At 42.4% G+C, this 144,179-nt stretch overlaps 2 protein-coding genes, 1 long non-coding RNA gene and 1 pseudogene across 6 annotated transcripts; 1 reads left to right on the forward strand and 3 right to left on the reverse strand.

The window, feature by feature from the left end:
- Positions 1–5,401: 5,401 nt before the first annotated feature.
- LOC116872263 lies at positions 5,402–11,958 on the reverse strand. The gene is made up of 3 exons (XR_004383618.1): positions 11,436–11,958; positions 7,933–8,086; positions 5,402–5,983 (listed from the first exon to the last, which is right to left on the reverse strand). It is a non-coding gene; the product is annotated as an uncharacterized LOC116872263 (long non-coding RNA).
- Positions 11,959–14,492: 2,534 nt separating this feature from the next.
- MRPS6 (mitochondrial ribosomal protein S6) lies at positions 14,493–81,398 on the reverse strand. 3 transcript variants are annotated; one of them, XM_032865386.1, is made up of 3 exons: positions 81,351–81,398; positions 30,378–30,517; positions 14,493–14,765 (listed from the first exon to the last, which is right to left on the reverse strand). In XM_032865386.1, exons 2-3 carry the CDS (start codon positions 30,473–30,475, stop codon positions 14,576–14,578), a joined length of 288 nt encoding a protein of 95 aa, XP_032721277.1. In that variant the 5' UTR covers positions 30,476–30,517; positions 81,351–81,398; the 3' UTR covers positions 14,493–14,575. The 3 variants fall into 3 exon arrangements, with proteins under 3 accessions (XP_032721277.1, XP_032721276.1, XP_032721275.1); XM_032865385.1 differs by lacking the exon at positions 81,351–81,398 and adding an exon at positions 80,905–81,004; XM_032865384.1 differs by lacking the exon at positions 81,351–81,398 and adding an exon at positions 41,195–41,308.
- On the reverse strand, positions 56,035–81,368 carry SLC5A3 (solute carrier family 5 member 3). Of its 2 annotated transcripts, none has more exons than XM_032865383.1 (2): positions 81,351–81,368; positions 56,035–58,599 (listed from the first exon to the last, which is right to left on the reverse strand). In XM_032865383.1, exon 2 carries the CDS (start codon positions 58,259–58,261, stop codon positions 56,105–56,107), a length of 2,157 nt encoding a protein of 718 aa, XP_032721274.1. In that variant the 5' UTR covers positions 58,262–58,599; positions 81,351–81,368; the 3' UTR covers positions 56,035–56,104. The 2 variants fall into 2 exon arrangements, with proteins under 2 accessions (XP_032721274.1, XP_032721273.1); XM_032865382.1 differs by lacking the exon at positions 81,351–81,368 and adding an exon at positions 80,905–81,003.
- A 14,372-nt stretch (positions 81,399–95,770) lies between the features above and the next one.
- LOC116872343 lies at positions 95,771–97,135 on the forward strand (annotated as a pseudogene).
- The last annotated feature ends 47,044 nt before the right edge of the window (positions 97,136–144,179 follow it).

The following is a 144,179-nucleotide window of genomic DNA, read 5'->3' on the forward strand; positions in this document are numbered from 1 at the left end:
ACAAGTATATTCTCCTCAAGAATTAAATAATCCATACAGTGTCTCAGTATGACATTGAGAGGACGTGCCCCTTTGCCTTATTTTTAAGTTTTGGATAATTTTTCTTAACAATCCCTAAAGAGAAAATTCTAAACTAGTTATCTCAAAATCTCCACACGTATTCCCTCCTGAACTTAAGAAAGAAAAAAAAAAGAAAACCATAAGGGCATCACTCACACTCCGTTGGGCCCTTGATGACCAAAGAATGATTGTTAACCTGGTAGGATCTCAGACACCATGACTCAGCGGTAGGAACGGTATTTTGGCAGGTGGCCCTCCCACCACACAGATGGCTACCAGCTCTCCCAAGACCAGTCCTGGCCAAGAATACAGACACTTCGAGTCCCAGGATAGCTCATTCAGGAACGGATTAGGTGAGTTTGTACCTTCATCGAGACATCACAGGATTGGAACTTCAAGGAACCTTCTGGAGTCTTCCTGGATCTTCTAGAACAGATGGTGTTTCTTCTATTCAGTCCTCCCAGCACTGAGCAAGCCCACCATTAGCCCATGCCAAGCTATCATCAGCCTCCCTGGCAAGGATCTCTTCTTCAAGCTCTCTTAATCAATTTAAGGCCATTTCCTCTATTCTCTATGAAAATGGTTTGCAACTGATCAGTGTTTTCATCTAGAACCTCCTGATTAAAGCCAATTTTTAAACCCTAATTTCTTTTAGGCTAAATAATCCAAATGGCTATCATCTTTTTAATTCTATTATTAGCTGTGCTTCGCTAAGCCCTCTTGCGTCTCCCCTAAGACCAGTAAGAGGACAACAAAGCCCCTGGGGATGATTTCACAAACCAGGTCTGCTGTCTTCCGCACCATTGGAGCTCTCTCTACTCAAAAACCTGGCCTCACTCACACGTTTGCTATGATGACCCATTAGGCTGTCTCCCCTGTTGTTTTGCAGGTTCCCTCCTCCCTCCCTCTTTCCTTTTCTCTTTCCTCCTTTCCCTCTTCCCTTCCTCCCTTACTCTCTCCCTCACTCTCTCATTCTTTCCTTCCCTGCACACCAGTGCAGCTAAAGCAGGGCTTGTGATGCCAAGGGAGTTTGCTTAGTGTCTATCCCAGTCCCTGGCAATGATCCTTAGGCTAGGTGGTTTTCTTCCCAACTGGTGCCTACCTAATGATATTTCTGTTTTAAGATTATGCTAACATCCAATCGCTGATTTTCTAGTGTATTTTATGAACTCCCACTGATACTACTAATCGGACCCATCTGATTTTTTTTTACTGTTTCACAAAGCTAGTTCTCTTTTTGATGCACGTTCTGTTTTATTTTCATATTAAGTTTATTATCTAAAATGCCATCATGCATTGTTTAAATTTCATTTTACTCCCATCGATAGGTCATAAATATTTTCTCACACTCTTCCACGTGGATTTTTACAGGAGGCATAGTAAATCCATTCACAATTTAAGTCAGTGATCTCCTATTATAGAACTTTTGGTGGTTTTCAACTTCTTGGTTTTAATAAAGAACAATCTGGTGAACATCCCGGTACCGTATGCAGAGCTCTGCACGTCACCATGACTCAAGGTGAAGGCCCGGAAGTAGAACTTGAGTCACAGGACACGCATGCGTTTTTTTATGACTTTTGCTACTTATAGCCAACTCGGCCTTGGTAATTCATGTTTTACATCTGCAGGTGTTTTGCTGTCCTTTTCCTTACTGGTCTTTATCCAGTTTTTGACCCATCCATTCTCCACCTAGGATGTCTTGAAAGGCTGTTGGAACTGGCTCTCTTGGAAGGAGAGGTTTCACCGCCCAGGGCAGCTCTAATTCGAGATATACCGCTTCAGCTTGACGGATTCCGCTTCATTCATCCCATCCAACCTGCTGCAATGTGTCAGGCACCATTCCAGGCAGAATAAGTGCAGTGGGGGAACAATCTGGCCAGGGAAGCAAGGGGCAAAGCAGGGGTGCGGGCCTGGTAGATAATAAATTGCTCTGTGTGTGTCTGGCCAACACGAAGATTAGAGGAAGTGTTCAGGAAGACGGCACTGCCAGAACCCAAGGGGTGAGAGCCTGAGGTGGGGAGGGGCTTGGGTGGGAGAGAAGATGGGGGGTGGTGAGAGGACCAGATAGAGTTAGGTTGTCCGGGCCATTAGGACCTTGGCCTTCACTCTGAGTGAAACAGAAGCCTTTACAGGGTTTACACAGACAACTGATGTGCTCAAGCTGCTGGGTTGAAGTCAGACCAGAGGGTGCCAGGACCAAATCAGGGAGCCCCGTGAGGAGAGACGGGTGGGTTGAACAGTGTCCCCCAAAATCACATCCCCTGCAGAACCTCAGAATGTGACCTTAACTGGAAATAGAGTCTTTGCAGATTGAAGCAGCTAGGGATGTGGAGGTGAAATCATCCTGGACGTATGGTGGGCTCAAGATCAAAATCTGTAAGGCCAAGAAGAGGAGAGAAGACAGAGAGACACAGGTAGAAGCCATGTGAAGACAGATGCAGTGACCGGAACAATGTGGCCACAAGCAAAGGAAATGTCAGAAGCCACTTGAAGCTGGAAGAACAAGGAAGGATCCCACTCAAGAGCCTTGGGAAGGAATGCAGGCCTGTGGACACCTTGATTTCATACTTCTGGCCTCCAAAACTGGGAGAGAGTAAATTCGTTGTTTGAAATGTCCTCATCCATCGTACTTTGTTAGGATAGCCCCAGGAAACTCACCCAGGAAGTTCTTGTTGTGCTCTAGGAGATATTGTGGTTTGGGCCCCAGTGGTAAACAGTACAGGAGATGAGAATCTGGTAGATTTCAGGTACGTTCAGAAGCTCAGAAAATGGGACCTGCTGAGGGGACAGGACTGGGATGTGAAGGGAAGCGAAGAGTCCAGGGTGATTCTAGGATCTGGGGCTTGAGGCAGTGGAAGGTGAGAGACTCAGAAGATTAGGCCTGGGGGTGGAGAGCGAAGCAGGAGCTCAGTGTTGATGCGTGAAGCCTGAGGTGCCTGTCAGCTTCCAAAGATGGGGTGTAGGCCACTGGAAATACCGGCGTGGTGCCCAGGACAGAAATCCATGTGGCAGACACAAGCTGGGGGTATACATATATATGCAAAACCAGAACAGGGGATGTGACAGGAGACACAGAGAAGGTGGGTCCTGGAGCACCCCTACACTAAGAGTCTGGGAAATGAGAAGGAACCATCCCAGAAGCCCACAGAGGACACTTGTGGGACGAGCAGAGCCATGATGCCCTAAAAACTGAATGAAATGCCATTTCTAGCAATTGCGGCTGGGCCAGTAGGAGAGTGAAGTGAGCGCCAAGTGGGCACTGCGCTTGGAGAACTTGACCTATGAGCAAGCCCAAGGAGGTGTGTGGGGAATGCACCTCAGTACAAAGGGTTCTTTCGTTTCTTTTACCATTATGTTCATGAAAGAGACTCAGAGGAGACGAAATGATGACCACAGATAACTCCTGAGAAGTTTTTCTCTGTAAGAAATCATAGCCTGTTTTTTGGCTGATGGGAATGCCCAGAAGACAGGGGAAGTTTGGTGAGGCAGGAGGAAGGGGGTAGATTTGCTGGAGTGATGCCCCCAGCAGGTGTGAGGGGACAGGTGCCCAGGCCCAGGGGAGACCTGACCCCTCCAGCATCATGGGTAGTGCATCCAGGAGGGAAGGTGGGATGCAGTTACATGAAGGAGAATAGGAGGTGCAGTCTGAGCATTTGTGGAACTTTTTTCTGTTTACCTTCATTTTTTTGGTAAAAAAGGGAGCAAGATCATGTATTAGCTCAGAGTGAAATGGGGGCAAAGATGTACTAGAAGACTGAGGAGAAAGGAAGGAAGGAAGGAAATATCTACCTGGGAAAGATGGGAGTCAAAAGACCGGAGAAGTCTTGCTTTGCCCACAAGCACCAAAGGCCCACGTGTGGTCTCTTGAAGAGACCAGTCAATAGAAACGTGTTCTTCTGGTGAAACACAGGCCAGAACAATGAAAATGGTTCCCTACTTCACACGGTTCACAAAAATTAACTTGAAATGCAACAAAGACTTAAACATAAGACCTGATATGATAAAACTCCTTGAAAAAAATATAGGGAATTAACATCGATCTTGGTCATGGCAATCAATTTTGGGGGCATGATACCAAAAGCACAAACAACAAAAGGAAAAAGGTCAACAAATGGAACATCACACTCAAAAACACGGGAAAAGAAACAATTAAAAAAGACAACCTATGGAAGGGGACAAAATTTTTGCAAACCCATATACCAGATAAGGGGTTCATATCCAGTATCTATAAAGAGCTCAGTCAACTCAACAAAACAAATGATTTGATTTAAAAATGGGCAAAAGAACTAAATAGATTTTTCTCCAACAAGGACATGAAAATGGCCAACAGGTACATGAAAAGATGCTCAACTTCGCTCATCAGCAGGGAACCGCCAATCAAAACCACAATGGGATATCATCTCACACCTGTTAGAGCGGTTATCATCAAGAAGACAAGAGACAACAGGAGGCAGCAAGGAAATGGCGAAAAAAAAATCTTTATACACTGTTCATGGGAATTGGTCCAACCACGAAGGAAATCAACATGGAGGTTGCTCAAAAAAATAAAAATAGATCTACCATACAATCCTGCAATTCCAAGGGTGATCCCAATTGCACAGTCAAAAAAATGGAACAGACTGAGCAAAATGAAGATTGGGTTGCCAAGGGTGAGGAATGACCCAGAAATCCCAGCCTTCTTGTGGTGACTCTCACAAATGAGAATGAAGGGCCTCACTGTATTAGTCCCGAAGTTCTCGAGGGAGATAGTAGAGCCTGACTCTGTGTGTGACAGGTGTGCATGTGTAGGGAACGTCAAGTGGGGGAAAGCAAAAATGAGAGGGGGTATCTCCAGAAGCACATAGAATCTGGGCCCCCCTCTTCACTCCTGCCAGTGGCAGGGTGAGACCAGAGTGGTGGTCTTAGACCTTCACGAACCACGCTTGTATAGAAAGCATTGCCTTCCTGTTTTCTCAGGTTAGAAAAAAATGACAATCCAGGAAGGAAATTAGCAAAGTATATATAGAGACAATTAATGGGAAAAAAGCCCAAATGACCATCTCCATAAAAATAAGCTCACGTCTGGGGGCCCTGGGTGGCTCAGTAGGTTGGGCATCTGCCTTCAGCTCAGGTTAGGATCCCAGGGTCCTGGGGTCGAGTCCTGTATCGGGTTTCCTGCTCAGCGGGGCATCTGCTTCTCTCTCCCCCTCTACCCCTCCTCCCAACTCATGTTCTGTCTCTCTCTCACACAAATAAAATCTTTCTAAAAAAGATAAGCTCACACCTATTAATAATAGAGAAAATACAAGTTTAAGAAAGAAGTAACTCTTGACACTCATTAGACTGGCAAAGTTTGTTATTTTAATTTTTTAACATAATACCACGTACCGGGAGGTGTTTGAAACAGGAAATCTCAAATCTTGCCGTTGGGTATGTAAGTAGGTATGACGACTTTGAGAGAAATCGGACAGTAACCAATAAAAGTGAAAATGAAAATACCCAATGAGCCAGCAACTCAATGTTTAGTGAAATACCCATATGCCCCAGGAGTAATCTGCCAGGAAGGGCCCTGTAGGGTTGCTTGCAACACTCCCCAGCAAACCTGGGTTTGCCTGTTAGGAGGCCAGTGGCCAGAGTGATGGAGTCACATGCGGCATCTTATGGGACAAGGGGATCCACGAACTAGATCCAGATCTCAAAACGATAGTGTTTAATGGAAATAAAAATGGTGCTGAAGAGCTGGAGCTTCCATACCATGAATCCATGTAGTTCGCTGAAGTCCACGAAGCAGTATTATAAATTATAACTCCATATATATGGAGGGGGACGTACACATAAATGAGACAAATGATGCACACTGACTTCAGAATGATGGTCACCTCTTGGAAGAAGAGATACTTGAAAGGATTTCAACCATATCTAACATTTTATTTCTTTAAGAGATCTGAAATAGAGCAAAAATACAGTATCAGTTCAAACTAAGTGGTAAGTTCCTCACATCTGTTCTAGTGTCTTCTGTACTTTTATGTATGTTGAAATATTTTTTTTTAAAGGAGAACGTTTCTATGCACGTTTTAAGAAAGCAAGCAAAGTATGAAGAGTGCTGTCAGATGAGCACAATCACTGTTAGGGCATCACATTTGCCCAGAATAGAGACTGAACCTAAAACCATTTCATTATGATTAGGAGGGATGAGGGATTAATTTCCTTAATATTTGGCTGAACCACATTAAATATCGTATGCCATATTATTATATTTAGATCTGGTAAGAGGTATATGGAAGAAAAATAAGCCTTCAAAGCACTAGTTATAACTATTAACTATAAAATCAGCACCTTTAAAATTCCTTGCGATTTTGCCTTGTGACCAAACTTTTGCTCTTGTTTTAAAGGTAATTAAAATGTATTGGATTTGGAGAATGCTGTGAAAATCACTAAGCTATGATGGAGCCGTGCCAGGGGTGGCAGTGGGGGACTGCTAGACTACTTACCAAATTACTCCTTTCCATGGCCTTACCTAAACCCCATAGGAGTCTGCTCGCTCCTAAAGCTGGGATGTAAATGGACCGTTGTGTCCGGGCTCTTGTCTTCTTACAGTCTTGGCTCTTTCTGGCCACATCACCAAACCCCTCTGCTGAGGTACTTTCTAAAAGAAGGGTTCATGTAGACAGAGAGCTCTCTAGTGGACGGGACTGTGGAGAATGAAAATATGGCGGACGAGAAGGGGAGGCAGGATGGCGGAAGACAGCCAGTCAAGCAAAGTCAAGAATGATGCTGGGAATAAAAGTCCTTTATTGCAGATAAAAGAGAATTACAGAAATATGCCAAAGGAGTCCTCAGCAGAAAAACAAAGGATGAACCCCAGGGTCTTGTTACTGGAGAGACTGTGTCCTATAAAGGTGGGGCTGCAAACACTCTGGAGAATACAGACCTAAAGCTCCTAGGAGAAATGCAGGGTTGGGTTCCTGCAAGCCTCTGATCACCTCTAGGACGCCCCATCAACACACAGTCTTGCTTCACGCGTGTTTCTTTTTAAAGACACCTTATTTAATTTATATTGATCCATTAACACTGAACAAGGCTGACAGCATGGTAACCCGTGCCTCAACAAAGCTAATCTAACACTCATATTTTCTCCTTAAGGCACATCACAGCCTTCTCGTGCTTAGGAACACCAGACAGCCCTTCAGTGCTATGCTTGGGCCATTTTAAACGCCGGGATCACCAACAGAGCACACAGAGGCAAACAACATGACACTAGACAATATGATGGCACACATGACAATAGATGGCAAAACAAACAAACAAACAAACACACACACACTTGTTCTTGGTAGGAGAGCGGAAACAACAAGGCAGAGCATCACCTTATACAACCCCACCTGGGAAAGGACTCCACGGAGGCTCAAATGTTTGCCTTCCCACCCAGGAATGACTGTGAAAATACCATATTGATTCGGGGGGCTTACAAATGAGTTTTTGCAAATAGGCAATTTAGAAATACAGAATCTTTGAATAATGGGATCTGACACGTAATAGAGTCAGACATCTAACAAAAGAAGAGCAGGGGTGTCTGGGGGGCTCAGTCGGTTAAGTGTCTGCCTTCAGCTCAGGTCATGATCTCGGGGTCCTGGGATGGAGCCCCAAGTTGGGCTCCCTGTTCTGGGGGGAGCCTGCTTCTCCCTCTCCCTCTGCCTCCTCCCCTTGCTCCTGTGCGCTCTCTCTCAAATAAATAAAATCTTTAAAACAAAACAAAACAAAACAAAAAAAACAGCAGTATCTAATCCTCCATAAAGAGGTACCTACATTTTGGGATTCCTTTGGACAAAGAACGTTACATTCAAGTCATTTAGCTCAATAGGAGCTTTATGGAAACAATGGTCTCCCACTTACTGGGAATGGAGAGGTCCAGTCCATTTTGCATATTCCTTACTTCTGGCATTGTCCGCTCAACAATGCATCCTTGTCTTTTCCAGTCACAATGGAATCATCTCAGGCAAATCTTCATCTGATTTCCTTCCCCAGAGGAGGCACAGCTCAGCTTGTTCTGAGGGGAAGGGGTACCAATAGAACACAAAGACGCCAATTTGGCAACACCAGACGCCACCATCAATAACCCAGAGGTCCCCAGCACTGTGGAGACACGGTCTGGTTTCAGGCATCTTTTGCTAATTGCCCCGCTGGGCTTGGGGGATCTGGGAAGGCGCAAGGTTATTTAGGAACTGCTGCTGTCACTATACTTAGGGGTTGACTTTTGGGGATCGTGGTACGCCCCTCCAAAAACAAGACTTAGCCACTATCCAGGGAATTCTTGGCCACCACACCGTGTCTTCCTCCTGTGGAATCACAGAGTGCCTTGGGCCTGTATTTGGTTTTAACTCCATGTGCCTTAACACTGTGTTTCCAGAGTAAAAAGTATGTTGGCAATTCGAGCCCAGCAAATGCTTGCACTGGCCTCCAGGGTCCCTTTGCTGTTTTCTCATGATCAGGTACGGCACCTGTTCTGTTTAGAGTAACAGCCCCATGGAACCCACTGGCAGGCCATGGAAACAACAGCTAGACTAAAAGAAGTGTGCAAAGAATAAGCCTCAGAGAAAGAATTTTAACCCTTCCCCGTCTCCCTGCCAGGTTCCCAAATCACTGATTGAACAACCCATCAGTAAACCAGGCAGTGGGACTTGATCTAGGGCCTTGTAGGCTTGGAAGGCTCTTTAATCCCACTGGTTCACTGGCCACATTTTCCATTTGAAGACTGATGCCCAAGCCTGAGGAAGAAACGAGCAAGATCCTGTGACTGGAGGGTAGCAACGCAGGGCCACTGAGCAGGTCTCTGACCCAGAGTTCTACGTTCGTCACACTACATTCTTTTCTAGGTGACCAAGGATCCCACAAATTGCTCTGTGAACTTCCCACCACCGACATCACCCTGGCCTGCTCCCAGGGACAGAAGACAGGGCACTCCAGGTCAACCTCAGGTGCATCACCTCTCTCCCCTGAGCCCTCCCAACGAGAAGTGGCCACAGCCCATACTACAAAAAGGAGCGTGAGTTCTACTTTCAAGATGCTCCCATACGCAGCATTTGCGAGCACACCCAGTTCACCAAGGGTCACTGGGCACGCACACTGTCTGGGCAGCCCACTGTCCGTCAGCTGGCGGGCATCTGGAAACCGCATCTCAACCACCCCCCGATCCCGTCCTCCACGGTGAATTTGTATCATCATTTCTTTCTGACAAATACGCAGGCAGGGTAGAGAATTGGTCAATCAGGATGCCAGGTGCTCCAAAAACCCACCGCGTGGTTTTGCCGCCTCTCATCGCCTGCCACCCATGCTCCCAATACACGTGCCCATGCCTGTTTAAACACTCTCTCTGCTGGAAAACTCCCCCCCACCCTGTTCCAAGTACTAATGAACCCAGTTCTGTTTCCACAACACTTAGTTTGGATCCTAATTATTATTTTTATCATAGCCTGTTTTCAGATAGCGGAGTATTTCCACCTCCCCTATCTATGAGGGCCCCAAGGTCAGGGTCACTACCCATTCATCTTTGCATCCTGCCCCAGGGCATCACTTGCCATGTGTGCACTTTATAAACATACCCCTGGAGTATGGAGGGAAAAAAAAAAACTCTGTGGGAAATTACAGGGCAGAGGAAAATACGTGCAGAAAGGAGGCCTGGTCTCCAGGGTACAAGAACATTTTTATTCTGTCATTCTCATGACATCTCTTTGAAGACCTGAGATTAAAAACACTCCCAAGAAGTCCCAGATCCGCGCTCTCCCCTCCTTCCATGATAAAGCCCGGGTCCTTGGTCCAGGTGCACGGCAGGAAGGGCCCAGGCAGGACCTTCCTCGGAAGCAGCTCCCGGGAGAACGGCCTACAAGGCACCCACCCGAGAAAGGATGCTGAGCCCAAAGTGGGCTTTCAAATCGCCAATCCAGCTCCTCCCTTTGCAGCCTTGGACGAGCCACTTATCTTCTCTAAGCCGCGGGTGCCCCATCTGCAGAATGGGTATAATACAGAGTGGTAAGGAAAGTAAAGGAATACTGTTCATATCGAGCTCTTGCTGAAGGATCCGCCAGGGGTGTTGGGGTAGACAATGACCTTCCTGGACTCGACCAGAAGGAGGGGAGCCCGGCTCATGCTTTCACTCCTTCCCCGATCAAGAGTTTCACCTCCATCGACACACATGTGGTCTTTCAGCAAAGAACCTTAGAGGCTCACCTGGGCCTCCTAGGCCTTTCCTTATTGACATTCCCTGGTACGGGATGTAGGCATCTCCCCTTCAGACGCCTGCTGAATGCTTCCATGACTTCGCGTCTCCAGGAAGCAGCCTCCGAGACACACCTGAGACTGGCTTCTTGGGTCCATGACTTCCATCGCACTCTCCACCTCCCTGCTGAGCCCACCCCATGCGAGCTACAAAGCACTTCCAGAAGCTCGCTCCTTCCACAGTGAGCCACAAGTAGTCAAGGTAACAAATCTGAGGAAGAAGTGTCTTTTCGAGGAAAGGAGCCCAAAGGGAATGCTCTGGAATCCTTGCTTCACCCGTGGCACCTGGCCTCCTGGGCTTCTACGGCTCAGTGCACTTGGGCAGACTCGGACTCCCCGGCTTTAGCCCTGGGGAGTCTTGTCTCCCAGTTCTGCCAGGATTCTTCGTCAGCGCCCCATCCCTCTCTCCAGCTCCGGCTCTCAGGGCCCCTGCGTGCGCAGGGCGGGCTCACCCTCCAGGCTTCAGCTCACCCGCACTTCCTCTGCAGGACTCCCCTCCCCGGGCACCACACACACTTTCCTGCCTTCTCCCCTACTAGCCCATGAGACAGGGGCTGCCCTCGTGGCCCACTCTGCTTCCAACACCTCGCCCCAAGACGCCCGCTGCAGGCGCAGACCAGCAGAACGGGGCCGCAGGCCACCGGCAGCCCGGCCGGGAGGAGCCGACACTCTGGCCTCTGACAGCAAACACGCAGCCTGGAAAAGACCTCCACACCTGCCCTGCTCCAAGACCAGGTGTTGTGCGAGGGGGAGTAGGTGGGGTGGGGGTGGGGGGGATGCGACTAAGTGGCTGAGGCTCCAGCTGTGAATCAGCAGCTCAGAGGGAGGGACTGTGGCTTCGCTTTGGAGCTTCCAAGGCAGGCAAGTGGCACACTGCAAGACTGCCCTACTTAGCCAGCCTCCTTCCTAGCTCTCTCTAAACTGTGCCACAGGATGCTGAACACTAGCATGACCTGGAATGCTCAAGAACGTCCGTCGACTTCCCAGGGACTAGCAAGTGCAGGAAGAGAACGTGCCAGCACCACACTCGGGCCATGAGGACAACTGCTACTAGCTGAGAGGTAAGAACTCGCCCCGGACACCCAGGGGCCTTGTGTAACCTGAGAGGACAAGGACAAGCTCACCGTTACTGTAGGGAAACGACCAGGTGGCGTCAGGGTCCCTACTTCAGGATCCCAGCTGTCATTTGGCAGTTGCGGGGTCAAGGCCAAATCACTCTGTTTCCTCATCTGAACACCAGGGATGACACAGTGCTTCCTCACAAGGTTCCTGAAAGGGCTAGAGAAGGTCCTGGAAAGATGTGTGTGGCACAGGATATGGCACGCAGACAGCACACACACAGCCTTAAGGAGATGGGCAACGTACCTCAGGTAGTGCCTGAGTCCAAGTGCACTCGACCCGGCCAGGACAAGTTCACACTCTCCCAGGCCCTGGCCGCAAGCCCGCGCTTTCAGGAAATTCCTAATGAAGCCGGAAATAGCCTATTTTCCCAGATAACCTCCACTTCATCCCTTTTATTTCCAGCCTACAGTTTTTAATGACCCTCTTTACCGAACGACTGCTCTTCAAAGAGAGTTTATTTTATAGTATTTTGCCTCTGGAGGAAGTGGAACCCCCGTGCTCTCTGGGCTCTTAAGAAAAAGAATGCAATCGGGCCATCTGCACCAACATGGATGGCCCCTGGGGTGTGGGGCAAAGTGAAGCAGCTCAGACAGAGAAAGACAATTACCCTGCGATCTCCCATCTCTGTGTAATCTAGAAAGCAAAACAAAACAGAAACAGACTCATAAACACAGAGACCAAACCAGCGGTTGTCAGATAGGAGGAGGAGGATGGGCGTGGCACGGGCAGTGAAGGGAGTGGAGCAGTACAACCCCGGGTCTGCAGTCAGTCAGTCACGGGGATGTCACGGTGCTGCAGAGGGAAGAGAGTCACTCACTAACTCTGCGAGAACTGTGGATGGTGACAGCGGGTAACTAGACCTATCAGAGTGATCATTCTGTACATTTGTAATGTACAAAAATATCAGAACGCTATGTTGTATACCGGAAACTAATGTAACATTACAGGTCGGTTTTATGTCAATTAAAAACAAACAAAAAAGGAAATAGGTGAAATCTTAAAACAAACAAACAAACAAACAAAAAAGAATCCAGGAGCGTGACAAGGCAGAGATGGGCAGCTCGACAAAGGGAGGAAGCCCAGGGTTAAGTCAGGAGCCGGGCTCCTCCCAGTGCTCGGGGCCCCTATCTTGCACATCTGTGTCTCAGTCTTGTCATGGTTTAAAAGAGGCAGAGACCAAACCAAATCTCTGGGCCCCTCGCTGCTCTAACACGATCTAACTGTATGAATTACCATAACTGGAGGTTCTGCTTAGCGGTCGGCAGCTGCCCCGACGACGTGTGTAGCAGCTCTGTCACTGGGCTGCCGACGGACGCCCCGGGCGCAGCACCTCTTCTGGAAGGCGGAAAGGCTGGTCAACTTCTTCCATTTCACCAGCTCGGAGGAGCCTGAAGAGGGGATGCCAGTGACCGTGCCAGGAGAAAGCCTCCTCCTTACACGCCTCAGAAGCCATCTGGCTGCCAGAGAGGCTGGGTCCTCAGCCTGGGGCAGAGCTCACAGGTGGACGTCTTTTAAAGGAGAATTTTTTTTAAGGCCGGTAGCACTTAGAGATTCTAAGACTGCTGTGTAAATCAAGGCTCACAGAACAGATTATCTGGAACGGACCAGGAATGAAATTTCAGTCAGTTTCTGGATCGGTTCTCTGGCAGGCCGAGGGAAAAGCTCACCAGCCACAGTGTCTTCTATTAACTCTCCAAGCTCTCCAAACCCGCCTCAGGGTGATGCAGTCCCCTGAAAAGTCAGGATGCAGGCGGATGCCGGCTTCCCTTCCCTCCCCTTCCCTGGGGAGCAGAGCACACCCTGTCTCTGGCTTAGGTATTACACCAAGGTTACCACAAAATATGGAACACCCAGGTCCATTTGAATTTCAAATAAACACATCGTTTTCTGCTCTATGTTCCACGCAATATTTGGAGCATACTTATGGGGAAAAAATGCCTCGTTGTTTATCTGAAATTCCAATTTAACTGGGCGCCCTGCATTTCTATTTGCTAAATATGGTAACCTTAATTACACTCATTTCAAGCAAAGACTAGTTGGTTCTTAGTCTCCAAAGTATAACAACGTCCCCAAACCAACCTTTCCCCCTTCCAAAACAACAACAAAAAAAACCCCCTCAAAACAAAACTTGTCTTTTTACTTCCAGGACATGTTTTTAAAAAGTAGGTCCGTAAGTATCTAATAAAAAACCAAAAAAAGGAGACGTACCTTCTTGTAAGTTTCCCTATTTAAGAGCTCAGACTGCCTCTGGCCACAGGCTCTGGCACCAGCGGACTCGAAAGGAACTGGCTTCCAACCCGTCAGGGCAGGGACGGGGCGGGGTGGGGGGTGCGGGAAGGAAGAGAAGAAATCAAAGGTGGCTACTTTCTCAAAGAGGCCCACTGGGGCAGAGGGACAGGGGAGGAGGCAGGTGCTGGGGTAGGAGAATGAGAGGAAGTGGCTCCAGCGCTCCGGCCACGGAACATCCGTGTCCCTCTACACGGACCACCACCCACCCGATGACAAGTTAACTGTGAGATGCAAGAGAAAGTTACTGCTCTTACAAAAGGCCCCACAGTTGGGAGATAGACATGTCCCTTTCCCCCACCCCCGTCACCCCCAACTTCTCCCCGGTCTCTGCACCTGGGCTGGGCGCCCATGGTTAGCTTGTGGGGTGGACACGAGCTGCAGGACCACGGGCAGTTTGCTGCTGGGGTAGGTGAAGACACAAAGCACCTCCCTGAGGTTTTTTTGAAATTATGTTTACTATTCTGGTCAAAAGTTACTCATATAATGCAGTGGTCTTAAATTTTTATTCTGTATGGTTATACGGTCTAAGTGGACTAGCTTGCAATCCGAGGCCGTTTTTATAAGCTTTGCTCTGCAAAATGGTGTCAGCATTGTTAGAGGGCAAAGCCCTCCTCGATAAAGAAATTACATTAATGAAAGTAAATCAAGAATGGTGTCCTGCACCTCAGATGGCAAAGTGGCTCTAAGCAAGCCATTCCCCCAACTTCACACAGCAAGGGCGTTCGAGAGCTAGAAATTCCTTAGAAAAATCAAGTGGCACCCATAACAGATAAGCATCAAGTTTGTAAATTTTTAATCCATGACACTTAAAAGTGAGAGAATTAAATACAAAGCTAAAATGTGGTAAATCTTCTCACTTCCTCTTCTTTGTGGAATACAGTTTTTCTTCGAGTGGGACAGGGACAATCCCCTCACACTCTTTCACTTCCTGGGTCAGAGGGTGTTTTACAACATTCGGTCTAATCACATCAATGTCTCGGGACAAATGTTCCATTATGCTCTGGACAGCTGTGGCTGGTGCATAAAAGTCCACCAAGAAATACCTGCAACAAAGCAGAGGTCTGTGAGTTCCTGCGCGCTGCAGTGCAACACTCCCACTGCTGGGTCAACGCTTGTACTCTACTGCTCGCCAGATAAAATCAGCTCCGTGAAAACACATGCATGCCCCTGTCAAAACAGAAACGACCAGCTGACCAGCTGACCAGAAGTGTTTGCCCAGCTTCCCTCTTCCCTATGGCCGGTCCCCTTCCAATCTTGGGAGAATCTGAATCCGAACGAACTCCGTGGTAGCTGGAAGCCTGTGACATTAGAGTGCAGAGAACCGAAGGTATAGTAAGGTTATGTGTCTAAGGAAGAAGAGTGTTCTAGCCAACGAGGCTGAATTTCTCAAACCATTTTTGAGAAAACATTAGGTTAGTCTTCTCATTTCCTAAAGGATTTTGCAAGTAACTTAATGCACCTGAGAGGCACAGGACCTACCAACAGCCACATTTCACAAACAAGGGAAAAGGTTCTGAAAGGCCTGGGATCTGTTTAAGACTGTCCTGCACATTCGAGAGCTGACAACAGAAGCACATCACGGGAATCCTGGGTAAGGCAAAGAACCGAGCATTCCTCCACTCGCAGCAGACTGATCTAGAAGGCCGTCTCATCCAGCCCACTGTTCTCACCACATGGACAACTTCATCAGCTCGGCTGGACGGTGTTACAAAGGAAGAAACAGCCCTCCTCCCTGCCCACGCCCGCCTCTCAATTCTAAAGTCGAAGCCTCCCTTGCACTGTTCGGTTTGAACCACAGGGCTGCGAAAGGGCAGTTTTCGGTGCTCTAGTTCAGAATTCTGCAATGTTCCAGCTGGCTGCGGTGACCTCTGACATCGCGTACTTTGTTCTAGCCGCACTCTCCTCCCCAAGCATGTTCCCTTCCTAGGTCTTTGCACTCACTGTTCCTTCTGCCGGAAATGTTCTTCGCCCGAGTTCCACAGAGCTCAGGCCTCACTTCCATCACATCTGTGTCCCAACGGCACTTTGTCAGAGAGGTCCTCTCTGATCACATCTCCTGAAGCAGCCCCCCTTGCCTGCCCAACGGCCACCTTACTCCCTCCGCCCTACTCGGTGCCTCACTGCGTCCCACGGCGCTCAGCACCACGCTGCAGGACACAGCTGTTTACGGTCTCTCATCCCACTAAAACGTATCTGCCCTAGGACGGACTCTGCTGCTCCGTCCCAGCACCCTGAACAGAGGCTAACACACACCAGGTCCCCAGTAAACCCCTAAAGGGGTAGTGTTAGCACGGAAGGTGGGATTCTCACAGAAAGCAGAAGAGACCAAAGTGAAAATGGACAGATTTGACAAGGGAGTTAGGAGAAAAGGGATGACATTTTGTATAATTCCGTAACAAAGAGAGTTCAAAACATATAAAACCACTTCCCAGGTGAACATTCACCCTTAGCTGAGCCTAGTGGGAAAGTTATTCAAGTAAACAATTATTACAACGGAAAGGACAGAAAACCATACACCGTGCAAAAACACTAATCTAAAGAAAGCTCGAGTGGCTACAGTAATACCAATGCAGATTGCAGATCAAAGAAAATTACCAGGGATAAAAACAGGTAATATATAATGATTAGCTCACCAAGAAGACACAACAGCCCTAAACGTGCAAGTACCGGACAACAGAGCTTCATCATACAGGAAGTAAAAACGAACAGAACTGAAAAGTGAAATAAACAAGTCCATAATTATGGTTGGAGACTTAATATTTCTCAGTAATCAATAAAAGCAGTACACCAAAAATCAGCCAGGATATCGGAAGAGCGGGCAGCACCATCAACCAGCCGGATCTGACATTTATAAAACCCCCCAAACAAGGAGAGCAGGAGGCGCACTGTTCACCGTGGCCAACAGAACAGTTACCAAAGTCAACCACATTCTGGGCCACAAAATGAGTCTCAATAAATCAAAAGGGATTCGGATCTCACAGAAGACACTTGGGAAAATCCCCAAATACTTGGAAACTACACATAAATCTAAATAGCCTACGGGTCAAAGAAAAAAATCAAGAGGGAATGTCAACTGAATGAAAACGAAAACAACAAATCAAAGTTTGGGGAATGCCACTAAAGCAGGAAATTTATAGCACTAAACACCTATGTAAGAAAGGAAAAGCCTCAAAACTTCCACCTTAAGAAACTACAAGAAAGAACAGAGCCCCTGGGGGCTCAGTCGTCAAGCCTCTGCCTTCAGCTGAGGTCATGATCCCAAGGTCCTGGGATCTGAGCCCAGAGCCCTGCATCAGGCTCCCTGCTCAGTGGGAAGCCTGATTCTCCCTCTCCCACTCCCCCCACCCATGTTCCCTTTCTTGCTGTCTCTGTCACATAAATAAATAAAATCTTAAAAAAAAAAAAAAAGAACAAATTACAAACACAAATAAGACCAAGGGGGGAAAAAAAGAGAGAAAAGAAAAGGAAAAAAAAAAGAAGAATAAAGATCAGAGCAGAAATCTCTGAAGCAGAAAACAAAAATAGAGACCATCAATGAAACCAAACACTAGTTCACTAAAACCAGTAAAATTGATCCACCTCTAGTCAGACCGATCAGTAGAAAAGGGTAAGAGACAAATTACTAATATTCAGGAAAGACAGAGGTGAAATGGATACAAATTTTACAGATAATAAAAGAATGGAAAAGACTATTATAAACAAATTTTGCAGTAAATTTGACAACTTAAATTCCTTGAAAAATATAAACTACCAAAACTTCTTCCAAAAAGTAGGTAACATGAATAGCCCTGTATCTATTAAAGAAATCAAATGTGTAGTTAAAAACCTTTCCACAGGGGCGCCTGGGTGGCTCAGTGGGTTAAGTCTCTGCCTTTGGCTCAGGTCATGATCCCAGGGTCCTGGGATGGAGCCCCTCATCATCAGGCTCTCTGCTCAGCAGGGAGCCTGCTTCCCCCTCTCTCTTTGCCTGCTGCTCTGACTACTTGTGCTCTCTCTTTGTCAAATAAATAAATAAAATCTTTAAAAGAAAAAACAACAAAACAACAACAACAACAACAAAACTTTCCACAAAGAAAACCAAAGCCCTAAATGGCTTCACCAGTGAATTCTGCCAAACGTTTGAGGAAAAACACACCGATTTTGATACAAACTGGTCCAGAAAATAGGACAACACTTCCCCATTTGTTCTATGAGGCCAGCATTACCCTGATGCCAAAATCAGACAAAGACATTACAAGAAAAGAAAAAATCTGATCAATATCTCTCACAAACATAAATGAAAAAAAATTTTTAGCAAACAGACTACTGAAATATATACAAAGAATAATACATCATGGTCAAGCAGAGTTTATCATAGAAAGCAAGACTGGTTTAACACCTGAAATTAATCAATGTAAATCACCACATTAACAAACTAAAAAAGAAAAACATTAATATGGGTATTAAGGAGGGCACATATTATGATGAGCACTGGGTGTTATACACAACTAATGAATCATTGAACATTACATCAGAAACTAATGACGTACTATATGCTGGCTAACAGAACATAATAAAAAGAAAAGAAAAACTGTATCATGTGATCATTTCAATAGAAGAAAAAAAAAAGCTTTAACAAATTCCATATCCAATTCCTGATAAACTCTCAGCAAAGTAGGGATACAGGGGAACTTCTTCAACCTTTCGTTACAAAGGATATCTTTGTAAAACATGTAACTAACATCATACCAACTGGTCAAAGTCCTAATGTTTTTCCAAGACTGAGAATAAACAAGGGTGTCTACTCTCACCATTTCTAGTCCACATTTTACTGGAGGTTTTTGCCAGTGCAATAAGGCAGTAAAAAGTAAAGGCATCCAGATTGATAAGGAAGTAGCTAAAATTATCTGTATTTACAGATGAAATGATTGTGTGTATAGAAGAATCTAAGAAATTTACAAAAAAGATCCTAGAAATAATATGTGAGTTTAGCAAGGTTGCAGTCTACACAAATCAACTGTATTTCCTATATACTAGCAACAAATAATCACACTTTGAAATTAAATATGAAATACTTAAGGATAAATCTGACAAAAGATGTGCAAGACCTGTACACTAAAAACCATAAAACATTACTAAAAGAAATTAAAGAAAAATGACATAAATGAAGATACATCTTGTTCATGGGTAGGAAGATTCAAATTTATTTAGATGCCAGTTCTCCAAAACTGATCTATAAATTCCCAGGGATCCCAATCAAAATCCTAAGACATTTTTGTTAGAAATTGATGAACTGATTCTAAGCTACACAGGGAAATTCAAAGGACCCACAACAACCAAAACAACTTTGATATCAAGAATAAAGTTGAGGGGCGCCTGGGTGGCTCAGTGGGTTGAGCCGCTGCCTTCGGCTCAGGTCATGATCTCAGGGTCCTGGGATCGAGTCCCGCATCAGGCTCTCTGCTCAGCAGGGAGCCTGCTTCCCTCTCTCTCTCTCTCTCTGCCTGCCTCTCTGTCTACTTGTGATCTCTCTCTGTCAAATCAATAAATAAAATCTTTAAAAAAAAAAAAAGAATAAAGTTGAAGGATTAACACTACCTGATTTTAAGACTTTATAAGGAAAGTTATGGTAATCAAGGCAGTATGGTATTTGTATAAAGACACACAAACAGCTCAACAGAACAGAGTCCAGAAATAGATCCATACATATATGCACAAAATACAGACATGCACAATTGATTTTTGACAAAGGCGTAAAGGCAACTCAAAGAGAAAGAGGACAGTCTTTTCAACAAATGGTGCTGAACAATTCCATATCTGTGTGCAAAAAAAATGAACTTTGATCCATACTTGTATCATATACAAAAATTGACTCAAACTTTAATACAGATCTAAATATAAAGTATAAAGCTGTAAAACTAGAAAAAAAACACAGGAGAAAACTTTTATGACCTTCAGCTAAGCAAAGAAACTTTAGACAGCACTAAGAGCAAAATCCATAAACAAAAATTCAATAAACTAGACTTCATCAAAACTAAACACTGTTCTCTGATACTATTAAGATAATAAAAAGACAAACCACAGACTGGGATTTGCAAATCACATGTCTGATAAAGGACTGGTTTCTAGAATATAAAAAACTCAAAATTTACTTTAAAAAACCCCAATTTTTTAAAAATGCGCATAAAATTTGAACAGGCATTTCACCAAAGATATATTATGGCAAAGAAGCACCTGCCAAGATGCTTAATACATTAGAGACATTCAAATTAAAACCACGAGGAGATACCTACTAGAACAGCTAAAATCAAAAAAAGCCTGACCGTACCAAGTGTTAGTGAGGATACAGAGCAACCAGCATTCTCATACACTGCTAGTGGGAACGCAAAATGATACAACTGTTTCGGTATTTTCTTAAAAGTTCATACACTTGCTGTTGTGATCAAGCCCTTCTACACCTAGGTATTCATCCAAGAAAATTTAAAGCATTAGTCCACACAACAACTTGTATGTGAATGTTCACTATGGCTCTACTTACAATCCCAAACTGGAAATGACACATATATTCATCAACATGTCAACTGGGGTCACCTGGGAGGCTCAGTGGGTTAAGACTCTCCCTTCAGCTCAGGCCATAATCTCAGGGTCCTGGGATCAAGTCCCGAATCAGGCTCTCTGCTCAGAGTTTGGTTCCCCACTCTCTCTGCCTGCCTCTCTGCCTACTTGTGATCTCTGTCAAATAAATAAATAAAGTCTTTAAAAGAAACCAAACATGTCAACTGATAAACTGTGGTATGTCCATACAACGGCATAAAAAGGAATAAGCTACCGATATAAATGAATCTCCTAATACTTTTGCTGGTGCAAAGAAACCAGTATGAAAAAGGGCACATGCTCTCTGATTTTATTTAAGTAAGACTCTATGAAATATAAACTAATCTACAAGGAAAGAAAGCAGACCTCTGGTTGTTAGAGATGGGAACGAGTGGAGGGAATGATCAGAGGACACGGGACGGAAATTACAGGGTGACCAATTTATTTATTATCTTGATTGTAGTGATTTCACAGAGATATATATGTGTGTGTCAAGCCTTATTAAAGTATACACTTCATGTGCAGTTTATTGTGTTGTTAATTATATCTATATAAATCAAAGCTGTTGATTTAATAATGGTGCATAAAAAGCTGAATGGGCAGGACTTGGTGAATGATTTGATTTGGGTAATGGTGATGAGGGAGCAACTACAGATAACAAAGACTCCCAGAGTTTCTCAAGAAATTAAATAAAAATAGCATAAACTGGGGTGCCTGGGTGGCTCAGTTGGTTAAGCATCCACCTCTTGGTTTGAGCTCAGGTCATGATCTCAGGTCCATGTCCGGCTCTGCACTGAGCAGGGGAGTCTGCATGAGGATTCTCTCTCTCCCTCAGCCTTCTGCCCCTTCCCTGCCCACCCTCTCTCTAAAATAAATAAATAAATCTTATTTTAAAAATAGTGTAGGGGTGCCTGGGTGTCTCAGTTGGCTAAGCAACTGCCTTCGGCTTAGGTCATGGTCCCAGAGACCCGGAATTGAGCCCCACGCTGGGCTCCTTCCTCAGTGGGGAGTCTGCTTCTCCCTCTGCCTCTGCCCTTCCCCCTGCTCCTTCTCGCTCTCTCTCTCAAATAAATAAAATCTTTTTTTAAAAAAATGGTATGAACTCTTCCACCATCAGGCAAACTTCTCGAGGAAGTAACTCGTAACGTTTGCTCACTGATGAGATTACCATTTGGGCTTACTCTGAAAATTATACACCAAATGGCCAAATTTTCCAAAACACAATTCCATTTGTTTATTTCTACTCCATATAAAAGGGACTAGGTTTGCAATCACCCAACTTAAGAACTGCTCATTTGTTCAACATTTAATTACTGATTACTTACCTTGAGTAAGGCTCTGCAACAGAGCCTAAAAAGTCAGTGTGATCAATCTTAAATTTCTCTTTGCCAGTCCCCAGCCCTCCATCTAACTGCGAGCCTGCAGTAACTCTGGCCGCCTGGTGGCCAGGGCAGGGAACTCTCGCACTCAGCAAACCCCCGGCATTTCTTTCTTCGATTTTATTCCTTTGTTCTTTCACTTCGTATTCATCAAAGTGTCCCTCCAAACTATCACCAACAAGTTATGACCTCCACCCCTGTTCACCAACATTCCCACCATAGCTGACTCTATAGCTCCTTCCTCTTCCCTTGCCCTTTGTCTAGGTTCCCTAAAATAGTCTTCCTCTTTTATTACACTAAAGCCCTGCACCAACGGCCTGAGGCAGTGCGCTGGTGAAATGCCACGTGTTACACATGGGGTAATATGCAGGCGAGTGCTTAGCAAGGGCCTGACATGCTCTGGGCACTCTATAACCCGGGCAATCACCACTGCCAGTCCTGGGAAGTACCCGCCTCCTTCCAGAAAGTCCGCAGGGGGCTCCTGCTCTCCAGTTAAGCCTGCCCCAGCAGTCAAGTATTCAAGTTATTCGATACCCTACCTGGGGTTCAGCAACCATTGTTTTCTCCCATTTTCCATTCAATTGTACCAGAGGCATTTTTGTGGGCTAGCGTCGGTGTCTAAACATGTTTTTAAGAGAAAGAGTGGGTATGCAGTTGCCAACAACCACTCGACTGCCCACAAATCAAGTCTCACACAGTCTTCCTGAACAACAATGTCCACACACGAGCACTCACCAAATCATCCTAAGAAAGACCCCCAAAGCGTTTGGATACCATTTCACGATAAGGGTAAAAAGACTATCCAAGGATGGAAGCTAGAGGCCAGCTACTATGAGAAACCTCTTATTTCTGGGGTGCCTGGGTGGGTCAGTGGGTTAAGCCTCTGCCTTCGGCTCAGGTCATGATCCCAGGGTCCTGGGATCGAGCCCCACTTCAGGCTCGCCGCTGCTTCTCTCTCTCTCTGCCTACTTGTGATCTCTGTCTGTCAAATAAATAAATAATTCAAAATCTTAAAGAAAAAAAAGAAGAAACCTCTTATTTCAGGAATTAAAAGGAAAGTGTCTTCCATAGAGAGAGCTTTCTAGTTTTCAAAGTGCTTTCACATCTTTTAAACAGCTTCTGAGGAAGAAGAGGAACAGGAAGTAGATGCTCCACTCCATGTGGCAATTCAGAAAATGGAAGGAGGAAATGGTGTTGCGTGTGGTTTCGGCCCAGGAGCCCTCTCCTAGCAACACTACTGCTCTAGTAGTTTTTAAAGTGGTCCTCCCACACATGGCCTCCTTTGAGTTTTATAACGATTAAGTCATTAGCTCAAGGTCACTCAGCTACTAAGTGGCAGCAGCCAGGATTCTAACAAAGCAGGTCTTTTCACTCCAGGAAAGTAGCCACACATAGCTTTGGGACCAGTGGTTACAGAAGCACAGAATGTAAGTGGTGGAGAGGACCAGAGACAATGCGGTCCAAGCCGACTGTGCTTGTAAGGGAACAGGGGAACAGATCTGCTCCAGGACACAGGGTAAAAAGCAGACCCGACAGTTCCGCACTCTGTCAACCACATCTCTTGGTACCTGCAGCCTCTAGAGGCTTCTCAACGATAAGAAATCCTACCCCGAAAAAGGCCTAAACATCCTAAGATTAGGCTATAACTGGGCTTCTAGAAGATCCCTGTTATTATAAAAACATTTCCGGCCTTCACCTTCTATGCAGTGTGCCTTCCCTCCCCCAGGCATGATACTCCCGCTAGCAACCAAACCTAAACAAGAGCAAGGCCAAAATGCAGATAGGTTTGTGCCCACAAATACAGCAGTGACAGTTATTTCATGCTTATCACCCCGCTGATCTGTGCCTAGGGCTCGTGTGGGCAAAGACTGCTTCTACTCCCATGCTCCTTTTTAAACTGTGGAAATTTCCACAAAAATGAACCACCAGCAAAATAGAGAAGAGGGCAAGTGGCTTCAGAGATGGGCAGATCTTACTGTAGTCACCACTCTTGGCTGAAAGCTGAAGTTCTCAGCCTCCAGCTCAGCCCCATCCAGGGCATGAAGTGGTCTCTCCCCACCACGGGGGAGGCAAGCAGAAATCGAGGACAAACTCAATCTCCGCATGGCTTAGTGGCCCAAGCACACAGGTCAACAGCCCATGACGGCTTTCCCAAACAGAAAAGGCCATGACCAATTCCTGGGCGTTGCCAGTATATATGCATTTATATATGTATATATTTTGTTTGTCTTCAGGTAAGCGGACAAACTTAACTGGTCCATGAACACCTATTACAGGCAGACCTCAAAAAGAGGCTAAAAAGGAGGTACGTATGGCCCTGACCTCCCAAAACATTTAGTCCCACTGGAGAGAGTGGTCACAGGGCTACTGTGCTGTCAGACCAGGGTCCCACTCTATACAAGTCCCCCAGTCCTGCAGGAGGCTCTGGAAATGACAGTAATGGACATCTGACTCCCGGCTGCTGGGCTTTTCTAACTACAGAAGGATGACCCAAGGAATGACGGTGACATGACAGCATACAGAGCGCAGCCCTGCCTTTTTCCATTTTGGCATCTGAAGAAAGTGAGCCTACAAACAGCCTGTTAGAGTAGTGGGTTCAGCAGCCTCTGATGCCAGCAAGGATCCCCACCCTGTGACCACACAGGTCCACAACTATTAAGCTGAAAAAAATGACCCTGAATTCCCCTGACCCTACTCTTTACATCTTGAAGGCTACCACGGAAAAGCCATTCTGAAACTCACATGAGAGGCTGTTCAGGGAAGGGCGCAAACGAGGAATGTCTCAGTCTCCAGGGGAATCCGAGAGCCCTCTGCCCACTGCCAGCCTGGCCCTAAGAGGCGAGGATCGAGAGGATTCAAGAACCACAATTCAATACCCACCTTTACTTCTACCCTAACCGAGCTAGGCAGAACCAAAACCAAGACTAAACTCGCAACACATGTGGACTCTTTCTTATCTCCAGCCTCACAATTTAGAGAATAGTTGAGAATTTTGACTACAATTGCATGTGCCTTGACATACCTCAAAGCTGGCTTTCTGAAAAAGGAAAAAAGCCCTCCAGTTTTCCATTCTCTAATCAACAATTAAATCAGTGCGTGGACAAATCATTCTGGAAAGCCCCGTTTAGCCATCTACAGTCTAATTAGATCGTTCGATCGGCTGCTCGGTGGCACCGTGAAGTGGTCCTGCACATGGGGCCGCCCGGGCTGATGTCAGTATCACCCCTGCCTTAAACAAAGCCCAGCAGTGTTTACATTGAAAGGTGTGGTTTCCCCATGTGTGGTTCTAATTATAGAATCACGCTTCATCTACGAGGTAGAAATCAGCTTTACCCAAGCCTCTCTTTCGCCTACAGAAAAGCACTTAACATTTACGCAGCACCAACTCTGCCGAACTGGAAGTAGAGAGATGGCAGCTAGAGGCAAAGAGACAAAGTACAAACAGAGGTTCCATACACTGATGCGACCCCCAGCGCAGAGTCCCGTTTTCTAAAGGTGGAGTGAACGGTTTCCCAGCTAGAACCTGCCCACGTGGTGTTCAAGTGCTAACTGACCCTCCTTTTTATTTCTTAAGACACTTAACATTCCCAATCTCTCCGCCACCGTGACTGAAACCCCAGGGATCGAAGAAGACCCAGAGAACGGCCCCCCCAGGACAGACGACCCAATCCCGGAAAATGATGCCCCCAAGAACGCTGCATGCACAGCACGGGCTTGCCGAGGGCGCCCGCAGCTCTCCCTGGCCTTTCACTCCTCCTCTCTGGGTCCCAGCCCCAGTCTCCCTCAGTCACCTTCTGCCTAAGCTGTCACCACCTACCCCCCACCCCCGCCTGCCCCCAGGTTGTTGAGGGAAGATATGTGTCTCCATGCAGTGTTCCTACACTTAAAGGTCATTATTTGTTTTTTATTTCACTTTTGTCTTAACCCTGTTATTTACAAGTTTGGCGTAAAAGCGCCTGCCTGAATTTGAGTGATAGTCTTTGTTTCTGTTTCTCTCAGACACAGTCGCACACTCACAGCCTCGCCTTCCCCCTAGCAGACAAGTGGAAATTTCCACTGAAGCGCTCAGTGGCTCACGGTGGGTGGGGGGTGGAGGAGGGGGATGGGAGGGATTTGACGCCATGAAGCATCTTCCAGCATCTTCCAGCCTTTCGGATGGGAGGAAACAGATCCTTCTGAATGCCAGTTTCCAGACCGTATCAGTTAAACCTTGCTGGCTTCAGACTTCACTGAGACAGTGAATTCTTCACCTTAAAACCAAGGAACCCTCTGCATGGAAAAGCCCTATTTCCTTTTATATCTGTTGGGTCTCATACATTTTTAAAACCACTAAACCTAGTGGAGAACTCTTACAAACCTCGAGACGCTGCCACTAAAAGGAACCCTTCCAAGGCCACAGCAGCTCTGCCTTGAAACCCAGCTGTGGAGCACCTTTGCGCACAGGAACGGGGTCAGGAGGCTGGCCTGGGCCTACTGCGGGCAGGAAAGCGAGGCTGGCCTGGGCCTACTGCGGGCAGGAAAGCACGAGAACATGGAAACGTCAGCTAACAGGAAAACTACAGAGAAGCCTCAATCCCGTCTAGAGCAGGTGCCAGCTCTCTTGGAGTAAAGCTGCAGACACGTTTGGGGAGCGAGTCAGTAAAATTCCATGATTCACCACAGAGCCAGTTATTTTTATCACTCCGCTTACCCGTAAATAGAAGGGCATCTTACATGTAGGCCAGCAGATCTTATAAGCACCTATTCACGTTTCGAAAGAGAAGAGAATGGAGAAAGGGACAAAACAGGCAAGAAAAACCTCCTTCAGCACGTAAGAGTTCCTTCACACACGCCTTCTGCACTAAGTTCCATCTCCACGCAGTAAAATCGGACCTGCTAGGAACGGCCAAAGCCCGTCGGGGGCATCCTTTTCCAAACAAGCACAAGCCCAGCACGGAACTATGGACCACAGTGTGTACTACGGCTGTCTCTCCTCTACCAGAAAGCCCGCTAAGTCTCAGCCCAGCCCCATCTAGTGGAGAGAGAGCCTTACGCTAGTCCGGGCAGCCCTGAAGTCTGACACCAGAGCGCTTCTGGCAGCCGGCGCCTGACACCACGACTCAGAAAATGCCTGTCCCTCTTTAGCCAGCCCACCACTGCTCCCCTCTGCACGTCACATCGTCACCTTTCAGACTCTGAGGTCTACAGTAAGCATCTTCCACGCCAACCCTCCCTTGCTCCGAGTTGATAAAGGTAAGCATCTGAAGGTACCAAGTAGGGAAAATCAACGGGTCCCCAGGAGACCAAAGCAAATCCAGAGCTGAGAAAGCGTGTAAGACCCACCCCCCACCTGCCTCCCCCCAACCTGCGTCAGGCTCCAATCATTTCCCGACACTGTCTAGAGACAACAGGTGTTTAGTAAGGCCAAATCCTCCGTCTAGAATCTGGTCCAGAAGACCCAAACCTCCCAACCACCCCAACGTGCCCAAAGAGCAAAGGGGACATCTGGTTAACTCCTTCCTAGTCTAATTCACATCACCTGGGGCACAACTTAACTAATATGTGGAATACCACACGCGTACTTGATTTTTTGGCATATACTGGTCAGAGACCTGATACAGCAATAAACACCAGGTACCACCTCCTCCCCTGGGGAGACCCCCCACATAACCCTGAGGCAGCAGTATCTCTCCTACCTATGTACTTTTCTACCCACCCGGGCAAGGATGGAGAAGGACAGAGGCAATCCCCCAACAACACGGGAAGTAACCGTGGCGGAGACGGGCTGTCAGCCAGGCCAGGTGGTCACTGCTGTGCCAGGCCCCTGCCCGGGTATCTCTCTGGCCAGTGCCTAGCTCAGCAATGTGCAGGCATGTCCCTGACTCAACGGAAAACTCCCTGTGACCAGGAACCACAACAGATCACAAGAACCATCCAGAGACCTAGGAATACCACCAGGATAGACATTTCCTCCCATAAAATGTAAGAACAACAAACACATAATACCAACAGTACCACAGCGTGATGTGCATTCTTGGAGGACATCTAGGCTCACTCGTTAGTCAGGTAAGAACAACTGGCTCTCACATACCAACCCCAGGACTCAAACCAGTGCCTCACCGAAATTATAGATATATACCATGCCTCCAGGGATGTTCCAAGAGTTAAAAACTTTCGAATGCTAAGTTTACAACAAACAAGTCCGCTGTTTCTTCTTAATCACTTCAAAAAATTGAGCCTTTCCAGCACCCAGCACATAATCCTGGCATATAATCCACTTAATACATGTTTGTGACCCCTGATGTGGCTGTGTGCAAGGCACACACAGGCCTTACCAAATGCACAAAAAGCCTGGTAGAAACATCATGGCTGGGAGTGACCCGAGGGGAGAGCTGGCTGAAGTCAGGAGAATATCAGACTACCCTTAAGCTCCACACTACAGACATCTGACACACCACTCAAGTTTAAATCTTTACCCCCCGGTAACTCCAAAATACATTAGCCTCTCATCTCTCATGTCCTCTTTAATCGAAAGTCACTGTGAAGAATAGTAATGAGTGTTATAAAAATAAAAGGTAACAGTCAAAGTTGATAAATGAAGGCAACTTACTGAAGGGCTTCTCACCATTATTACACTCACATACGTTGCGCATCTCCAGAAGGGATCAGACTCTCCAAAGGATCCCGTATCTAATTGCTTACGCTCGCTCTCTCTCGCTCTCTCTCTCTCACACACACACACACACACACACACACCATTTTTTGGTAGAGTATGTCTGTCTAACTAGTATTTCAGAGACCACACTTTGGAAAACGCTACCTTAAACAAATACATACCAGACATTGATTAATACCAGAAAACCAAGCTTAAACCATGAACCTCCCCAACTAGGAGGGAGGTCCTGTGTCTATATACAATACACATATATATTACCCTTTACGAATGTTACTCCTCCTTTGCTGAGGAGTCTGAGAGTAAAAGGACCAGAGATAAAATCGTTAAATGTGAATGAACAAAGTGACAGCAAGAGTCCTTGGTGGGGCACATGCCCCTTGTCGGGAATCCGGAACGTGGGGCTAAGTGTTTCAGCAGTTTGGGCTTAGTTCCGGGGGGGGTTCTTCCAGGATCTGAATTTATTCCATCCACAAAAGAAAAACAGCACCACCCAATCCAGCACCGCACACAGAGGCCTGACAACTAATGAGTCAACACAGCAGTTCTCAAAGTGTGGTCCTCAGACAGCAGCAGCAGCACTAACCAAGCACTTGCAAGAAGTGCAAATTCTGGAATGCTGGTCACACCAACCCTCAACAAATTCTCCTTGGAAAAGGGGCAGAAGAAAGCACTCCTAGTGCACATCCCTGAAAGCACATGAATGAGGGAAGGGGTTTCTCTTCCTGTTCAGGGCTTTCCAACCAAGAACCTGGCTAAAAATCCTTAGCTAAATTTTACATGCTCCTCTCTGAACAAAAAGGCAAAAGGATTCATGGCTTTGCTGTTAAAATGAAACCCTTTTGTGGTTAAGTTAAAAAAAAATGTTACACACGCAATCTCCATCCTCTCTCTTCCAATCGTGGAAGAGGAATGGCCACTGTGCATTTCAAGTTGCCTAGCGACGGCGCAGGCACTCTCTTCAGAGGTGTTCTCAAGAAGCTGAACGCCAGCACAGAACAAGGTGAAGCAATCAGAAGAGGAGATCTGCAGTATGTGCCGCACATTGGCAGAGGCTTAACCGCAGTGTGAGGTGGGACCGCACGCAGGCCTCTCCCGTGGCCGGCACTGGCACAGACCCCCGGCTCTGCGTGGACAGCAGCGGCACCATCCCTACAGCACATCGAGCAATGATCTCATTTGATCCCCACGACAACAAGGATGGAGAATGACCACCTGAGTTCAGTATCCAAGGAAACAGGAATCAGAGAAGTTGAAGACTTGGTGAAGGCCACACAGCTGGCAAGCACCAGTGGGAGAATGGAGTCTTCAGCTCCTGAACTTCCCCACTACTAAACACTGATTTCCATCTTCTCTATCAGTACTTCTAGGAAACTCAACAGTATCAGAAGGTTTCTCCTCCAAACCAGAAATTATGTGTGTAAAAATAACATCATGAGGAGTCAGAGAAGCTTCAGATCAACTCAACAAGCAAACTGGTATCAACGAATTTCTACCAGGACCGTTACTGCTACAGAATCAAATCTTCGACATGTTTGAGGAAGGTGCTATACACTTTTGGGAGAAAAAAATTTCGTAACAGGGAATTGTGATTATTGTTTGGCATACATAAAACCATTTCTCTACTGTGAGTCAGGTGCTGATTAAACGCATTACTCCCAGCACCTTGTGCTTGTTACCTACAACCCGCATTATTTACAAAGGATGCACCGAGTGTGTGGACAGCACATTGCTCACTGAGGCGCTATAAAGGCAAAGCTGAAGAAATGTCAGGAGGAAACAGTGCGTAGGTTGACAAGAAAAGTTTCCCGCCATCAAAAGCTTATACACCTGTTGCTCCTCGCATGACCTGTTTCTGTACTCTGGTTATGGTTTATTATGGACCAGCTATACTGGCACCCATTTAAATCACAACACCACGAGAGTATGAACCCACAGGCCACCTGGTGCAACAGAGATCTCCTGAGAAATTATCATCATTTCCAACGTGAACTAAACACATTCTTAACAGCCTACCAAAGCCATTTGTTGAGGTTCGTGAAGACACTTACCCTCCTCTTCTGTGCTGCTGGCTGTGGGCGGAAATCTTATAAGGCAGCGCTCGGTCACCCAGATTTTCCAAGTTCCTCACTATCGCCCCTCTGTCCATCAGGGCTTCTAGCGTACGTTTCAAAGCAGCAGCAGTCTCTGGCTGTTTTTTTGTTTTCATTTTTAAAGAGAAGAAAAAAACGTATCAGAATCAATATATGAACTACAATGATTAAGTCTGGTCAGTTCCAATCATAACAGCTCTATTGGTAGGGAAAAAAAGCAACAGAAACTGTCTAGCTATCTTAAAATTTAAAGAGAGAGACATTTAGTGTAAGGATACGAGATAGCTCACAGATACGAAGGAAAATCTGAAGAACCAGGCCTCGGAGAGTTCTGGAACCAGGGCAGCTGCAGGGATCTGGGAAGCAGGAACTAAGAAATGGCTTCTTCAGAGCACCTTGGCCAGGATGAATCCACGCCAATCATTGTCAGTCCTTGTATCCCATGACTCAAAATCCAAATTCCAGGGGAAGAACATCCCATCCTCTTGGCAGGACGCTTTGACTGACCATCCCACCAGAACCAGAGCCAGTGGGAAAAGGGGTTGTCCCCAAAGAAAAACAGGGAGATTATAACCAAACATGGAAAAGGATGAGTAAGACCCACTCTCTGCTCTCTTGGAGCTTACAATCTAATAAAGGAATTAACACAAAAAGCCACCGCAAAGAGAGCTTGTGAAAGGCGGCACATTGGGTTGGGAAAATGAATGCACTAAAGCAAAGCTTATTTGGGAGAAGCCCTGAAAAGTGACACTGGGAGATGCAAAGAACCAGCGGAACAGGCTCTGAGTCCAGGAGCAAAGGCAAGAAAGTGTGAGTGTAACTAGGACGAGTCCCGCCGGCTGATGATCAGGATGCAGGAGGGCTGAGAGGGCACTCGAGCACGGAAATCCTGATGCCCGTTAAAAACAACAAAATCGAAACAGTATAAATCCCCACCACCCAGAGATCAAAGACTTCAAACACTCAGGTGAACTTTTTTCCAGATCTCTCTCTTTACATATGTATATACAGAAGAACTGTGAAAGCAAAGATACTTTACAGGATAAACCTGAGAAGATGCAGCTATGGCAATGGGGGAGCAAGGCAGAGACGTGGCAGAGGAGGAGCCCTAAAATATGGAGGCTGGGGAGACGGTTTTGTTACTAACAGCTAGAGGGAAACCTGCGGATGCTCGCTGGGCACAATAAAAAGATGAATTTGATATGCTGAATTTGAGTTGCCCACAGCTCCTCCAAGCTGACCTTTCAAGATGTAAACCTTAAGCTCGAAACAAAAGGGCAGCTTAGAACTACCCATTTAAGATCATCTGCATAGGAGGGCTTCTGGAGCCCCAGGAGTAGGGGACATCGTGGAGGGAGGGTGCAGGGGGAGAAGGGAGCAACAGACCCTGGGGAACACAACCATGTGGCCTGCCAAGGGAACCTGAAGTCAGAGAAGCAAACGGAAAAGGCAGTCAAACAGTCAAGGAAAATCAGGCCCACCTTGTGACAGAAACTTGGCGAACACACAGACTCCAGAATGACAGGGTAGAGGATGACAAGGAAGCAAAGGCCACGGTATGGTGGCTGCGCCGTCACACGGAATGGGGCCAGGAGCTAGATGGCAAGTTTCTGTGGTGCAGGTGTGACAGCAATGAAGGGAAAGAGAAAGCACAGGAGGCTGAGTGTGAGCAGGATGTCCTACCAGGCAGAGAACGGGAGCAAGTTAGTAGTTAAAGGGGAATGAAGCAGTCAAGAGGATAAAATGGAAGATGGTTTAAGTAAGAACGACGGCAAGGCTGATTTATTGCGCAACTGCTGTGAGCCCCGCGCTGGTCTAGTGTTTTACTGTTACATATTTAATCTTCACCAAAATAAAGAAAAGAAAAAAAGAGCAAAGACAGTTTACCAATTTGGAAGTTGGGGTCTCAGAGAGATGCCATGACTCTGAGAGGACACGGCAGCTGGTAAGTGGAAGAGCCTGGTGCAAGGGAAGGAACACCGGCGAAAGAAATTGGGGGACGGGCAGAGGATGCCAGAGGGGCACCTCGTCAAGGAAAAGGGATGCTTCTCCTCAAAGACATAATTGAAGGGATCCAGATAGAGAGAACACGAAGTGCAGGAGTGAACTTAAGACTACCTTCCAGGGGCTCATTTCAGATCAAGCGAAAAGAATAACAGAGAATCATTTTAAAGTGTGCACTCCGGTAACCAAAGAAAATCCACCATTCCTGTAAATTTGCATTCTACAAATTCTGTTAAAATGCTATGAATGCACAAAGTACTAGTTTAAGGTTGAGAAATTAAATTTTTACTTTCATCTCACACTGCAGCCCACCAGGAATTTTTTTAGATTCCTACTAAAAATTATATTTATGTATTTAACCAGCTTTATGATAAAACAAATTTCCCACCAACAATAAAAACAGGGGCCCAAATCATTTCACACTAACACTAAACAGGTAGAAAATCTATGGCAATTTCTCTTCACAATTGTACACAAACGTGTTTTTACACAGTTCTAATCAACAGGGAGACTAAATTCTCACATTTCATTAGTTAGGCATTTCCACATTTCTGCAGAAGCCCCGTTAGTAACAGCAGGGTAATATTTCATTTCATTAACAATGCCACTTCTTGACCTGGTGCTGCACCTATTAACTTATGATTAGGCAGAAAAATAGTCTTCCCAAATAAAGATGTGGGTTAAGTTTTTTTACAAAAAAACCCCCAAACTTTGATGGATTACAGTCTTCTGATTATCTACCCAAATCGTAAATTTTAATTTCAGTTTTGCTTGACTAAAAAAAGAATGTATCTCAATAACTCGTCTTGTTTAAAATCCAACTGAAGAGCTTACAGTATGAAACATGGAGCAACCCCTCTGAAGAACTTCTGAAATAAATTTTCTTCTGTCCTAAAACAGGGTAAAGCTACCTAACAAGAATATAACTCTAGGGAAATATCAAAATACATTTTGTTTGACTTTAGTATGTCAAGGTCAAGTTGCAGACTGCTGTAACGGCCACATTCGTTTCATGGTAATTTCACAGAACCCAAAAGTTTTAAAAGAAAGATGGAGAAACAAAAATATTTCTTGTTGAGGCATCTGAGTGGCTCAGTCGTCTATGTGTCTGCCTTCGACTGGGGTCATGATCTCAGGGTCCTGGGAGGCCCTTCTTGGGCCCTCTGCTCAGCGGGGGATCTGCTTCTCCCTCTCTCCCTCTGCCCCCACCTTGCTTGTGCACCTGCACACGTATACTCTCTCCCTCTCTTTCTCTCTGATAAATAAAATTTTTAACAACACCAACATCATATTTCTTATTTATTAGAGGAGTTCAACTCGTCCCATCTACCTTACCTCATCATTCTATAGCAGGGGTCTAGCATACAAGGGCTCCAGAGCCATCTGTCTCATTACCTGTTTGTGCAAATAAAGTTTTATTGGAACACAGCCAGCTCATTCATGGGCATAGTGCCCATGGCTGCTTTCGTGCCACAGGTAGATCTGAAATTATATCAGAAACTGTATGTCCTGCAAAGACTATGTTATTTACTAACTGTCCAACCTCTGCTCTCCACTGCAATGGACTGAGGGGATACAGGCAAGGCCTCAATCCACTAACCCTAAAATGCATCACAAATAAAAACCATGAGCCTGGGCCACTGAGGTATGCAGACAGAGAATGCCCCCTGGGATGGGTCATCAGGTAGACACACATGGCACCAATCTAAGTGAACAACACCAGCCTGGATGTTCCAGTCATCACAGGCCTTATGGAAGTGACTACAGATTCACCACTCCAACCACCAAGCTCTTCTCCTCACCAACCCAAGGTGCCAACTGCACCTTTCCTCATCCAGTGAAACCTAAAGCTCTATTAAAATAAAATTTTTAGGCTTCAAAACAAAACCAAACCAAACAAAAAGTTCTCCTCAATCCAATCCAGCACAATGTTCGATTTGTAAGAACATATGGTCTACAGGAGAGGAAATGATCTTGCTGCCATAATTCTCATTCACAAGGTCTCTGAACCATTTAATTCCAACTATTCTAAGAAAGGTTGTGTGTGCTTCTCATAGGCTTCTCCCATCCCATCTGAAAGCAGCTCCTTAAGACTTTCCTCCAATCCACCATATGGCAATGAAACACAATTTTGGCAAGGCACAGACTGAGGGGCTAAAAACGTTCACTTGAAAAAAACTATGGAAAAGAAACAATGAATGAATGTGAATGGGAACTAGGAAAACTGGATCCCAGTCCCGGCTCATTCACAAATGAGTTACAACCTTGCATGAATTGTTAAAATTTATCCATTTTTAAACCTGTGCCTCAGTTTTCTCATGTGAAAATCAGCGGTTCCCAACAAATTTTCTGCCTCTACAAGCTTCACACAAACAACATTTATACTGTAATTCTCAAAATATTCCAGGAGCATACAAAGTTTGAAAGTCATCTCCCTCTCTTCTCTTCTGTGCCCCTCATGCTGATATCCTCATCACCCAAACTGCCCTGCCTCCCCCAGGTAGTCGGTCATTCCTGTTTCTTTCTAAACAGCACTTGTGGCAATCTGTAAATATCCTTTCATTGCTAGAAAGAAGTTGCAAGACAGCAAGGACTTTTGTCCATCATGGACTCCTCTGTACGCCCAAAGTCTAAAGCACTTCACGTTAGCAGGGGGCAGGCACTAGAAAATGGTGGTTAAATAAGCAAATGAATGTATCAATTCCAACCTTTGCTTGCTAACTCATTTTTCCTTGAGGAACCGTAAGTTTCCTCCAATCTCTACTATAATTTGAAGCTGCTTTTCATATATACAAGGTAGCTCATTGTCATTTAGTAACTGCAATATTCAAGCAAGCAAAATGGCAATACCAGTTTTTTCTATTTATTTCATATAGTGCCAAAATGCTGTTAATACTAATAGTGTAGTTTAAAAGAATCCAGAATTCATCTAATAGAAGTGAAACTAAATATTCATGTATTTTAGATAACAAGTCCTAGTATATATACAAATATAAATATTAAACTTAGTTCTAATTATTTGCTGTTAAGATAAAGTACTGTCCAAAAAATTTACACTAAACAATACTTTAAAAAATTCACACTGGAGGGGTGCCTGGGTGGCTTAGTGGGTTAAAGCCTCTGCCTTCGGCTCAAATCATGATCCCAGGGTCCTGGGATAGAGCCCCGCATTGGGGTCTCAGCTCAGCGGGGAACATGCTTTCCCCGCTCTCTGCCTGCGTCTCTGCCTGCTTGTGATCTCTCTCTCTCTGTCAAATAAATAAATAAAATCTATCTAAAAAAAAATTCACATTGGACAAAATGACCAGTTTGGGTGTTATTATTATGAATTACTAAAACTACTGATATTCAGGCTGCAAATGACAACTCAGGGAAAATCCAAAACCTCATATATTTGCATGGCTACTCTGAAAAAAAATAGGTATGTCATATTTTGATCAGACCCTAAGGTTTAGACAGGAACCAAAGGGTAAACATTATAGAGAAACAGTGTGTAAACCACACATTTCTGAAAATTCCAGCCACGTGAACGAGATGGGCTGCCATGTGAAGCAGCGAGCCTCCCCCCATCACTGGATACAGGAGGACCACCGAGTCAGTCTTTGCATTGGGTGGGAAGCTGGACTGGCTCACTTCTAAAGCCCCTGCCAAGATTAAATTCCAGCACTATTCTGGCACCAGCCCTGATTCTGAAGGACATTCCGAAGTGAAAATGGGTTTTTAAAAAGCTACAAGTGCAGAAGTGAGGAACACGCTGACGACTAGTAAGGCTTGGTGCTGTGCCTGGACTCGCATCAAGGTACGAGCTCTTTACCCGCTACTGCTTTTGTAACGGTTTCCTGCGGGCGTCCCTGGAAGTCCAGGCAGCTCAGGCTACATTTTGAAAACCTCTAGAGAGTCTAATGGACAAAGTTTCTACGATAAAGACGAGAGCAAACAGGAAAAATAAAAAGAAGGACATCTCTACTTGCGGCAAAATAAAATCCCCCTTTCAGTAAGGTTACTTAAGCTAAGAAGTCAAGGGAGTACTAGGAATACCACCGGTCCACAACCAGTGTTTTATCTCATTAAATGAAGATTAAAGAAGAGAGGCTTGTCAACAAAATCCGCTTGTAAATTAGACTCCCTGGCCCTCGGATGCACTCGGCTTTCACCACAACACCCTCAGAGGCCAGCACACCATCCCAGTGTGCAGAACGCACACCGACCCGCAGGCAGTGCCCACCGACACCTCGCCGTCCTCCCGTACAACACGGTGTGCAGCTGCCCGGAGCAGGAGGATTTATGGAACGCGGAGCCAGGTCAGAAAACCGTCAAAACCTGGGAAAATGTGTATGTGAAAGCCTCTCTCGTTCTCTGCTGCATCTTAATTCTGGGATTTATCTCCTCAAAAGAAATTTCCTTGAAATTCTGTATTGAGATTCTGACAGCGATTGAAAAAGAAAATCTGTGAGCACCTTTCAACAGCAGAACAGGCTTTAAGGGAAGTTCTGTCACTAACAGACCTGGATGAACCATCTATCTTAAAACGTGTAAAGTGTCAGCCCTGCCTCACGACATCTGCAAAGGCCAACCCCGAAAATGGTTCCAGGGGAACTGTTTTTCAGAATATTTTTATGTTCAGAGAACCCCTTTTTTGCCCCACAATTTGAATCAACAGTTGCAACACTCCAGGTAATTAAGGATTAAAAATTACTAAGCACAGAAGCTATTCTAAAATCAGTATAAGATTCATTAAGGACAAATCTAGAACACTAAAAAAGTAAAGCATAAATGCACGTTCAAACATGACTACACACTACGTACTGTTATACACTGCATAACTTAGGGGTTAAGTGACCAGAATAGTACATTTTATAGGCTTTTTCCAAGGTCAAAGATAGACAATGCTCCTAGAAGTAGAACTGCACCGCTCTACTACTCTGCCCTTGAATCATATTTACAAGACAATTTATAACAAACACGGACTAACTACTGAACAAAGACTTAACAGGCTTTCAAAAATGGGGAAGGATGGGTAAAGAGACGAGGACCAACATCCATATAGTGAAAGTGACAAAAGTAAAATGCACTGAATAACTTTTTATAAGCAACTGTCATGTCTTCTGCATAAAGTACCTCCAATTCTAAAAATAATTTTAAATTAGAAACTACATTCACAGTTCAGACATATCACGTGACCATTTAACAACGTTACAGAGCCCTAAAAGTGGCTAAAATGTAGAGCAAGTCAAAAGCACCTATGAATATGGTATTTAATTTACATGATCATCTTTGTGAGACCACCTAGCAATCTTTACTGAGGAACAATTTTTAAAATAATCTTAACAACACAAATCAGTTGTAAAGAGGAAGCATACTCCTTATGTCTGGAAAAGGAAGGAGAAAAAACAATGTGCATACCACATTCCGTGGGTGTCAGAAACACAGGTTGAACCGGAGGAAACTGCCAGTTGGGGGGATCAAGTATAGTTATGGACACTGCCCATTTCTTAAGGCTCTACCTAATTTTTTTTAAATCTGGAAACCATCCTCTCAAAGGCCTCTTCCAGCAAGTACTTCTGGGTTGCTCACAGTGAAATCCACCTCCAAAAGGGCAGACACAGGGATGTGAAAGGCAAAATCCCAGCCCTTTAAAAGTCTGCGATGCAGACACGAAGACAGACACATGTAGGCAAACTAATTAAAAAGGAAGTTAAACACAGACAACACGGAAGCAAAACCCATCAATGTTCCAAGAACTCCAAGGAAGCAGCTACTTGTGACTGGTGGGCTAGAGAGGACAGCAGCCTGACCCCAACAGTAGAACGCCTCTTCTAGAAGCAGAAAGAGGGTCGGTCAGAGCTCTCTCAGAGCAGGTCTGGACTAACGGCGGGACAGAAGAATGGGAAGATGCAGGTGGCATTTATATTTGGGGCAGAATCAACATGGGCACTGTGTTGGTACTCACACAAGCCATCGCTTTTTTTTTCAAGGCAAGTTTTTTCCTTAGTACATTCAGTTGTTTCTCAAATCTTCACCTACACTACTGGTAAAAATGTAAACTTTCTGGAGGGCAAATGGCAGGATATAGGAGTTTCAAATGTGTATCCCTTCAATCCCACAGCCACTTCTAAGAATTTACTCTGAGAAAACTACCATATCCCTGCACAAGAACTTAGCTATGAAAATCTCACCATAAAGTTATTAGGACAATGAACAGAAAGGTAGTTGTCCATTAATAAAAGACTGGTTCACTAAATTATTTTCCCTGAATCATTCAGTATGATACAAACATTTAGTAAAAGGATGTTGATTCCTATATAAAACATAAACATATTTTAACAAAACTAAAAATCAGCATGTAAGGTCAATCCATGTGTACTTACATGGAGAAAAGGTCTGGATTAATATACAGCTAAATGTTAAACTCTTTTTCCCTAGCAGTGAAGATGAGAGGACTATTCTGTTCTTTTTTTATACTTTGCTTTATTATCTGTTTTTTTGTTTTTTTTTACAATGAGCAATAAAAGGTGTTTTAGAAACAAACTTCTGTTGAGAAAAATTCATTTTGTTTTGTTTTGATTTTAAAAGTATTTCTTCTGAGGGAAAAAATAAAACAAGACCAAAATACAGAGGGGAAACAAACCATAAGAGACTCTTGATGACAGGATACAAACTGAGGTTGCTAGAGGGGAGATGGTGGGGGATGGGGTAACTGGGTGCTACACATTAAGGAGGGCATGCGATGATATGAACATTGGGTATCATATAAGATTGATGAATCACTGACCTCTACCTCTGAAATTAATAATGCATTATATGCTAATTAATTGTATTTAAAAAACAAACAAACAAATGGATTTCCTCCCCTAAGTCTATGCCAACTGTTTGCTATCTTACTATGGATGCCATAATTTGCTAATACTGTGTTGAAAAAATAAACCTATGCCTCATCTGGAACTCATTTGCTGACTCCACATCCACAGATTCTTAATAATGTAATAAACCAGAGAGGTACCATTGGGTCGCTCAGTGGTTACTGGAAGAGCCTTGCAAGCTATACTTTCAGCACCACGAGCTGTTACACTGGCTGCTTCATTTCTTGGTAATCAAAGAAATACCAGAAATCTGTAAGTCAGGGGCCTCAAGATCACTGGTTCTAGAATCAGAGTCAACCAAGGAGATGTGACAGGACAAGGCTGAGTCTGGCCCTAAGAACACAGCTGCCGATGAAATCAAGGGGATGAGGAACATCAGGGGAACTTGACGGTATTCTACAGCCATGTAGCTCAGACTGAGATTCTTGAGACCTGGGAAATCAGACATAAAAATGTATTCTTTGGGGCGCCTGGGTGGCTCAGTGGGTTAGGGCCTCTGCCTTCGGCTCAGGTCATGATTCCAGGGTCCTGGGATCGAGCTCCGCATCGGGCTCTCTGCTCCGCAGGGAGCCTGCTTCCTCCTGCCTCTCTGCCTAGTTGTGATTTCTGTCAAAAAAAAAAAAGAAAAAAAAATGTATTCTTTGGGGTATGTGATGAAAATAAAAAGAACCCCGGGAAGAACGGAAGAAAAAAAAAAATCAGAGGAGCAAAACTCTTGAGTTCAGCACAGATTCATGTGTGCCAGTAACAAAGCACAAATAAGAAAGCAGAGAGTCACACGTCATGGCATGGCTGAATCCGCCAATGTGAAGGTACCAGGATGACCAGGGAAGTAACTTCAGCTGCAAAATGCACCAGGCATCCACGGGACACCTGCAGCTAGCCCACAGGGAGACACTGATACAAGCCTTGGTATCAAAGAGTTAGAGATGAATAAATTTAAATATATTTAAATATATATAATAAATTTAAGTAATTTAAGTAGTATATATATTATAATTATATGTAAATATCTTTAACTCACAAGGCAAGAAGAAAGTCATGACTACCTGAGATCTAATTTCCTATGAATTTACGAGCTGTCAGTTTCTTATGGGCCTAGGTTAACCGCAATTCTGTGTAGTTCAACTACAATGCAGTTTTGTTCCTTAAATATAATCCACTTAATTCCTAGGTCTGAAGTCAAAAAGTATCAATCACATGTTATTTCGGGCCAAATTTGGAGGCTTAACTGCATACAATCAACTACCCCTTTCACGATTTGGGTAAACAGAAGGAAAAGGGCAGCATCACCAAGGCATTCCTCTAGCGCACGCTGGAATCACCTGAGGAACTTCAAAAATGTCTCACCTATGTCTCACCGCAGACACTTTGATTCAAGTGGCCTGGGAATTTAAGAATCCTGGGCACTAGCCCTCCAGGCACAGACAAAGGTAAGAACCACATTCTAGTATGAAGCTGGCTGGCTTCTCATTATCTCAAAAATGAGTGATTTGGCTGAACTGTGGTTTAGAAAGGTTTTCCAGCGATGATCTCCTACAACTCTAATCAACATAAAAGCTCCACTTCTTCCACAGTAATAATGGAGCTCTCCGTGAATGTGAAATGGAGAAATGACAAGCCCAACGGGCGACTACTTGTGGTTAATACTACTTCAACAGCTGGCACCTGCCAAAATGAAGATATCCATACTCGAGGTTCTTCAGAGCTTCCGAAATCCACACCCTCTTACTGGGAGATTTCCACTTCTATCTTCCCCATCCCCCCTCCAGATGCACCTACAGATGAATAAAAGATGGGAAACAGGAAGACTGGCAGGAGTCCTGGTTACTATGGCAGCCAGTAAATGAAATGCCAAAGCTCCTGAAACTGATAGTGAGAGCAGGAATCAGGTATACGGCATCGAGCTACCTGTCTTGATTGCCCTCCTTCATGCGCAGTTCTATTCCCCGCCTTCGCCTTACGGCAGCCTCTTGAGAGAGGGGGAGGAGGGCAGCACCACAATGGCATGAACACTTGGGGAGGGAAGAACCGGCAGACGATTTAGTGAGCGGAGATAAAAGGGTTGTAAAAAAATCATATTTATATCCCGCGAATCTACTAAACATCAGTGCACAGTTTTAGCAAAAATGTGTTCGCTGACTGGGTTAAAAGAAACGTTTTTTAAAATATGTACTGGTCGACTCAGAAATTGGGCTTCGGCAGGAGTCAGATTTGCACACCCTATGGAACAACAGACCAACAGTGTGTCCACCAACCAGGCCTCTGCGGCGATGCTTAATTCAAGTGGTGAGAGGCAGGCACTTGAGGGATCATGCAGGGAGGAGCAGGGTATAAAAGCACAGTGGAATTAAAGGAATAAAAACATCCTTCAAGATTCAGCTGCCTCCTAGAAGTGTGCATTTCCTCTGCGAGCCCATGTGTCATCCCTCTCACTCCACACACATCTTGCAAGTGTAATTATGTAGGAGGGTGTCCCCTTCCTTAACTAAACTTCTTCAAGGCTGCATCCTACTCAGCTTTAGTAGGTGCTGGAGATGCAAAGAACCTGGCACACAGAACGTGTTCAATAAAGGTGTGATGAACGCGTAAGTCAAAGAATAAATGGAAAGATGATGGGTGAAAGTTGCTAACTGCACTTAATTCACTGAAAAGGAAGAAAAGGTTAAGTAAGCCTTTAAGTCGTAAAATTCAGGGGGAAGTAAGATCTTCAGCTGCAAAGAGGAAAACAGCACCATTTTGTTTTCAAAAGACAGAAATGCATTAATAAAGCTAAAGCACATCCTGTGGGTTAAAAACAGGTGCACAGTCAAGGAACGAGGAATAAAGAAGTGAAAGATGGAAACGAACAAAGACACAGCCAGGCTCATAAAGGTGCCTCCAAACTTCTCAAGATTCTTGGATATAATCAAGAATCAGTGGACATTCTACTGCTAGAGTGTACAGTGAATATTATACATCCAGACTCAGACTTCAAAAAGCTTTGAAAATTTCTGGAAACTGAGTCAGCAAGTCATGCTGTCTCTATTCACTATGTAGAGACAACAGGGATTATACAGAGTCTGCCAGAGGATGAAATTTCATATTACAACTGGAAGGAGAGTGAAGGCAAGGAAATGGTAGTCCTCATTTTGTTGTGTTTGCTTCCCACCCCTACAGTCTAATAACCTCGGTGTGTACCCTGGAGTACTGGATTAAACTTGGAGGCCACATATAGAAAGGGTATCAACGGCCTCGAAGTTGTCCAGAAAAAAATAAAGACCGACAGGTAAAGAGTCTGAAGCCCAGGTCCTGTGCTGTACACCCAAGAGAATGGAGAAGATGAAGCCTGATTTTGAGACTTAAGGATATATGTATCTTGAATATTTATTTTCAATTCCAAGCGAAGAAAAAAATAACACTTCAGAGGCAGAACTTGAATTATCAAATTAAAGAGGCAAACTGGAGACAGGAAACCTCTTTAAATTCAGAACTTTCTGAAAGCAAAATGCACATTCTGGGAGAAGGGACGGATCAAGTTCTAGTGTCTGTGGGTGGTGGTTACACAGGTGTTTGCTTCACACGTACAGCTGATCCCCATCATTTGTGGAACACAGATATGCCAGTTCACCTACTAGCTCAAGTTTGTTTGTCACCCCCAGATCAACACTCCCACCACTTTCACAGTCATTTGAGGACGTGCGTGTGTGGAGACTGGTGGAAAATCTGCCACCCAACACGCACATTCCCAGCTGAGGTCCAACAATCGAGGCTTTGCCTTGTTTCAGATCTCCCATGGTAAAGCAGGTGCCTTTTTTGCAGCCTACATAGTGCCATGTTTTTCACAATTTTGTGCTTTTTATTGGTGCTATTTAAAATGCCCCTGAGTTGGGGCGCCTGGGTGGCTCAGTTGGTTAGGTAGCTGCCTTCGGCTCAGGTCATGATCCCAGGGTCCTGAGATCAAGCCCTGCATCGGGCTCCATGATCAGCGAGGAGTCTGCTTCTCCCTCTGTCTCTGCCTACTGCACTCTGTCTACTTGTGCTCTCTGTCAAATAAATAAATAAAATCTTTAAAAAAAAAAAAAAAAAGCCCCTGAGTGAGGTGAAGTGCTGACTTAGTGTCCCTAAGTGCAAGAAGGATGTGTTGTGCCTTATGGGAAAAAATGTATTAGATAAGCTTTATTCAGGGCGTAAGGATGTTATTATAGGCTTTGAGCTCAATGATTACAAATCAAAAACACATATTAAACATGATGCCTTTATGAGAAACACTTAAAATGACATTATGTATCGATCAGTTAATTAAAATGTGGTGACCAGCCATTGGCTCACAGGAACCTAACCATGTACTTCCTCAAGGGGCAGGGACTCAGCATTGACTAATTCAGTGTCAGAGGCAACTTTACAAAATGTAACCACCGCAAGTAACAGTAACTAGCCATGTTCACTAAGCTGTACACCTGTTCATGTTTCCTGGAATGAGTATGTAAGCTCAATTTCTCACACACACACACACACACACACACACACACACATACAAAATGTTTGGATAGGTGGGCTTCATGCATTATACACAAGAATCAAATATGCAATCTCTCAGGCCCTTGCAAAATGTAATCATTAGCTTTGCATTTACAGGGATAAGCAGAATTTTAAGACTCCAACTGTGCTTATCTGGTTGTCAACATGTTCTTTTTGGGAAGGGCAGAAATGGGCTATGAGGCTCTGAAATTTCAACTTTCAAAAGCTAAGTGAGGAGGACCAGGACTTCCCAGGATGTTGGAAGATTCAACACAAGCATTTAACGATGCTCCCTCCTGAAAACCTACTAGAACTATAGTAAAGGGATTTTTTTTAAAGGTATAATTCTGCAAGAACGAGGAAAATAGGAAAACAGCAATTCAATTTTAAGAGAAAGCAAGCGGACAGAAGAGAGCAGCGATGTGGAAAACAAAACCAACCACACTTACACTGGAGAACTCCTGGAAAGATCCAAGAATGGGCAACGATGGACACAGCTCTGAAAGTGGGGGTGAAGAGAGACTAAAATAAGGTTTGTCAAAAGCATAAGAAAATTGGATCCTTAGGTGCATGTTTGGAAGTCTACTTCTGTCTGGAGTGGACAAAACAGAGGGAAACCTGTGGACCGGAAGACACACACGCAGATGGAAGTGGGGGTTCCACGCCAAGAAGAGGCTGAGAAAAAAATGCATGCTGAATGAGACGAGACCCCGGTGTGCTTTCCCCACTTAGAATGGCCCAAGGTCTTTTATCCTTCAGGCAAAACCTCAAATATTCTTTGGGGAATCTAATCCATTCAAAAGCTACCTCAGGAGCATCCAACAGGTGGCAGGCCACGAAGGCCAAACAACAAAGCTGACGAGCTCCGTCCACACAGTGGGTAGTGGTAGTCCGTCCTGCTTGGTATAAGCCCACGACCAAAGATCAGCACACATTTGAGAAAAGCCTTTTACGTGAGAACCCAACACGGGAAAAGCTGGAGTAAACAAACAGCACAGGAGGAGAAAACAGCAGCTTCAGAGAGAAGACGTAGCCTTCCACGAAACAAGAGACGATAAAAGAGGAAGATTCAGGGAACAAAGGAGCACTGAAAAATTAAACATCTGAGAAATTCTTTTTCAACAGCAGGGTCAGAAGATAAAGTTTAGGAACACCCTTAGAGCAAAGAGACAAAGACAATTAAGAAAATTAAATAACAAAAGACTGTAAGAAATTAAGTGGACCAATACACGTGGTCCAAGAGTTGAACAAAACGGGTTCCAGAAAGGAGAGAACAGGGAGAATCATCATCCTGGAAATGAAAGACACAGGACTGTCGAAATGAGAGAGCCTACTGCAGGCCAGGACAATGAATGGAAAACTTTCAAGGCATACAATAATGAAACTTCAGAGCACTGAGACTAGAAGCTAGGGGGGGAAAAATGGTCTTATGCTTACAAATCTCTAAAGAAAAATATTTTCCAATCTACAGCTCCATATTCAGCAAAACTTTTTTAAAAGATATTTATTGACATGCAAAAACTTTAATTCTAAGGATTTGTAGAATTGAAAAAAAAATGAGTTAATGTGTCAATATTACTTGATTTCTTGCAGTTGGAAAAGCGAGAAAAATAGAATAGGGGAAAGCTAAAAAGAATCCTCTTGGGGTGCCTGGGTGGCTCAGTGGGTTAAAGACTCTGCCTTCAGCTCAGGTCATGATCCCAGGGTCCTGGAATCGAGCCCCACATGGGGCTCTCTGCTAGGCAGGGAGCCTGCTTCCCCCTTCCTTTCTCTGCCTCTCTCTGCCTACTTGTCACCTCTCTGTGTCAAATAAATAAATAAAATCTTTAAAAAAAAAAATCCTCTAGTACTCATTTAGAACTGGGAGGTATCAGTAGGTATGTATGAATTTCCCACTTCGGTATACTGAAAAGAGCCAGGAAGAATGGCCATGTTTACGCCTGTAAGAATGAGCACACCCAGACCTTGGTTTCAAAATCCCATTCCCTAATCCCAAATGCCTGATCCTGATGGGGGCAAGGAAAGCACAAGGTAACCATGAAAACACCTGTTTGGGGCAATAAGGAAGTGTGTGTGATGGAAATGTGTCATGAAGGACACGGAAACTGGCCTGCAGAGTGTCACAGGCTAAATCTGGAGACATTTGAACAAAATAATGACAGTTATGTATTATAACCCAGTAAACAGGTTCATACTGATAAATAAATGGGGAAAGAGGGAAACTCTTCCTTTTAGTATAGCAAAACAAAACAAAAACAAAAAAAAAATCACTGTTCTGCATCATCATAGTGATAAATTTGCTCAGGTAAGAACTACATATGGATGCTGAAATCAGGGGTTCAAGCTCGATGAGGAATAAGTTATTTACATAATCTCCAATTATCTCCCCACAAATTACTTATTGGCAAAAGGAGAATCAGTAACTTGATAGTAGAGAAACCTGGCAGACACCACCTTAATCAAGTGTCAGAGTTAGTGTCAATAATAATGGGACAATACAACATCACACACCTCCCAATGTGAAGTTCTGAAGGCATATTACTGCTTATGCCGTATACCTGCCAAAAATGCACAGCGTGAATCTCATCTTAAGGAAACATCAGATCGGGTGGGGGCGTTCTCAAAATGGGCTCTAAACTTCAGTAATGTCAATACCATGAAAGACAAAAAAAAACTGAGGAACTGTTGCTAATTGAAGGGGAGAGACAGAAAAGCTTCTGAACTTTAAAAAAAAAATGCTATTAAAGGACATTATTGGAATAGCAACACTTGAATCAAAACTTCCGATTAAAATATTGTATCACTGTTACTTTCCAGATTTTGATAATTATATTGTGATTTTATGAGTGACTGTCTCTACCTTAAAAATACTCTAAGTACTTAAGGGGTAGAGGGGAACGGTGTCTGCAACTTGACACTCAAATGGTTCAGAAAAGTGTGTATGATTAAGAGAGAACGACAAAGCGAATGTGGCAAAATGTGAACTACCGGCGAATCTGGATGAAAATGATTCTGGAATTCTTCATACTCTTCTCAGAGTTTTCATGTAATCTGAAATTACTTCAAAACAGAAGCAGTAAGAGAAACGAGAAAAGGCAGTGAAGGACTACCTCTTCAACGCTAGCACAGAACCCTGTACATTTTTGAGGGCAGACGTGTTCACACTGAAAATACTCAAGTCACAGAAATGTAAATTTTTCATTTTATTCAAAGTTGGTACAGAAGTGCTAATAACATTTCCATAAAATAATTACTATACTTCAGTTACAGGACAAGATACCACAGAAAGGAATATACTTTGCAAGAAATGTAGGTTCATCTGAAGTTTCCAAATACTTTTGAAGGCTAATGCAGCAGCTGGCAAAATAACACACAGTACACAGAGAACAGTGTATTTTACAGAGTCAGTAATGAAAACTGACAGCTCCTTAGCAGATTTGCTTCATTGTTTTTCCATTTTTTTTCAACAATAACACTTTTAAAAAAACACATTAAACCAAGATCATACATGTCTACAATTTTAAAAATCAGATTGTATACAGTAGGTTAGAATAATAGTCAAGTTAGAATTGTCATGTATGGTTAACAATCCTAAATCTACAATTTCAATTGTATTCCTTTTGATACGGAAATAACCTGGTTAATACCAAATTCTACTTTCTGCTTGCAACTAAAACATTGTACAATGTGAAGATGGACCCTATCAATAAAACCTTAAAAACAAAACAAACCTGTGGACAATAAAGGGTACACTGGAAATCAGTTTACAATTCCAAAAACTCACCAATAACTCAACAGCTTCATTTATAATCACATTTGGTCTACAATGCATAATTGACAAAATGATACATGTACACGATATACACCCCCAGTGCACAGACTGGTCTCTAACAGAAAATAGAAACAAAGCATAATAGGGAGGACACTGGGAAAAAAAATTTTCAACGAAGACATCTTTTCAAAATGCAATACTTACATATCAAAAGTACTAGATAAAAGCAGCAGTACTCTGCTGACGTTTGGCTTAAAAATAAAGGAATGAAGCGGTTTCACAGGATATTAGAAAAGGAATTGGTTTTCTTCTTGAAGAAGACTACTAACTTTTGCACAGCAACTATTTTTGATATCCACCTTATCAAAAAAAAAAAAAAAAAAAAAGCACTGAGAAGCATAACGTAGTTCTTATGTGATTGCCAACATAGGTCTGGGCAACAGAAAATGGGATGTCCAAGCAAAGAATGGGTAGATCCCCGCTGTATCTCTGAACTCTGTTGGCAATCTATAAACCGAAGCAGTATTGGTGGGGAAAAGCAGGGAACAGATTCCATATCATCATCTGACACTAATGTAATATGTCATTATTAACAAAAATAAAGCTTTTGCATTTTAACAACGCCACAGAAAAGTCCATGAGCAAAAGACCTGTTGATCTGTTTTTTGCCACTCAAAAGTTAGAGATCTCAAAGTGAAATTAGAAAATTCTAATTATACATATTTACACTGCTAGGACGACTTTCACCTAGACTAATTAAAGCAATTTTCCATGGAATTATAAATGAAAGATATTCTGCCAAAGGGATCTTCAAAAGCATTAAGTTCTTACAAAGGATTTTAAATTTAAAAACAACACTTAAAGGTACAGACACATACTATACAGGACTAACAGGTTGTAACTGCTTTGCCTTATCACACATTGCTAAGCCAAAGACGTTCCTCAAACCTTTCTCTTTTTTTCCTGCATTTCTGGCACTCCTCTGCCCTCATTCCCCCCAAACCTGAGGTTTTACATTCTAAAATACTGAGGGAACACACCTGTCTTTTGCTAGAGGAGCAATCTCTCCCTCAAGGTGTTCCGGTTAACCCTTCTAAAACATGTGACATTAGTCTACACCAGCTTTAATCTTCAGCCATGTATTACCAAAGGTGACCAACTCTTTCCTTACGAAGACAAATACACAAAATAGAGGAGAGTGGGAACAAACATAGTCACTTCTCTCCCATTCTGAGAGTCACAGCTTTTGACCTATGGGCAAAATCCAAGACAAAGACTATTTATTCATTCTTGATAAACTGGGACTATTCGGGTAAAGAAAGCAAGGGGTAAGACCAGGGCAATATGGAGTGCGAGAAAACACATTTTCTTCTGCACATACATTCTGATTTCACCTAATCTAACCATGAAGCAGGGAATGGGACAGGTAAAAGAATCCTTTGGACTCTCATAAACGCTGTGACAAGCAAAGTAGCTCATTTGGCAGATATGTCTCAGATTTAGTTTGATGCTCAGAACACTTGGATCGAATTCTGCTCTACTGAAATGAAGTGCAGTAAAGCACATGAAAAAATAAAGATACATTCACCTCTTACAAACCTACACAAAGATTAAAGACAAGTAGTATTTGCCCTGTTAAAATGTGAAATTTCTCCATGTTTTCAGGGAACTACTGATAGCAGGTAAAATCTAAAGATTTAAGATAAAATAATAATAATAATAATAACAACAACAACAACACCAATGGCTCTACAGCTTAAAGCAAAAGTTTGTCAAACTCTTCCACCCACCAAAAGCCTAGAAGTCTGTCTCTGTTTTAGTTCCAGATTGTAGGAAAGAACCCATAGACCCCATTTTTGCTAGTAACCCCGAAATACAATTGCAACATTCTTGATATTTGTCTTTTCTCCCTCTACCAAAGTAGTACAAACTTACTCAGATTATTATATTTTAAATCACTTATCATTTAGGACCACAACTCAGGATACCTCATTGTCTAGGGCTTTCAATACTGTGGTCCTCCACAACTCCTGAGACGAACATCTGGTGGGCTGTACAACTGGCACTTGCGGGATACTGAGAAATACTGTTAGTCTTGTGCTTTCTACATGTGGAGATACACACCTGCATGAACATGATTTGTGCTTTCTATGGACTTTTACTTTAAGCTTTTCACCTATCATGGAATGTGAAACTGCTGTCACATGTATGTTCTCAGATATGCCTATCAAACCTACACTGGAAAAACAATAGTTAAAATATATTCAGAGAATTAATAAGTAACCTTATAGTTTCAATTAAGGATATAAAACAAATATAGATGAATAAATAACATTTAAACTGCAACAGGAATTAGAGCTACCTGGTTTCCTTGAACCTAAACAAAGGCTGCATATAAAGTATGTAAATATAAATGTATTTTTCTGTATTTCCTCAACTAGTTGTAACAAAATTTAAAAAGAGGAATTGTAACAAATAAGTATATTCTATCAAGAAAGGGAAATGTGTAAACTAGCAGAGTCAATATTGGCAACCAGAAGGCACTAATCAAAACACATAAATTTCAGAAGCTGATTATATTACGAAATACCCTATATATTGGCCTTCGCCGGCTTGGGATTTCAATAAGAGCAATGAGTTTAATCTCAGTTTCCAACTATTATAACCAAAAAATGAGTTATTAAGGAACATACATTCCACTTACAGAAGTCTAAGCTACAATGATATATTGAAAAATTATCCAGACTAGTTTATCCAAAGGCAATTAAAAAAAAAGTAAACGCTCCTTCCTCCAGCAGTACAAGGTGAATTTACCAAGATAAATATAAGTCTCCAATAAGGTTGTGATTATCTACTGTCGACTTGTGCTGTTGCAGAAATCACTGAAATAATGGATTTCCCTTATTGACAGAGTTCACAGACTGTAAACTATCTTAAACTTGGGGCAGGGGTAGGAGAGGATGGAGTGGCTTCATTATCATGGTCAACAACTGTGATACAGTGCTTTTCTGAGAGCAAAGCCACTGCTCCTACACTAGGAAAAATCTGAGACCACTGTGCTTTTGTCCTGATTTACTCTTCATTTGCTTATGTGTTCTAGCATCCCTCTCTTCCAACATAGCACGAATCCAGGTAACCAAACCACACTGGAAAGTCATTACATACAGTAAGGTTATTGGTTTAAAATCAAAAGCTTCAGATTATGGTCCTCCCCTAAAAAGTAAAGTATGTGAAATAAAGTAACAATATCAAATATCAAACCTTTTTTATTTCTGAGTAAGACAATATATCCATGGTTAAGGCTGTTAGTTACCAGATAAATGGGGTGCTTAACTCAAAACAAAAAAAACTAAATCCGATCTGTTATCAAGGATCCGAGATGGAAAACAGAAACATAAATTATATCAATTTTCACAACATTCCTTTAAAGGTGAATCAGTAGTTTAAAGCCTTATTCCCAGCACTGGAAAGAAGTTTAAATAAACACATTTATAGGACTCCGTGAGTAACGGTGTGGGTCCCAGCGCTGCCAAAGCCTGGAAGTAGTTTGTGTCTCAGCTAAATTCAATTCTAAGAGTGAAAGAAGTTGAATACCTAGTCTTCCAACAGAGGGGAAAGTTTGATAAAAAGCATTCCAATTAAGAGAAATGACTTAATGGAGGAAAAGGGATCTGCAGCCCTGAGTTAAGCCAACCAAGTCTAACCAAGTGTAGTAATCAAAGCTTCTTATATAATCCAGCTTCCTACCTATCGAGCACAAAAGGGCTTCTCTATATGCCGGCTGACTAGTTCCAACTTTTTGCCCTTAAGCACTGCGAGAACAAGGCTTTCTGGCCATGGAGACAAACTCCACCCCTTCAAAGGGACTGGTATGAATCTTAACTATTGCTGCCTCCCTCATTTTTGAAGAAAAGAGTTTTCAGAATACAATAATGATGTATTACCAGGGCTTTCAGGACTAGTGAACACTAGTGAACATTCGTCTGAGAAAATCGTTCTTGAGAATTTAACGGTTTAAGCTAACGGAAATTCAGTATATTTAAATACAACTATAGTTAATGAATCGTCGTTTGGATCCAAGCCTTCGAAGCTGGGGCAAAGCGGCACTTTTGCACATCGTCGCAATAAGCCTGAGCGTGAATTAAGCTGAGAAGAGATCGAAACAGGAATCTGAGAAGAGTGAAAAGAAAGAACAGATGAAGAATCAGAGCAAGGTGAGGGAAGACAAGCAGGGGAAAGACCGGTCTCGGAATGGTGGGTGGGTACACCACGAAGAGGAACGTACCCTATCCGTAAAGTCTGCTCAAGCGAAGTCGACATCAAGATGTCTTAATGCAACTCAACACTTGGTTAATGAGAAATCTTACGAATACGAGCCCAAAAGCATTTTTTCTACTAAAGCATCATTATCAAGTATCGGTCCTTTGAATTTCAAATAGGTTTTAAAAACTCCTGTATCACAATAGTTAACATCAAACCAGGGTTTAAAGGCTGGATCTTGTTACTGGTATCCTAATCTACATGGGGAAAGGTTTAAACTAGCCGATAGCCAAGATGCTTCAAGTTCTAGAATTCACTGAATAGAATTCTATGCCTGCACGTTTTAAGCTCATGTTTGTCCTTTGCCTAACCTGTTAAGTTTGTATCACCCAGGTATTTTTCAGCACCTCATTTAATAGTTTTGGGGTTTTGTTTGTTTTTTTTACTTCTTCGGAAAACTCTGTCCTAAAAAGTCTCTGTGGTCACATAACATAACAGGAATGGTCTACACGTATCTCTCAACCCAAAACAGGGGAATGGCAGTGAGGCGGTCACTACTCCATACCCATGTGGTCCCTTCTAGCCATCACACTGCAGATGAAAACGACACAGCAGAGTAAAAACCGTAAGGAGAGTAAGGAAGCCAAATACTGCCAAGTGGGAACACTGACGGGCCTAACCTTTTAACAGCTAATGATATAGCCAGTCTGGAGGATGGTAAAGAATGAGAACAACCCATAGGCTGCACTAAATGATATTTGAGGAGGAAGGGGAAGATCCATGCACCCTGTAAGTACAGGGAAGAAAAAGCAATGGACTGAAAAATGGAGACACTGAGATGAGACTTTTCAGTACCTCCACTCCCAAGCAGCCTCGGGTTAAAGAACTGAATGACAACCTCCCAATCAATTCTTAAAATGTGAAGTTTCCCATGTGATAGGTCTCTGCTAATTACCTGACATGCTAAGAACTACAGCCCTGGCCAGCCTCTTTGTGCAAAAAGACAATGGGTCCTCTGAGCCAAGTGAAGAGGAAGCCTTGCGAGAGGAGATCTGCAGAATATAGGTCACAGGACACAGGACTGCCACTACTGCTTGCTGCTTCCCTAACCTAAAGAGAAGAGTGATAACCTCACCAGGAAAAGAATGGCCCTGGAAAAAGATTGGCCCAGCTATTTCAAAACCCACTTACTACCTTGGGGCAAAAGAACATAATATTTTTGGACCCAATAATTGTTCTGCATGCCAGAGTACTAAGCTCTGCTCATCGAATCTCAAGACTGAGATTGCTTGAAAGGACAAAACTCTAAGGACTGGGGATACTAATCAGAGAGTATTTTTCTCTACCTTTGAAGACCAATGTCCTCACTTCATTTTGGCTCTTAGGTAACTATTTTAGTCAATTTCATGCTTATTCAATTCTGAACCTTAGCTTGAGCCAGTATAAAAATATATACATATTAATGTCTACAGATGAAATGACATCATTTAGGACCCATTTAGTGTAAAGTATGAACATTTTGCTAGCTTTACACAGACCAGGTATCACTCCATGAACAATCATTCTAATGAAACAAACTGAACAGTGGTCCCTGAATGAAGCTGCAACCAGCAATTCACAAACTTATTCAAGCACATTATCTACTACTGGAGAGCAATAATAAGGGCAAGCTTCAGGGACTTCAGTCTCAACAGAGTGATGTTTATACTGCCAAGAATAAACATCCTAATGGATATGCTAATAGTCATTCCTTATTTACAGACATTAGTACTCTAAACTTGACCTACTGCTATATATACACAAACAGACACAAGATGATGTATTTCATGTATCGTACTAAGACAGCAGCAAAGAGAAGGTTGGGGGGGGGAACCTAATACTTCAAACTCTTAGGGCTCAACATTAAATAAAGGGGGGGGGGACTCACATAAACACCACCTATTAATTTATGCTATAAGAAGCGGTAAGAAGGCTGCCCAGCCAGTGTGTCAATCCTCTTTGCTGAGTTACACAGCAATATGTTCAAAGTCAAAGAAAATTTTAATTCCTACGACTTAATACCAATTTGAAAAATCTAAGGTCCTATTATTTTCCCAAATACCAAACTGTTGTCTCAAAGGAAAAAATAGTTCCTCTGAGAAGAGGACAAACCATGAGTCCAGCTCTGGATACATGGTTTTTCTGTTCTTCCCAATAGACTTTTTGTAACCTTGGACATGTCAGAGCCACAGCCTCCTCCATACAAGAAAAGGATGGTCCCTATTTATTTGGCCCCCAGCTTATAAACTGTAAGAATGAAATTGAGGAAAGAAAACTCTACAAGGCACTCTAAGCTCTCAGAAATCATGCTATTCATACATGAATTATTTTTTCGTCTACAGACTCAGTCCATCAGAAAGCCTCCTGGAGACGGGAAGACATTATGCTACCTGATAAATTTCTAAAATCAATTTTGGACTAATCAAGTCCATCATAATGAAACTCGTTTATAGAATACAAAAAATTTAAAGTCATTAGGACTGAGTTTTGATTCAAAATCTACAAAAGTATCTAAAAAAGTAATACTTTTCTCTAAAGAATACAAGCTTAATAAAATCATGCGATTTAAAAAGTATCAGATTACAGGAAAGTCAAAGAAAGTAGATACACAATTGGTTTCCTTCATAGGTCATGGAGGAAAAAGGACCATGTTGAGGGCACAGACACAGAATTTCGTAATCTGTAGAGCTTTTCTCTAACATCTTTTGTATCCTGTCCTCAAAGAAGGGGAATCAGCCTGTGAAAAAGATTCCCGTCCATGAAGGCTGCAAGGGAGTGCCATGCCATGTGAAGACAGAGGGTCCTATAAGTACACAGGTCCTCCACAAGACATACTACTAAATCCAGAAGTTCTTATTCATGACACCTCTTTAACATGCTATCCACGCTACAGAAAGACTACACTGACAATCTACCAATGGCAAAGCATGCACTCAGTTTTCTGTTACTGATGCCGAGTTTGCACTGGAACCTCCTCATGCTCTAAGTCAAGGTAACTTTTTAAAAATGTTGAGGCTGTGTACAGATGGCAAGTCTTTAAAAAAAAAAAAAAAGAAAAGAAAAAAAAAGTAAATAAGGAAAAAAAAACTTATCAAGGATACAATATGATCTCAGAATTATATTTTCCCTCCAAAAGCTCAGCTTCACTATATCATGATCCAATCAAGCAGGGCAACCCAGCACAAACACAGTGACAGTTTTCTTCAAATTTCTGGACATATCTTCCAACTGAATCCACTTGGAAAAGTGTGTGGCTAAGAAAAAATGTTACCAAATGACAAGAACAAAGAACAAAGCTAGAGAATTAGTGGAGTATGAATAGTCAGTCGCCTGTCGAGCGTAAGTTGCTCAAACACTGCTTGAGGACTGCTAATTCCCAAACTATATAAACATCTTTAACTTGGTCCATAAATTTGGGGATCATCAGCAATGTTTACTTCATTTTCTCCCCTAATCATCTGACAATACAATCATGACATATCTTTTTATCGAGACAGAGTTGGTGGTCATTTGAGTATGGTTCACTTAAACTTCAGTGGAAGTAGAAAAATAAAAAATAAATTAAAAAAAAAAAAAACAAAAACAGGAACTAGAACAAACTTTTTACCAACATTCCACACGCTGGTGGTACAAGAACGGCTACAGGCAAACATTCTTCCTCCTTTCTTCTGGCAATCAAAATCCACAGGCTCCTGCTAGCAAAATGAACCTGGCAAACAAACTAACCTGTCCTGATACAAGGACCCCCCACAAGCACATCAGTTAGGTTTTCAGTACACAACTGATTACACAATGTCCACGAATTAGTTTTAAATGGTAGTAGGGATTACAGAGACAGAGAAAAAACTCTGAAATGAGCAAGTCTTCTACTTCAGGATAAGAAGGCCTACCAAGATTTGGCAGTGCAGAAAGTATACCTTATTCATAATAACCTTAGCATCTATTCTGCTCTACGTGTTCTAGGAGAATAATTGGTCTCTCCTTACTTTGGTATGGAAAATTTTAAACCACATTTGCACAATTCAGTCTGTCAAACAAGTTTCACTTCATTTAGGTTGAAAATTTACTTTCATCCATCTCTGGGAAAATAAAGTCTTGCAAATAGATGATTTTCTGCTAAGTAAAATTTGGCTAAAACCTATAGCGTAAACAATGCCTGAGAGATGCAACAGTTACATAAGTTTTGTTTTTGTTTTTTTCCAAAGACCAGTATTTTCTTAAGTTAGTGTCTCATCATATCCTTAAAAAGTTCATAAGGAGAAATAAACAAACATGAAAATTCCAAGTGAACACACAGCAAAAAGTCCGATATTTAGTATTAGTTTAACTTGTGGAGGCTCTTCCAACATTTGTAAACAAACAGCCTCCTCCTCCATCAGGTCTCTGAGACTCCTCTTGCTGAGGCTCTTACTTTTAAAGCCACAGAACCAATCTATGAACTTCCAGTACCGGCCTCCATCCTCTGTTTCCTTCTTTCTCTCTTTGTCACCCATAAGAGCTGCTTGCCCATTGGAATAAGCATCTACTGGTGTTTCTGCCTCTGAATGTCCTAACGAAGCCACTGGATTGCCCTCTTCTCTGCAGGTCACCAAGAGATTAACATCTTCCGGCTGAAGGCCCTTGATGCTATCTTCGGATTTCCCATTGGGAATGATGTGGTTGACGGCCTCACTGTTCTCCCTGCACCTCAGAATGCTCTTCTCTTGCATTTTGTATGGCTCATCTTTTGGGGAGCAGCTTTCCTTCACCACCAAGCTCTTCTTAGACCAAAAGGTGGTGGTACGAATCTGTTCCTTTGTGGGAGGTGGTGTGAGGAGGCTAACAATGACAGTAATGAGTCCCGTGACCCAAAACAGTGCTGTGGCCACGTACATGTAATGGATGTCTTTGATGAAGCCTGGCCTGTTATCAGGTTGGTCACATTCTGGCGCACGGTACGCAAAGGCCAGTGTCAAACGGACTGCTCCAAGAACAAAGCCAGCCATTCCACCATAGAAAGCCCCTTGCTCATTGCAGCGCTTCCAGAAAATTGCCAGAAGGAACAGGGCCGCAACTGGGGGTGTCAGGTAGTCTGCTACCTCCTGAATGTAAAGGTACATCTGGCCTCCTTGCATCTCCACGATGATTGGCACCCACGCGATGCTGATCACCACCATAAAAGCCACAAATATCCTCCCCACAATCATGAGTTCCCGGGAGCTTGCACTCCTGCGGATGAGTTTGTACACATCGAGGGTGAATATGGTACTGGCACTGTTAAAGATAGAGTCCAAGTCGCTCATCAGAGCTGCAATCATCACTGCCATCATTAAGCCACGGAGTCCCACGGGAACCAGCTTCATCACCAGGCGTGGGTAAGCAATGTTAGAGCACCCAGCTCTACTTCCACACACTTGCATGCAGTGCTCTGGGTTGATGCAAGCTATATCATCAGCAAACAGTATTCTGGATATCATTCCTGGGACAACTATGATAAACATTGGCAGAAGCTTCAAGAAGCCAGCCATCAGAGTAGAGCCTTTGGCATGAGCAATGTTTTTAGCTGCTAAGACTCTCTGCACGATGACTTGGTCAGCACACCAGTACCATACTGAAGCTGGGGTCTGCCCAAGAACGAATCCAGGCCAAGGAACATCTTCATCTGTCGGATTCCGTAACATTTTCAGTGCATCTTTCTTAGGATGGACATTACAAGAATTTGTGTTGGAAAGGTTGTATGTCAACAAGATGGAAGTAACATTGGGTGAGGCCAACATGTACCTTCTCTTAACTTCCTCAAACCCGCCAATCTCCATCATGCTAATAATCATAAGCGTGAGTGCCCCAACGATCATAAGCAGAGCCTGTAGCGTGTCTGTGTAGATCACTGCAACAAGGCCTCCAGTGACAGTCAGCAAAGCAGTCATGCCAATGAGCAGGATGACAGACACATAGAGGTTCCAACCCAAAGACTCCTGGATAAAGAGGGCACCCGAATACAGATCCACTGAGAGCTTGGTGAAGATATAGAGAATCAGAGACAAGGCTGCAAAATAGACCTGAATCCTATGGCCACCAAATCGCTTGGACAAGTATTCAGGCATGGTGTATACCCCTGACCGGATGTAAATCGGGATGAAAACCCATCCCAGAAGTTGCAAAAGCAGTAAGGCATTGAACTCCCATGCGCCCACTGCAAATCCACTTGCAGCTCCAGATCCTGCCAGCCCAATGAAGTGCTCACTCCCAATATTGCTCACAAACAGAGAGGCACCAATCGCTACCCAGGTCATAGAGCGCCCCGCCAGGAAGTATCCACTCACGGTGCTTCTATTAGATTTCCACATGGCAAAAAAACCAATGCACATGACCAGGATAAAATACAGGGCCACTATGGCAATGTCTGCTGTCTCCAGTACAGCCCTCATTTTGGTAACTTTGTGAATAAAAGTGTCCAATAACAGAAGTGTCCAACTTTTTATTTACTCATTAGTAACCCCAGCCAAGTCTGTAAACCATACGTGAACTGGACTACACAGAGCAACACAGCAGGTCAAAGTCTTTGTCCTTTGGTTTGCTGTCTTGATGGTGGTGGTTGTGATAAACTTTGAAGGAGACAGTTTAAATTTTCCTCCGCTTCTTAATTGGGATTGAGAACTTAGCTCGTACTCTTAATCCACTCTCCACAAGACCATCAGCATTTACTCAGGTGCTGGAGGAGAAATTCTGAGTTGCAGCTAAGTTAGTGAAGCCTACTGTACCAACCCTGCAAGGCAGCAAAGACAAAAGACAAAGATTGAATTAGAGGAGGATCTCACCAAGTGTTGAGGAAACTTTCAGTCTAGCAAAAAACGGCGCAATAAGACATTCTTTATAAAAAGAAAAAAAATTTTAATATACTTCAGTTCCACAGGAAAGAGCAATCTAAACTAGCACATTGAGTACTTAAAGTCATGAGAATACTTATCATTTTGAACTAAGAACAAAAATGCATTGACCTCGTAACTAAGTGACCTATCTTCTCTAGCAACTAAGAACTGTCTACCATGACACTGCCCTTTCTTTCTTGCTGTGGTCGGCGGCTCAGATTGGAACAGACACCAAGATCTTAAAGCATCTTAAGGGAAAAGGGTGGGGGAAAAAAACACTAATTATTCAAAAGGGTACCATAATGAATATTCAAATGCTATGAATCTGAATAATGCACTTTATAGCCGGTTGTGGTCCTGGATGGAATCGGCTCAGTTCAGTGTTATCGCCTACCCCCAAACACAAAATCAAGTATCACTTAGTCTATGCAAATTTATTAATATAAAATTTTTCTAAATTCCGATTACAAATGAGTATGTGGTAGTTATCATACAGTAACACAGAAATTGTGAGAGGACTCCTGCCCTAAAGGAAAACAAAACATGCCACAGATAAAAAAACAAAAACAAAAAACTAGGAACATACAATTTATAAAACCCTAAAATTTTTTATTTCTTCTAGCTAGAGGAAGACCTCAGAAGATTTCTGAAAAATGTTCAAAGAGGTAATTTCCTTCCCTTCCTTTTCATCAGGCAATAATTCCAAGAGGATCTCTGAGAGGATAAAGGCACAATGACACTAAGTTTGATTTTGTTGCATAGTTTTTCCTTTTAGTCATGCTTTCTTATTAAAGGGTATAGAAAGCAATGAGGAGGAGGAGGACAAAATTTCTGAAAGACCGAAAAATAATGTATTATATCTTCCAAACCTCAATGAAACAAACATTTATCAACCATTAGATAACAAGTTATCTTTAATTAAGTCAGTCAGACATTTTTCAGTCCTGGATTAAGGGGGAAAAAAAAATCACCCTGCAAAACAGACATTTAAATCCATTTAAAATCAAGTTTGTGAATCTGATGGTTTTTCTCCTGAAAAAGAGACAAGTTCTAAATCTACAAAGTTAATTATAATTGTTGCTGACAGATCAATATGAAGAACATTTTGTTATTCATCCTAATGCCTGCCACACATCGACTTTGAATGTGAGTTTTACTTCTGTGATAAAGCTACCTCAAAGTGAAATGTTTTTCTATACCTGACAAAGTAGATGCTTTTCAATGAATCTACATATTTTCCTTTAAAAATCGGTACCAAGCTTAAGACCTATAAATGATACTAAAGCAGCCACTGCTTTCCACAACTGTTCAAAATAGACCACAGTATTAAAAAAAACTTAAACACACACCTCTCACTGACCAGGAAAGGAGGTGGAAACAATGGCTAAAGATAAACGTTCTACTGAATTAGGTTATTAGGTCTAATTCGTAATGCTGCCTAGACAGAAATGCCTTAAACCCATCTTTATGCCTTTTTTAAGCATACAGCACTATAATAATTATACTAAGAAAAAGGATTACTATCCTTCCTCCTGAGAGCCTGTGTCAATAATGACCGACATGAATAAAACTCCCACACATAAAAGCATCAAATATACTAACAGCTGGGATTTGTATCACTTCAGACTTGCCAAATCTTGAAAGCTGGTCATACTTCTGTGACCACTTTCCTCATGCCAAAAACTTTCTAAAGAAACACATGGACATTATCTAGAGGGATCATCTCAATTTTTAATAAAATGTTATCAGATGACTAATAAACATTAACTATTTAAACGTGCCTTTAATGGTTCAGTGTAAGTGGTAGGTCCTTGATTAGAAAGAAAACAGCGGATGGCAGTCGTGAAATCCTGCCTGGGACAAAGCTCCCTGAAATTCATCGTCGAAGCGACCTGTTCCAACTCACACAGAAAAGCCCAACTCCCCAACAGGAGAGCCCTTTCAGGTGCTGCTTTTCTCCGAGGCAGCAGCTCACCGACCCTGTCTGTGCTTCCCTCAAGAAGGGACAGCAAAACCCTCTGTGTTTCTCCTGGAAGGGGAGGAGAGGAAGGGGCCCACTGCAGCAGCCCCCACCGGTGGCTTGTGTGTTCAGAGAACCAAGTGCTTAGAAACAGAATAAGCACCTTCTTCCTCAACCACTGGTAAGCACTGCTAACATCAGGAACATCGTTCTTGTCAAATACGATCTATGCAAGTCAAATCTCTTAGCCATATTCTGTCCCGTCACAAATCAAATCCAGACTGGTCTAACCCCTAACTTCTCTAGAACAGCCGGTAAGATAGAAAAAGACATTGTGCCCTCACTCCCTGGGCTAGCAGGGGGTGGCCAAACGCAAGCTCAAGGCTGACTTTTCTCAATTCTGTCTGCCTATGCTTCCTCTGACCATTCGGAAGCCACTGCTGGCAGTCCCCATCTTACTGGATACCATACCAGTTTGTGGGCAGGTTTAAGATTTTCCAATTTAAACAAAAAACATCCAGAGACCAGCACCTGGTAAAGACTGGAAAAAGAAAAACAAAACCAAAAATAGGTCAATTTAGTTTAGAGAAAGAGATATATTACAATGCAGCTAAATTTCACATTCTAGTCATAAACAGATTGTCACAGCCTTGAACTTTACTTTGTTAGGAAATAACGTATGCATTCCTTAAAAATGGTTCCAAATAAAATATACAATGTGAGTTCTGCATATTTTTTTCTTTCCTTTAAATAAGTACTTCTAGAACAAAAATACAATGAACACTAACCAGAATTCCTTTATTTTCAGGAAAAACATAACATGGAAAAATTTTTTCATCAGCTAAAACGAAACTTTTTAATTTATGTTTTTACATTACTAGGATTAAGCTGCTACACAAGCCAGGTAAATCCTGTTAAGGGAGAAATATGAGACAAGTAATAAAATAGGTACAGGAATGATAAAATATATGGGTTGGTTCCTTGGTAGTACATTTTTAAGAAAACAAGTATTTCCATAATAGTATTATTTGTGGAATATACAAAGTGGTCCCCTAGTGGTGATGGGCAGTATAATAAATTTTTGCAAATCAAAAAACACAAGGGCATTCACTGTGAAACAGAGAAGAAGCCCCCTCCCCCCAAAAGGAGAGCGCTTTCTTCTCAGAGAGTGTTCTCTTGACAGTTTTGCACAAAATTAGAATACAATTTTGGTACTATTTCATGTACCTGGATGAATTAAATTACAACTGAAGAATTAATCTGAATAGAAAAGTATTCCTAAGAATTTGCTGTGTTTGAACTAGAAAGAGGGAAATAGGTAACACCAAATTAAATCAGCTATTAACCCCCCTTTAGGTAATATAATCAAAATATAATTAGTTATAATAACCAAATCCAACATCTCTTTTCTATTATCTAGGGTGACCATATAATTTATCTTCCAAACTAGGAAATTATTCTGGGACAATCTGTAAAATCCAGGACATATATGGTCACTCCAGAAAGTCACCATCATAAAAACCCAACCGAGAACAAGAAAAACAATTCCTAAAGCCATCAGTCCTCCAAGTCACAACAAATTCAGTGAGGCAAGAAGACTAACAAAAAGCAGAAAAGTGACATGAAAAGTAACCAAACGACAAGCTTTTTGGCTTTGGAGTCACTTTAAAAACCTCATACTCTGTGGACAATCTGAACGGTAGGCTTGCCAGGTCTTGCTTCTATTCTGATCCAGTGAAAAATGCTCATGTACCAGCTAGTAATAATTTAAGAATCATGAAACATGCAGACACCTGCGAAAACGTGTATGTATGGGTGGCATGATCAAGAAAGCAGACAAGCTTTGAAGGGCTAGAACCCAAGCTGTTACTTCCTAAATGCAGGATCTAAGCAAGTAATAATCTATGAGCCTCAACTGTCTCATCTGTGAAATGAAATCATCATCTGGCTACTACTGGCTTAGTAAGGAACAGATGACATACAGAAAACACCTAAGACTGTCCAGTGCAGTGAGCAGTGCAACTCAGCGAATGCTGCTTTACCTTCTACAACTTGTACGGACTGAAAGTTATAACACCATCTCCTTTACAATTAATTTGTCAACTATATGCCAGACATATTAGGTTCCTTACCAAAGTCATTTATAGATAAAATATTAAATATTCAGTTCCCTCACAAATACTTTAAAGAGGCTCTCAACCACCTCAGGAACAATTAGCTCTTACTGATGTCACTTCGAGTAAAATTAAAAAAAAAAAAAAAACCTAAATTTATACAAAATTCTACTTATGGACTTTTCATACACATTTTCACTTTTGTCATCTTGATTCAAGGTTCTGTAAAGCAAATTCCACTAGCAGAGTAGATTGATGGTGCATGGTACAGAGTACACATGTATATATACATATAAGACCTTCCTCAACCCACTGTTACTCTAAAAATGTAAAAATGGATATTGGTAGCAGTTTATCAGTGACACTTAAAAGTGAAATGAGGGTTTCTAATACAACTCATATGAATTTCAGCCACTTTTAAATTATAAGTGGAGCTAAAGTAACACTGTATACAACAGTCCCTGAAACATGTAAGGAGTTTGCCCTTAATCCTTTTTGGCTAAACATTTCTATTAAACCTACGACCTCAGCTATTCAAATTTCTGGAAGTATGTAAGCGATGCATGAAACCCTGGTTGAACTCAGATGGCATTTAAACCATATTCCGGGGGTTTCTAGCCCCCGTGTATTTTCACAAGGGTGGGAAGCAAGGCAGAGTGGGCTTGGATTTGAGCCTCCCTCCAGCAACCCTCTACCAACCAGATCAGCTCTACTTTTAGCAAAGTATTGAGGAGAGAAGGAGTTTAGGAGGATGGTTTTCCATGTAAGTAAACCATGTCTTCAAATAAAATTTTATTCACCTAGGAAAAATCATAAACTACCAGATTTATTGTTTCATCCACATACACACATCCCCTGAGATAATTCATTTTAACCCGCTTCTGTAGTTACAAAGTTCTGTGGTTGGTTTGTTTTTTTAAGTCTCAGAGAATGAAAACCTTTTGGGTATCGGGACAACTTTCAAACTACCATTGGTTTCAACTTCCATGTGGATTACACCAGATCACGCACATGGAACAAACTCCAGTAACGTTTTTGAGAAATGAAGATATGAGCAGAGAGCGCGGCAGTGCCTAAGTCTGCTTACAGGGGCTTAGTTGTCAAAGATAAGTGAATTATAAATAATGGAGATAAATGCCTGACACTTACTGACCTAAGTCCTAACACCTTACAGACACTGTACCCTAGAGTGCTGTGTGCATTACTGTACTCCTCACAGCAATCATGGGATAAGTCCAATTACTACGGTCATTTTATAGACGAGAAAACAGAAACCAAGGGAGCAGTGTAACTTGCCCCACGACAGTTACTTGTATTTACATCAGGATCTACTCTCACATCTATGGGTCTAAATGGTTTCTGCCCTTGTAATCGCTAGGCAACACTACCTTCAATGACAGGAACACACCTTTACTAATAGAAAAAAATAAAATAAAATAAAATAAAACAATCCGTCAATTAATAAAAGATCATTTGGTATCATCCATGTTTAAAAATCTGTGCTTGTAGAGAAAATACCTGATGTATACGTAACAAACGCTTACAAAAGAGACTACAACAGCACATAGGACAAAATTCAACGGAAGGACTTATGTATGATCACACATAAATAGATGTATGTTAGGAGAAACTGAAGAGAATCAAAACAAAAAGAAGTCCCAGGCACAGGCCTCTTAGGAAGTAAACAAATAGAGCAGAAAAACCTTGAAGAATCAGCTCTAAGACCAGGGCTTATCCTGGTTCTCACCATCCAAACCCAAGGCCTGTGCCTTCATTCTCTGATGAGTTAATTAGTTCTTTCACTAGAGAATGAACAATTAAATCTAGTGCCTTCTAACACCTGACTTTGTTACCACGGGCTATATGAATCCACCCAAGCCAGTCTTCCTTCACTTGCTAACTCCTCCATCCTTAAGATACTAAGTTACAAGAATCAGCAATGTATGATCTTCAGATCAAAGAGTTCTTACTGCAAAATCTATGGACCATGGTTCTTATTGTTTGTAACCACCTACCATTGCTTGGGAGTGTGAATAACTTGGCTCATATCCCTTCAACCTGTCTCACTCTCAGTCTTCCCCATCTCAAGGAAAGGCAACTCTGTCCTCACTATTGCTCAATGCCTAGTATATCAGTAATATCAGTCATCCTTGACTGCTTGCTCATGGTTTCTCTTAAGCCACACACAATCCATTAGTCTGCTGGATCTACCTCAAAAAATATACCTAGAATCGGACCACTTGTCATTTCAACCACTAGAACTCTGGTCCCAATCACCATCCCATCTCATCTAGTTAACCAACTGCCCTCACCTCTAACCTGTCTGCAAGCTTTGGCTCTTGGCCCACTGCAGGACACTTACCAACCCAGGAAGCAGTCACCCTTTTATTCACAATGCACCAAACACACCTCTGGGCCTTGACATCTGCTGTTCCTAATGCAAGGTACACTCAGCACTCCCAGATTTTCACAAAACTTGCTCTCCTCTCATGTACAGTTTTGCTCAAAAGTAACTCCCCTAACCATCTCAGTCCTTCATCCTGCTTTATTTTTTTTAATTTATTTTAAAAAGTAATCTCTACACCCTACATGGGGCTTGAACTCACAACCCCAAGAACAAGAGTTGGATGCTCTATCAGCTGAGTCAGCCGGAAGCCCCATTCTGCTTTATTTCTTCCCCATAGCACTCAATACCTTCTAACCTACTACAGGACTTATTTATGTTTATTCTTCCCTCACTACCAGAATATAACCTCCATAAAGGCAGAGATTCTTGTCTGCGCTGTTCAATGATATGAACTGTGTCTCAAACAGTGTGGCACACTGTGTAGGCAAATGTTTGGTAAGTAAAATGTTAATGATAAAGTACCCAACTGAGAGTGTTAAGCTTTCAATATCCTACACAATCCTCAAGAGCGGGTTTTTCTTTTTCTTTTTTTTTTTTAAGCAATAAATGATCCAGAGGAAAAGGCCAAAGGGGAGTACAGCATTTCCGCCCCTACCAAAGTGACCAGCTGTCGCTAACAGTTTGGAGGGGGTGTGTGTGGAATGACAAGGCAAAGCAAACTACGCAAGAAGCCCTTTGTTCAGATAAAAATCTCAATGGGCCATGACAGAGTGAAAATTTGTTACTTGGAGCCACTATCTCATCTGACCCGCCCATCGTCAGAGTGGTCTACTGACTTCACTACACTAACTCCCTATCAGAGCATGCTCTAGATATTACCCCTGCAATTATCCACACCCCTCCCAGTGTGCCAGGACAGCCAAGCACTTCTTGTACTATAGTTGTTTCTATATAAATGGCAGGTCAGGGTGGGCAAGCAGCCCATTCTATACAAGCCCAGCCCTCTTGCTGATCTCAGCTTATGAAGACTCTCTTCTTCCTCCTCCTCTCCATTACACCTGAAGTATTAAATGTTTCCACAAAACTGAGCAAGTTACTTTAAGAACTACCATTTACCAACACTAGCGCAGGGCACCATTTCCACACTACATGAACTAGCTCACCCAACTTCCGCAAAAACTCCAAGAGGTAGGCCTGATAATTATTCCCAATTTATCGATCAGAAACTGAGGACATATCAGATAATCATCAAGAAGTCCAGAAACATCCTCTGTGAAGATGAAGAATGTATTCTTTTAAAAATACTCCCCAGGGAGATACACATAAAAAAGGAGGAATGAACACAAGTCAAAAAAAAAAAAAAAAAAAACCACCTCATTGATAAAGCAGTAATAACGCGATTAGAAAAATCACTCTTTGCAGTCCCTAATGGATTAACAAAGTTTAACCTTATCTCTAATTATGAGAAAGCAACTACACAAATCCTAGGCAATGATTACAATGGATGCGAGAATCCTTCGGTGAAAGGCTGATGGGGAACTTTAAAATGGATGGATGAGGCTGCAGGTATCTGCACCCACCAAGAATGAATCTTCTCTAAAAGACAGACATGCAACCTGATAGGACGCTACACTCAGAATACCTATGTGCTCTTGCAAAACAAGATCTGAGAACTACTCAAATTTCTACCTGCTAGTTGACAGAAAATACCTGGGTTAGACGAACACACAAAACACCAGGGAATGATCAACCAAATTTGGAAAGGAAGAAAGGGTGGGGAATCAGTTACAGTAGAGACTCAAGGGGCCATCAAGTAAATGGAACCTGTGGACCTTGTCTAGATTCAGATTCAAGCAAACCAACTGGGGAGAAACTTCTAAGACAATTCAGGGATTTGAACATGGAGATGTTAAGGAATTCATGTGGTGTCATAGAGGCACCATGGTTGGGTTTTGTTTTTCTTTAAAGCCCTTATCTTTTGGTTACATACTAAATATTCACAGGTAAAATTTTTTATCTGCACACTTTGCTTTAAAGACCTCCAGGAATAACTGATTCAGAATCATCAACAGATGCCAAAGACAGCTGAAGACTGAAGAAAAGAATACTCAGCCTCAACTTTGTCACTCTATAAATCACTGATTACAAAAGGAAAAAAGGCACTTTACAATGGAGCAATCTGGGAGATCTCACCTGAACCAAACGACTGCTTACCATCAATACTGAGACAAACTGATGTGCCTCCTGATACAATACACGGACATCCCTATTTAATAATTACGGCAGCAGTGTTTAACCTATCTCTAACCACGAGAAAATCAAGCAGACAAATCCAAATTGAGGGATTCTGCAGACTACTGGGCCTGGACTCTTCAAAGTGCTACTATCATTAATGACAAAGACCAGAGAATTGTTCTAGATCAAGGAGACTGAACAACTACACGCATGATCCTTGACTGAATTCTGGATTACAAAGCTAAAGATTATTAATGGAGTAACAGGATAAATTTGAACATGTATGTACTGAACATTTTATAATAGCGCTGTATCAATATCAGAACTGGGTAATGGTTATGTTGTGGTTAGGAAGAAAACCACCCTTATTCCTAAAAAATGCATGTCAAGATGTCTGCATCTCTCAAACAGTGCAGATTACAAAAAAAAAAAAAAAAGAGAGAGAGCAAATACAGCAAATTCTAACAATCGGTGATCTAGGTGAAAAGCATGCAGGTGTTAACTGAACTGGTCTTGTAACTTTTCTAAAGAAAATACAAAATACTCCAGGAACAACATCAAAGGCAGGGGTGGGAGTGTGGATGAAGCAAGCTTGGTAAATGTCAATTGGTTGTTGAAGCTGGGTGACAGGCACAATATGTAGATCCATTAAACTATTTCCTTTTACCTGTGCCCAAGTCTGCTCCAAATTCTCACTTCTAGAAAATGGGAAAAACAGGTATCTCAAGGCAACAACTAAATTACTAAATAAAAAAGCCCTGTGGGGAAAAAAATGAAGCCTTCAACAATTGTTATGCATTGTAAATTCTCTCAGGAAAGGCTCAAAGATGACCTACAAAACAAAAGCCAGCTGAACTGCATTCAAGCTAACCTAACTCCAAGGTCTCTGCACTTGTCTTCTGCTCTTCTGCCCCAAGTTAATGGCAATGGCCTCACTTAAGTCTTGGCCTCACCTAAGCACTCTAACAAAAATGAAATTTGCTACATTTGTCTCTCATGACGCCTTCTCCAGCATTTGTTAGTTTGTCTCCCTTACTAGAATGGAAGTTCTGGGAAAGCTGGAACTTTGTCTTAGATTTTCCTACTACATTCCCCCCAAACATGGTAATGCTGGTGGTACCTGGAGGCACTCAAAATAGATGCAGAATACTTCTCTCAATCTAAAGGGCCTTTAACTCTACTACACCATTATGCTGGACACTCTTTTTACAGGTACAGTGATGAAAAGTAGAGCTTCTAGGTGGAGACTGTCCTTAGAATGCTGGCCCAGCCATTTACTGAGTTGTGTGACCCTGGACACCCTTCTGCTTCAGCTTTTTCACTTGTAAAATGGAGATCACACTACCTAAATCCTTAAGGTGGCCGAGTATTCAAGGGGAAAATACATACACACACACCCTGCTTCAACTACCCACTAAGCGTTGGAGTACACCTTCCAACCATGTCAATTTTGTGGTCCACCTTCATGTTTTCTATACTCCTACTTGGTTCCAGTCTTATGTTCCTGGAGAAATCATTCCTAGAAGAACAGATGCCAAAAAGTTTCTTGTTTTTCCATGTGACTGGGGCCAAAAATTGTAAACACAAGACTTTTCGTAGACCAGATTCTAATTCTCCCAGGAGGCCAAGTCATAAATAGAAGATCCTGAAAGTGGGATGTTTCCTCAGATATATTTGGTTGGAAAATTTTTAAACTTTCTGATTTTCCTCAACGTTTAGGGAATAGAAGAATTTTAAGAAGTAAAAAATAAGACCAAACAGGATAACTTGACCAATATTTGGAAAGACTGGTAGAAATATGGCCTGAATTAAACATAAAAAATAAACATAAAACTGAGGTATGAGGTTACAGATTATAAATGCAGCTAGATTCTCATCTCACATTTCAACAAAAGGACAAATAGACTGGCCTAAAAATACAGAGAAACAGAATCAAAACTGCTTCCCATGAATGTAAGATAGGAAGATCCTGACGTTACAGGTTCCAATTATTTCATCCAAATCAGATAAAATATTTAATGTAGAAAATTTTGTTAGGACTCTTTCTCCACCTCAACTTTCTTTTGAATTTGCAACAGCTCCTGGCCCTCAGTCCACAGCTGATAATGCTTTCCTGAGACCAATAGTGCTACTATGGACTCAAGATCCTCACTGGTGGTAACTTGGTATCTCAGGTTTTCAAAATAGTATGCTTCACACAACTGCTTTCTCATTTAATTGCTAACAAAAGAGAAGGCAAACAGTATGCCAGCAAAAGAATGAAAACCAGAACAACATACTCCTGGGTCATATATTTACTTAACAGAGTCAACCTAAATTTTTAAAGGACACTTAAATACATCTTTTCTATATGTAACATATACCTGGAAAAGACCCTACCCTCAAATTTAGCTTTTCATTCAGCAAGAGAAGCTCACCTTGTGTTTGAATCTAACCCAGAATTGAGTATTTTTTTTAAGATTTTATTTATTTGACAGAGAGAGAGATCACAAGTAGGCAGAGAGGCAGGCAGAGAGAGGAGGAAGCAGGCTCCCCGCTGAGCAGAGTCCGATGTGGGGCTCGATCCCAGGACCCTGGGATCATGACCTGAGCCGAAGGCAGAGGCTTTAACCCACTGAGCCACCCAGGCGCCCCTAGAACTGAATATTTTATATTCCTAATTTATCCATCTAACCAAAGCGAAGACTGCACATGGGTTTCCACACAAGTACCTTCCCAGCACCTGAAATCCAAGTGCAGCCAAGGTCTTGAACACACTTTCCCATACTGGACTACATTCACAGCAATCAGACTATGATAACTGCACTTGGGTTTCTTCACTTGACAAAATTCAAGCATTTTAACAATAAGGGTAGCTGTCCACAAGAATGTTATAAAAACTAAAATCTAAACAAAGACAATACCAGCATTTCTTGATTCTGGGGCAGAAGCAAGCAAATACCAGTTTACAAGCACTGAGGGCTCTGGGTTAAGGTTTAAGGTTTTGTTAATTCCAAATTTTCACTTGCAATTCCATTTTTAAGCTCTCACCCACACCAGCCACTCCTGAAGTGTTCCCAAAGCGGGTAGGAATTCCCTTAACTAGGATGCAGGAATCATAGTAAAGATGCTAGGGGTGCTGGGGGGGAAGCATAAGGTCAATTATAACCTGGACCTGAAAGGCAGGAAAGAACCCAACCTGAGTTTGTTCTTCTCATTGAGATTGCTGTTACATATATCAAGTGAGAATGGGGATATGAGAAAGACAAAAAAGTAAAGTCAATCAAGGCAACAGCTTGCTTTCCACTCTATGGAAACACGAAGCCTAGTCAAAAAATAAAAATATTCTAGGGGGGAGGGGAAAAAAAATAAAAATAAAAATATTCTATCACCCCCTTGTTCAACACTCTGACTCGAGGAGCACCTACTTTTTTTTCATGGTAACACTATGTTCTCCAAGGATCACGGGTCATATAAGTTAATGTGAACTTCAAAAAATTTCATTTTCTATGGGGCACCTGGGTGGCTCAGTGGGTTAAAGCCTCTGCCTTCGGCTCAGGTCATGATCTCAGGATCCTGGGATTAAGTCTCACATCGGGCTCTCTGCTCCACAGGGAGCCTGCTTCCTCCTCTCTCTCTGCCTGCCTCTCCGCCTACTTGTGATCTCTGTCAAATGAATAAATAAAATTTAAAAAAAAATTTCATTTTTTAGACAAGCAGTCTGCTCAGAACAGTATTTCAAACCCCTAAGAGGTTAGTACAATGGGTATGAACCAAATTGCATTAATGCATGCTTAAAATAAGCACTCACTCAGACATCAAAAAAAAAAAAAGTGGACTACGAATACCAATTTTTGACAGGTTATACTAAGTCACGCTTCAGTCCTTGCACTACTGAGTCTGTACATACACTTTCGCCCATATGGACATATGTTATCCAATAGTCCGTAACTAGAAACCAGTATTACTTTTAAGAATGGAACATGTTTGCCATTTACTAATTAACTATCAGTCCCATTGTAAACCAATGACCAATTAACAACAAAGTGGGTTTTATCAACATGTGAGCAGCAATTTCTGAAACCTAAATGCTAAAGGAGTCCAAAAGCAGTCACGGACATCTTTAAACAATGTCTGAAGCCAATTATCTAAATCAGAAATTATAACGTGATAGCATATCTGACCAACAGATATATTTCACTTGGTCCATGATGTTTAAGTATTTTTGAGTTAGTTGCCAACATCTTAAAAATCAATTTCCTGAAAAATCTGAATTTCAGGCTACAAACAGCAGGAGAGTGAAGGACGAGCTGGTGAACAAGGTCCACAGCCCCAGGGAGCAGACTGGGTTGGTAAGCACCAGCGCCACCAGCACACACGTGCTCCCTGCCCAGCAGCTCTTCCGTCTCGCCCCTGGCCCACCCACCCCTTCACAGTAAATGAATTAAAACACTCCAAACTGTGACAAGGTATAATCAAAACTGAGGACAACCCTTCATACTTACCCAGTTTTTAAAACATAGTAGTTAAAAGAATTCAACACACATCCTGGCTATTTCTCAAGCAACTTTGTTAAATCGCTTTTATTAACTCATGAATACATTTACAATTCACATTGCCATCTCCCAAACAGAATGAAAAGGACTTAAGTTACCAGCATTACTATTCCTCTTGATCACATTCTTGTTTTCTTCCTTTATACACTCAAACACACACATCTCAAGTCTGCTCCAAGTGGTGCCCAACACCTTATACCATCCCCGAGCCCATTATGCAACTTCAGGTGAAATAAAATAAGCAGGCACCAAGTCACAAATTAAGCCTGAAATAAAGTTGAATTTAGAAGACTGACAATTAAGGCAACATCAAAAAAAAAAAAAAAAAGTATATTCTCTTGTAGAAGGTCTTATCTTGGACTTGTTAGATCATACGTATTTCTGGCTTACAAAACAATTACTAAAAAAATTAAGCGTATTAATGAAACATATCACTCCAGCAACATGTGCCATAAAACACTGTTTTAATTCCTTCATAACAATAAAATGTAATAGGAATGGAACAAGTTCTTAAAATCACCAATTAAAATAAAATATGTAGTTTTATAATACACTGCTGTATCAAATGAAAAGTAGACTACTAACTGAAAATATTATGTAGTGGCAGAAATCAATAGGCTACCAACTATCTGCTACAACTGTTTTTCCTACTGAAGAGAGATCCTCCTTACAGCTTTAGCAGTTTGCCCATTAGCAATCAAACATTTGCTAAATAAAATACTGACTACTAAAAACTAACTATATACTAAACAATACTAAATACTAACTAAACTTGCCTCGAATCACCTAATTAACAACCTATCTTAAGTAATTCTTCTCTTTAGATTTTCCCGATTCTTTACTTTTCCCAATTTCTCACCTAAAACATACATTAAGTCTTACAGAAGTACTAGTTATAATCAAGTTGGATGGGAGAGAGAAACACAAAGACCAGACGCAAACAGTTTAGCTCTTGATGAGGAGTCCCAGTGCACAGCACCTGGCAAAGGCCAGCAGCTATTACTAAATGATAGACATCAGCCTAACAAAGAGGTTGTTCTAAGCTGGTGGAGCCCACGGGAACCCTCATACACACACTCTACATCTTCTAGATGCAAAAGTTTGTCTTGCTCCATTAGCACGCAAGCTATTATGTAGTAGGACTCATGTTCACAGCGTCAAATACTTACTGAGCAACTACTATACTCCAGGCTTGACTAACCTTCAGATTCTGATAAAACAACTTACACATAAAAAAATTTACCTTTTGTAGTCTCTTCATCATTAAGGTGGTAATAATGGAAAACTAGGCAATAAAAGTTCCATAACTTGCCCGATATCACAAAGCTACTTTAGTGACATACTGAACACCTATTACATCCAAGGTCATGTTACCACTTTATCTTCAGACTCTCCATCTTAGAGATCACTCCCATTTTACAGCGAGGAAATGAAGATCCAAAACAGTTAAGATCCCTAGGAGGCAGGTACCAGGAACCAAAACCAGTCGATCTGTCTCTAGCTCTTTCTAGTTTCCCAGTGCCAGTTCTTTTGTTTATTCCGACATAACATAACCAGTATCTTCATTTGAGGATCTTACGTTCTTCTATTCATTTAGAAAACAAAAATCAGAGCACTTACTAAAGCAGAAGCTTTCATAACCAAAACAATCAAAACCAAAAATAACAGGCAAAAAAAAAAAAATGGATTAAAGCTAAAGCAGGAAATCAAAATATCATACATACGTACCTTAAACATTTTATTTAAGTTTAACACATAAATGTACATTCATTTGCCAATCTTAACATGGGGTGAAAGCACTTGGAGAATGGGATCGATGATGAGGAGCTCCTTGCTGATTGAAGTTCCTTCTGCTTGATCTAAACCACACCTATAAATGCATCATCTACAAATTTTCCATTTTCAGTTTCATTAAAGTGGAAAGCTTTAAGAAATCCTTGTACAGCAGTCTACATACAGAATCCTTTGGGACTAGGGCTCTTCTTCCTCCCAAACTTTTAGATATTGCAGCCATGTCTAATACTACAAGCATTATTTTAGTAACTCACCTTTATCAAGTCTTTCCAAAGAATCCAACTTGGTTTTCAGGGGGAAAAAAAGGTCTTTGCACTCATTTCATCAGTTCATGTGATATTTAAATTATTATTTACGTATTACCTGCCACGGAATAGTCTTGGAAACCAGCACAACTGCTGATAAACATACACCTTGCCCAGTGCAAGCCAAGTGCACAGACTTGAAAACAACTTACTAACACAAGAGGTCAGCATGCTATCACCCACAACGTTTCAGAGATGAGAGCAGGAATCCTCCTAAGGTAGCTAAGTGAACATGGACATGGGCAATGCAGAGCAGAGGACAGAAATGAAACAGGCTGAACCCTCAAGAATTTGCAATCTAGCAAAGGAGATGAGCATTCACCGATTAACTACAATAAGAAAGTGATCGAGGTCCTAAGACACAGGAAAACACCACGCAAATCCAAAGGAAAGGTTATAGTCTATACTGCTAACAGTGTAGGGCCTCAATATATTTTTTTTTTTAATGTACGAAATGAGATAAAATGGACTTGAGGCAAGTATTCACGTGGACCATGGGTAATTTCGAGAGGAAGGGCATTCTAAGAAAAGCAGTATGACACAGGCACCGAAGAAACTGAAAGGTAATGGTATTTATGGGGATTTGCAACAGGTTGTTTACTCGATTTACAGAAAGGAGAATGAAAGAAACAAAGAGATGAAGTTTAAAAAAAAGAGGGGGTCCCATCAGAGGTGGCCTTACATGCCAGACTTCAGTCTGAATGTCTTTGTAAAAACCAGGGGTGCTGGAATTTGGCAACAGTGTTGACACTATTACAGAAGGGTATTAAAGTAATCAGAAAGCCACCACTACACAATGCTTTGTATTATTTCCTTGCTAAAAATGAATCTCAAATGAAATCTCAATTTAATTGTCTTAAAGTGTCTCCACAACAGCTATTTTTGCACTCCAAGAAGCGCATTCACTACAGGCATTAACCATCCTCCCCTCGGCTCTGCGTTAAATAGACCGGCTAAGAAACTGCAAGAATCAAACTAGAAATATTAGTGGTTCAACTAGAGCAGAGAAGACTACGTGGGATTGGGATTACAGGAATATAAGGAGTTGAATTTGTTCAGCCACAGGTGACAGAAGACAGAGAAGTCATGAACAGTAAGACAAGTTTTAGGGCAGGCAACTCAACTTTGAACCAGACTGAGTTTGCAGTGCCAAGGGAACATCCAGGAGGTTATGACCAGCACACAAGAGAGTACAAAATGCCAGGGTTCTTAGCTTGTTAAGAAAGAAAGAAAGAAAGAAAGAAAGAAAGAAAGAAAGAAAGAAAGAAAGAAAGAAAGAAAGCAAATCATCCATATGAAGGTGAAAGGTATAGTAATACAAGGAAGGAAAGGAAGGAATCAAAGCAGAAAATGTCAGAAAATAGCACCATAAGAAGCTTAGAGAAATACTCAAACTATGAAATTATTTGTATATTCTTAATCGAGGGTCAGCAAATTCTTCTGTAAAGGACAAGAGGAAAAATATAAACAAATGAACAGGGTTATGTTCCAATACACCTACATTTATGGACTCTGAAACTTGAATCTCCTAAGAGTTTTCATGTCATAAAATTATCCTTTTGAATTTTTTTTTCCTACTACTTAAAACTGAAAAATCCTTTCTTAGCTCACAAGCCATAAAATACAGGTGGCAGGTTTAAACTGGCCTGTGAGCCACCATTTGCCAACTCCTCCTCTGACAGAACAACGAAGATAAGAGAACTGGATTAGCTGTCCTTTTCCAAACTTCTGAGGGCAGTTTTTCCTTTAAATATATTAATAACTTACCAGATGTTCATTAAATTTGAATGATTTCCTTAAATTTGACTAATTCCTGAAATTTGACTAATTCCTTAAATTTGATTCTGCTGAGAGATAACTACATGTGTTGACAGTAATCCCTGTTGGTTAAGAATACTGCCTTCCACTAAAAAGAGGTAATCTTTATCTTGAACAGAAAAATTATACTTGTACTACAATACAGCAAAGGCACTAGATGAAAATTATTACCTTAGAGTTTGTCCCTCACTGCTTTCAAGCTATTTCTTTTTCAAGTGATTTTGTAATCTAAAGGTAAGAAGATTCGACAGCAGTCTGCACATAAATTCCTAGATTTTAAAAAACCTATAAACATCAGTAATGAATGTATGAGTCATGAATAACAATTAAGGGGGAAAAAAAATCAGTGCAGAATGTCAACTTCCGACAAGCAGTCTTAATAAATACAAACCACGTCTGGTGAGGAAGGACTCCTTACCCCCAAGCCACTCCTTGTACCTTAGCTGTAGCTCAGGGGCAGGAACAGGACTCCTTCTTCAATCACTTGCTGCGGCAATGAGCTGTAACCCAAGAAAACTGTAATACCAAATGAGAGTATAATATTGCCCACAAGGCTCCAGTCTTTCATTACTGGATAACTATTTTAAGTTGTCTGGTTTCAAGCAGACAAAACACAAAGGGTGATTATTATTAAACTGTTCAAAGAGGGCCCATTAGAAGAAAAAAACTAACTTCGCCACCTGACAGCTAGGACAAAGACATTTCCTTTTGGACTTTGGTCTGCTACCATCTGAGAGCAGAAATGTCACTATTTCCTCGTTACCAAATGTTGCCACCAAGCGAAACTACAATGACCTGTGTTTGGCTAGTACCATACTTGAATTTATCTACGTCTCCAAAAGTTATCTAAAACTGTAAACATTTTGTAGGTATTTCTTTCACAAGATCCTACCTTGGATACAACTCTACAGCAAATACAAAACTTCTGCCAGTCTTTCTAATCAGAAAGGCTTGACTAAAGAAAAACAGAAGACTCTTACCAAAGAGTCAGAAAACCTACTGCTTTCCATGTATCAAGAACTGGAATATCACTAACACTTGTATTTCTCAATTTACAAAATCCAGCTTATAAAATAAACTCAGATTACAACATAAAACACTTCACCTACAAAGAACTACTTCGATGAGTGATTTTAAAATTTAAAATATCTGCTTTTCAATGAAATTTAAAATAAGGAATATTAAACATAAAGTAACTGGTGAACTCTGTTTTAAAGAAAAAGAACTCAAGATCTCCAAAGTACCTATCTGCTTTTTTACTCCTCTTAGGAAAATACACAGAAGAAGATACATAATGCTATTTTATCAAACACATAAGGATTCATTTAGCAATTAAACTAGTTATTACTGAAACCATTAATCTTTAATTCCTCATGTAAAAATTCCTGAGTAGCAAATGAGAAAACTTCAGGAAAAATATGTGTCCAGGGCTTTCAGAACTCTAAATATGCCAACTCTGGGTAAACATACTGAGACATGATAATTAAAATGCTCCTAAACTTAAAAAAGTTCCCAAACTAAGTAACCACAGAATATAAATGTTCTGCACAGATCTTTTTTTTTTTCCTTAAACCTCAAAATTCCTCTTCCTGAACCCATCCTAAGAGTAAAAATTTTATACAGTTTACACAGCTTTTCCTAGGCTTCTCTACACAGTATGGGGCTTTATCATTCATGTATCTGCAGTTCTGCTACCTAACTGAAATTAAATACCAATCTTTAAAGTCTAATTTCAAGGTGAAATGAAGGGACATCAGCCACTTCCTCAGCCTCTCCAGAGAAGGGTCCTCAGAAAGCAGCATCAGACCTTACCCACCAATGCATAACCTCTCTTCTTCACTGAAGGTTCCCACTGCAAGAGGACAAGGCAGAGGTGAACGGAGAACTCTCCACACAGGCAGTTCATTTCTTTTTCAGTTGTTAGAAAACTCCTCTGATGTTATCTTGATATAGGTGTAACATGACTCAAATCTTTTTATTCTAGAGACCCTTCTATAAATGTGGTCTAAGACTGGTCTAAGCAACCTTTTCAAATGGCTTTAATCATCACCTCTGAAGGCCTGGTTTCACAACACGCATTACTTTACCACGTCCAACTGCAGAATTTAGTCACACTTTTACCTACTTTTCATACAAGTTAGGGAGAAACAAAAATGAGACAACTTTTTTCATAGTAAAAATTAGGGAGAAACAAAACTGAGACAACATTCCAGCTAAAGGGCACCTGCAAATCAATTTCTTCTTGGGAGGATTGGTAACTATATTCAGAAATGCATAAACCTGGATGTATGAAAAAAGCAGACTCATTTAACTCCCAGTTGCAAACTGAGAAAAACAGCACTGGAAATTCTAAGTGACTGATCAACACAAAATTGTACGGTTCAAGGAGGACTCATTCTGTATACTACACCCTGAAACCTTTCAAGGGGAACCCCCACAGCTGACTGCTACAACGCAAGGGGTCTCCCATACAAGACATGCTGAGAGCCTCAACAGAGTTTCTGCATTTTCAATTTAAAAATTCTTGTATGCTCATTTTTAAGGAGCCCAGCTAGGGGTGGAAGGAAATAAAATAGGGGAGGAGGGAGTAACGCACTCCAAAGAGACCAGGAATGCTCTTCAGGCTTCTAGAGCACTACAAAAAAGAAACAGAAAGGAAGACACCTCAGGGAATCTAAACAAAAAATGCTGGGAAAACGACATCGGTCTCAACTTCCATGGCTGCTCTAAGAGTTGTCAATATAAGCCCACTTCCTCAATCCCAAGACACATCAGTGAGTGGATGGGGGTTAAACCATCCCGTTAAAGGGGATGTACACTTCAGCATCTAAAAATATGAAAAACATGCCACTCACAACTGAGCCGTCACTATAGGCCTCCAGCAGACGAAACAAACTGCCACAGACTAGAACTGGGGTTCTCCAGGCCTGCCAAAGGTGTAGGAGCTCACAAGTGGCATTTTGCATAACATAAACCTAATGTGAACGTTTTCATTCATCCCCCACCCCCCCCCCCCCGCCAAGTATTGATCTTATTTTAGAATCCCATTTTCCTAAGCTGAAATCAAAATTGTTCAAAACCAGGAAATGTCTGTTATACAGTTACAACCTACTCCAAAACTAGTTTTATGAACAGAAAAAAAGAGAGAGAGGTTTTTGTTGTTGTTTAATCTGACTTTATTCAGGTCAAGAACTCTTCAGACACAACTTCACAGTTGTTACACTGTCCTATCTGCTCCCACGGAGGCCGCCTCCTCCAAGGAGTTGTTCACCTTGATTATCTGCTAATGGGTTGTTCCCCCCGCCCCCCAACTCAGAGACTTCAGGGAAAGTATTCAATTATCATTTTCACCAAACTGCACTATGTGTCTTACCTGAACTAAAGAAATGTTTACACTACATACAGGAGCACACACACACACAAAAAAACAGGATACAAAGAAATACAAGTAACATGGTAAAGCAAATACATTTAAACTAATCTGCTTGGAGCCGCGTTAACTAACAGGATGTACCTGGCCGCTACGCTAAAACCAGAGTGTGGAGTTTTCATTTTAAAGGCTTATGGAATAAACAAATATTATGCCTGTACTCTGATTAATGCTACCTGTTTGGTCCCTAAAACAAGGTAAGATAAATTTCAATAACCACATTTTCCAGGCTCTATGGTATATTGCCTAAAAAGCACAGGTTAAAGGGAGGGCTTAACCAATGTCTACATAATTAAAAATGTTTCCTTTTTAAAAATATGCTCCTGGTTTTTCCTTGTTCCTATTCTCCTTAAGCAGTAACATCTCAGGGTGGAGGGAGAAGGGCCGGGAAAGGGGAATATTCCAGAGGCTAAACAATACAATCTTATCTTCTCCCAAATTCTGGGAGAACAAGCTTGGGGACACAATGGCACGCCTGACCAACCTCTCTAGGCCTCATCAAGAGGCACTGGTGTCCTCTCCCGCTTTGGGGTGTGCGGTGACTAACCATCTCCTAACGCCCCGTGACCCCCGGCTTTTCTATAGAAGTTGGACCGTGATGCCAGGCCTAAATTTAAGTTCAACCAAACGTCAGTGAATAGCTACTCCTCCGAGTGGGCCCAAAGCATGATTCTAGCGCTGTCGAAAGTTCTGCTTGCAAAGTTCAGCCATGGTAGAGCTTTCATTAATTATCGTATCTGGGCGAAGGGCGGGGGAGGTGGAGGGGGGCACACACCACACTCTACGTTACCGAATTCACGGGAAGGATGGGGATTTCGGCGAAGGCTTGTGGAGTACCTGACCCAGCACAGAGGACGAAGAGCTGCCTCGGGGCCGCGGGGCCCTGTCCTCGGCCACACCATCACTTGCAACGAAGGGGCTGCAGGCTCGCTTAGCATCCCTCCAAACCTGAAATCCCCTACCTCAAGATCAATCAAAAGCAGGGTGGGGGGAGGGAGAAAAGTTTCTTCCGGAAGGCGCAAAAAAGGCCACAACTCGGATGAATGAAACTGGGCTAAGGGCACCCGGAGCAGGATTTTCGCTGAAGTCAGAAAAAGAGAAGTCAAAGATTTTTTAACGTGAGATCGGTCGGAAGCGCCCGTGGTCCAGAAAACTGCACAAACCACGCTGTGGAGAACGTTTTATTGAGCGCGGACGGCTCCGGGGCGGCCGGCGGGCGCTAGTGTGGAGGCGGAGCGGGCGGCGGCGGCGACGGCGGCGGCGGCGACGGCGGCGGGGCCGGCGACGAGGCAGCTTGGCGACGGCGGGCGCGGGGCCGGGCGCTCGCGCGTGTCCTCCCGCGGACCTTCCAGGGTCTCCCGCGCCCGCCCCGCCCCCCGCCCGCCCCGCCGGCCGGCCGCGTGCGAGGCACACCCTCCCGCGGCCGCGCTCCCGCGCGGGCACACCCCCGCCTCCCGCGCGCACGCGGCCTCGCCGCGCCGGCCGGCCCACGCGCGCCCCCTCAGCGCGGACGCCCGCCGCCCGCCCGCGGCCCCGGCCTGCCCACGGCCCCAGCCTCCCCCCCACCCCGGCCGCGCGGGGAGAGCGGGGGGCGACGGCCTAGCGGCTGGGGGGTTGGGGGGCGCCCGCGCGGGAAGGCGGGCTCTGGGGGGAAGGTCACTTACCCGCTGCATGGCTTTCAGGATCAAAGCCAGCTCGTAGCGGGGCATGCCCGGTCGCACCGCGCGCGGCTCCGGAGCGAGCCGGCTCCCGGGACGCAGGAGGGGCGGGGACCGCGGGGGCCGGACGGACGGCTGGGCCGGAAGGCTCCCGGGCGGCGAAAGCACGCTCCGGCCGAGCGAGCCCGGGCTTTAAGGCTCTGGCAGCTGCGCAGATGGCCCGCCACGCCCCCCTCAGCGCGCCCCGCCTCCCGCGCGCCCCGCCCAGCTCCCTCCTTAAGGCGGCCGCGCCGCGCCCCCTCGACAGTCCTTCTCCCCCAGGCGCGCCACCCCCGCCGGGACCCCTGGCCCCACAGCCGCTGCGCGGGGGCGGCGCCGGGGGTTAGGCCAGGAGGGGCCAGCGCGGGCCGCACTCCGCCTCCGACCCTGCCGCCAACGTTCCAGCTACCTACGGTTCTCGAACCAGCTGGAACTTTCCATGCCTCCGTCTCATCCTGGGCGGCGGGCGAGCGTGCGCCCTCGTGTGCGCGTGCGCTAAACAGTGCGGTCTTGTCCGTGCGCGCGCCCCTCGCCCGCGACTTGTCGGCGCGGGGGACCTTCTAAGGCGGCCACGCTCTTACGGGTGGGGTCTCGGCCGGACCTGGGCTTTCCCAGCCCATGGTTGCGCAGGGGAGTTCCAGAACGTTCCGGCTAAGGACTGCGCTTCCGCGCGCAGGGGATACCCGGGGCAGCCTGTCCCTTCGCTCCCCCTGCCCACAGCCGTCCTCGCGTGGCTGCAGGCACCGGATTCCCGGGGCCCCCTTCCCTGGCAGGGTGGGCGCAAGGCGCCCGCTGTGGCCCACCGCGCGCGTGGTCGGCTCTGGCCCCATCCCTCGCCGGCTGCCTGACCTTGGCAGGCTTTTGCAGTAGGGGGATGTGAAGGGCACCTACTTCCCAGGGCCGCGATGCCTTTGAGTGAGCTGATGCACGTACACCGCTGAGAACGATGCTTGCACATAGGGGCGACACAAGCATCTGTTGTTGTTTGAGCCCGGCCTGCCCCACGTGTAGTCGCCAAGGGCAGGCTAATACTTTGGCTCAAACGGATATTCTTTAAATGTTTGCTCAGATTTCATTTAGAGGACCAGCTGAGAACTTGGAAAGCCGTTTAGTAACCGTCTGGGAGCATGAGCGTGTCCTGGAAGAGAAGAGGCTTATGGTACATTCATTCCCTTTCCCCCCGCCCCCCAACAGGCACATAGGGCTCACCTTTCCCTCCAGCCAATGACGACTTTTCCCGGCAGGCAGGCGGCAGGCGTAGTACCAAATGCATTTTCTCCAGCTCCACTCCTTAGAGACGGAGCCCCCTGCAATTGTCGCCCCTGCATAGTATGCTTGTCCCGTTAAAAGGGCCTGTAGGTGAAATGTTTGTCTTTAAAGTCTTTGTCTTTAATGCTAATGGATAAAACTTAGCGCTTACTGTGTATCTGGCCCAACGCTAAGGCTCTTATATGCCTCTCGTAAAACTCGTACTCTGTGAGGCACGTACTATTATGAACCACAACTTCAGGGATTCACGCAAAGTTTATGTAACTAGGCCCAGGTCAAACAGTAATATTGATAAAATTTGGATCCAGACTATAGGAAAGCTGAGCCCATATTTAGTCCAGCTTCTGGTTCTCTCCCACCACGCGGATTAAAGTGCCAATAGTATTATTCGGTTGATGTACCATGTAGCCCATATAAACTGAGAATAGAGTCCCTATACCACCTTATCCGGAAACTTTGGTATTTCTCAGATCTTACCTCCCATCCCCCATCAAAGATAAAGATTTTTTGAACATGTCTGTTCTGTGATACTTGGGTTTTAATATTTTCTATTCTTGGACTTCTAAGTTGTTTTCCAGGATGATTCCCTACTTCAGTCCCTCGTGTTATCAACATGTCCCAGTTTGAAAATGAGAAAACATGGACCCCCAAATTAATATGCCAAGCCAAAGACCAGGGCAATACCACCAGTTGACTTTAACTTTTAGCATTTCCTCTTGCAAGCGCCATAATTTTTCCCTAATGGCCAGGGATGAGTGAAGGGCCTAGCTTGTTGACAATTAGTATGAGGAAATTAGTCTCATTGCATTCTGCCTCAACACAGTATGCCCAGCTCTCCCAATCTGGTGGCTGCCCAGGGGCTCACTCCATTTCTTCTGAAAGGGAGAGAAAGGGCAGCTACCCTGACTTTCTCCCCCCTCAACTTTTTTTTTTTTTTTAAGCACAGGATGCTCATTAAAAAATGACAAAATCACAAGGAATGCTGATGCAGATTTAGTGTCCTTCTATTATAACTACAAATTTAAATGCACCGGAAAGATATTTTGAATTTTATACTATGTATATAAGTAGGCATTTAGAATTATAAATATTACTGTAATATTTGATGTATTAAAATTATTCTGGTACTTTGGAATAAGCTTAACCCAGGAGACAAAAGATCAGTGCACTAAGAACTATAAAACAATATAAAGCAGTCACAGATGGAAAGATAACTGTGGTCATGGATTAGAAGAAGCAATGTTAAAATGTCCAGACTACCAAAATGATTTACAGATTCAGTGCAATCCCTATCAAAATCCCAATGTCAATCTCTAAAGAAATGGAAAAAAATCTTAAAATTCATATGGAACCACAAAAGAATAATTAATAATAAGCAATTTTCTGCAAGAAGAATAAAGCAGGAGGCAATATACATTCTAGTTTCAAACTGTATTACAAATTAAAGCAATTAAAACAGTAGGGTACTGGCACTAAAAAAGACATATAGACCCAGTGGAACAAAATAGAAAACCCAGAAATAAACACACATATATGGTCAACCAATGGTCAACTGATATTTGACAAGGGCCTAAGAATACACAATGGGAAAAAGGTAGTCATTTTAATATATGGTATTGGGAAAACTGGATATCCACATGGGAAAGAATTAAATTATACCCTTTTCGTACACCAAAACCAACTCAAAATTGGGTGGCTCAGTTGGTTAAGGGTCTGACTCTTGATCTCAGCTGAGGTCATGGTCTCAGGGTCATAATAAGGAGCCCTGCACCAGGTTCCGTTCTCAGCAGGGACCCTGCTTGAGATCCTCTCTCTTCCTCTCCCTCTGCCCATCCTCATGCTCCTCCGCGCTCTCTCTAAAACAAATAAATCTTTAAAAAAAATTAACTCAAGGGGCGCCTGAGTGGCTCAGTAGGTTAATCCCCTGCCTTTGGCTCAGGTCATGATCTCAGGGTCCTGGGATTGAGCCCCTCATCATGCTTTCTGCTCGGCGGGGAGCCTGCTTCCCCCTCTGCCTCTGCCTGCCTCTCTACCTACTTGTGATCTCTCTCTCTGTCAAATAAATAAATAAAATCTTTTTAAAAATTAAAAAATAAAAAAATTAACTCAAAATAAACTAAAGACTTAAACATAAGACCTGAAACATAAAACTCCTTGAATAAAACACAAGGAAAAAAATCGTGATGTTGGCCTTGGTAATGATTTCTTGGCTATGACACTAAGAGCACAGGTGACAAATGCAAAAACAGACAAATGGGATCACGTCAAACTGAAGAGCTTTTGCACAGCAAGGGAAATAATGAACAAAATGAAAAGGCAAGCTATAGAATGGGAGAAATTATTTACAAACTGTATGTCTGATAAGGGGTTGATTTACAGAATATATAAAGGAACTCATACAATTTGATTTTTAAAAACAGCAACAAGGGGTGCCTGGGTGGCTCAGTGGGTTAAAGCCTCTGCCTTCGGCTCAGGTCATGATCTCAAGGTCCCGGGATCGAACCCCACATCAGGCTCTCTACTCAGCAGGGAGCCTGCTTCCCCCCACCCCACCTGCCTCTCTGCCTACTTGTGATCGCTCTCTCTGTCAAATAAATAAATAAAAATATTTTTAAAAAATAAAAAATAAAAACAGCAACAAACACAAAGAATTACCTGATTTAAAAGTAAGCAAAAAAAAAAAAAAATAGACTTTTCTATAAAGAAAGCATATAGAGGACCACAGGTGCATGAAAAGGTGCTCAATATCACTCAATATCACTAATCACTAATCACTAATCAAATCATTTTGAAATGCAAATCAAAAGTACAATGAGGAGACACCGGGTGGCTCAGTTGGTTAAGCGACTGCCTTCAGCTCAGGTCATGACCTCAGGGCCTTGGGATTGAGCCTCACGTGGGGAGTCTTTTTCTCCCTCTCCCTCTACCCCACCGCCCTGCTTATTCTTTCTCTCTTTCTCAAATAAATAAATGCATAAAACTTTTTAAAAAATTTTAAAACTACAATGAGATATCACATTACACCTGTTAGAATGGTGTCGACAGTTAGCAGGTGTTGGGAGGCATGTGGAAAAAGAAACCCTTGTCCCTGTCAGTGGGGATATAAGTTGGTGCAGTCACTGTCAAAAACAGTATGGAGACTCCTGAAGAATTTAAAAATAGGACTACCATATGATCCAGCAATCCCTTTTATGATCCTATATCTAAAGGAATGGAAATCAGATATTAAAGAGCTATCGGCACTCCCATGTTCATTGCAACATTATTCACAACAGCCAAGATATGAAAATGATCTCAATGTCCACGGGCAGATAAGGAAAATGTGGTGCACTACAATACTAGTCAGACTTAAAAAAGAAGGCGATCTTGCCATCTGAGATAATGTCGGAGAAACTGGAGGACAAACACGACACAAAAGGACAAATACTACATATCACTTACATGAGACATCTGAAATCTTCAAAACCATAAAAGCAGAGAGTAGAATGGTTGTTGGCAGGATCTGGGAGAAAGTGCTGTGGGGTTGTATTAGTGAAAGAGTCCAAAACTTCGGTTATACAAGAAAAAAGAATATTCTGTAACCTAGGGTCTCCAAAACATTTAATGTGGTATATATTGAAGATTTGATTAACCAGAAATCTTGAAGATTTGGTTAACCAGAGATCTTGACTCATTTTCAAGTACAGTTTTATGAGAGGCAATAGAAAAGAAAAAACAAGTTGAAATCCAGTCCTATTTCAAAAAAGTAACATCACTGTATGCCTTGGGCCAGCTTAATCATCTTTACCTTCTTATTTTATATCACTGTATAATAAGGCTTTACCTTGAGCTCACAGAAGATTGTTAATTTTGAAAGATATGTTACAGACAGGCCTTGTGTGTCTAAAGACAACTCAAAAAAGTGAAGAAATGGGAATGTTTTCAATGACAGTCGAACCAAGTCATATTTTCAGCTGTCAGTCAACACTCTCCTCAGCCCATCATCTTCCCCCTGAGGAAAGTACACCGTCATTTCTTGGCCTGACTGCTCAGCCCATGGCCCCAACCCAACTCACATTTCAAATTCACATTGTTTTTCAACGTTTTACCGCTGAACCTGCTGGTGTTTCTAAACCCCCTTGCTCACGCTGTCACCCACCTTTTCAGAGACTCAGTGGGTCATCTCACAGCTCTGTTGGCTGTGTGCCTTGCCAAATGAAACACAGTGTACAAAATACGTACATTATTAGGTCAGGCATTTGGGGAGCTCTTTTAATCCACTAATTTCCAAATCATTTTTCTAATTTTGATCGAGTATGTTTTCTTGGAGGAGAGGGAGCTCAAATTTGGGTTCCACTTTATAAGAAAAAAAAAAGAGAGAGAGCAAAGTTTGCCTAAATGAAATGTTTCCTTACTTTCACCTCTGCCTACCCTCCCCTGCAATAAATAAATAAATAAATAAATAAACATGGCATGTTTGTGGGAAATGTTCTCTTTACCATAGTACTTTTTCAGGAAAAAAATGCTTAATATAATTTTTAACTTTAAAAAAAGAGGGGCACTTGGGTGGCTCCGTGGGTTAAGCCTCTGCCTTAGGCTCAGGTAATGATCTTAGGGTCCTAGGATCGAGCCCCACATCGGGCTCTCTGCTCAGCAAGGAGCAAAGCCCGTAGACACTAGACTACATCCAGTGGTTAGGCAGCCCCCCATTGCCTCAAGGACAAATCAGAATTGTGCCCTTTATCTAAACTTCATTGGACTTTCCTTTTACAAAGGCACATGACAGGCAGGTAAAGAGCATGTGGGAGGGAGGCTGAGGGGATTCCAAAGGAGCCCATATTCAGGGAGAAAGTGATCTTTTGCAACGGAGAACCTAGTAGGAAGTCAAACCCCCAAATGCAGCCGTGAGGAAGATCTTACACTTGAGAATGTATCACCAATCAAGATATAATGCTTTAGTATTAGATAATATCTATTTTTTTCAAATTGCCCATAGTTTTTAAAAAATCAACTTCCTGGCAATAAGAACAGCAGCTGTTTGTTCTGCCAAAAAGAAAAAAAAAAAAAATCCTCACGTGCAATTAAAATTACAAGATAATTGAGAGCTATCAGGTGATACCTCCTACAATAAATCATGAACTTTCAGCCTCCAGTTACTGAGACCTTAGGAGAATAGAATATGCAGGAAATATCTTGGGATTTAGTTCCCACATTGAATAAAGAAGTCCACAACTGACCTTAATATTAAACACATAGTTACTAAGAAAATTTTAAATAACCATGTTAATCAACTGCTCCCCTGTATTATTGCAAATGGAACAAGTCACTTAAGCAATGAAAGGATCATTACATACAGTTCTATCATTAAACGACTCCTACTAAGGAATTCCCAAGGGGTTAACCTTTGCAATGATCAGTTATTTACAAGTCCTTTTTTTTTTTTTCTTTCCCCAAAGTGTTCAGAATCCAGAAGGCAGGGCCTTTGGAAGCAAGGACAACACTTTATCTTCCATCAATAATATGGGTGGTTGACATTAGAGAGCAGTCAGTTTGGCAAACCTTCTCCTGCTGTAAATGATTCAGTGATTAAGACATGACCAAGTTCCTGCATGCGGAAAGGAGGGCTGTGGTTGGCCAGTGAGGAAGGGCAGCTTCAGGCCTGGGAATCAGTGCTGTTAAACTTGACTCCAGCTGGAAGCCCAGTGGCAAGCCCTGGATAAGTGTCACGGGCAACATGCAAGCACCAGGAACTCTTTCTCTGACCACCTCACCTCCACTCACCTGGGTGCTGAGAGGTACCTTTCACACTGCCGCCATAGGATCTTTCGGAAAACACACATCTTTTTTTTTTTTTTTAATTTCTTTTCAGTGTAACAGTATTCATTGTTTTTGCACCACACCCAGTGCTCCATGCAATACGTGCCCTCCCCAATACCCACCACCTGATTCCCCCAACCTCCCACCCCCCACCCCTTCAAAACCCTCAGGTTGTTTTTCAGGGTCCATAGTCTCTCGTGGTTCACCTCCCCTTCCAATTTCCCTCAGCTCCCTTCTCCTCTCCATCTCCCCATGTCCTCCATGTTATTTGTTATGCTCCACAAATCAGTGAAACCATATGATAATTGACTCTCTCTGCTTGACTTATTTCACTCAGCATAATCTCTTCCAGTCCCGTTCATGTTGCTACAAAAGTTGGGTATTCATCCTTTCTGATGGAGACATAACACTCCATAGTGTATGTGGACGACATCTTCCTTATCCATTCGTCCGTTGAAAGGCATCTTGGTTCTTTCCACAGTTTGGTGACCGTGGCCATTGCTGCTATAAACATTGGGGTACAGATGGCCCTTCTTTCCACTACATCTATATCTTTGGGGTAAATACCCAGTAGTGCAATTGCAGGGTCATAGGGAAGCTCTATTTTTAATTTCTTAAGGAATCTCCATACAGCTATATGTAGAAGAATGAAACTCGACCATTCTCTTACACCATACACAAAGATAAACTCAAAATGGATAAAAGACCTCCACGTGAAGCAGGAATCCATCAGAATCCTAGAGGAGAACATAGGCGGTAACCTCTTCGATATCAGCCACAACAACTTCTTTCAAGATATGTCTCCAAAGGCAAAGGAAACAAAAGCGAAAATGAACTTTTGGGACTTCATCAAGATCAAAAGCTTCTGCACAGCAAAGGAAACAGTCAAGAAAACAAAGAGGCAACCCACGGAATGGGAGAAGTTATTTGCAAATAACAGTACAGACAAAAGGCTGATATCCAGGATCTATAAAGAACTCCTCAAACTCAACACACACATAACAGATAATCATATCAAAAAATGGGCAGAAGATATGAACAGACACTTCTCCAATGAAGACGTATGAATGGCTATCAGACACATGAAAAAATGTTCATCATCACTAGCCATCAGGGAGATGCAAATTAAAACCACATTGAGATACCACCTTACACCAGTTAGAATGGCCAAAATTAGCAAGACAGGAAACAACATGTGTTGGAGAGGATGTGGAGAAAGGGGAACCCTCTTACACTGTTGGTGGGAATGCAAGTTGGTGCAGCCACTTTGGAAAACATACATCTGATTCAGTTTCTCCCCAGTTTAAATAATTCAATGGCTCCCCTTTGCCCTCAGGGTACATTCCTAACTCCCCAGCAGGGGTCTATAAGGCCCTTCTTCTGCAGCATGCCCCCAATCCCCACCCCATCCCTCTTGCCCCTCCTCAGTGTTACTCCATGGTGTTTGAGGTCCCTGAGCTCTGCATGCATTTCCCCTCCTGCCCTTTCCACTCTGCCTGGAACACACGCCACTCCCTTGCCCTAGCCTACTTCTATTTGCCCCCCATCTTTTTTTTTTTTTAATTATGAAATGTTTCATGGGATTGCATAAAACACACATGGAGAATTACAAAGATTATTTTATAAGGGGTGCCTGCGTGGCTCCGTCAGTTAAGTGTCTGACTTTGGATCTCAGCTCAGGTCTTGATATCAGGGTCATGAGTTCCAGTTCATGCTGGGCATGGAGCTGACTTAAAAAAAAAAAAAAAAAAAAAGAATTATTTCACAAGCATCACAGAAGCCCACATCCAGAATCTTCTTCCATGCCTCTCTAGAAGCACAACCCCTCTCCTCCCCACTTTTCCTTGGCTTCCTTTCTGGCTTTACCATCTTTGGATGTGTTCCCCAAACAGTAGTCTGTTTCTGCCCACTTCCTGAATGTCCTGTGAGCGCCTTGCCTTTCCTCCCCTCAAAATGTTTTTAAGAGATTCATCCAAGTCCTAGAGTGTAGTTCTTGCTCACTTATTCTCATCACTGAAACTATTCTACTGTACAGCTAAACCACTGTCTATCTCTTCTGCTAGGAGGGTATGATGGTTTCCTTTGTGATGTTCCTTCAAAGAACAGCGGTGGGAACATCTTACACACACAGACCAATGCACATATGTACACATGCAAAGAGTGGCATGCTCTTTCCCAGGGTATGCAAACCCTCAACTGTTCTACATGATGCCAAACTGTTCCTCAAAGTGCTGGTACCAGTAGGCATTTCTCCAATGGTATATGTCAGTTTGCTTCCCTCTGTTCATGTCTCAGTTTTGACGACTGCCAGGCAGAAAGCCTACCCTGAACTTGAAAGTCTGGATCAGGTGCACCTCCTTTGGACTCTTTCAGCACCTATGCTTACTCCATAATCCCGTGAACTATCCCTTGTTGCGTGTGCAGGACAGAAATGCAAAGATACTGCTCAGATCCCTAGCTGCAGGCCCTCTGGGTCCATTGCTTTATTAGCACTGAGGTCACGTGTCCCCCAGGCTGCTCCCTGTCAATGATGGAGCACAGCGAAGTGAAGAACAAATTCAGGTTCATTTCTATTACACCCAGGACTCCTCTGATGGGTGACTTGGGCTCAAGGACTTCCCAGTGATTGACCAAACCTTTCTTGGAATTGTCCTGCGGTGTGAGACTCTCTCTCCCCTCCCCATCTCCAGGATAGATGTCAGACCTGCGATGCACTCCTCTCCCCATCTTCCCTGCTTCCCTCCTTTTGTCCTTCATGGATATTTCCCCCAAGAAATCTCTTACACATCTGATCTTGTCTTGGTGTCTGCTTCTTAGAGAGCCAGAACTAACAAAGTGACCTTACTTACTTACTTACTTTGTGACCTTAGCAATGAGTACATAAATTCTCGGAAAAGAAACCCTTGGGCCCCCAGCGCCAAACAGTGGGATAGATACATGATAGACTGGTGTCATCTTGAAGGCAGAAGAAAACTGCTTGCCCCAACTGTGATACCCCACTTCTTTCCATAGCCTAGCCACAGGGTCCACTTCCTACTAAAAAAAAATGGCCAGAGAGGGGGCCTATAGTAAGTAGCCTCTAAGAGGGTCTTCTATGATCCCTACCTGTTGGCATTACACTTTATATAATTCCCTGTCCTCCAGTGTGAGCCAGATTTAAAGACCTCTAAGGAATTGAATACAGCAGAAGTGATAGGATATAACTTCTGAGTTGACATTATAAAAAGACGGGGCTTCCATTTTGTAGTCTCAGTGGTAGAGTGAAGACATGGGGTTGAGAGTCAGAAGACCTAAGTAATCTTTGTCTTGAGGGTCCTCGCCAAGTCATTTTAATTTCTTTATGTTTTAGGTTCTTTATTAAAAATGGGTTAGGCGGGACGCCTGGGTGGCTCAGTTGGTTAAGCGGCTGCCTTCGGCTCAGGTCATGATCCCAGAGTCCTGGGACCGGGCTCCTTGTTCAGCAGGGAGCCTGCTTCTCCCTCTGCCTCTGCCTGCCACTCTATCTGCCTGTGCTCACTCTCGCTCTCTCTCTCTCTCTCTCTCTGACAAATAAATAAAATCTTAAAAAAAAAAAATGGGTTAGGCAATTGTTAATGCCTATGATTGCTTTGTGTAGGAAATAAAAGCCTAATAAAATTAACAAGTGTTGGTCTACATATCTTTCTTGTATCAATGCATTTAATGCTCACAGCAGTCCTGGGGTGAATCCTCTTATTATCCTCATTTCATACAATGGAATACTACTCAACAATACAAAGTCCACTATAGACATGTTCAGCAACACGGATGAACATTAATCATGCTAAGTGGAAGAAGTCAGATCCCCCCACCACATACACACTCAAAAACATACTGAATGATTCCATCCCATGAAATTCTAGAAAATTCAAACTATAGTGACACAAATCAGTGGTTGCTTGAGGTAGAAGTGAAGAAGAGGGATTATAAAGGAACGTGTGGAAACACTTAGAGATGATGGATATCTTTATTATCTTGATCAGAGCAATAATTTCATGGTTGCATACAATGTCAAAACTTATCAAATTATATACTTGAAGTATGTGCAATTTATTAGGTATCAATTATAGCCTAACAAAGCTGTAAAAAATATAAATCACATCATTATTATACTCAGAAAAATCATTTTCAGTCATTGTTCTATTGCTCTAATATACCTCTACTCACATCTTTTCCTCTTTTCCCATCCCCAAATTCCTGAATAAGAGGTCAAACCACACTCACCTCTGGTATTCATATCAATTAAGAAAAAAATGTCCATGTGGAAAGAATTTTAAGTTCTGCAGGAGATGCAAAGATGGATAAGAAATAGACCATGTCTTTAAGAAGTTATAATCTACATAGGTAGAGATGATATATTTATTTTTTAATTTTTTTATATAAGTATGTTTAAAACTAAATCATCTAACAGGGTTTAAGTATCAATTCTAAGAAATAGAAAGTATATAAAAGGAGAGTGATTAGCTCTCTAACAAAGAGTACAAGCAAAAATTTCCAAAGCTACATGACTTTGGGCTGGGATAGCTTGGGAATGTTTTATGTAGGATGTGGGATTTGAGTTGGAATGTGAAGAATGGATAACATTTAGATAGACGGGAGCAGAAAAGAGGATAAACATAAGATGTTTTGGTGGGGTCAGGGGATGGTGACATTGAGTGTATAAGTTTGACAGGAGGAAAGGTGTCTGTAGAAGACTTACAGGAACTTAACTCTATAAAAGTGGGACCAGAGTTCAAGGGCCTTGAGTACCAGGTAGAGAGTCTAAACTCTTGGCCTTTATTTCATTTCAACAATAAGAAGGTAGGGAGGCTTTCACTGTTGGAATATATATGAGTTGGAATATATATAAAGAGTATATGAGCATATACGAGGAATGTAGAAAGGAGATGACTTTGCTGAATGGACAAATCCCTCCCAATCCTGAGACACTGGTCACAGAATGATGGGCTTTGAAAGCATCATGAGAGGTAGGACTGGAAGTTTGTCCCATAGTATCTTGGGCTCTTCTTGGAGGTGGTGCCTGACTTCCATGCTACAATCAACAGAGACAGATTTTCCACTATTCTACCATGTGAAACCAGCAAATGGAAAATGATCCCATGTGCAACCATCAGACTCTCTCTCATGCTTTTGAGTCCTGAGTGAATGACTCAGTGACATGAGGAACAGTGAGAGGTCATTCATCATGCTCACCAGACCCTTCCTTCTCAATGGCTATGGTTATGCTTCCTGCTAACCAGCCCTTGAGAATACTCTTGGTTCCTGGCCAGTACTCTGGACTCTGGTCAATTCTGAGATTCCCCCAAATATCATTCCAATCAATTTCATTTTTGCCTAAGATTTTAGAGTCTGTTTATATTGCTTAAAGCCAACAACCTGGACTGATGTAGAACTCGTTAGATCTTAGTGCTTCAGTTCCCTGCATAAACCTGTTGGCCTTGGTTCAGCCCCCTTGGATCCATATGGAACAAGTTTGTCCCCTCTTCCACATGAACTTTTCCTATGTCTCCTGACTTAACCTAACCCTTTCTTTCCCTAGGCTAAGTGCCCCTTGTTTCTTTGGGCACTTGTCATTTCATGTGGGTGAGATTACTTTACCAACCTGGACAGTTTTTCCAAGGGGACTCAGCTGTTCACATTCAGACCTTGGTGACTCGATAAACATTTGTTGAATGAGGGTTACAATACCTCTTGTAGGAAACAGTCATTCATTTTTGTTTTTCCATGCAAAGGCTATGTCACAGTTAGGGTCCCCAGCTACTGAAATACAAGTCAAAACAACAGTGACTTAAATAAGATGGTTTATTACATGGAAAGTTCTAAATGTAGGTAGGCTGGGGATCCAGGCCCTATCCAGCTTGTTGCTATCCATTTGTATCCATTTATAATATATGGCTTCCATCTTGTGTTCTAGCATGGCCATTCCTGCTTCTAGAATCATGTTCACATGCCAGGAGAAAAGGAGAGGAGAAGTCTTACAGCATTCCTTTTAAGAAGTGTTACAGAAGTTTTACCCATCACCTCTACCTATTTTCCATGAGTTGGAACTTAATCCTATAGCTTTGCCTTTCCTTCCAAGAAGGACTGGGAAATATAAGTTCAGCTGGGAGAGGATGGTGAACTACTAGTTTCTACTATGGACCATATAACACAATTTGGGTATCTTCCAATAAAACACTCCAATACGATGATGTTACACAAGTCACAAGTAGTTTATTGGCTCTAACTTTCTTATATTCAATGTTGAATATTTTGCAAGTGATGATCAGGCTAGAGTTACATTAAGAATTGAGTTTTAGGTAAATTCAATTTCATGAATTTACCAGGGCATATGCCTTGGACTAGCCCCTATACTTAATCCCAAGAAGTCAGGTCTACAACTGAAAAGTTCTTCTGAGACAACCAAGCAGCTAATTCTTTTGAAAACAAAATCTACGAGTTTGTTCCACACAATGAGTTTAGTATATTTCATACATATTAGATAGTATTCTTTTGATTACAAATAATAGAAACTGACTCTAGTCTGTTTATATGGGAGGGATGAATTATTAGAAGTGTGCCAGATGCATCCCAGGTCTCAAGGCAATGCATAGCTGACTAGGCCTTTGGAACAGACTAAAACCAGGATGCTTTCCAACTTTTGTCCCTGTCCTGCCCATCAGCTTAATTCTTCCTTCTCCAAAAGGACCCTTTTTCTCTGTTCTCTAGGCTACACAGTAGACAGTGGCTATTCCTACCTTTTTGGTCTACATAGAATCCCTCTAGCCACCCAAACATAGTCTGAGTCTCTCCCTCAATTGGCACATTTATTAGCCTTGGTTAGGTTAGCAGTCCACGTTGGCCAATCAGCAAAGTCTAAAGACTAGGTCAAATCATATCATTATGAAAGCAAGCAGCTACCTCTGAGCCCTGCAGATCTGGGGGGTTGCAGGTAAAGAGAAATAGCGTGCAGCAAAGGAGATTCTAAACAGGCATCTCAGTAGGCATATCCTCCACCCATGCATACGTGGAGGGTTGTCATAAGCGGAAGAAAGTTTAAAATGTGTCTATGAGACTTATGAAACTCAGAGTAGAAATAGGATGCAGTGAAGTTGGGGGAGAAACTATGTCTTATGTGCAGAGGATCACTTACAGTTACTTGTTTTAATTACTACTCAAGTTGTTAACATTGTCATGCTTTTTAAAATACCTTATTCTCTTATAGCAATTTTAAGTTCACAGCAAAAGTGAGCAGAAGGTACAGAGATTTCCCATAAGCCCATCTCCAATCCCCACATTTGCATGGCTTCCACCACTATCCACATCACATGCCATAGTACGTTTGTTACCATTGATAAAATCGCATTGACACATCATCACCCAAAGCCCATAGTCTACATAGACATAGCTCACTCCTGATGTTGTTAGTTCTGTGGGTTTGGACAAATGTATTATGACATGTATCTACTATCAGGTATCATACAGACTACCCTCCCTTCCCTAAAAATCCTCTGTGCTCCACTTATTCATCCTTCCCTCCTCCCTAACCCCTGTCAATCATTGGTCTTTTTAGAGTCTCCATGAATTTTCCTTTTCCAGAATGTCATATAACTGGAAAAATACAATAGGTAGTTTTTGTAGATACAACACAAAAAGCACAATCCATGAAAGAAAGAACAACCTGATTTAAAAATAGGCCAAGGACCTTTTCATAACACGTTTGCCACCAGAACACAAGTGTTGTAAAAACCACCACTACACCTAAACCAAAATGAGAAAGGAAAAGACTCATGTCAACATCATCATCACTGGTTATGTCGATTCAGGAAAGTCCACCACGACTGGTCATGTGATCTACAAATGTGGTGGGATTGACAAAGGAACTATCAAAAAGTTTGAGTAGGAGGCTGCTGAAGTGGGAAAGGTCTCCTTCAAGTATGCCTGAGTCTTGGATAAACTGAAAGTTGAACATGAACATAGTATCACCATTGTTATTTCCCTGAGGAAATTTGAGACCAGCAAGTATTATGTGACCATCACATTGAGACTTTATCAAAAATGTGATTACAGGCGCATCTTAGGCTGACCGTGCTGTCCCAATTGTTGCTGCTGGTGTTGGTGACTTTGAAGCAGGTTATCTCCAAGAATGGGCAGACCCATGAGCATGCCCTTTTGGCTTACACACTGGGTGTGAAACAACTAATTGTTGATGTTAACAAAATGGATTCCACTAAGCCATCCTATAGCCAGAAGAGATATGGGAAATCATTAAGGAAGTCAGCACCTACATTTAGAAAATTGGCTACAACCCTGACAGAGTAGCATTTATGCCAGTTGCTGGTTGAATGGTGACAACATGCTGGAGCCAAGTGCTAATGTGCCTTGGTTTGAGGAATGGAAAGTCACCCATAAAGATGGCAAGGTCAGTGGAATCATATGGCTTGAAGCTCTGCATGGCATTCTGCCATCAACTCATCCAACTGACAAGCCCTTGTGTCTGCCCCTCCAGGACATCTGAAAAATGGGTGGTATTGGTACTGCCCCTGTTGGCCTGGTGGAGAGTGGCATTCTTAAACCTGGCATGGTGGTCACCTTTTCTCCAGTCAATGTTACAACTGAAGTCAAGTGTGTTGAAATGTCCCCAGAAGAAGCAAGGCTTCTCCTGGGGACTATGTGGGCTTCAATGTCAAGAACATATCTGTCAAAGATGGTCAGCATGGCAATGTGGCTCATGACCCCTTAAATGACATACCCATGGAAGCAGCTGGTTTCATGGCTCAAGTTATTATCCTGAACCATCTAAGCCACAGAGTGGTGGCTATGCACCTTGCTGGATAGTCACATAGCTCACATTGCTTGCAAGTTTGCTGAGCTGAAGGAGATTGATTGTGGTTCTGGAAAAAGCTGGAAGATGACCTCACATTCTTGAAATCTGGTGATGCCACCATCACTAATATGGTTGCTGGCAAGCCTATGTGTGTTGAGAGCTTCTTTGACTATGCTCCTTGGGGGCCATTCTGCAGTTCATGACATGAGATAGACAGTTCCTGTGGGTGTCATCAAAGGAGTGGACGACAAGGCAGCTGGAGCTGGCAAGGTCACCAAGTCTGCCCAGAAAGCTCAGAGGGCTAAATGAATATTTATCCCAATACCTGTCATCCCAGGCTTAATCACTGGTGGAAGAACATCAGAACTATGTCAATTGGCCATTTAAGTTTAATAGTAAAAGACTGGCTAGTGATAACAGTGCATCATAAAAGCTTCAGAAGGAGAGAATGTTTTGTGGACTATTTGGGTGTGTGTGTGTGTGTGTGTGTGTGTGTGTGTGTGTGTGTGTTAAGTTATTAGTTTTTTTAGATGAGTACTTTTTAGTGGAAACAATTTGACTAAAAGTCTGTCACCGAGTTTTGAGACCCATTAAAAAAAAGTTTAATGAGAAAACTGTGTCTTCTTTTGGCCAACACTGTAACCTCATAGAGTACAATTCAGGTAATTAAGAGTTGCCCATAACAAGGATGCCTGGGTGGCTCAGTCAATTAAGCGTCTGCCTTCAACTCAGGTCATGATCCCACAGTCCTGGGATCCAGCCCCTCCATCATGTTCCCTGCTCAGTGGGGAGCCTGCTTCTCCCTCTGCCTCTGCCTAGTGCTCTGCCTACTTGTGCTCTCTCTTTCTCTCTCTCTGTCAAGTAAATTTAAAAAAAAAAAAAAAAGAATTGCCCATAACCTATTTCTGGTATTATCTTATGCTGAAACTCCGAAATTGGGCCAACAGTTTTTTTCCTGGTGGGAATTTTTTGTGTTTTTATTTTCACCTTGCCTAAGGGAAAGAAATCAACTGTTTAAGTACATAGTAAAAAGCTATGGGGATGCCTTGGTGCCTCAGTCAGCTTAGCATCTGCCTTTTGGCTCAGGTCATGATTCCAGGGTCCTGAGATTGAGCCCCACACCAGGCTCGCTGCTCAGCAAGGAGTCTGTTTCTCCCTCTCCCTCTACTTGCTGCTTCACTTGCTTGTACTCTTTCTCTGTTGAATAAATAAATAAATATCTTTTTAAAAAACTGTGGGGAAAGGAGGTCTGTTGGTACAACACATCATAGCTTAGAACAGATAGGCAAAGAGTTTACACCATAAGATAGATTATAAAAAGGTTAAATTCCGTAATACTAAAGTCAATGCGTTGCATATAAAATTTTGTATTCTATCAATATTGAGTAAATTTATTGATACCAAAAAAAATGGGCTAAAGACTTTGACAGACACTTCACCAAAGAAGATATATACTTGTCTAAGCATATGAAATATTCTCCACATCTTGCATCATCAGGTAAATGCAAATTAAAACAACAATGAGATATTGCTAAACACTTATTAGAATGGTCAAAATCCAGAACACTGACACCACCAAGTGTTGGTGAGGATGTGGAGCAATAAGAACTCACTTAACACTGATGGGAACGCAAAATGGTACAGCCACTTTGAAAGACAGTTTGGCAATTTCTTATAAAACTGAATGTACTCTTACCATATGATCCGGCAATCATGCTCCTTGGTAGTTACCCAGCATGCAGACATTAATGACAGCTTTACTCATAATGGCCAAAACTTGGAAGCAATCAAGATGTTCTTCAGTGGGGAGTATATAAAGGAACTATAGTCTATCCAAAAACTGAAATATTATACAGCAATGACAAAATGAGCCCTCAAATCATGAATAGACCTTGAAGGAAATTTAAATGCATATTACTAAGTAAAAGAGGCCAACCTGAAAAGTTGCAATACTTTAAAACCTGGCTTCTTCCAAAGACTTTATGTTTAATTCACAAGTCTTGCCCTTATTTGTGTCTAGTAATTTTTATGTAAAAATAATATTAATCACTTTCATTTTTTTTGTCTGATTCATGTTAAATTGAAAAAGTTTAAGTAGTAAGTCCTATTAAGTAATTAGCCCTATTTAGGAAATTATTATTTAATTCTCTAAAACATTTTAAGTTTTAATTTAAAGTATTTAAAGTTAAAATACACGTTTAAAGTTAAAATACAGGGGCACCTGGGTGGCTCAGTCTGTTAAAGCCTCTGCCTTCGGCTCAGGTCATGATCCCAGAGTTCTGGGATCGAGCCCCACATCGGGCTCTCTGCTCAGCAGGGAGACTGCTTCCCCTGCTTCTCTGCCTGCCTCTCTGCCTACTTGTGATCTCTGTCTGTCAAATAAATAAATAGAATCTTTTAAAATAAATAAATAATAAATAAATAAATAAAGTTAAAATACATGTTTCTCTAACACACTTCAAACATCCAGTGTGGCAAACTTACAAAACGGACAAGTGAAATCTTTCTAAGCCTTTCAGCAATTGTTAAAATTTCACAAACCCAGCAAATGTGCTTTCTTAAGATTCACGGTAGATGTACCAAATGTTTTCTAGTGTTAATTCTCCCCTCTTTGCCTTTAGTTAAAACCCCTGAGCTTTAGCTGGACATCCATCTGCCCAACAATAGACTACATTATGCAGCCATCTGTGGCCATGTGACCAAGTTAGGGCCGGTGGGATGTGAGTAGACAGGATGTACACTACAACCAGATAATCGCCTGTAAGACACTTGCAGTGGACCCACTTCTTTCCCACTTCCCTTGGATGTGGTGGTGAGCCAGCTTCAACCATGTTGATGAAGGCAACAAAGGCCAGGGAAGACACAAAGGAGAGAAGGAGCCCATTCCTCACATAGCAAAGCTGCTTGGCTACAGCTCTGAGCCACTCACTACTAGACTTCTATCCTCTTTGAGGGATTGTACTTTGGGGTTAAACTGTACCCTAATAACACAACATTCAAAGACTTCCTACAAAATGATTATATCTTCTTAAACATTTCCAATTGAACTGCAAGTCCAATATGCCAGGTTCTCTAACATGTTAGATTTTCTTTAATGTGTCAAGTTCTCTATTTTTATTTATTTGGGGGGGGCAAAGGGAAAGAGGAAGTCTTAAGCAGGCTCCATGCCCTGTGTGAAGCCTGAAGCGGGGCTCAATCTCATAACCCTGAGATCATGACCTGAGCTGAAATCGAGTTGGATGCTTAACCGACTGAGCCACCCAGCACCCCTGTTTCAAGTTCTTTAAATAATATACAGATTATAATGATGATATAACACTTGCTCCTGAAGTTACCATGAAAGGAATGCCCTATTTCGTGGGATAGAAGATGGCTTCAATTATAAGATATAACGTGATTTTAATGATACCACTATTCATAATTGTTTGATGCCATTGATTAGATTACAGAATGCATTCCAAATTCCAAGATGTTAAAATTGAGAAAATGTAGCGATATTCTGATTTTGAGTCAGCTCACCATCTATAATGATCTGCACATTTTCCTAGGGTTGCAAAGTCACTTACCCAGCCAAGAGGAGGTGATTTATTTTCATAGACCATCTGAGTCTAATAGTGGCGGATTCAGGATTTTAAAGTAGTTAAAGATTCAAGTTCTCAGTAGGAAGTGAAGATGGCACCTGGATGTGGGTGTTGGTATGTCCAAAATGCTTCTACCTGAACAACTGTGAATACCAGTTGGAATATTAGAGTTGGAATCTGTCTGCCCTGTCAAGAGGGAGCTCTGTGTCCATACCTTTCACCTGGAATCTAGTTTCCTAACATGGTCTCATGTGTTCTCTAGGTGGCTTTCAAGTTTTTTCTTTAACCTATTTTAATTGAAGCTTCTTTCAACTTCTTATCACCTGATGTGAGTAGGCATACCCCCTATGTACATCCAGGCTCACACCCATTCATACACAGCAGACTGCAGCCAATCTCTTTGCTGTAAGATTAGGGTTCATTGAATGCTGTCTGTAACTCTCTCTATATATATATGTGTGTGTGTGTGTGTGTGTGTCTGTGTGTGTGTGTGTGTATTCTCTCTCTCTATATATATATATGTATATATATATACACATATAAAGATTTTATTTATTTGACAGAGAGAGACACAGCGAGAGAGGGAACACAAGGAGGGGGAGTGGGAGAGGGAGAAGCAGGCTTACTGCTGAGCAGGGAACCCCATGCGGGGCTCCATCCCAGGACCCCAGGATCATGACCTGAACCAAAGGCAGACACTTAACGACTGAGCCACCCAGGTGCCCTTAGTTTACATTTTTGCCTATCTCATTGACCATCATTCTGTAATTATTGCAGTGAAAAGGCAAAAATGGGGATCTGTTGTCGGATTCCAGACTATATCCTAGAATCCAGGGACAGGATGTGCCATCCGGGCTCCTGAGGACCTAGATGTGACGTTTTTTGTTTCTCTGGGACTACATGGATTTGTCTTTGCTCTGCTCATCTAATGTCTGATCCTGCATCCCCCTTCCCTCTGCCCCATCTTATCTCTCAGAAACAAGTGTTCTCTGCTTCCCTGTGCCCACCATGGAAGTGGGTAGCCCACAGCATAGAATGTCCTGAGGACAAACATGCTGAGTTCAAGTGACCAGCAACAGTGACCCTCATCTCTCATTTGAAATCCACCTTGAATTCAAGAGAGTGCAGCCATGAAATACAAATGCTTAGTCCTCAGGAAAGAGCTGTCCTGGGGAGCCACAGACAGGGCAGATCTCACCAAAGGTGGCTGCCTGGGGCAAAGTAGATCTCGATGGTTAAGGCTATGGAGCCCAAGCGAGACCACCTGGATCCAAACCCAGATCCTGCTGCTTAATGGCTAAATGACCCTGACCAAGTAACTGAATTCTGAGAGCCTTAGTTTCCCCATCTGTAACATAACCCTACCTAAGGCACAGGGTCATAGCAAGGGTTATATGGTGCCCATGGAAAGTATCAGGAATCATGCATGCCACGTGGGAAATGTTCAATAATTGTTTGCTGTGCATTATTATAGAGACAGACAAGTAAATAGATGCAGATTGCATGAATTTGCTCTCCACCTCAGGTGCTAGAATCATTGCTTTCATCTATTTATTTGTTTGTTTATCTAAATCCACTGGTCTGGTTCCCATCTACCAAACCTGGCAAGTCATTCCAACCTCATTCATGATTTGCTTGCTTCAGGACTGCTCCTTCTCCATCCAGACCAAAAGGATGCATCCAAAGGCAGAGGATTCCATCTCCCCAATATAACCGTGAGTTCACCGATTCACTCCCATGGAGTGATCACGAAAGGTGCCGAGCACTGGGGACAACGGTGAGCGAAAAGCACAGCCCTTTCTGCCTCTTGAAGAAAAACTTCAAAGCATCTTCAAAAGCAAGGTTTGATGATTGAAAGCACATGGAGGATGAGGGTGAGGAACAGGTCAACCACGCCTCTGGGCTCTTGTTCTATGTCACCGGGTAGATATTGATGACACGTAGGGAGGCAACCTGGAGGGAAAAATCACAATTTTTGTTTGGAGCAAAAGCCAGGCTGTTGGAGTGAGAGTGTGGGGTTGGGCATCCAGCTGCCGGTATCCCAGCCCAGCATAGCGCTCACCACTGTTGCGACATCAGGCAAGTCCGTTTATCGGGTTATCTTGTCTGAAAAGGAGGAAAGCAATAGCTCTAGGTCACCAAGCTGTTGTGAAGCTAAAACACGTTTATATAGGCGTGTCTCATTTTATTGTGCTTCCCTTTATTATGCTCTGCAGATACCGCGTTTCTTAGAAATTGCGGGTTGGTAACAACCCGACGTTGAGCAAGTCTGCCGGCACCATTTTTTCCAACAGCATTCGCCCACTTCCTGTCTCTGTGTCACATTTCGGTCACCTAACAATATTTCAGACTCTTTCATTATATTCATTATGGTGACGTGATGAGTGATTACAGTTTGCCTGAAGCTCAGGTGATGGTTAACGTTCTTTAGCCATCCAGCACTTTTCATTGAGGCATATGCATTGTTTTTTAAGAAATAATGCTCCTGCACACTTCATAGACCTCTGTGTCGTAGAAACATGACCCTTGGAAGCAGTGGAAAACCAGACAATGCGTTGACTTGCCTTATTGCAATATTCACTTTCCTGGGATGGTCTGGAACAGAAACTACACTATCTACAAGGTGTGCCTGTACCTATAAAGTGTCTAAAGCCATACCTGGCCCAGTAAGTGTCAGCCTGCAGCACACGATAGGATTGAAGTGCCTTTGAGACAGCAGCAGAAGGCAAGCGCCCCACGGCAGGGCGTTGGTCCAATTGCTATTGGATCCCAGCCTGAAACAGGGAGGGTGCTCAAGGACTATTAGTTAGTAGGATAAGGTAAGGATTTTGTCTAGAGGGTGTGCTGGGAATATCAACCTGTGAGTCCCTGTGGGGACCTAAAGCCCTCAGCTGGTGTAAGTCCCCAGGGACGGAGAGTCGAGGGAGAAAGGGCCTGACGTGGAGGCCTTGAGGAGCTTTAGACTTGGGCCCATGGTTTCCAGTGAGACATGGGCATCTTCCATTTCTGCCCCCCATCCCTTAGCCCTTGGTAACTCTTCAGCATCATTCCCCCAGGGGGCCTGAAACATACACATGGAGGGAGAATTTGAAGACAGCTTGAACCTTAGGATAGGGATGTTGGCCTTTCCATCCTAGCACAGGGTGGAAAAAGGTGGGCTTCTCCACACCTGCATCTACAGCTGTGCAAAACAGCAGTATTACAACCCCATCGGGGCTTTTCTCCCTAATCATTCATCCTGTGGAGAATCAACTGTGCCCAACGCTGGCTGGCCTGCTCCTGCAGCCAAAGCCCAGTTTCACTCTGCCAGCCCATACTCCCTCCCTTTCCTCCCCCTGCTCTTGTTGGAACACCTCTCGGGTGCCAGAGACTGGCCCCAGAGCTCTGGCAGGAAGGAAGGTCACCCCGCCATGGCTTGTATGCCTCCCTGGGCCAGCTATCTGGCAGGTTTCCCCTATCTTTGACGGTGTTACTTCCCTGTGGCCTAGAACTTCACTCTTGGCGGGCCACGGCAGGGCACTCAGCCAGAGGGACCAACAGGAGGCCCCACCCTCTTGCGCCTACTTCAAGGCCTTCATGACTAGGTCAAGGACAGGCTGTGGGAATGGGGCTCAAGAACTTTCTGGTAGCTTCCCCTACTCACTTTGTGCTAAGCTTTAAAGCCGTATTTAATAGTTTTTGCACATTGTAAATGCCAACACCCCAGGACAGGGCCCTGACTGCCCCACCACGGGAAGAGGGTCTGGTTCCTGGTGGAGGTTCTGGTCTGCCTCTGTGACCTTCCCCAGATCAGTAGACAGAGCCCAGGCCACAGAGGACAGAGTGGACCAGAGGGAGGACCAGGACAGCCTCACCCTTGAAAGCCTGAGAAAAGAAGGGAGCTGTCAAATTAGGTTTCAGTGTTCTAAAAGTTATTTTTTATTATGTGCATTTTTTCCATTGCAAAATCAATGTAATCTCATTACAGAAAATTTGGGAAAGAAGGGGGGAAAATGTCCTCAATCCCGCAATCCAAACACAGCCACTGTTGACATTTTAGAGGTTTGTTTCTAAACTTCCTATGTGTATTTTTATTTACATAGTTCTAATCACACTGTATATATATCATTTCGTATTCTATTTTTTCCTTGGTATCTAATCAGTAGCATTTTCATGTTCTTAACCGACCTTTGTAACTAATATTAAAAACTGTCGCATTACATTCTACCCAAGGAAATGCGGCGGTCCCCTGAATCACCCCCTTTTAGATATTTCCAGGTCACACTTTTTCACTTTGTTCTTATAACTAATTCTAAGACAAACATCTTTATGCATCAGATTGTTCTGCATTTAGGGACCTTTTGTTTGCATCCCAAAGAAGGGGGTCTTGAATCATGTGTGGTTCCTCGGGTCTATTGCTGTTGTTTTTCCAAAGGGCACACCAGCAATGCAGAACAGACCTCAGGTTAGAATCAGAACGACGAGAACTGAGGTCCAAAGAGCCAGGATCCTCTGCTCTCAGTACCCAAGAAACCGGAATAAAACTTCCCTAGGGGCAAGAGTGAGAGGTCCAAGGCTCTAGGAAGAGGAACTGGGAATGACTGGAAATGCCTGATGTATGTGAAAATCTGTGCCAAACAATGTGAGTAATGAGCGTAATTGCCTGCATGTGGATATTATGCGCCCAGGCCTCCCCCGAGCTGCACCGCCTGGCACAGCTGATTGCTCCAGGGCCATATAGCAGTGAATTACAGGAGAAGGAGAGACAGGTGAAGGCCAAGATCCCAGGGGCAGAACATTTAAAGGGGAAGCTCTAATTACCTGGCAGGTGGCATGGAAAGTTACTGAAAGAAGGAAACCGCCCCACCCTGATGGTTCCTGGAGGCCACTTTGCCCTGCGCCTTACTTAGGGCATCATGTAAAAGGGATTTCCATCGCCCGCTCCCTGCTTGGTTCCAGGCTGCCTGCCTCACCCCATTCCTCCCACCTCATGCCATTTGGATTTTATCTTTCCGACTTGCAGTTTTACTGGGTGTTCTTTCATGTTTCCGGTGCGTTCAGGGACAGGGTCCTTGTACATCTGATACTGGTTCCTTCAAACCATAATTCTGGCTCTACCACTACCCGCTAGCAAGCTTTGTTTGGGCACCTCTCTGCTTTCACATGCCTTTGGGACCACGAAAGCCTCCGCCCTGGAGGCCTCCCTCCCTGCACTCTCTCCTCCTCCTGTGGGGCTCCATGCACTACCCAGACCCTGCTGGCATCTGTTATCTTCTTCCCTGCTGGGCTTCAGACACCCATTCCAGCCTGGAATTCCAAATGCAGCTCAGAGCCTGCAGTCCAGTATCTCCCCTTTGGGTCAAAGCTGCTCCAGTCCTTCGTCCAGTGAGTGGTACCATCAAACACCTCGGTCTTGTGCCAGAAATGCAGCCCTCCTAGGTTTGCCCTTACTTCTTTCCTCCCATCCAATCAGTCGCCAGGCTGTTCTCAAATCCATCCTTTCCTTCTGACCCCCTTCTCTCCAGGGTCCTCCCACATTCACTCCCACAATCACTACCCACTGACCTGAGTCTGTCTTCTTTTGCTCTGTGTCTCCCAGAGTGCTCCTTCGCAAGTGTTCCTCTAATCAGTCTCTTCCCTATTTCAAACTCTAACTGGTTCCTGGAACAAGGGATACTACAGGGTAACATTCCAGATCCATTCATTCATTTACTCATTCAGCACATACTTACCGAGGTCTACCGTCTGACAGGCACTGGGCTAGCAATAGGTATACACTGAGAAAGAGAACAGACACAGTGATATAATATTCAATGAAATTCAAGGTCATCTGTGAATGGCTCTTCCAAGCATGTCCAGTTTAATCTCTCAGTGCATCCCTGCCTTGTACCATATAGCCCTACCCATGACCTTGCAGTTCCCCAAAAGCACGACACCTCCCTGCCTTTGAGGAGTTGCTTCCCAGACTTATATAAGCTTCCTCATTTCTTTGGAAAATTACATTCTCCCTAACTCAGCTCCTCTTGAAAGCTTTCACTAAACACCTCCCCCTCCAACCCCTCTGGATTGACATGTGCTTCCTCTATGCCCCAGCACCTGTGTTTACCCCTGTAATTGTATTTACTACACAGTGTGGTGACATAATTTACTGGCCTGTATTCTCTTCCACACACACACACACACACACACACACACACACACTTCTTAAGATAATAACTTTTATTACCCGTGCCTAACAATGTATGGTACATAGTCAGCATTTGGCAAATGAACTATATAAAAATGACACGTCATATTTGTTGTAGAGTTAGTATCAGATTTAATGCATTTATTTATATAATTCATAATAACTGCAAGTAACTATCTTGGTCACTTTGGATGCAACATTTAAGAAACCGTTGAGAGAGTAGCATTAAATAAATCTGTTCTGTCTACTAAACAAATTTTTATTGAGTGCCTATTATGTGCCAGTCATCATGTTAGCACCAGGGATATGGCAGTGAAAAGAAACAAAATCCCTCTCCTCGTGGAGCTTGTCTTCTGGTGGAGTGAGGTAGACTATAAATATATAAGCAATTAGAAATCTCAGAAAGTGATAAATACTATGAAGAAAACATGAGAATAATGGAGAAGAGCATTCATGAAGGCAGCAGGGGGCCCTTCATGTTACGGTGGCTGTTTTGGGAGGACTCTTCTTGATCTCAACTTCGGAGCTGGGAATTGTAAAAGCAGCTCCAGTGGCAGGATACTTGGAAGATCACATGAGAAAATATGGATACAATGCTGACATTTTATAAAAATTGTCCTTCTTGCAGGGTGTTAAGCCAAGGAGAGGGGTGATCTAAGTTATACCCTTAGAGGAGCCGGTGGAGAACAGATTGCAGGGTTGGGAAGGGTAGCGGGGGGATCAACGGGAGGCTGTTGCTTGGAAAGATGAAGTCTTCTGACTTCATGTTTCTGGAAGCAGATCCTGCCACATGTCCCTGTGTTTTACTGACACTCTCAAGGCGAGTTTACATATCCATCTGCTGGACATGAAAAGCACGTTTGTGCCTGATGGAATGTGTAAGAACATGCCATCTTTCCTGCAGTTCCCAGGAATCACACATGTGTCCTGCACCAAGTTCTTCCATGACTGTCACATTCTGCTGAGTGGGATGATGTTTCTCTCTTTCTACTGTTCCTTGCCTACTCCTTGGGATTTCCATCCGTATGTCTGTTTGATTCCTTAGTATTTCGCCAGCATTTCTCCTACAGTTTCCCAGAGTTCCTAGAAGCTGCTTGGCCATTGTTATATTTTTAAGAAATGTAAAGATTTGATGAACTGAATAAGAACACATACAATTCTTAGATTATGTCATTAGAAGTGCACACAGTTCTTATAAACATGTTGCCTGTTAATGGTGAAGTGTTTGAATGTTAACAGGGTGAGATTCTCTTGCTATCATCACATCGTTGTCTACTCAGCAGCTGGACTGAAGCATGTAAACTCCAAACAGGTCTATCTCAGGAAACACAGTAATATATATGTTTGTTGATGGAGAAAGGAAGGAAGGAAGGAACTAATTCTTGAGACTCAGTGGAAGTAGGAAAGAAATGTCTAGGAAATTCTCCTGGTGAAGCTGCTCTAGACCATCTCCATGGAGATCTTGGGTGGCTTGGCTCCAAATTCTCGGCTTGGTCCTCTTTCTATTCCTCTCTCCCACACTCCCTTCCTTCCTTCCTTCTTTCTTCTTTTATTTTTTGTTTTGGTTATACAAAATCATACCTGTAGGCTCTCTCGATGACAATTAGTCCTCTCCCTAGAGGTAACCACTGTTTTTAGATTGGTACGGATCCTTCTGAAATTATTTCCTTACATGTCTATGCATATACGACTGTATATGGAAAAATACATGGTATTGTTTTGTTTTGATATAAATGTATCACATTGTGGGTATCATCCTGTGAATGGTTTAGTTTTCTCAAAGGTAATGATATGTCTTCAAAAACTCCCCAGTGCCACTACGTATAAATCTACTTTAGTTTTTATAACTGCTACTCAACATCTCAACATGCCATAATTTGCATGTGTCTTGGTGTATTTAATCATTCTGGTTTTTTTGTAATTAATCAGTTGTTTTTATAAAAACTCAGTATCCAGTAGAGCAAATCCTTCTATGTTACTGTTCTTCTCAAGAGTGCTTTGCTAGAAGAACAAACATGGTTAAAATAGCCATCCTACCCCAAGAAATCTACAGATTTAATGCAATCCCTATGAAAATACTACAGCATTTTTCACAGAACTGGAACAAACGATCCTAAAATTTGCACACGCTGCAAAAGACCCTGAATAGCCAAAGGAATCTTGAAAAAGAAAAACAAAGCTGGAGGTATCACAATTCCAGATTTCAATTTATATTACAAAGTTGTTAAAATCAAAACAATATTATACTGACACAAAAATGGACACATAGGTCAATGGAACATAATAGGAAACTCAGAAATAAATCCATGATTATATGGTCAATTAATCTATGACAAAGTAGGCAAGAATATGCAATGTGAAAAAGACACTCTCTTCAACAAATGGTGTTGGGGAAACTGGCCAGCTACTGGCGAAAACTGAAACTGGACCACTTTCTTACACCATACACAAACTCAAAATGGATTAAAGACCTAGAAGTGAGACCTAAAACCATAAAAATCACAGAAAAGAACACAGGCAGTAATATCTCTGACATCACCCATGACATTTTTCTAGATATGTCTCCTGAGACAAGGGAAACAAAAGCAAATATAAACTACTGGACTATATCAAAATAAAGAGCTCTGCACAACAAAGGAAATGACCAACAAAACTAAAAGAATCTACTGAATGTCCGAAGATATTTGCAAATGACATATCTGATAATGGGATGGTATCCAAAATATGTAAGGAAATTATACAACTCAACACACACACCCACAGACACACACACACACACAAAATCAATTAAAAAATGGTCAGAAGATGTGAATAGACATTTCTCCAAAGAAGATATACAGATGGCAAACAAACACATCAAAAGATGCTCAACATCACTCATCATCAGGGAAATGCAAATCAAAACTACAATAAGATATCACTTCACACCTGTCAGAATGACCAAAATCAAAACACAAGGATCAATAAGTGTTGGTGAGAATGTGTAGGAAAAAAAAGGGGCACCTGGGTAGCTCAGTCATTAAGCATCTGCCTTTGGCTCAGATCATGATCCTAGGATCCTGGGATCGAGCCCCACAGGGGTCGGGGGGGGGGGTCCCCGCTCAGCGGGGAGGCTTCTTCTCTCTCTCTCCCCTCCCCCTGCTTGTGTTCCTTCTCTTGCTGTGTCTCTCTCTGTCAAATAAATAAAACCTAAAAAAAAAAAGAATGTGGAGAAAAAGGAACCCTTGTGTACTGTTGGTAGGAATGAAATCCGGTGCAGCCTCTGTGGAAGATGGTATGATGATTCCTCAAAAAATTAAAAACACAACTACCCTATGATCCAGTAATCACACCACCGGGTATTTACACAAAGAATATGAAGACACTAATTCAAAAGGATATACACACCCCTGTGTTTATTGCAACATTATTTACCATAGCCAGATTATGGAAGCTGCCCAAGGGTCTATTGATAGATGAATGGATAAAGAAGATGTGGTATATACATATACAATGGAATATTATTCAGTCATAGAAAATGAAATCTTGCCATTTGCCACAACATGGATGGATCTAGAGAGTATAATGATTAAGTTTAAAAAAAAAAAGGTAGAGAAGGAGAAATACCATATGATTTCATTCATAGATGGAATTTAGGAAACAAAACAAATGAGAAAAGGAAAGAAAAGAGACAAACCAAAAAACAGATTCTTACCTATAGGAAACAAACTGGTGGTTACCAGAGGGAAGGTAGGTGGGGAGATGGGTGAAATAGGTAAAGGGGATTTAAGAGTACACTTACCTTGATGAGCACTGAGTAATACACAGAATTGTTGAATCACTGTATGGTACACCTGAAACTAGCATAACACTGTTAGCTACACTGAAATTAAAATTTTTAAAAATTTAATTTAAAAAGAGTGCATTGCTATTCTTAGTCCCTTGCCTTTCTGTATTTATAGGTTCTTTTGGATATTTTACACATACTGTGATACCATCTATGAGTAATGAAAGTGTTATATTATTCTTTCCAATTAATACATCTTTTATTTCCATGTCTTGCTTTTCTTCATTGGCTAGGAGCTCCAGTACCATGTTGAATAGGAATAAAAGTGGACATTTTTGTCTTACTCCCACTTTCAAAGGGAAATCTTTCAACATTTCACCAATAAATATGATATTTGCCATAGCCTTTTTTTTTTCCTAGGTAAATTTCACCAGATTGAAGAGGTTCTCTTCCATTCCCAATTTTCTAAGAATATTTTTGTATGGATGGTAACATTTTATTAAGTTTTCATTTTAATTTCAGTATAATTACCATTAGCATTATATTAGTTCCAGGTGTACAATACAGTGATTCAATACTTCTGTACATCACTTAGTGCTCATCATGACAAGTGTACTCTTTAAATGGATGACAAAATTTACCAAAAGATTTTTTTGCATCTCTGGGATAATCATAGTTTTATTTGTTCATGTGGTAGCTTACATTGATTTATTTTCAAATGTTTTTGGATCTAATTTAATTTGGTCATGAAATTATCTTCTACAGAATGCTGAATTCGGTTGGCCAGTGTTTGGAATTTTTGCCTCTGGGTTCTGATTGGCTTGAATTTTCCTTCCCTGTAGTGTCCTTGTCAGGTTTTGGCATTAAGGTTATGTTTTCCTCATTTAATAAGTTTGGAATTATTTTTCCTTTTTCTATTTTCTCGGCGCGTTGGTGGTATAGTGGTTAGCATAGCTGCCTTCCTTTTTCTGTTTTCTGAGACCATTTGTGTGAGATTGGTGTTGTTCTCTAAATGTTTATGTGAATTCATCATCAAAGACTCAGGGACTAGGGTTTTCCTTGAGAGGAAGTTTTAAATAATAATTCAATTTCTCTAATAGTTATTCAGGTAATATGTTTTTCTTGAGTCTCCACTTTGATATGTGGAACTTTTCTAGAAATTTCCCGTGTCAGGCTCCCTGCTCAGTGGGGGTCTGCTTCTCCCTTTCCTAACGACCCTTCCTGTGCTTGTTTTTTCTCTCTCTCAAGTAAATAAATACTTTTTAAAAGTCCCCCTTTTTTGATGCCTATGGGATCTGCAGTGATGAATTTCTGACTCTGTGGTCTACTTTAAATATAATCAAGCCTGGTTGTTTACTGTCACACAAACACCATTTCCTCTGTTGTTTCTCTCATCTGGAAAGCCAGACTTCCCTTCTCTGTCTTTTCAAATGATGCTCAGGCATTAAGGCTCCTCACAAGTTTCACAATCTCTATGTAGAATTTGATGAGTGTCTCATCCTGCACTAATTTCTTTCTTCTCTGGACATCTATATATTTTTATCTCTAATCTCTAATTTTTATCTCCAATTTGTTCCTAATCATACACTTTTTCTGTCTTATTGTTTTGTGCCCTCTAATCAAACTGTCTATTCTGAAGGTCAGAACAAAGACATTTTCAAATTTCCTATAGCATTCAGATGGTGATAATCATACAAAAGGGTTCAGTTTAAAAAAATATTGATTGAGGGGCACCTGGGTGGCTCAGTGGGTTAAAGCCTCTGCCTTCGGCTCAGGTCATGGTCCCAGGGTCCTGGGATCGAGCCCCACATGGGGCTCTCTGCTCGGCAGGGAGCCTGCTTCCTCCTCTCTCTCTGCCTGCCTCTCTGCCTACTTGTGATCTCTATCTGTCAAATAAATAAATTTTAAAAAAATCTTTTAAAAAAATATTGATTGAGAGACTAATCCTATAGTCCTATAAACTCAGTACTAAAGAAATGTCACAAAAAGAATTTAAGAAAAACTTTTAGTGATAAAATAGTAAGATAAGATGCTAAGGATAGGAAAAATAAAAGCACAACTGAAACTGTTCATATGCCAACTCTTGAATAATAAGAAAAGAGCATCACTCTTCCACACCAGGCTCCACTGTCATCTCTATTGTCATAAAAATTAGTCTGAACTTAATACACTTGCATAGTAAAAGTTAAACAATGAAGTTACAATTCACTTAAAAATGTAGAGGAGCAAATAAGCAAAATAAAACTAAGTAGGGAAGAAAGCTACTTCTAACTGGAACTAAGAAAAGCCCCAACCTTTTATTATAAATTCTGATTAATATTATCCAGATATGATACAATGTGGATTAAATGGAAAGACAACTCCAGGAGTCACTACACAATTCCATAGTGCATTACCCTAGTGCAGTGGGACAGCTAAAGTTGTTTGGAGAGCCATCAGAGAATAAAGAACATGAAGACATTGGGAATACTGCAGAGAACATGAGAGAACTTTATAAGAAGTTCTAGTTTTCATTCTTGTCTTAGTCTGTTCAGGCTCCTATGACAAAAATACCGTAGATTGGGTGGCTTATCAACAGCAGCATGTTAGATCTGACATGCCTATTGGACATCAAAGTGGAAGTGTCAAATTGGTGAGTGGAGTTTTGAGGTCAGGATTAGAGTTACAAGTTTGAGAATTATCTGGGAAAGATTATGTGAAGACTTGGGACTGATAAGATCACCTAAGGTATGAGGTAAATGAAGACAGAAGAGAGTTCATCTTGGGGCACTCCAATATGTAGGAGTCAAAAAGAAGAGGGGAATCAAGCAAAAGAGAATGAGAGGGAGTCTCCTAGAGATAAGAGAACACTGAGATTATAGGTGTCAGAGAAGCCACAGAAGGAAAGTAGCTTTAAGAAACCAATAGGGTAGTTATACCATTTAATTTAAAAATTGTTTAAAGGGGGCGCCTGGGTGGCTCAGTGGGTTAAGCCTCTGCCTTCAGCTCAGGTCATGATCCCAGGGTCCTGGGATTGAGCCCCGCCATCAGGTTCTCTGCTTGGCGGGGAGCCTGCTTCCCCCCTCTCTCTCTGCCTGCCTCTCTGCCTACTTGTGATCTCTGTCAAATAAATAAAAAAATCTTAAAAAAAAAAAAAAAGAACTTGGGAAACATGAGATAATGCATTTAACACAACCATCGTACTTGGCACTTAGCACTCAGCAGGTAATAATTGTATTATTTCCATTGTCATCATCAACAACAAAATCCAGATGTAGAGAGTTTGAGAAAAGAGAGTAAGAGTAAAGTAAATTTCTCAGGTTGTGGAGATAAAAAGGAAGGGGAGTTATAAATGCTGTTCTATTCTTGATGTTGATAAATGAGGTTAAAATAGGCTTGTTGAAAATTTAAGAATATCTAATGGAATGAAATTTTTTCTTCCATCTCTTTTTTTAAAAATTACTTTTTTGTTTTTAAATTGAGATACAACTTAAAAACCATAAAGTTCATCTTTTTAAAGCATACAATGTATTTTATTTTAGTATATTCATAAAGTCATGCAACCATCACAACAAAAGATCCTACATATCCGTTACCAAATATGCCCCATTTTCCCTTCCCCCACCCTAAGCCCTGGCAACCACAACATACATAGAAATGTACTTTCTGTCTCTACAGATTTGCCTATTCTGAACATTTCATACTAATGGAATCAATTTGTGACCTTTGATATCTGACTCTTTCATTTAGCATGATTTTTTTTTAAGATTCATCCACACTGTATCATAAGTCAATGATTCGCTCCTTTCAACAACAGAATAATATTCCATTATATGGATATACCACATTTTGTTTATCAGTTCATCCTTTGATAGATACTTGGATTGTTTTCACTTTCTGGATACTGTGAATAATGCTGCTATGAACATTCACATACAAGGTTTGGTGAGAACATATGTTATCATTTCTTACATATGTGCCTGGGAGAGAAATTTCTGGGTCATACAGATATTCTGTGTTTAACTTTCTGAGGAACTGTCAAACTCTTTTCTAAAGCAACTGTACAATTTTATAGTCCAATCATTAATATACAAAGTGTCAGTTTTTCCACATCCCTGTCAACACTTCCTGTTGTCTGTCTTAGGTTATAGCCATGCTAGTGGATTTAAAGTAGTATTTCATTGTGGTTTTGATTTGCATTCCCCTAATGACTAATGATATTGAGCACATTTTCATGTGCTTGTTAGCCATCTGCATTTCTTCATTGGAGAAACATCTATTCAATTCTTTGCCTAATTTTAAATTGGATTATTTGTCTTTTGATTGTTGAATTGTGATGGTTCTTTATATTTTCTGGATACTGTATCTTTATTAAATAAAGGAGCTGCAAATATTTCTCCCATTCTGTGACTCTTTTCACTTTCTTGATAGTGTACAGATTGTCCCCAACTTACAAATGTTTGACTTCGTAAAGATGGTATGAAAGCAATATGCATCCAATAAAAACCATAATCCAGATTTCTGATTTTGACCTTTTCCTGGGCTAGCACTATGCTCTATGATATTTTCTCCTAGCTGTGTTTTCCCCTAAGAGTTTTATAGCATTTAGTTCTTAGATTTATGTCTTTGATCCATTATGAGTTAAATTTTAAATGTGGTGTGTGATGAGGGGGTCCACTTTCCTTTTTCACACATGTGGATATCCAGTTGTTCCAGCACCATTTGTTGAAAAGAGTACTTTTCCCCATTGGATTGTCTTCACAGACTTGTTGAAAATAAGTGTATGTCCATAAATGTATGGGTTTATTCTGGGATTCTCAATTCTGTTCCATTGTCTATGTCTATCCTTATGCCAGCACCACACAGTCTTGATTACACAGCTTAGGCTTGAAATCGGGAAATAAGTATTCTCAAATTTTTACTTTTTTAAAAATTGTTTTGGCTATTACTGATCCCTTGCATGTCTATATATGAATTTTAGTATCAACTTGTCAATTTCTGCAAAGAGTAGCAGTTGGAATTTTGATAGAGATTGTGTAGAACCTGAAAATCAATTTAGGCAGTATTGCCTTTCTCTGATCCACAGCACAGGATGTCTTCCCATTTGTGTAGGTCTTCTTTAGTTTCTTCCACCAGTGTAATAGAGTTTCAGCATGCAAGCCTAGTGCTTTTTTTGTTAAATTTATTCCTAAGTATTTTATGGATGCTGTTGTACGTGGAATTATTTTTTTTTTAAGTTTTTGTTTATTTATTTGAAACAGAGAGCAAGAGAGAGAGAGAGAGAGTACGTGCACAAGTTGGGGGATGGAGAGGAACCACCAGACTCCCCACTGAGCAGGGAGCCCAACATAGGCTATCCCAGGTCCCTGAGATCATGACCTGAGCAGAAGGCAGCCGCTTAACCGACCAAGCCACCCAAGCGTCCTTGTAATTATTTGTTTAATTTCATTTTCAGGTTGTTCATTGCTAGTGTATAGAAATATAACTGATATTTTTAATATTGATCTTTTCTTTTTTTGTGAGTTCCTTAAGATCTTATATGTACAAGACTTTTTTCCCCACTTAGTATGTTAGTCAAGTTTCCCTTTAGTTTCGTCTTAAACATATATAATATAGAAGATTTATTTATATAATAAGGTCAGTTTCTGTGTCTCCTCAGAGACTGTTTCTAGTGACTTCTTTTTTTCTGGTGTATGGGACCTACTTTCTCATTTCTTTGCATGTCTCAATTTTTTGTTGAAGACTGGAAATATAGAATACTATAATGTCGCAACTCTGGAAATCAGATCTTATCCCAGGTTTGTGGTTTGTTTTGTGTTTGTTTGTTTATTGGCTTTTCTGCACTAATTCTGTAAAATATGTATTCTTTATTGTATGAGGCCACTGAAGTCTCTTATCGGTTAATGATTCAGCAGAGATGATTCCTTAGATGATTGGAACCAATAAGACTCCCAGTCATTGCCAAGAAGTTCTGTGTGTGTTTTAGGAGACACATTCAACATTTAGCCAAACACCTTAGAGCTCCATTTTAGCCAGCGGGGAGAGCCAGGGACTTCTCAGGTCTTTCCCAAACACACACATTCGCAGCAACAGAGTCCTACACATTTGCATGGTCTTCTACATTCCCAGGGAAATGTTGGAGATTTTCAAAGCCTCCTATGGACATCCATTCTTCAGCTTTTCCTTTAAGTCTTTTGGCCAGCCTATTGTTTGTCCCGACTGTTATCAGCCACCGCATGCAGCCATGATGTTCAGTAATTGCCTCTGATTCTTTTCAACACACACCCCTGGGGAAAAGGCTGTTTGTGCCAGATGAGCTCTGAGTCGGATCAAATAAAGAAAGCCTTGCAAATGGGGTCTTCTAAGGAATCATCAGACAGGTCAAATAATGACAATTCTCTAAGAATGGGGCTTTGAAGGGGCTCCAACCCCTTTCGGCACTCTCCCCTCCCCCAGTGGCTCCCAGGCTGCTGGTTTTCTCTGGGACTGTCTGCAGGCTTTTGGATTTCCAGGCTGTTGCAGTACTGGAAAGAAGATACGGGAACATGGCAAGTTAAAGTGACACAAAGCTCGTTGTTCTTACCAAGATTCAGCTGTTTTTCTTGAATAAGTGCTCACCAGACTGCTCCAAGGCTTTGGTTAATTTCCAGAGTTCTGAAAAAGTCAATTCTGAGAGTATTTGCCAGAGTTCTTGCTGCTTTTATGGAAGAGAGAATTTCTGGAGGTCTTCCATCATTTTTGCTAATGTTCTAGAATATAATTTTGATGGAGATTTTAACCTCTAGAAGTGTGTCAGCTACATGTGATTATTGAACCCTTGAAATGTGGCTAGTGCAAATTGAGATGTGCTATACATATAAAATACATACTGGAACTTAGACAATACAACAAAAAATGTTTTTACTATTTTCTTCATAATTTTTACCTTGAATATATATTGACATAATAATATTTTGACTAGCTTGAATTAAATAACACCTATTATTAAAATTAATTTCACTTTATTATTTTTAACTGGAATTCTAAGATGGTCCCCAATGTCATGGCTTCTGTGGCTGCTAGGAAATTTGAAATTACGTGTGTGGCTCTCATTATATTTCTATTGGACAGTGTTTGTCTAGAAGGAAAAAAGTACCCAAAAAAAAAATCAATCTAGAAAAATAAGGCAAATAAACCAAAAATTAGAAGGAAAGAGTAAGAAAGAATAACAAATAGAAAACAGAAAATATGGTTCCCAATTATCGGGAGCCTGGGTGTCTCAGTCATCTGCCTTGGGCTCAGGTCATGATCCCATGCCCCTTGTCCCCCTCAAGCTCCCTGCTCAGTGGGGAATCTACTTCTCCCTCTCCCTCTCCCTCTGCCCCTCCTCCTGCTCATGCTCTTTCTCTCAAATAAAATGAATAAAATCTTAAAATACATATATAAAAAACAGGATCGAATGGAATGAGACTAAACCCATTTGTTTGTTAGATTCTGTCTAACAGAGTACTCTGCAGATATTAGGAAGATGGAACATTGTCCCTGGGAGTGTTAATCTGGGATGGAGGTCTGAAGGCTGGAGTTTTCCTGGGAAATGCCCTCAGGTACACCTGTGCAGGAGTGAAAGCAGTAAGAGGGGACAGAAGTAGTTAAACTGAGATGTGTTTGGATCAGTGGTCCCTGCTAACCTCACATGAGACTGGAGGTGGGAAGGCCTTTCAGAAGAAAGGCTGAGCCTCTATTCCCTGCACTGATGGCCCCCTGGATGTGAGCTTCCCCCTGGGAGAAGATGAAGGGCAAAGGGCAAAGCTAAAGGAAGGACTTAGCTGGGATCTGTCACCAGCCAACTTCCCGACAGCCGGGGAAATGAATGCCTCGACTCTGAAGCAGGATCTGGGGGGCATACTGTTCCATCCGCTAGAGAAGTTGTCTGCTGTACATTAACTGGGAAAAAAAAAAACAAACCATGAGTTATAGACAATATGTTAAACATTAAAATATATGTTAGGGTAGGAAAGGTACACATCAAACCATTGCGAGAGACTCTCCTGGGGAAGATGAAAGGAAGGGTTGGTGGTGGCTGGAGTGGGGACAATAGGTACTTTGAGGTCCTCATTTTTTTTTTACAATGATTGTGTATTACCAGGGAATGGGGGGGATAAACATATGAAAATTGATAAGAGATTTCTAGTACGGGCATGCCTTTGGTGATCAACTGTGGTATAGGATTAAAATCTCTGAATTAGAATTACTTTCTCATCATTACCTCCCACATTTTCCAAGATTCTACAAATAGACAACAACCTCAGGTAGTTCTGACATTAAAGAGAAGACTCCCACCTTCATTGAATCCCTACTGGGCCAGATGGCATCTGCCTCATTGTATAAACTTCATCTTTTTTTAGGCCACATGTCTGCTTATTTCATCTGGCTGAATTATTCCAGTCACTTTTTTAGTACCAAAAAAAGAAAAAAGCAGCAGACATAAATTCAGGTCCTTGCATCACGAGGATGCCGTGTCTTCTCCAAATTTGGTTTTCTCAATCACCTAAGCAAAGATAGTGGTTAGGGCCTCTTTTCATCCTGAAAGAACATGGAGAGTTTTCCAGGCAAGGGAAAGCATGGCACCTTCCACCCCTACATGGGTGGGGAATTATTTTAATTGTCCTATAAGCCGAAGTAACAGCTAGTGAACAATCGATATAATAACAGGCATCTCCCAGTTAGAACGGACACAGGCCCTTGGGAGGTTGGGAAGTGTCCAGCTGGTGGTTGGTTGGCAACCATCATGAAGGCAGTTCACTATTTTAACAGACTGAGGAGCACCTGCCAAATGGCAGTTCTGGCCACAGGTGCACATGCAGACACACGGAGGGAACGCAGGTCTCAGGGCTTACCGGGTGAATGAATGGCTCCAAATCCAAACTGACCAAATGCTCTGGAACACGTCTGGTGGATATGAAAGCACACGGCAAAGTCATTCAACTATGACTCGCCCACTTCCTTCCTATGATCCAACCTGAGTCACCAGCACCTGTAGGTTTATCACCACACTTTGCTTCGGCAAAGATAGAGGTGAGCAAATAAAGGACGAACAGTCCCCCTTCTTCTTGATCGAAAGTCCGTGTGTGTGCTGCCGTCTCCAGAGCACCAGGAGTGGGAGGCAGGAAGAGGAGGGTGGGTTTTTTATTACACTTTAGAATGCCACCGGACTTGTGGTAAATTGAAACATTGTTTTAAGGAATTGTAGGTATTTCCAGGCAGGAGAAATGTGAGATCAGTTTGATCAAGGTAATGTTGACTTTAATTTTAACTAGTGTTCCTTGGGCAGAAATCTAAAACCACTGTGGACAAATGGATGTTCTAAAACACCTAACCATGGGCAGAGAACTAAAGGTTTAGGACGTGATGTTGCTCTTTATTTCGATAGGAATAAAGAGCTGCAAAACCGCCTCTTTGCATCTCATCTGATCTTGGCTATTAGACCCCTTTACAGGCTAAATCAGGCCATGAGCATCTCTGAGGCCCAGATCTCCTCACCGTGCCCAACCTCCCCCTGGGTATCATGCTCCTCTCTGAATAACAACCTTCTCATCAGGGATCATCCTTCCGACCAGGTACTCTCCTCCCTGAGTACTAACCTCTTCCCTGGGTTCCACCCGCCTTTCTGGATGCTAATCTCCTCACTGGGTAGGAGGAGATGAAAGTGGCATCCTCCATTTTACAGATGACAACAGGAGGACTCAGCAACGGAAATGACTGCATTCAACTTGAAGAGGACAGGCATGTCCCTGGACCCCATACTGCTCACACACTTCAGAACCATAGGATGCGGATTGCAGCCACTTTGGAGAACAGTGTGGAGATTCCTCAAGAAATTAAAAATAGAGCTTCCCTATGACCCTGCAATTGCACTATTGGGTATTTACCCAAAGATACAGATGTAGTGAAAAGAAGGGATTCTTGGGATGCCTAGTTTGGAAGGAGCTCAAGGAAGAAGATGTCACTCAACTGTTTCCCTACCTAACTTCCAGGTGGGGTGAAAAGGTAAAGAGATGAGGTAGGTCAAGCCTGTATTGATGTGCATGGCACAACAAATGATTGATGTTATTATGAATCCAATATAGAAGATGCTCTGGGCAGAAAGTCTCATCAAAGCCCTGCATAGCACTTTTTGTGCCAAGGTGACTTTAGCTAGTGGTTCCACCTCTCCCCTGGTGTTAAGCCTGGGGGCCTGTCCAAATACCTTCCTTTGCAAGGTTGTGCACCACACCTCCCATGGAGCCTCTACAAACTCATGCCCATACCACATGCTGGGCTCACATTCCAGAGCTATCACAACCACATGACAGGGAGAGGACTTGTAAAACCATATGCAAAGAGGGCTCCCAGGCCAACATCTAGTCAAGCCTGACATCATAACCAGTCATGGCCAAAGGACCATCTCTGAGCTCCAGGATTAACATTTAGGATGGGTCTACCCCACTGATAATTATACCAGACTCTCCTGGACCACCAAAGGGTTACAAATGACAGCCAGGATCTTGAGTTCCCAAGACTCTCAGTACAGCCAGCAGACCAGGATTTATACAGGTACTCATCAGCTCCAATGATGTGCTAGAACACAACACGAGCTCACATGGAAGGTGTGTGTTTGGAAGTTTATATGCTATGCAAGTATCACTATGTGGGTATTATAAAATGGAAAGAAATGAGAGAAGTATTTTAGTAAGCTGATGAACCATTTTTTAAAGATCCATGATCTGAATAAGTGTGAAGATTGTGGGGAATAAACCAGGTGACTCCAAAATTCCAGATCCCCTTTCAAGTGTCAAAACTTGTCTCACCAAGATCACATCTGGAAAACAACCACCTCTTTGTTTTCCAGCTTAACCTCAGAAGGCTTCTGGAATCTAGAAGGATCAGGGTTGGCAGTGCCCCTGGCATATTTTCCTTAGGTGAAAAAAAAGGAAAAAAATTACAAAACAGCCCCCTGCCCCCACCCCATCCCCAGATAAAACCCAGAAACAGATCCAGCAGGTTTTCCCTCCCCTTCCCTCATCCCCTTTCTTTGAGTGTTTTATCAACTACTGTAGCGGGCTGTACCTGGCCTACTGGTGTTTTTCTACTTATAGGAGTAAGAAAATTCCATTAACTGAAGAATAATATGGTTGACTGCCCCAACGGGAAAGGCATTCGGCATGCTGCGTTCTTGTTTCCTGTGTCCCTCTCAGGACATGAGGTCTAGACTTGCTGGCTCCTGCTCCCCTGTCCAGGCCTCAGGCCTCTGGGGTTGTGACTCCCACCCACAGAGAAAGTACAGTGTGTGCTAATGGGGAGCACAGGGGCAGAGGGAAGAGAAAAGAGGATGGTGGCAATTAGGTAGGTGAACTATTTCCCTTTCAAGAGAAGAAAATAAGGGGGAAAAATGAAGGCACAAATCTGTCTTAGAGCTCATGTTGAAGACTCTGGAAATACAATCAGGGTCTGGAACCATCCAGAAAGGACTCAGGAATTGCACCCACCAATGAGGTGGGAGTTAATGACTTTAGCCTCCTTATTTGTTTGTTTTAAGAGGATCAGTTCTCATGCTTCATTGGTGTAAAAATGGTACAATCACTTGAGAAAACTGAAAGTCTCTTATAAAGTTAAACACACAGTTACTCTATGCCCCAGTAATTCCATTCCTAGGTATATTTACCCAAGATAAATAAAACATATGTCCACATGAGGACTTACATAAGAATGTTCCTAGCAGCTTTATTCAGAATAGCCCCAAACAACAAACAACCCAAATGTATCAAGAGGTGAGTGGATAAACAAATTGTGGTATATCCAGAAAATGGAATTACATCAGTTCCCTAGTGTCAGTATGACAAATTACTGCAAACGTGGTGATTTAAAACAATACAAATTATCCTTTTACAGTTCTGGGGGGCAGAAGTCTGAAATCAGTTCTTCTGGGCTAAGTCAAGGTGTAGGCAGGGATGGATCCTCCTGGATGTTCCAGGAGAGAATCTGTGTCTTTGCCTTTTCCAGCTTCTGGTGGCCTCCTGTATCCCTTAGCTTGTAGTCCCTTCAAATTGCACCACCTTGATCTGTGTCTCTGTGTTCATAGTGCCTTCTCCTTGGGAGTTAATTCTCCCTCTTGTCCCTTTGCCTGTGATTATGTTTAGGACCCACTTGGATCACCCAAACTAATCTTCCCATCTCAAAATCCCTAACTTAATCACACCTGCAAAGTCTCTTCTGCAACATAAAATAAGATTCGTGGGTTTTGGGATTAAGACCTAGATATCGTTGAGACCATTACTAGGTCTATCACAGGACCATACCACCTCGAAATAAAGAGGGATGAGTTGCTGATACACATGACAATGATGGATCTTGAAAACTGTGTGTTGAGTGAAAGAAAGAAGAAAAAGGAGGAGGAGGAGGAGGAGAAGAAGAAGGAGTAGAAGGAGGAGGAGGAGGAGAAGGAGTAGAAGGAGGAGGAGGAGGAGAAGAAGGAGTAGAAGGAGGAGGAGAAGAAGAAGGAGTAGAAGGAGAAGGAGGAGGAGAAAAGAGAAAGAAAGAGAAAGAGAGAGAGAGGGAAGGAAGGAAGGAAGGGAAAAAAAGAGGACATCTGTATGATTCCATTTTATGAAGTTCCAGAACAGGTAAAAACTCATCCATGTTGATAGAAATCGGAACAGTGGTCACGAGAAAGCAAGGGGATTTACTAGAAATAGACACAGAGAATTTTCTGGGTGATGAAAATGTTCTCTATCTTGACTGGAAGGTTGATTACATATATGTATACACTTAACTGTATGCTTCAGAGTTGTGTATTTAACTGTATATAAGTTGTACCTCAATAGAAAAGAATATTGAGGTAAAGTACACAGCAACAAGGGCAGAAAAAATAAAGAGGACAGGGACAGACAAGCAAAGCCCAGTCTATGTAGGGAACACATTTCCCTTCCTCATTATCACCAGGACAAGCTCCCTGGTGATGAAGTTTCTGATATAGGTGAGGTTCAGTGGGCTAGAGTCCAGATCCGACAGCCAAGAAAGAATTCTTGACACATCTTTGGTGCAAAAGGGTGGTTTATTAAAGCATGGGGACAGGACCCATAGGCAGGAAGTGTTGCTGCCCCAGCGTTGTGAGGAGTAGTCCATTACATACTTGCAAGTTGGGAGGGGGTCAGGGATGGCATAAGCCTCTAAAGAATTTTGGAAGCAAGGTTTCCAGGACCTTGAGGGGTTACCTGTTCTCAGGAAATGGTCATTTATTACTGTCTAATAAAACCTTAGTGATGAGACCCTTCAGATGTTTATCAGTGGGCCGTATACTTGAGGATGATCACCAGCACGCATCTTGGAGGGTTTAGAGATAAAGGAAGTTGCCAAAGGAATTTTCATATGTTAAAGTAGACTTACAGGATCCTGGTTGGGGGTAGGGGTCTGTCAGGCTAGGATTGCTTTTTGCCCTTAGCAAATTATTAAGGTGGAGGCAGTTGAGTCCCTAGAGGAATGTCACTTTGCCTGTTTCAAGGACTTGTTGGTGGGTTCTAGATAGTAAGGAAATTTAATAACTTTTCTTCTGCCTCTGTTTCCCACATCACTGGCATGAAAAGAGCTGGGACACAGAGGAGGGAAGTCAGCTATCCTGTAGTCCCTTCTAAGCATTGATGGGGCCCAAAACCATCAGCTGACTTTAGAAAAATGTATAAGACAAGACACCCAATGGAAGACCCTAAATCTATTGAACACGTCCCTCTTTTCACAGGAAGTGAGAAAGTAACCGTATTTTTTACACACCAACTGTTTTCACTTTTTGCACTCCCTACTAGAATTTGTACATATTTCTCTACATCTTTTACACTGTTATTATGGAAGAGGGGTCATTTACCTTCTGCCTTTTTCATTCGACATCATACAAGAACATGCTCCCATTTGCTAGAGAGTCTTCATGAACATCCCTTTTGACCATTGGATGATAATATTTCACTGAGTTCCTTGATTTTTCACCAAATAATCCACTTAGTCTTTTCTTCCTTATTAGACTTTTAGGTTGTTTCATTTTTTTATCTTGTGGAAAAATAATAGAACACTGTTTGCCTTTGTTCTTCTTTTAAATTATTTAAGAAGTGAATATTGAGATAAGAAATCAAGAAGAGGAGAAAGGAACAGCAAAGAAACCACTAGCCCAGAATTTAGAGCTCAAGGAGCCTCCAGAATTCTCTGGTCTAAAATCTTAGTTCTACAGAAGAAGAAACCAAGCAAGTCCAGGGCAGAGGAAAGGCCAATGTCACACGGAGTTTCAGAGCTGAGACTCAAAGTCAGAGCTTCCAACCTCATGCAGCACTCTCCAGTTCAAACAAAAGAAGCACAAGCTACCCTCTGTCTCACCTACACAGCAAGCACTGACAGGGATGAATTTGTCCTGTTGAAACTTGTCATAAAATTGCCTCCTGGGTCAACTGTGAGAGAAGTAACAAACAAAAAAAGAACAGTTGGTCAAAGCCCATAACGTTAGCATGAAGTAGAGTTTAAGTTACCTTTTAACTCAGCAATAAAGGAGAAATACAACTGAAAAATGGAGAGAAGATACTTCTTTTGCATTTGTGTTCTTGGGAGATGCTCTGGGCACATGGCAGTTAAAATGAAAGATCGTTGCCTCTCACTTACTGTACTAATAGCAGGAAACCCTGCCATGATCATATGAAATAGACTAATGCAAAAATAATTTGCAAATGCTTTGCATAATTTCCTGGCAGCAGATTCACCTTCTTAATTATGTTTATTATAAAACTTGTTTTTAGAATATTCATCAATTGGAACATAGAGAGTGGCTTGATCATGCTAGAAGAAAGAGGAAGAAAGGGAAAACGGCTATTCACAATGTGCCTATCTTGGTGCCAGGCAATAAACTAGACTTTACATATTCTCACTTGTGGATTTTTATCCCCAGGAAATAGGAATCTGAGGCTTGGCTGGATTAAGTAACTTTCCCAAGGTCACCCAATTAGGCCAAAGTTAAGATTCCATTCCAGCACTGTCTGAAGTGGAAACCCATGTGTTTTCAACTCTACCAGGAAAAACAGATCAAATTTTATTCAACGAATATATATGTATGTGCCATCTATTTTTCAAATCCTGTTTGCTAGGTAACAAGGGTATAAAAAATAAGAGAAACATCCCTTGTGGGTAGTACACAATTCTAGCAGATAGAATCAGTCATGCACAGTAGGTCACACATAAATGTTTGATAAAGGACGGAATGAAGTCTCTTAGAGAGGATCGTGAGGCAGCTCACATCCTTACATCAATGATAGATGGTTTAAATGCCAATTGGCATGGTTACATTCTTGATTGTTTCCTAGAGAATGTGAATTTCATGCAAAAATATTCAGCCCTACTCTAATTCTGAAACAAAAAGTATTTTGATTCCCATTTTCCAATGGGGCTGCAAAAAAAGGACTAAAAAGGTGAGTTCCCTGAAACCCAGACCAGCTTGTTGCGTTCCACCTGTTTGCCTAAAATTAATTATAATAATATATGGGTAATAATTTATCTAAATAATGTAATTAAGTTCATGGTTTCTGAATGGGGATTTTTTTATCATAAGTAACAAAAACCCATAACACCAATCAAAAACGTTTGACAATAGGAAAAGGTTATTATCTCTCATTTAGAAAAATATCTAGAGAGAGCACAACCTCAGGCTGACTAAATTGGCCTCTTCGTGATGTCATCAAGGACCCAAATTTTTTACATCCTTCCCCTCCTTTACTTCAACATGTTAGACTAGTAGCCCTCATAGTTGTAGCATTGCTGCCATAATTCCAGGCATTACACACTGGAGCAGAGACTTGCTATGCCCTATTTCCATTCTTCTATATGGGCACGCAGAAAGACTACATTTCCCAGCTTCCCTTGTTGTTAGCTGGGGCATATGACTGGATTCTGGCCAATGGGATGTGTACCAAAGGGCTGAACCTACCCGGTGTGCAATAGCCCAGCCTCTTGCTTCCCATTCTATAAGGAATTGATGTGGCAGAATCACGGGGTGGAAGGAACCTTGATCCCTGGGTCTACCCTTGAGGAGAGCCTCTGACTTGCTAAACAAGATGTAAAGGAATATGAAGTTAGGCCACTGAACTCCTGGGCTGGCTTGTTCTAGCAGTAATTACCCTAACCCTCATGCAGACTTAGTAACATCCAACAGAAGAAGAGAGGCAACATCTTCCCTGAGTGATGGGTTCCTGATACAAGGGCTCAGTCAGGAGGGAAAGGGAGTGAGTGGGAGAAGCAGTCATAACCTCTGCTACACCCCACTTCCAGCTGGGTTTTTTTGGTGCCTAACAGTCCTCTGTGTCCCTTGTCAGCCCTCTTGGTCTGCCCATTGGCTGTTCCCACCTTGTTCTCACATTTCAAACCTCCCTTGGCCCTGCCCTGCCTACCCCAGGATGGCCATGCACTCTGGCCCCTAGAGGGCTACCTAGCAGATTAACTTGGGTTCCTGCACCCAAACCTCCAGACCCACCCATGTCTTCACTGAGCTCACTGGCTCTCCCCTCTAGATACCATACCTTCCCCATTTAGAGACCCTGCTTGTAAAAATTCTTCACTTTCCTGTATTTTTAAGAAAAGGTTTTCCTCTCTAATGAGGGTTTCCATCAGTCCTTTAATAGGATCACATTCTCGTATTCAAAATAAAATCTCATGAACACCTTGTAGCTCTTGCCCTCTTTTTCCCTTCCCTCCCTATCAGAATTTTTTAAAGAGTTGCCTATGCTCCATCTCCACTCCCCACTGTCTTTAGCTCCACTGCCCCCTGCAGCCTAGGGCCCCTCACTGTTATACCCAACCTGCTTACAGCAGTTTCTTATGACCTCCTTGTCACTATATCTGGTGGACATATTCCTTTCTTATATTAGCTTCTTAGGGCTGCTGTAACAAATGGCCACAAATTATGGGTATCTTAAAACAACAGGAAGTTAATCTCTCATAGTCCTGGAGGCTAGAAGTCCAAAATCAAGGTGTCGGCAGGGCCATGCTCTTCTGAAGGCTCTAGAAAAAGTTCCTTCTTTGCCTCTTCTAGATTGTGGAGGTTACCAGCATTTTGGGGGGACTGCTAGTAGTTGCATCACCCCAATCTCTGCCTCTGTCTTCACATAGCCTCCCTTGTGTTTCTACCCGCTTCTTATAAGAACACTAGTCATTGGATTAGAGCCCACCCTAAAATCTAGTATGATTTTATCTTAACCTGACTACATCTACAAAGACCCTACTTCCAAATAAGGTCAATTCACAGGGGTTAAGGTTTCAACACATTATGGGGGGGGGGCACACAATTCAAGCCCACAACACTTTCATACCCAACCTGACCTGGCACCATCTCTTCTCTCCTTGAGACACCATTCATTCCCAGTCTTCCTTGGACTTCTCTGAAATCTGTTTCTCATATTCCTTCTTGGTCTTCTCTTCCTCTGTCCATCCTAATATCAGTGTCTTTCAGGGCTTCCCTTGGGCACCCTCATTTTCTCAGTCACCTGGAAAATCCCAACCACTCCTATGACACCAATGACCATTTTATAGACCTGCCTACACATACAAGTGCTCACCAAACCAAAACACATTCAGTTGAAAGGCTGATCCCGAAATTTCATCATCTTCATCTGAAACCTTCTCCTCCCTTCTTCTCCCCCATCTTGTGACTGACACAACCATGAATGAAGCATCTTGAATGGGCCTCCATTCCTGAGCAGTGAGCCTTCCCTCTCCCTCCTCCCCACTGCCAACCAGCCATTGAGGCCTACCAGTTCTACCTCCCAAATACCTCTCCCTGCACTGCAATTGTCCTGGTTCAGGTCACCATCATCTTGCTCCCTGCCGATCATAAGAGATTTCTCATAGTGTCCCTGTCCCCAGCTCTTATCAAGACTCTCACATTAAATACTCCTATAGTCCTTATCACCCTCAGAAAAAATTCCAAACTCTTTAACTTGGCTTACAAGACCTTTTATGATCTGGCCCTGCTTACTCTTAGACTCATCTCTCTATAGTCCACCCTCCTACATGAATACTGTTAATACTCAAACGCAAACAAATGCCATAGACAGAATATTTGTGTTCCCCCCAATACCAAATTTATATGTTTATACCTAATTCTCAAAGTGATGGTGTTTGGAGGTGGGGCCTTTAGGAGGTGATCAGGTCATAAAGCTGGAGCCCTGGTGGACAGGATTGGTGCCCTTATAAAAGGGACCCCAGACAGCTCCCTGCTCCCACTGTCATGTGAGGACACCATGAGAAGACAGCAAGCTATGAACTAGGGAGTGGGTACTCACCATTCACCAAATGTGCTAGCACCTTGATCTTGGACTTCCAGCCACCAGAACTTTGAGAATTAAATGTCTAGTTTTTCTTTTTTCTTTTTTTTTTAATTTATTTATTTGACAGAGAGAGATCATAAGTAGGCAGAGAGGCAGGCAGAGAGAGAGGAGGAAGCAGGCTCCCTGCTGAGCAGAGAGCCCGATGTGGGGCTCAATCCCAGGACCCTGGGATAATGACCTGAACCGAAGGCAGAGGCTTTAATCCACTGAGCCACCCAGGCACCCCTAAATGTCTAGTTTTTGTTAACCACCCAGTCTGTGATATTCTCTTACAGCAGCCTGAATGGACCAAGACTTCAAACCATCTTAACTTTGCATCCTGGTCTTTGCTTACGTTTATTCCTCACCCAGAATATTCTTTCCTGCCCTTTTGGCTGCCCAAATCACACTTATGTTTCCTTTTCATTCATTCAGTAAATATCTGTTGAGTGCCTACTATGTGCCATGAGCTATTTTAGACCCTGAGGATATAGTAAGGAAAAAAGAGAAGAGAATCTAAGTTTGTGTGCTTATATTTTGGTTAAGGGAAACAGACATGAAGCATTAATAAGCAAACACAGCAGAGTGTATCAGATGGTGGTAAGTGCTCTAAAAAAAAATTAAGCAGGAGAAGGGGATAGAGGGTACAAGAGAAGGCAGTTAGGCTTTTAAATAAGGTGGCCGTGAGAGTCCTCATCAAGAAGATGACATTTAAGCTCTGTGTGGACCTCAATTCCTCCAGTAAGCCTTCTGGAAATTTTCCAAGTCCAGGTTAAGTGCCATTTTTATGAACTTCCATGCAGTCCCTAGCTCCACATCACAGCACTTAACATGCCGTATTTTCCTGTTGACTTGGGAGTATCAACTGCAGACTGTGGGGCAGGGAACGCGTCTATTATTTATTGTATATCACCGCTCCTTGTGGATGTTCGTTCTATGTTTATTGAACCAATAAATTAATTGACAATCACATTGTTTACAAGTCATATGAAGAATTCATAACCTGTTTATAGTCATGTTGTGTCTGACAAAATGCTCTCTCACCCGCTGTCTCATTTCAGAGAGGCAGGTATCATTGTCATGGTCCCCTTTTAGCAGACACCAGGAAGATAACGTGTCTTACCCAAGGTGGTGCAGCAAGAGGAAATTCCCGTTGAATCCCTCCTCTTCCATCTCCAGATCCGATGTGCTTTCCAGAAAAAAAAAAAAAAAACAACCCACTGCCTTCCTCGATCATGTTCTGCAAAAATACAAACCACCAGTTCAAGTGCATTAACCATCCACGGCCAACGTCCATTTATTTTTTTATCACGAAGGGACCTCTGTTCCTCCCTGGATTCCCATATTCCCATCTCCCCAGAAAACTTTCACCAAATGTGAAAGTCAACACGTAACCCCAAAGATAAAACCTTCTAGCCACTGCCTGGTGGGCCCCTTATCCTCACGCTCTTTTCCAGAACATTTACTGTCCTTCTCCAAGTACACATTTAGCAGATCCATCTGGACAACCACAGAGCGGGGATCAATTGAAGTACTCCCGTCTCTGGCACTTTTGAGCTGACATCGTCTTTGTGATGTGTTAATTAAAACATGTGGGATTCATAAAAGCTGCAGGCAGAATTGCAGGCAGGAGTCAATTAGCAATAATTAATATCCTCTATCTATTGCCTGCCCCCCAACTGATAAAGTATCACTCCATTTGGACACAAGGAACAGAGAAGGGGATTGGGTGACAAACCTCACTGTTTAATGAAAACTCTACTCTGTGAGAAGGGCAGGTCCCCTTAGAGCGGTTGAGTTTCCAAGGATTGAAGGATCGCACATAGTGGGGAAGTGAACCTAAGCTACTTTCACTTCGACAAGATGACGTGAGTTGTAGGCGGGGTGGGACAGTTCTTGGCAGTTTTCCACCAGCTGCTCAAAAGTTCTGACCCTCTTTGGTTCTTTGTCACTTGGCCCCATAAAACCGCCCACTTTGAGGAACTTAAACGCTTGCTCAGGCCACCCACCAACCCAGTGGCATGTGGGGATGCGGGTTAGAAGTTCACATACTCTTCCCCTTTGTTTTCTTCTGCTACTTTCTGCATAAGCACCTCTAAACAAGCCAAATGGTTATCATTGTGTCCACGTGATTTTGTGTCATTGGTTTCTTCCATCCTCCCATTCTCAGGGGGAATGGGGATTGGGGGAGAGTTAACTATTTGAGAAACAGTTCACAGAATGAGTAGGCACAGACAGCAAGAGTAAGGCTGGAGGCTTTGAAATGAGCTGCTTTATCATTGAAGGGCTTATTTCCGTCCTGAAATACTTCCTTGCAGTTGAATAGAATAGTGCAAAGGATAAACACTCATCTTTCTAGGGGGAAAAAAATTGTTCTCTCAGGAAGCTGGAAAATTCTTCTGTAAGTGTAAACATTTAGGGGAAAAACAAGAGATAAGTGCCCTAATTCTAGTAACTAGGGAGGTTGAATTGGCTCGTATGTTCTCACCTCCATCCCTGCTCTTCTGGAAGGTTCATGCGGCTTACGTTCCACTCCTGTTCACTCTCAAGTTGAACAACCTCTCTCCCCCTTCCAATGCAGATAGTTCAAACAGCTGGACCCCTTTGAAAAAACGACTTTCATCATAACAAAAACATATTACTTGCAAACAGAGCTGAGAGAAAAGAAAAACATTTCTGTGATAGTTTTTCCTTTGGGTTTTTGAAAAGTGAGGAAAGTTTTCATTTAAAAAAAAAGCCATAAATTTGTTTTAGGATGCATTCAACATAGATGAGAGAGGACAACCATTAAAATAAATTACAGAGTGATAAACCATTATGATCCTCCACTGTTTCTTTTCAGAAAGGTTTTTTTTCCCCCAGAAACTTTTAAAACATCTAAAAAAAGCAAAATGTTGTAAGTTATGAGTGGCTTTTCAGGAAAGTATCCCTTTACCTTAAATGTGACTTGCAAAAAAAGTAAGATAAACCTGAAGAAAAAAAGTGGACCAATGTGGATTACCTTCCTTCTCAGCTAGAGATTAATCTCAAGGGTTGTGCTGAACCATCATTCCTGGTGATTGTGAACACAAAGTCTATGGAAGTCTAAGTGACCTCACCAAGAGAACAGGCGACAGAATGCTTTGGAATTGGGTGCGGGGTTCAAATCCAGACCAAGTCATTTCCTAGTTGTGGGCTGTGGACAAATTACTCACCTTCTCCACCCTGAGCTCCTTCATCTGTAGAATGGGAATAATACTACTACTGCCTCATCCATCTTGAGAAGATTTTGAGATGTTGAGAAGATACTGAGAAGATTGAAAGATAAAATAATTGGACAAACTGCCTAGTATGGCACCTGCTGCCTTTTAAGCCATTGTTAAAATATAACCACCATTATTACTACCTTATGGAATTGGCAAAAAAAAAAATGAGTAACTGCTGCACACACACATGATTTTTCCTCCTGTGTACAAAGAGTTGATGCTAAAGCCCGTCATTCAAGGTGTTCCCGTGTGGAAGCATGTTTAACCTGGGCTCAAAACCAGATGGAACAGTATTTGCAAAATCAGCTCACAAACTTTCAGGGTGTCAGGTGACATGGCATTGTGCTCGGGGATAGGGAGAGAGTATTGTGGACTGGATTTGGTTTACCCTCCACCCCAAATTCATATGTGGAATCCCTGCCCCTCCAGTGTGAGTATATCTGGAGACAGGACTTTTAGGAAGTAAAGTAAATGAAGTCATAAGAGTGGGGTCCTAATCTAAGAAGGGTCAATGGCCTTCTGAGAAGAGCGGGAGGAAAGTGATCTCCCTCTCCAAGGGCAGGAACTTGAACCCGAAACACCATGCGAAGATACAGCAAGAAGGCAGCTGTCCACAGGGCAGGGAGATAGTCCTCACCAGAAACACAACTGGCCAGCACCTTAACCCTGGAATCCCCAGCCTCTAGAACAAGTAATTGATTGAGCCACCCAAGCTGTGGTACTTAGTTGTGGGAGCCTGCAATGACTAAGAGATGCCACTTTTTTTCTTTCCCTGCAACCAGAAAATTGAAAACACTTCTTCATGGACAGAAAATATCCCGTTCTAGTCTTGAGAGATGGCCACGTGTGCATGAAATGTATAATGGTTTCATCTGATTTTTAAAGAAATACACCCAGTCCCATTTTCTAGGTTAAGTAACTTTCACATGGGGAAAACCCTTCATCTCCCCTTGGAGAGAGCCATACCTTGCACAGCAGAGAGGTGGGGAATATGTTTTGCTGCACAATTCAAACTTGTAGGCAAGTTTGAGTGAGAAATCTACCTCACTGACTTTTGTACAAAAATTCCTTGAAACTAGAAGGCTCAGCGCTCTCCTGACAAGCATTTCTGCAAATGATTCACAAGTCTGAAGACAGATGTTATCGTCCGTGATCGTAGTTTCCCCAAGGGAATGGGCAATGTCCCAAGAAAGATAAAAATGTAGACAGAGGATGAGTAAATCCTGAAACATTCTAGAAATTTCTGCGGAAATGAGGTTGATGGCCATGGTTCTCCCTCCTCGCCAGGTCAACCTTCAGCAAAATGCTGCACAGCCCTTGAGGAGGTGGCTACTGTGCGACAGGGACAAAGGTACTAGGCTGGGATTCAGGAGATTTGGGGTAAAGCCACTAGCTCACTACATATTCACTGAGGGCCCGTTATGCATTATGGTAAAGTGGTGAGGATCAGAGATGAGAGCCAGACTATCAGGTCAAGTCCTGGCTCTGCCCTTCACCAGGGCCATGTGGCTTGGGCGAGTCACTCAGTTTTCCCGTGCCTCAGACAGGTGATGAGCTGGACTTAGAACAGTGTCAGCGTGTCATAAGTGTGTGTTTGCAGTTGTCATTGCTGCTACCTCATCTTGGGTCTAGCCTAGCTACTGGCATCAATGCCCCCCTTCTGCTACTTCATAGTTCCATGTGACTTTCAGCAAAACATTGAACTTGTAATGAGCTTCAGTTTCCCCATCTATAAAATGGAAACAGAGCACCTGCCTTACAGGATTATATGAGTGAGTGACATAAAATATCCCAAGTGCATGGTATAACATAATTGCTCAGGGAATGTTTTTCTTGTTAATAGTGGTTAATTTCCTTTTTTCTTTGACTTTCCTCTCCTCCTCTTGTCCCCACCACCACTTATTTACTATGGAAAATCCTTCTTGGCCCCTGCCACAGACAACCCTAATAATGCTCATGGGTGAGCCTTAGGAAGAAAGGTTGCTCTCTTCCTCTCCATGTAGATTTTCTCTTTGATGGTCCATGATTATGGTCTTACACACACACAGCCCAGAGTGGTAGTCAAAATAAGCATCTAAATCAGGAATCAGCAAGCTCTCTCTGTAAAGGGCCAGATAGTAAATACTTTTGGCTTTGCCAGCCATATGGTCTCTGTCACAACTACGCAACTCTGCTGACATAGTGTGAAAGCAGCCTCAGACAATTCGTAAATGAACGCGTATGGCTGCGTTCCAATAAAACTTTATTTACAAAAACAGGCAGGGGGCTGGAATGGTCCTGTGAGCTGTCACTCTGCTGACCCCCAAACTAAATTCATCCACACAACAAATACATATGTGTGCCTCATATGGGGCAGCCCCTGTCCTGTGTGCTGAGGACATAGCTGTCAATGAAATAAAGCCCTTGCCAAAACCGAGCTCCCATCATCTTATAAAAGCATTGGTTATGATTTCTCATAGTGAAGAGACCAAGTGAAGACAGGCTTCCAAAAAGGGAATGATTGTTTGTGTGAGATACTGCCAATAGTTTGCATAAGCTGAGGACAGAGAACTGGCCATTGGCTTCAGCAAGGAAGGGGTCATCAGGTGATAAGAGCAGTTTCAGGGGAATGGTGGGGACAGAAATCTGCCTGGAGTGAATTCCAGCCAGACAGGAGGCAGGGGGGATGGAACCGTGAGGACAGAGCGGGAGGAGAAGCACAGAAGCAAAGTGGGAGGTGGAGGGGACTCATGTTCAGGTTCCGGTTCCAGGGTGGTTGTTGCTGCTCTTGTTTTAAAATGAGGAGATCAAAGCATGCTTGCACAGAGAAGGATCCAGAAGAGAGAGAGAATTGGATGTTACGACACAGGACAGCAGAAGAAGTGGTGTTCGAAGGGGGATGTTCCAGAGTAACGAGAGGACAGGCTCCCCAGTGCCCAGGTGAGGCCGGGCCTCTGCAAGGTGCAGGTGCATTCCATCCCTGGTAGCAGGAAAGCAGGCAGAGCAAAGGGTATAGACTCAGTTCTGGGAGAATGAGACAATTCTTCCCCCGACCCACACCCAAATCAGAAGTACTATCCTCAGATGAGAATGAGAAGGGAAGTTCTGGAGAGAGATAAGAAAATTCAGAACGGTCATCGCAAAGGGTGGGAGAGGACATGGATCTGAGGCAGGGAATCAGTCTGCCGGGTGGCACTGAGGGGTGCCCAGCCAGCAGGCTGGATTTTTCTCGCACCTACTGCCCCTCACAGGAGGAGTTTTCCTGCTAGGATCCTTCTTGACAGGCTTCCGGCCAGCCTACAGAAAGAGTCCCTTCAGGTTGTTTGTCTGCTTGTGGTGCACTGGGCGGAGTCACAGTGATGACCTCAAGGGCACAAATCTTACAGCCTATTCTCTGCATAATAGTCTGTCTGTAAGGGGCCCTATGTGGGATGGGGGTAGTGTCCCTAGAGTGATCCGTGGGCATCATCCCCCAGAAGGGGGCTGAGGGACTGAATAATGGTTTGTGGTCAGGCCTGGGCAAATTCACTTAACATCAGGTGACCTTGAATTTGACATGACAGTGACGTCCAGAATAATAGTCAACGTGTTCAAGACACAATGCTGCCAGACTCTACTCTATTTTCAAAAATTCTTGCACATGACTGGGTTCCCTGTATCTGTCATGGGAGGCAACTGGAGTCTTGTACTACCATCTACTAGTTCTTAGTATGTACAAGGCACTATGCTAAAATCTCCTTTCAAATAATCCTTAAAACATTCCAGAGGTAGGCATTATTGTTGTATCTAAAATGTGTAAGGCAGTATACCCAAAGTCACATAGAAAAATACCACTGGGTCTGCCAAACCTCTCCCACTGGGATAGACTGAAAATACCTCTGATTCAGTTAGATGTTGCATTTGATGGCAAGTAAGAGAAACTCCCAAAATACCAACTTAAACAAATTAAGTAGGGTTTTTTTTGACCAGTGTAAAAAATCCAGTGGTAAGCAGCTCAGGACCAGTAGGACAACCGCCCAACAGCATCTACAACTGCCATTTCTTCTAGCTTTCTGCTCGTCTAGCCTTTGTTCATTGTTACCTCACGGATACAAGAAGACAGTGCCGCCTCCAGCATTGCGTCAGCATTCCAAGCAGAAAAGAGGTAAGGACAGAGGACAAAGGTGCTGTCTTTTAAAGAGCTTTCCTGGAAGCTCCACCCCACCACATTCACTTTCATTGCATTAGCCAGAACTACTATAGGTAGTGGCTAAAAATACAGATTTTTAGCTGGATCATTTTCAATCTTAAAAAAATAGTGCCACACCTTCTACTCTTTCTCTGGTGGACCTCTTTGGCAATATTGCTAAGATCTTCAAGATTAGACTAGCCTACTCTCCAAGTCGTTGGCCATGCAGGGCAGGGTGACCTGAGCCGGTGGTCTTGTGCCGAGATGCTTCAAAGCTTATTTAAAATGTTTGCATCCTCATGAAGCCCTACTAAGTTTAGGAGGAGATTTGGATAGGAAGGGGATTGATGGGCTTTGTTTTTTATAAAATAAGGATGCTGATAAAAGAGGTAAAGCTTTGAAAACTTTGGAGTTCCGCACCTGCTCATGGACAGCATTAACCAGCTTTACCTGGAGCACACATCAGACTGGATGTCGGTCCAGCTGTAAATTTCAGCCAGCTCTGTTAGGTGGGAAAGAGCATGGCTATACCCTTATAGAAGGGCTATTTCCTTTACGGTGTGAATACATGTGCCTGTGGGAGGCACCACTGTCAGCACCCATATCCCTCTGTCAGTTCCCCCATGTGCCTGTCCTGCTCTAGATCTTCAGAACACAGCAGGTACAGCCAGAATCTCATTGAGCCATCCCATCCCTAGAAAACCGAAGGAACCAAAGAATAAATATCTCGATTATCATAGGAATTGAGGATCAGATCTAGGCACTCACACTTCTGACATTCAATAAATAATTTGTTAAACAGAAAAAAAAATTAGAAAAGTCACATAGTTAATATTACTGGAATGTTTCTATACGTGTGAAGTGTGGGTACGTCACAGAGAAGCTTCGACTCATCCATCATCTTAAGGAAAACACCAAAGTTCTTCAGAACAACTAATTGGGTTTTTTAATTTAAATTCAAACACCCAACTTATAGCACATCATTGGCTTCAGATATAGTATTCAATAATTTGTCAGTTGCATGTAACACCCAGTGTTCATCACATCACATGCCCCCCTTAATGCCCAGCACCCATTTATCCATCCCCCTACCCACCTTCCGTCCAGCAACCCGAAGTTTGTTTCCTAGAGGTAAGAGTCCCTCATGATTTTTCTCTCTTTCTGATGACTTCCCATTCAGTTTTCCCTCCCTTCCCCAATAGTCCTCTTCACTGTTTCTTGTATTCCACATACGAGTGAAACCATATGATAATTGTCTTTTTCTGATTAACTGATGTCATTCAGCGTAATACCCTCCAGTTCCATCCATGTCAATGTAATGGTAAGTATTCATCCTTTCTGGTGGCTGAGTAGTATTCCATTGTATATATATACCACATCTTTTTTTATCTATTTATCTGTTGAAGGACATCTCAGCTTCTTCTACAGTTTGGCTGTGTGGACATTGCTGCTATAACCACTGGAGTGCATGTGCCCCTTCCAATCACTACATTTGTATCTTTGGAGTAAATACCCAGTGGTGCAATTGCTGGGTCGTAGGGTAGCTCTATTTTTAACTCCTTGAGGAAACTCCATGTTGTTTTCCAGAGTGGCTGTACCAGCTTGCATCCCCACCAACAGTGTAAGAAGGTTCCCCTTTCTCTGAATCCTCGCCAATATTTGTTGTTTCCTGTCTTGTTAATTTAGCCATTCTGACTGGTGTGAGATGGTATCTCATTGTGATTTTGATTTGTAGTTCTCTGATGCCAAGTGATGTGGAACATTTTTTCATGTGTCCATCGGGCATTTGGATGTCTTCTTTGGAGAAATGTGTGTTCATGTCTTCTGCTTATTTCTTGACTGGATTATTTGTTTTTTGGGTATTGAGTTTGATAAGTTCTTTATAGATCCTGCATACTTGTCCTTTATCTGATATGTCATTTGCAAGTATCTTCTCCCATTCTGTAGATTGCCTTTTAGTTTTGTTGACTGTTTCCTTTGCTGTGTAGAAGCTTTTTATCTTGATGAAGTCCCAATAGTTCATTTTGCTTTTGTTTCCCTTGCCTTTGGAGACGTGTCTAGCAAGAAGTTGCTGCAGCTGAGGTCACAGAGGTTGCTGTGGCCGAGGTCACAGAGGTTGCTGCCTGTGTTCTCCTCTAGGATTTTGATGGATTCCTGTCTCACATTTAGGTCTTTCATCCATTTTGAGTTTATCTTTGTGTATGGTGTAAGAAAATGTTAGTTTCATTCTTCTACATGTGGCTGTCTAATTTTCTCAGCACCATTTATTGAGGAGACTGTCCTTTTTCCATTGGACATTCTTTACTGCTTTGTTGAAGATTAGTTGACCATAGAGTTGAGGGTCCATTTCTAGGTTCTCAATTCTGTTCCATTGATCTGTGTGTTTTTGTGCCAGTACCATGCTGTCTTGATGATCACAACTTTGTAATAGAGCTTGAAGTCCAGAATTGTGATGTTTCATTTTCAACATTCCTCTGGCCATGCAGGGTCTTTTTCGGTTCTATACAAATTTTAGGATATTTGGCCCAGCTCTATGAAAAATGTCAGTGGTATTTTGATAGGGATTGCATTGAATGTATAGATTGCTCAGGGTAGTATAGACATTTTAATAATATTTGTGCTTCCAATCCATGAGCACAAAATATTTGTCCATTTTTTTTTTTTTAGTCTTCCTCAATTTCTTTCATAAGTGTTCTGTAGTTTTTAGAGTTCAGATCCTTTACCTCTTTGGTTAGGTTTATTCCCAGGTATCTTATGGGTTTTGGTGCAAATGCAAATGGGATCAATTCCTTAATTTCTCTTTCTCCTGTCTCATTATTAGTGTATAAAAATGCAATGATTTTATATCAGTGCTTTGTTTTATATCCTGCCGTGTTGCTGAATTCCTGTATGAGTTCTAGCAATTTGGGGGTGGAGTCTTTTGGGTTTTTCACAATGAGTATTATGTCATCTGCAAAGAATGAGAGTTTGACTTCTTCTTTGCTGATTAGAATGCCTTTTATTTTTTTGTTGTTGTTGTTGTCTTATTGTTGAGGCGAGGACTTCTAGTACTATGTTGAACAGTAGTGGTGAGAGTGGGCATCCCTGTCATGCTCCTGACCTTAGGGGAAAAGCTCTCAATGTTTCCCCATTGAGAATGATATTTGCTGTGGGCTTTGTGTAGATGGCTTTTACCATATTGAGATATGTTCCCTCTACCACTACACTATGGAGAGTTTTAAATCAATATCCCCAACGAACAGGGATGCCAAAATTCTCATCAAGATACTAGCCAATAGGATCCAACAGTACACTAAAAGGATTATTTACCACAACCAAGTGGGATTTTTCCTGGGCTGCAAGGGTGGTTCAACATTCGCAAATCAATCAATGTGATAGAACACATTAATTTTTAAAAAGGACAAGAACCATATGATCTTGCAACTGATGCAGAAAAAAACATTTGACAGAACTAATTCACCCAATAAGGAGCATTACCCAAGGCCTTCATCTGCCACAAAATCCAACTATCAAAATTTATCCACCAATTTCCCAAGCCATTCCCCAAGGATATGGAATTTCACAAAGGGGACAGGCACAATTCCATTGAAAGCTCACTGCACCACTACATGTAGGAACTAGAAAGACCCCTCTTCTTCCTCTTTCTTTTTGGAAAGAAGACCCCTCTTCTTCTAAGAGCTTATGCTTCCAAAGGAACAAGATGCCTTTAAATCAGTTTACTTATGTATGTGGTGGGTTAACTCCAGCGTGTGGGTTAGTAAGGCTTAGTGGTAGCATCTTGCATTAGGGTGGTACATTTGTAATGATTGATGAGCCAATATTAATAAAATTATTATTAACTGAAGTCCATAGTTTACCTTCAGACTCATCTTTGTGTAGTTTATTCCATGTGTTTGGACAAATGTATAATGACATATATTCACCATTATGGTATCGTGCAGAATAGTTTAACTGCCCTAAAAATTCCCTATGCTCCGCCTAACTCCTCCCTCCCCAAACCCCTGACAACCACTAATCTTCTTCCTCTCTCCATAGATTTGCCTTTTTCAGAATGTCATAGAGTTGGAGTCATACAACATGTGATTTTCCCAGATTGATTTTCTTCACTTAGAGATATGTATTTAAGTTTTTCATGTCCTTTCATGGCTTGATAGCTAATTTCTTTTTTTCACTTAATAATATTCTACTGTCTGGATGCACCACAATTTACTTATCCATTCACCTACTGAAGAATATCTTGGTTGCTTCTACTTCTTGGCAAGTATGAGTAAAGCTTGCTACAAAGCAGATTATTGTGTAGACATAAGTTTTCAGCACCTCTGGGGAAACACCAAGGGGAAACAATAATCTTTATGGTAAGAGTATGTTTAGTTTTATAAGAAACTAAATATAGGGACACCTGGCTGTCTCAGTTGGCTAAGCTGCTGCTTCAGCTTGGGTCATGATCCTAGGGTCCTGGGATCGAGTCCCACATCAGGCTCCTTGCTCAGCGGGAACCCTGCTTCTCTCTCTGCCTCTGCCTACCACTCTGCCTGTTTGTGCTCTCTCTCTCTCTGTTAAATAAATAAATAAAATATTAAAAAAGAAAAAAAAGAAACCAAACGTACATAGTTTTATAAGAAACTAAACAGTTTGGAAGTCAAGAAACTAACTCTCAAAATTGCTATACCATTTTGCATTGCAACTAGCAATGAATGAAAGTTCCTATCACTCCATTTCCTGGCCAGCACTTGGTGCTGTCAGTGTCAGTATTTTTTAACTCGTTCATCCAATAAATATTTCATCTGCACCTAATTAATGTCATACACAGAGACAATCAATCTCTTAAGTTGCTTAGAGTTCAGAATACCTTTGGGTTTAAAGTAGAAAGTTTTGGAAAGTACCGCATCTTTTTGATCAATGATTTTTAAACTTTAGTTGGCGTCTGAATCACTTAGATTGTAGTGGACAGAGGAGGGAGACAGGGATCACCTCCAGAGTTTCTGATTCAGTAACTCTGGGATGGGACCCAGAATTTGTCTTTCTAACAAGTTCACAGATGAGGCTGCTGCTATTGATCCAGGGACCACACCTTGAGAATCACTGCTTCTCAGGTGAAAGAAAAATGTCAAATAAGACCACACCCTCCCTCAGGTACCAAAAAACACCAAATGGGACAACCACAACCTCTATATTAGGCTCTGTTTTAGGGCTTCTGAGATACACCTAACCCAATGGAAAATTCATGACATCTATGTTTTGTCTGCTCTTAAAAGATCTCAAGCCTCTCTGAAGGGGTTAAGTTTAAATCCCGTAGGAAAACAGAACAGAAAACCATTTGCTAGGTACAGTGTCCCTGTCTAAGGAAGCTGCCCTGAGGTAGCGAGGCCAAGCATGAGGATCCCTTCCGGAACATCAAGCAGATGTTGTTGTTGGAGGCTGTGCTAATGCATTTTGATGAGCATTAGTCATGGGGGGTTTTTTGCAGCAGATGCCCTACCTCCTCATGCTAGAGCTTGTGCTGAGCCACCAAATACCAGATGACCCCAAGACCCTGATTATTTATAGTTTACTTCTCAAAGGCAATGTCATCTTCAGGGCAGACCTGACTGTGACTCCAAGAGTCAGGCTATCTCACTGCTACTTCCTGGCTTCTACCTTTATAACTTGTATTAATTATAGTCTTTTCTGCATCTCTGTCCTGGGAACCAGCTACCAATCCAAGACAATGTTACCCCAAGAGGGGCACTAACTGTCATTACTATTTTGTTTGCCAACATTTGCTGGGCCTGACTGTACTAGACAATGTGTCAGGCATGCCACACGTCTTCTCCTTAGTCTTCCCAAAGGCCTCTTCCTGTTGTCTCCATCATCTCCAGTCTACAGATGAAGAAATTGAGGTTTGGAGCAGGTAAGCCACTTGCTCCAAGTCATAAGTGGCAGGGCCAGAATTCAAATTCAGGTCAGGCTAATATTACAGACTCTCATATGGAAGGGTAGATATGAGCAAAGCAACTGAAACATGGACCTAGAAGATGGAAGGTAAGTCTAGAGTCAAGAGCAAAGACTGGGACACCTAGGTGTCTCGGTCAGTTAAGCATGTGCCTTAGGCTCAGGTCATCATCCAGGGATCCTAGGATGGAGCCTTGCTTCAGGGTCCCTGCTCATGTTCTCTCTTACCATCTTTCACTCTCACTCAAATAAATAAATAAAATCTTTTTAAAAATTTTTAAAAGAACAAAGACTACTGTGAGACATATGTCCAGTTGGAAGTCTCCTTCCACCTTCCAATCACCATGGAGCTCTATTCATATCCCATGGGAAGCACTTCTCTTAGACCGTGGATTAAAAGAACCATTTGTATTTAATTAATCTTGTCTGCTCCAGAGTCTTGTCCAAAGTTAGATCTGAGGAGAGGTATATGTTTAGGAAAAATGTGGATGGATTAAACGCACCCGTACAGAACACATTTAGCACATAGATCTTGGTATCTTAAACTGTTCTCTAATATAAGCATCCAGTGATCCTTGGAGAAATGGCTGATCCTAGGATTAGAGCAAGAAACACACAAGATGAGCCTGGGACATAGTATAGTGCCAGAAACCAAGAGAATGCTCCCCCAGAAAAGAAGAAAAACAAGTCACAATGATGGGGGCTGTCAAAAGGACATAGGAACCTACCGGAAGAGTCTCTCCATTGACAAAAGCTGGACCAATTTGAGCAACAAAACAAAGTAGTATTGGACTATAATCCAAAGAAAAGAGTCAATATCCATGAGTTCATAGTGATATTAATAACTGATTTAATAAATAGAAAGTAGAAAGTTTAGACAAATCTCCAGTGCAGAAGAATCCCAGATCATTTCCAAGTCTCAAGGCAATAGGGCATAACTTCCTACTCCTTAAGTGTGAGCTCCACATAGTGACTTCTTCCAGAGAAGACAATATGGAAAGAGAAGGAAAAGAATAACATTATAGTGAAATCTGACAAACACTCTCTCAGGCAGGTGATTAAGGTCAACATCAACAATAAGGTTGATAGTGTGTGTTCTGGATAAGGCTTGATAAAAATGACACCTTCCCTTTGCGTTCTTCCTCCCTAAGACCCATAACCCCAGTCCAATCATGAGAAAAAACACAGACAAATCCCGATTCAGGGACATGCTACAAAATCCCTGACCAGTATTCCTCAAAATTGTCAAGGTCACCAAAAAAACGAGAAAGTCTGAGAAACTGTCACAGCCAGAAAGAGCCTGAGACGTAACGACTAAATGTGGTAGCTGGATGGAAGCCTGGAACAGAAAAAGAGCATTAGGAGGGGCGTCTGGTGGCTCAGTAGGTTAAAGCCTCTGCCTTCGGCTCAGGTAATGATCTCAGGGTCCTGGGATCGAGCCCCACATCAGGCTCTCTGCTCGGCAGGGAGCCTGCTTCACCCCTCTCTCTCTCTGCCTGCCTCTCTACCTACTTTGATCTCTGTGTCAAATACATTAAAAAAAAAAAGAAAAGAAAAAGAAAAAGCGCATTAGAAAAAAAAAAACAAGAAATATTAATAAAGTATAGACTTCAATTAGTAACAATATATCAGTATTGGTTTATTAATTATAACAATTATATCATATAAAAGACATTAATAATAAAGAAAAGTGGGTATATGGGAACTCTGTACTATCTTTGCAATTTTTCTATAAATCTAAAACTACTTTAAAATTTAAAGTTTATATTTTTAAAAGGCTATAGCATGCCCTTATGTAGGTGGAATTCCAGGTCAATTATTCTATGCATGGGGACAAAAGGAGCCATATGGAAAATGGAAAGCAAAGCTATTTATAGTTCTCAACGTGAATGGTCTTCCCATTAAAGATGTAATCTATTCATGGATTGTTATTCTAATAATGATTGCTATATTTTCTTGGCCACAGTGGTTCAATCTATTAGCTGCATGGTAGAGGTTAGCACAACTATCTAAAAGCACAGATTTTTTCCTTGCAAAGAGCCAGGAAAGCTTAATAAGAAGTCTCCAACTCAGTTTCACAAGAACATTCCAGAGGAGGATTTCTGAAAGGTCTGGTCCCCTTCTCAGGGGCCCTTAAAGGGCTTCTGGTTCCATTTCTAACATCTGGCAGAGCCACAACACTGTCTTAGGCATCCGC

The sequence above is a fragment of the Lontra canadensis genome, unplaced genomic scaffold, assembly GCF_010015895.1.
Source record: "Lontra canadensis isolate GAN:19392208 unplaced genomic scaffold, GSC_riverotter_1.0 scaffold29, whole genome shotgun sequence".
NCBI lineage: Eukaryota > Metazoa > Chordata > Mammalia > Carnivora > Mustelidae > Lontra > Lontra canadensis.

What these genes read in the sequence shown, in the direction of transcription:
- MRPS6 (XM_032865384.1), bottom strand. Translation starts at nt 41,293, where the DNA reads ATGCCATTGTGGTGCTGCCCTCCTCCCCCTCTCTCAAGAGGCTGCCGT. An exon ending in AAGGAGGGCAATCAAGACAG is followed by an intron (nt 30,518 to 41,194) that starts GTAGCTCGATGC and finishes ACAAAAAAACAG; the next exon opens with CCAGAGACTGCTGCTGCTTT. An exon ending in CAGCAGCACAGAAGAGGAGG is followed by an intron (nt 14,766 to 30,377) that starts GTAAGTGTCTTC and finishes GCTTTGTTGCAG; the next exon opens with GTATTTCTTGGTGGACTTTT.
- SLC5A3 (XM_032865383.1), bottom strand. Translation starts at nt 58,261, where the DNA reads ATGAGGGCTGTACTGGAGACAGCAGACATTGCCATAGTGGCCCTGTAT.